Genomic DNA, 144,179 nt, shown 5'->3' with positions numbered 1-144,179 from the left:
CAGCCATAAGCAGCGCCAACCGCACCAACCTGCCATTCGCGCCTTTAATGTGTGGGACACAGCATAGGAGGCACACCAGTGGCGTACAGGGGATATCCACGGCAACTATTTCACACATACTACTCCCTACTGCCCCCCAAAAGTCAGCCACCGGTCGGCAATTCCATGCCAAGTGCATAAAATCCTCATCATCCTGACCACACCTGTCACATCTCGCCGTGTCTCGCAGGCCATATTTATACAGTCGTGCTGGTGTATGATATACATGATGCAAATACTTGAAATGAATGATTCTAAGGTTGCCATTCATACTTAACGACCCAGTCAGCCCACACATGTGCCTCCAATTGTCTTCCGAAATATCAGCGTCCAGACATGCATTCCACTTAGCCCAACTTTTATCGTCACCCACCTCTGATTCGTCTTTAATTAGCGCATACAATTTTGACAATAGGTGTTTGTTATTAGGTACGGTAAGAATCGCCTGCAGCGACTTCAGAACCGGAGGCTCTTCTGGAAAGGTAACGTGATTCTCCCTAGCCACTAAGCATGGGCGGAAAATCCGTTTCGCTCGCGGATTTTGCGGATTTTCGGTAAATTCGCAATCTGCGAGATTCGCGAATCTCCCGCAAAATCCGCAAATCCGCGAGCAGCGGATTTTGCTCGCACTGTTCGCGTGAGTTCGCGGCTTCCCAGTACAACTTCGCGCCCCGCGAATAAGTGCAAAATTGCAGAAATACGATCTTAGCAAAACTGTAACTACTTACCAGGTTCAAAAGTTCAGGCTCATCATTAGTAGCCATTTCCTGTAGTGCTTCCTGAGGGGCCCCTCCAGAGTTCAGTTGCCAGTTGCAACTATTATGTGACCCTGCTCTGAACCTCAGAATAGTTACACATATGCCACAAAGGTCCTGAATTACAGCTAAGGGAGACAAGCAGGAGCCAGGCTGGAAGTTCAAATCCATTAATCAGCCCCTAATTCATTATTGTCAGTTGGGGCAGGGCAGGTGTTGTAACTAATTTTGCAACAATGAAAGCACTTAGCAAGTGCAAAACATCACTAATCAGGAAGCACTAAGGAAGCAGGTGCCAGCTAAAAAAATATTCTGTGACACATTAATCAGCCCCAAATTAATTCAGGTCACTTGAGGCAGGGAAGGTGTGCTTGCGTTGCCACAATAATGTACACTGACTGGACAACCAGAGGGTGCTGTGATGAAACAGAGGGTGGCATGGGTGGGCCAGAGGGTGGCATGAGTAGTCAGAGAGTGGCAGTGGTGACAGAGAGTGGCAGTGATGAAGAAGAGTGTCCCAAACAGGCTGGACACGTAGAAACAACAAGTTTGCGAAACTTGCGACCCGACAGGTAAGTTCGCAATTTGCGAAAGTGTACAAAACCCTCGCGAACTGGCAGAAACCCGCGCAAACACAAAAAAAAATCCGCAAATTCGCGAGAATTCGCGGATTTTGCGGATTGCGAGTTCGCAAATCCGCAAAATTCGCGAACGCGAGATTCGCAAAATTCGCCCATGCTTACTAGCCACACTTCTCAGTCGATGGAAAGCGAAGCGGAACATGAGTGTCTGATTCACTACGTGGCCAAGGTCCCCCTTGATCTAGGAAGGTGCCGCCTGGGTAGACATCTTTAAGGTGAGTGAGTCCCGCCTCTTTAAGCACTCTCATAGATGGGCCCTCGCTGGTAACCGACAATCGCCCGTGCCATTCCAAACGCAGGTCTGGGGCATACAGTGGTAACTTCTGCGCCAACCGCCCTATGCGCAATTGAATTAATCTCCGTTTTAGGGGTGCCTGGCGAACTGTGAGTGACTACGCTGTGCAACTGGACCGGAGCCGCATCACCCTCCTCCCATGTCGCATGTGGCGTAAAAGCATGCGGCCTATACCAGTAGTATAGGTACTGAGCCTGCGCACTCAGATAATATACATAAAAATCCGGGGCCGCAAAACCACCGCCGTCATATCCCCGAGTAAGTGTGGACCACTGAACTCTCGCGCCCTTGCCCCCCAGACCAGTCGGAGCAAATGTCCACGAAGCGTCTTGAAGAAGGACAGATTTAACACTATAGGCACGTTCACAAATAAATACAAAAATCTGGGCAAAACCACCATTTTAATGAGGGCTATGCGATCTGCTAGCGACAGCGGCAGCAACAACCAACTCTCAATCATACTCTCCAGGTTTGCGCAGGCCTTGCCGTAGTTGTCCCGTACAACAACCGTCGGATCGCGGTGAACCCACACACCTAGGTATTTGACAGGATCTTCAGACCACACTAGTGGGTATTCAATATCAGGACAACTGGTCCCCACCGTGAGCGGGATTATGAACGACTTATTCCAATTGATCTGGAGTCCAGAGAGACATCCAAACCTAACCAGCTCTCGTAACAGTTGCATTAGAAAACGAGACGGTTCGCGCACAAACTACACCAACAAAAAAAAAAAAACGCCTAAAGTTGTAGGGTTCCCACAGGTTGGGAATTGTTGCAGTGCAAGAAACTGCCCTTCCACCCACAAGAGACCAAGCTCTGATAAGGCCATTTTATGCAGGGTCATTTGTTCCATTGTGAATGGCAGGAAGGGGCAATTAAAAAGAAGAATCTCTGGGGAGTATACAAAGGGGACTCCCACTTTGCGGCATATGGTGCCCCATACCCAGCTTGAAGCAGCAACTGTGTTCACCTCTCTTTGGGGCCTCGGCAATCCTAGAGTATTGACACCAAGGTTGCCTCTCATCTGTTCCCACTTGAGTATTAAAGGGCAGATTTGCAAGCCAGTTGCAACACTTTTGTGCTGCTGTTGCATCACTTTTGTGGAGGCTGTCGTCTGCTCCTTCTGTCAGAGTACTTACGTGCGGAGGATACACACATATGGATATTGGTCACAGTGTCCACACTAACAGATACCAAGACACAGCCAAAAGTTATATGGACAAACAGTATAACATATGTGATCTGGATAATACATATCTCCCATTGACCACTGTTGTTGGAGAGCTCATTCCTGGGGGAAAAGAGCCTAAAGAATAACATTGACTTTCCAGATATATACGGGAGTCACCCGGAGGAATCGGATCCATGGCAATCATTACAAGTTTCCCCAATCATTCCCAATCTGGACTCCACATGTGTCTATAATAGCACTGTGCACATCATACAAACTTTATTTCGTATGGTGGACACTGCCATGTTGTGGAGTCTGCATTGCACACATTACTATCGTCACCGCCGGTATACACTGCCCCACGGTAATTGTGTGTTGATGAACAGTCATGTACAACACTGATGTGTGAGTAATGGTATAAGTAGAGGAATGGTGCCCTACATCAGGTGACATGTTCCAACGTATATGTAGTAGCGAAGATGCACTTAGAAGATAGTTTTACAATGTGGTTTTCAACACTAACATGGTGGATGTTCGACCTCCAAATGGGACATACATGATCGACGACCACTGGCGAATTCAAACTACATGGTAGGCGGCTTCATCCACAGCGGTCACATCCGTAGGCTGACAGCGGTAATTGTGGCGGTTGCGGTTCAAGAAGTGTGTCTGCCTACAGGGAGAACGCCTATGTGGATGCCTGACCTCACTTCTGAACCGTCAGCTCTCTTACCATCTAGAGTCTAACCACCTGCTGGGAGACTCCTAGACTGGTTTCTGCCCCGGCCAGGGAACAGACACAGCCTTGCTGGCAGTAGTGGAGGAAGCAAGGAGCACTCTAGATACAGGAGGGTCAGTGGCAGTGATCCTCCTGGACTTGAGTGCTGCCTTTGACACCGTGAGTCATCAGGTGCTCCTCCAACGTCTGTCAGAGGTAGGTGTTTTAGGGACGGCCCTGAAATGGTTGGGATCTTTTCTCTCCAACCGTTTCTACCAAGTCTGGGAAGGATCAGAGCAATCTGCCCTATTCCCTCTTCAATGTGGAGTCCCGCAGGGCTCATCGCTGAGCCCTACCTTATTTAATATATATATGACTCCACTTGAAAGAGTGGTCGCCCCTTCAGGGGTGAAGATCATCAGCTACGCTGATGATACTCAGCTGGTGGTGGGCCTCACTCAGTTGGCGGAACAACCTGAGGTGTTACACGACTGCCTTGCCAATGTTTATCGTTGGATGTCTAACTCCGCCCTAAAGCTTAATAGAGGTAAAACCGAGCTGATGCTCCTGGGCAATTCCAGTCCCTCCATTATTGCGAGCTGTTGGCCCCGGTCTCTTGGTGATCCACCATCTCCCAAGAAGGAGATCAAGTCCTTGGGAGTATGGTTGGAGGAAGATCTGTCCTTCAGGACCCACGCCAGGAAAACCGCAGGGGTTTGCTTTGGTCTGCTGAGGTCAGCCCGAAAGGTGTTACCACTGCTTCCTGATCCAGCAAAGAAGCTGTTGATACGTGGCCTAATCCTATCGAGGCTCGACTATGGGAATGCGCTGTTTCTCGGTGCTCCCGAAGCGACCTTTAAAACCCTCCAACAGGTGCAAAACGCAGCGGCCAGAGTCCTTATGGATGTTCCCAGAAGGCAGTCTGCCGCCCCGGCCCTCAAAGTGCTTCACTGGCTCCCCGTGAAGGAGCGGGTGAAATTTAAAGTGCTATGTACGGCCCACAAAATTCTGCATGGCAAAGGTCCCCCGATCCTTGCTAACATGGCCCGTCCTTATAAGCCCCCACGCCTGTTGCGTTCGGACCAAAAACATCTTCTGCAGTCAGCGAGAGTAAGGAGAGCTCGTTCTGGGGGCAGGCGTTTCTCTGTGCAGGTGGCGACTCTTTGGAACTCTTTGCCCCTCAAGATTCGCTCAGAGCCCAAGATCCTACCATTTAGGAAACTTCTTAAGACCTACCTGTTTCCACAGTAGTGATTAGTTGAGTCTCTCCTTCTGGTCTGTTGCGCCGGGATGCCCCCGGGTAAGCTGAGTGCATTACAAATTTCATATAATAATAACTTATGGGACATGCTGATTCGCCAACCGCCGGCTGATTTGAACCATATGGTAGACAAAGTCAACTACAGTGGTCACAGTCATAGGCTAAAGTTGGGAAATGTGGCTGTTGCCATCCAATGGCTGTGGCTGTCTACACAGAAGACCGCCTATGTGGCATACTTATACGTTGCAGTTTGAAAATCAAATCACTTTCCTTCAGACACTGCTGTTTACAACACTTTCTCCTTGTCAGCTTATGTTTAAAACCTCTGGGAGCTGTCATGGCACGCTGTACAGGAAGCAGGGCCCCTTCCTTCATTCCAGAGGAGCTGGAGACCCTGGTGAACCAAGTCCTTCCTTTGTACCGCCAGTTCTATGGCTCACCGGAGGAGCAGTTGTGTAGTGCTAATACAGTATGTACTCTGCAACTTTTAACCTATCCAATCCCATGGGCCACAGTGCGTCTCAGAGTCCCAGACTGATAACAGAGTTTTGTAAGTCAGATAGTGTGGCCCCAACATAGGACAATTATGTAATGTTTCATGTGGCACTGTATTTCGTGGACTTCACATCATCATGGTGATGCATAAACAGTCTTAAACCCTACACCAGTTGTAACCACATATCTTTACATGTATAAACCAATTGTTGCCAATGATAAATTTGCAAATCATTTTATGGTAGATGTGCTAACAAATGTATAGGCCTTACACCCTAACGTGTGCCTGTTTCCTGTGAGTAGCATATGAGGATGATCTGAGATATATGTACAGTATCATAAATGACTCAACACAGACGGCCTCACCAACCTGTTGTTAGGGAGGTACCAGCACCTCACAGACCCTGTCACAGTGCCCTACAACGGTAATGCAATAAATCAGATGGCCACTAGAAGTACTGTTAGGTATGGATAAAGTGGGCATATGATGGTCATGTGGGAAAAGTATGCTCAGCATGCAGAGAGCAAACACTGACAATGATTTGCGCCTTGTATGGTCCATGGCTCAGGCTGTAGCAGAGTTAATTTGCCAAAGGAACTGATGCACAGAGTGCTCTCCCTGTAGATCTACTGATCATCAGATGTGGCTTGAATCAGTGTAACAGGACCATGAGTTGGCCTAAATGCACCTAGTATTTCTACATTTGGGATGGTGCATGATGAGCACCCAGACCCCAGACTACTGTCTATGGACCCATATTGCCACTGTGTGCCATTTCCTTAGGACAGTCCACTACTTCCACATGTCTGTGATTTTACTGTCATATGAGTGATAGTACCATTGTACAGGAATATTACTCATGTGAAACCTGTTCAATGCAGATAGTTGATTACATCTGCAGTGCAGTTCCGAAGTTCATGACCTGCTGTGTTATAATGCACAATCATGCAGTATGCAGAATGGTATATTGATGTTGTCCCATACACACTGCCACATATTGAACAAAGGGTGTCCCGTGTTACAGGGACTTCCCACACAACCACATGGAGATGTAGTATAATGTCCAAATTAGTAAATCACATGTCCATTGATCCTCAGAGTGGGAGTTCTCAGTTACACACATGGCAGCCCTTTGATTGTGACCCCAAACTTTGAATGTAGTCAATGCAATGGTAGCAAGTGATGTCTTGGACAGTTTGAATCAGGTCAATTGTCCAGTTTGTTCAGGTGGCTGTCCAGTGCTGCACTACTACTGTAGCCTTCAGGAGGACACAATGGTGTGCTGTGTTACATGGCAACACCTTTCAGAGCACATGTGGTGTGGGCCAGGGCTATGTGATGTCAATGGTCTGGGGTGGTCAGTATAGGCAAGGTAAGGAAGGAGAATGTTACTAAGAGGACTTTAACAGTGTGCAGTAATGGTTATTCTAGTGATCAGCATGTGCGCTTCAAACATGTAATGTGTAATATGTTGTTAGATGGCTATGCTAGCTGTGTACTACCTCTGTGTCACCCTAGCAAAGAACCTATATCTTGCATGTCCACTCAGTCTCTTTATCTCTTCCATCCATGCAGGTCAACGTCCATCAGAAGGTATCCATGTGGAAAGCAATCGCCGGTAAGATGCAGACCCCGGGGGCTGCTCGTCGGTGCAGGGTTCTCTGCAGAAAAATGTGGGATGACCTGAAATGCTGGACACGTAAGATCTTCGAGGAGCAGTTGGGGCTCTCCTCCCCAGGCAGAAGGCATACAAGCCTGACACTGACACCCCTAATGGCCTGCATACTGGCGGTTGCAAACCCGGACCTTGATGGGCAGCTGAAAGCCCAATAGCAGCAAGGAGGGGGTGAGTATTGCCCTGAGTGAAACATTATGCATGACAAACTATCTTTTGTTACAGGCAGCTATTTCCCCTTCAAGCTTGGGAAGGTGACTAATGTCCCATGCAATGGGAGCATTCTTGCATGGGTAGGTCTGGTGTTAAACATAGTCTATTGTCCATGTGACCAGGAATGAAGCAGGGTACAGTCACATTTGAGTTTTCATAGTTGAACAGCCATATGGCTGGCTAATGTCTCACATAACCTGCATAATCTTTTGATGTCATTTGTGACAGTGGTCCCAAACAGGCCACTTGCCATCCTTGAGTCTGGAGTGATGCTCCCTCACTACTGTGTCTAATGCGAAGGTGGACCACTTACTTTTGGCATGTCATACAATGCATTCTGGATGCAGTCACTGTGCACTACATCCCTTTGGTAAGTGGGGAATGCACAGTTTCATGAGATGGCTATCATCACTGATGCCCTGTTTTGATGCCTACATGCTGGCATGTGTACCTTTAAGTGTTGCACTGTCACATGTACAACTGTTCCATACTTGATCTGAGGTTCTACAAGGTTTTCAATCATAAACCATCATATTTGTATGTGTACATGACAATATAATTCAGTGATGGGTATAAAGAGTATGTGTAGCCACAAACAGCGATGTGTAGACATGGGTGGGTGAGTCACACATATCTAATGACATTGATGGATACTGAACATTTTTTAGAAAAAACAAACATGAACATGTGAATTTACAATATCCCCATTCGTCATCTTCAAACCATTTGTATTCTTATGAATTATCACTGCATGGCAGGCAGTTTGGTTCTTGGTGTATGTCCATGCTCATGATAGTCGCTCATGCTCGGAAACAAAGCTCCTGTATAGGTGGTCATTGTTTGTATGGCGATAAATATTTCATTTTCATATGTTTCAATGTTCATCACTTTAATTTAATCCTGGGTGCAATATCGTCGTTTTGGACGGAAATTCATAGAATGTACATTCTGAGAAAGAACAGTTATAAGAAAGTCCTAGAATCAACATGGGGTTAACAGTATTATTTAAGTAATGGAGGTTACATATAAAGATACGTGATGTTTTTTAGAAAATGGGGGTGTTCGATAGGGACCAGTGTTTTAATTTACGGAACATTTTGATAGTGATGATGGGATTATGTTGTTGCGCATGCAGTGCTTTTGAGAGACAAATAGTGTTTTCTAAGCAAAAGGCATCACGTTTGTTCATTTGAATCAGTAACATAACAACTAAGCTAATGGTTGTGTTTATGGATTTTTTATAGATACCCCTGATGAAGGGAATTTCCCGAAATGCATTGGGTGAATTTTAAATAAAGTCGTGACATGTGGAAACATCTCCTGTTTTGGAATATTTTTTGAATGAGTATGGGAATGAGTAAAATAAACCGATGAGAAGTGGAAAATGATGAAAAGTAATGGAGTTAAAAAGTGGACAAAATTGAAGAGTAACACATCAAATTGATTTATTTGACTCATTTAGCAACGGATATGGCTTTGCTGCTTGTAAGGGATCAGACAAGGTCCCCGTGGGTTCGTTGAATAGTCCACGTGCATTTGGGCGGAGCGCGAAAATAGCATTGCACGCCATTATATGTCTGAAGCAGTCAAGCATGGTAAAGAAGGTGTACCCAGGTGTGCATATCATCACCATTAATGTACATGCTAGGAGTGTCATATGTACCAAGCACCTCATCCCTGCCCCTCTCTCCCATGCTGCACTGAGTGTGGAGGCAACTGACATCCTGAGGCAGATCTCTGTGGGTCAGACTGCAGTGATGAATGCCATTCAGGTGCAAAGCCACCAGCTTACGCAGATGGTGTCATACCTAAAAGGCATTAATCCTGACCTGTCTGGCCTACAGAGATCTTTTCAGGATCTGGCTTCTTCACTCACAGCAGCCTTCCACAAATTCCATTTTTCAAACCCACCTCCTGCCTCTTACTCATCCACAATCCTTATTCCCATACCTGCCCAAAGCACATGCATACATCAGCACACATACACCTCAACATCCTTATGCAGCATACAACAACCGCAAAAGAATAAAAAAGACCACCAGGCACACAACCCCCTCACCACCACATCCAGTGACAAAAATCCAAACGCCACACCCACTGCACAGCATAAATCCACTACATACGCATACAGCCAGACACTACACCACCAATTCACAGACACTATGCACATACAGCCAGACAACACAGCACCAAACACAGCAACTACACAGACACATCAGACATTAGCAAGGGACACAAGCATTCATCAACCAAACACACACAGGGACATTCACAAACAGCACGCACATCCACACCTCAGACCTCACATCCCTCTATCTCCAACACCCAATGCCTCACCTTATTTCCTCTCCAGTCTCCCAAAGAACTCACCATGTTTGCCTTGAACTCTTCCCTGCCACAGCTGCCTCCAAAGCCTAAGATCTTCTTTCCCACCCCTACCTATCCTTCCACTTCCGAGTCCACCCCAAAAACACCTGACCCCCCCACTAAACCCCTCCCTACCACACAAGGTCGTAAGAAGGGACACCCACCCATCCAGAAACTGACCCATCTCCTCCCAAAACCCAAAAGAACTTCTTCCCCACTCCACCGCAGATCTTCTAAGGCCAAATTAAATCTAAAAAGAATCATCTCTCTCTCCCTATACCTGTCACTACACTTCATGCTTACCATATGCCCTGTATGGTCAATCCCAGTCCTCCCAAACCCGACCCCAGGCCTCCCCTAGACCAACCCAACCCTCCCAATCCTCCTGAGCCAAGTCCTTCCAAGGACCAAATCAGCCCTCCTGATCCCAACCCCAGACCACCCAAACAACATCATTGAAGTACCTGGATGACCCTTCCAGGGGAGGTTTCCCTGGCAGTGTTCTGGTTGGCAAGTTAGGTGGTACAGTGTGCTGAGCCACATCCTGTATTTTGGACTGGCCATTGGCCTTTGCTTTTGGATGCAACATTTTACTCTGTAATAAACACATTGCTTTGTTTAGAGACCTTTGTCTGGCCACTGCTTCTGATGCTACTTGTTGTTATAGGCTAATTTTGAATGAGTGTTTACAGATGTGTTTGACTATGATAGCTGATCCATTTGCAGTGGTAAGTATGGTCAGAGCTTGGGACAAGATATGGTGTTACAGAGCACGAAGGTTAATGTACAATGAATGTATATGTGGGATAAATTCCAATTGGGGCTGACATTGCATTGGGTGGGATCTGCTATGGTAAGTATTGCAGTTTCACTTGCCCAATGTCCACGTCTTTTGACTTGCTCTAGTACCTGATATGTAGGGTAGATATGTGTTTAATTTGTGTAAAGTAGGTAGTTGCTTCTCCACACAGGTGGGGTGCTATATTATCATACCTAATTGGTACTTTGGATGCACATGTACCTTTTCTAGTGTGTTCTTTACATATAAATTTAAGAGATGTCTGACAACTGCAGTTGCTGCAGTGATTTTTTAAGGACTTGCTCTTACACATGTGCATGCCACTTTGTGACAACATTGCTTGTCCCTGATTTACCTCATGCTGTGAGTCATGTGCACATGGAGACATTGAAGAAGGTGCAATATGGGCTGTGGCCTTGGCACGTTACCTTCCAGGAGTACACTTGGTTTGGGTGACCCAAATCTGCAGGGAGTCTTTACATTATGGCCATTAAATGTATAAGACCATGGTCTGTGGGAATCCCATTCACCTGACTTTCCTTTTTTCATGTTTCTCATATTTGAAGGCCCATTACAGTGCTTTAGCAGTGGAGCTGTTTTTATTTTCCGGAGACATCCATACTGATGTATGTTCGATGTCACAACAGGACCTAGCTTAGGAACAATGTGAGGGTGTCACAGAAGATGCTAGCTATGTTATTCATGAGGAGGTGCTATTTAGAGAGACTATTTATTCCACACATCATTACACCAGCTTCTGAGATGACGTCACATTTAGAGTTTGTCAGAGTATGCATGTACATTGTACTGGACATAGAGGAAATCATTCAGATGTGATGGGAACATACATTCGGTGATGTTGGGTACAAGAACCCACAAAATATGTTTGGACCAGAATTACAATGCCCTTAGCCTTATCCATGATGTTGTGGCTCCAAAGGGGGTAGGGTTGTGGTGTATGCAGTGTCACAACCCCATGATTGATGTAATGTGTGTGACAAAGTTGATTAGGATTGCTTTAAGTCAGGTGATGTGCTGTGTTTGTAGAATTTTCACCAGGTATGTTTGACCTACCCACACCAACACATACACACGCTTTCTGTCTTCTATATTGAGGTGTATTTTGTGTTTCATTTTGTTTTTCATCTTCTCCATGAGAGGACTTTGAGTAGGATGACTGTACTTGGGTAAGGGCAAGAGGGGGGGGGGGGGGTCTCTCGCAGGGGCTTGGCTGATGTGCACGAGGGAGCGTAAGCTGTACGTCTGTGATTGCTATATTATCCCACACAAATAATATATTCCTACTTCTGTCATTGCACAACATCAAAGTTATCTGATAGAAAGAGGTACATTGCATCTTCAAGAAGCCTGAAGTAATGGATTTCACAAATGGTGAGTTATATTAATTATTTACAGCAACAAATATGACTCGTTAAGTAGTGTGGCTCACTGGTTAGAGGCGGCAGACCCGAGAGCAGAGGACGGCCCGGGACCAGGGTTCGATTCCAGGCGCGGCAGGTTTCTGGACCAGGGTCAGCGGACTCGATAATTCTCTCGCCTCGGTGCCCACTCTGATCAGCGATCACACTCGGCAACTCTGGGCATTAGCTTGCCTCATCTTCACTAACGGCCCCACCAGACCGCCGGGGATGCCTGGTCTCACCCTGGAGATACCCATTAAGGGACCATCTCTCAGGGAAGCCAGGAAGGGTTTTGCAGCGGTCGAAGCGCCTTGGGACCCTACGGGTAAGTAGTGCGCTATATAAATGCCAATACATTACATTACATTTACATTTACATTTACATTTACATACACTTCATTGCATAATATTGTGATTAAGCTTAAGGTCGGACCTGACAACACTGGGAAGGGAGTATTAGGAGTCGCTTCGCAGTTACATCTGCAGCAGTGGAAAGCGGTAATGCTGCAGAGTTGAATTGAATTTGCACACTGATGGTGAGTTCAAATTTTGAGACCCCATGGAACCCGTTATATAAATGATTAATTATAAAGTAATTGTTACTTAATTAACTTACAACCCAATAACCCTACAAACCCAGCACCCTACACCTAAAATATAACTAAATATGTGATCATTACACAATTTATATAATGAATCAGTAATTAAGTATATGATAATAAATTTATAATTAATTGTTAATTAATTATTGCCTAATTACTATCCTAAACGCCTACAAACGTAGCAATCTGCAGATAGAATGTAAGTAAATAAAATCAGTATTACAAAATATACATAATTAATATCATTAACATAGTTACATTTTTTAATTAATTCATTATTACTATTCTATATCACTTAAAATTGCAAACTGTATTTACATTTGTTTTAATAACAATTATACAAAGAATAATAACCCATAAAATGAATATGTAAAGTAAAGCACAGTAAAATAATAAAAAAACTATGGAGGTCATTGGGATGGTGGATGGACTTTTGTCGGTCCACCATACAATCGTATTTAGAAGGCGGCGGTCCCAGAGGGCAAATTAGGATGCAACCTTCACCGTGGAGGTTGATTTGCCCATGTTTTGTATTGCAGCGGGTGCTGTGCTGACACCCCACACATATCCCCGCACTACATGGCAGGCACCCTGGGGTGCCCACCACATGGTGTAGGGATATGTAGGGGGGGCAGGGGTGCCGGCTATGGACTCCCAAATCCGTTTCCACTGAAAGGGATGTGGTAATCCCTACGGCGGTGCCTGACAGACACAGCTGCCATTCTGGGACTACAGGGAGGTCTGGTAGGCAGTCGGATAAAGACTGCCTGTTGGGACCGTGGTGATCAGTGTTTCCGACCGCCACTTGCCCAGAAGCCATTGTAATATGGCAGACGGGGATCTTTGTTATGATGGCCGAGGGTCTGCAACCGACAGCCCTAGGCCATCGTAATAAGGCCCTATATTCTTTACAACTATCTTATTGAATACAATATAAACAACAACAATATTCTTGTTAATAATATCCCTTACCTAAAAAATTGATCTTCTTGATAACGATATTTCTGCATCACAATATTTTAGTTTCACAATATTTTTGTCTCCTGATATTTAAAACTTGATATTTTGTGCAAATACCGAGGGCACTGTGTACAGAGCAGTCAAGTACAGAATTCCGCTCTAGATTAAAATCCCCTCCCCACAGTATTGTGTCAACATCCGAGTGTCGTAAATGGTAAAATTATCTAGGCAAATGTGGGTGGGTCAATATTTGATGCATACATGTTCACCAGGGCCAGGTTTACATTTTCCAGGGAGCCAATTAGGACCACAACCACCCGTCCGTATCTGTGTATTGGCGATGTAGTCAAAAGACGACATGTGGGTGAAGCAGGATCCCAACCCTTCGTGTGTATTAGGTATATGAAGAGAAGAACCTCTGGGAGTCACATTTCTCAGTGAAGTCCTGTATGAGTCTTGGGGGTAGATGTGCTTCCTGTAATAATACAATATCCAAGCAGGACCCCCAGGGCAATTTTACCCATTGTGTGCCATGCACAACATGGTGCATGGTACACAGTGCACCGGGCGTGCGAGTGGTGCTGTCACATTGGTGGCATATGCTTCAGGCTCTATATGAGCCAAAGCATGCCACCGCGGTGGCACTGCTGACACAACACCGCCAGACTGGTGGTGTGATTGTAATGCGGCAACCGGGATGCCACTGGCTTGGTGGCTACCTCCCGACCGCCGAGCTCATAATCGTGCCATAGAAAGGGAATGTTGTAAGGTGCAGTACACCGACACTGGCATACCCAACTGTGAGCCATGCAAATACACAAAGGAAAGCCCATGTTAGCTCTCAGGAAGGGCAAGCTCCAAAGGTTGTCCAAAAAAACTCAACACCAAACTGATTGGGTGGTACACACTTTAGGGCATGGCAGCACCCTTCGACACACAGTTGACTAATTGAGGTTACCAATAGTATGTGTAGTGTTCTAATGGGTCCCATTCAGGACAAATGAGTCCTCCACCTATTAGGGGCATGCAACCAATATTGTGGGAAACCAAATTCACCCCCTCATATGGTGCAAACATTCAACATCCGGGGGTGGAGGGAAGAAAAAAGATCGGCTGTGTATGGATTGGGATTCTGAGCCAGCAGTCAATTTTGGAGAGTTTCAGCTAAGTTTAAGCGTCTTGCAGAATTTGTGTACTCTGCTGTGGAGGTGAAAAAGTGGAAAATAGAATTTGTGAGCCTTTATTGTGGTAATTCTAAACAATGATGTAGCATTGTGATTTTTAATATTAATTTATTGTGGAAATTGTAAATGATGCCGTATTATTTGGTTATTTAGTCGAGTTTTCATAACTTTATATAACATTCTCTGCTGTATCTGTAATTTTCTCTCTACGTGCCTTGGCAGCTTCAGCTGTAATCTACAGTTTTTTTGTGAACTTTGACATCCTGCTGTTTTCAGTAATTTAGGACGTAAGTATCCCACAGATGCTGCAGACAGAAAGATAAGCATCTTTACTACAAGCGCTATTTGCACTTTATTATCCCATCCCTGTTTTCTTTCACAAAATGTCTACAAAACATGCTAATGTTTCAAACTACTGCAGACTTTAAGGCACACTTTTGCCTTGCTTTTAAGCGAGTGTGAATACCTTTAAATTCACTTACACTGTTCAAGCAGCCTAAAGGCAACTTTATTCTTTTTTCTAATAAAAAGCTTATTTAAAGAAAGTGATGTTGATTTTATTTTGGGATGGAACTCTCATTTGTGCATAAATGCAAACACGTAGCTTCAATTTTCCTGCACACTTTTTTGCAGCATGCACATACACTATACTTTCGTAAAAGTATATCTTTCACCTGCACCCAGTATATATAAATGTATATTGAAATGCTTACGTCCATATAGTGGGCCACTTCCCCATAGCTCAAGTCGCACATCATACCTATATTACTGCCATTTACATTTTTTTCTCCCATAAGTATATCACCACCCTCTTTCTTACTCACACACCCTGCAAGTTACACTTTTATTTACAATTAAACATTTAAACAATAGCTCCTGACCTGAGGGACACACTCCCAAACAGGGGGCACGCACCTCATTTCGGTACCAAAAATATTTAATACGTCACCTTTCACTAGAAATCAAATGCAAAGGCTGCTTTGGGCTCACATAAGGGGGCAGCACAACCCACAGACCAGCTTATTTGTGTGTAAAAGGCTGCTTTATTGGAAGCAGGTGCATCTCACAAATAAATCGCTTGCCTGGTCTGATCATATGGCCATTCCCTTGGAGTTCAAATAACATCATACTGCCCCTTTCCCTTCGGATCCTAGGAAATGGGAACTTAGAAGGAATTTGAAGGTGATTAATAACAAAGCACTCTCTCCATTCATGAATAAACTAAGGTCCACCAAAATGCGGGATGCTAATTCTGCTGCTCTTGAATTTTCAAATACCATCTCTGGGGCTTTGAACATCCTGGCCCCCGCTAAGCAGCACTATTCTGCTAGAAAGAGCCCCTCGGCCTCCTGGTTTTCAGATAGTCTTAGGCTGCTGAGGCAGGGATGCCGAAAACAGGAGAGGCTGTGGCGGGCTTGTCTTGATCCAGCGGAGAAGGAACAACACAAACTTCTCCTAAAAGACTACAAGCTAGCTATTATTGAGAAAAAGAGGACCCACTTTGCTAACCTGACTGCTTCCCTTAATTCCCCCAGAGACCTTTTCAAGATTATAGATTCCCTTTCCGCCACTCAGGCAGTCGACCCCGTAGTGGAAACCCAGGAGCTGTGTGATAGAATCTCGACCTTTTTCCATTCTAAAATTGCGGATATCTATGACACCCTTGAATCCCTCAACCTTGAGGTGGGATCCCCTCCCTCCCCTGCCATTCCTTCTGTGGGGTGTCGGGCGGATGGACCCACTCCTAGCCTCCTGAATTCCCCCCTCCTTACTCTGGAACGGATCAATCAGCTTCTCGATAACACTAAATCCGGTTCCCCTTTAGATCCCTGTCCGCTTAGGGTCCTGAAGGCTTGTAGGGAAGTGGTTATTCCTCCCCTTATGGAGGTGATGAATTCTGCAATCACGGAGGGAATCTTCTCTCTCTCATGGAAAATGGCGGTCGTCAAACCCCTTCTGAAGAAGGCCACTTTGGATCCTGGGGTTAATTTTTGGGACGATTTCTCTTCTACCTGCTCCTGCAAAAATACTTGAATCACATCTTAACCGCCACCTCAGCTCTTTGTTGGATGATTCCAACCTCCTAGATGCGTCACAACATGGCTTTAGAAGATCACACAGCACCGAATCTGCCCTCACAGTGGTCATCAACAACATCCGCTCGAAGGTCGACAAGGGCTATACTACCCTCTTGGTCCTGCTTGACCTCACGGCGGCCTTCGATACCCTGTCTCCGTCTATCCTGGTCACTCGTCTTAGGGAGATAGGAGTCGGAAGTCCAGCCTTGAGCCTTTTGGCCTCCTTTCTCAATCAAAGAGAACAAAGGGTGAAGTTGGGCGAGTTTCTTTCTCCACCAAAACCTGTGCAGTATGGGGTCCCCCAGGGCTCTTCAATAAGTCCCACACTCTTTAACATCTATGTGGCCCCACTTGCCAGGGTAGTGAGATCTTTTGGGCTTGAGGTGTTGTCGTATGCCGACGACCCCCAAATTATGGTCTCTCTCACCCAGCCTGTGAAGGACTCTGCCCTGAACTTCAGGAACTGTATGGAGACGGTATCACAATGGATGATCCAGAACTTCCTGAAGGTAAATGGGGAGAAGACGGAGGTCTTGATCTTCGGGGGTAATCAGGACATCTGGTCAAATGACTGGAGGCCAGTTTCCCTCGGGGACTGTCCCCTTCCCTGTCAATTTGCTAGGAATCTAGCGGTTCTGATAGATACCTCACTTTCATTCGACCGTCAGGTCAGCAGGACTGTTTCCACCTGCTGCGGTATCATCAGGATCCTTAGAAAGATCGCTCACTATCTCTACCCCGATGCTCGGAAGCAAGCCACTGTGGCACTTGTCTCCTCAAGACTGGACTACTGCAATGCACTTTATGTGGGTAGTAATAAGAGCCTTATCCATCGCTGGCAGATAGTCCAGAATGCGGCGGCTAAGATGGTCCTCAATTCCCCCAGGTTTTCTTCAGCATCCTTGGCTAGAAGAAACCTGGATTGGCTGCCTATCCAATCTAGGATCTCTTTTAAGCTCATATGTCTTGTGCATGGGGCTCTGTATGGTACTGGCCCAGAGGGTATCAGGTTCCTCCTCCACTCTTACTCCCCCACTAGAGTTCTCCGCTCATCTAATAAAAATCTCCTCCTGATTCCTAGATTTACAAAAGCAACATGGGGAGGTAGAGCCTTCTCTACCTTAGCTCCTAGGCTATGGAACTCGCTTCCCCCTGAACTTTCAGGGCAACCCTCCCTTGTGCTTTTCCATAAAGCTTTAAAGAGTTGTTTTTTTACTGAGGCATACCCGTGATGGTGCACTAGGGGAATTACAGACTGGATGACCTGCTTGGCGCCTTGATGCCCTTGGGCTAAGTTGTGCGGTTTAAGTTTTCTTACATTCATTCATTCTTGGCCTATGCCGTACAAAACTAAACCTCACTAAATAGGTTTTTCCTAACATACCCCCCAACCCCCTCCCCTATACATGGATCCCCATTGTAACCATTATAAACACAAACCTACAATTGCCAACTTACTATCTACCTAACTAAATAATGTCTGGTTCATGCCCCAACAGTAAAACTAGCCCTCCTAAATTCAACATGTACTTAGAAAAACCGCCGCCCCAACTGCCTGACAACACACCAGCACCAGCTCCAGCGACACATCCCCTTACAATAAAACTGTACCCGATGCGCCTGCTCCCAACACAGCCCCTTCTTCATGCCACCACTCGATTCCCTATCATACTGCCAACCTACCAGGAATAAAACAAACCCAAACCTTGGAAGGGGGGAGGGAAAAGAAATCGCCCACAGTAACCAACCACGGCCGGCTGCTGTGTCACTACCACCAAATGGTGGCTAGTGACCTAAAATGGCTGTTTAAAAAACCCCACAGCCCAAAACAAGCCCAAACATAGCCCACCCCAGACCAAAGCTGCACAAAACCGCCCAACCAGCCCAACTGTGGTGCTGGCTGCCCCCGCGGCCCAAAACCCCCCGGGGGTGGCAGGCCTCCCGCTGGTCGGCCGCCCCCCCAAAGCCCTATTGGGCCCACATAAGGGGGGGCAGCACAAACCACAGACCAGCTTGGCACAGGCCAAGGGATTTATTTGTGAGGTGCACCTGCTTCCAATAAAGTGGTAAAAGGCCGCTTTATTGGAAGCAGGTGCACCTCACAAATAAATCCCTTGGAATGTGCCTAAAAAACTAAACCTCACTAAATAGGTTTTTCCTAACATACCCCCAACCCACTACCCTAAACATGGATCCCCTTGTAACCCTTATAAACACAAAGCTACGATTGCCAACTTACTATCTACCTAACTGAATAACGTCTGGTACCTACCCCAACAGTAAAACCAGGTCTCCTAAATTCACCCCGTACTTAGAAAAACCGCCACTCGAAAACCGTCCTAACGGCTTTCGACCTCCCTTTAGGCATCCTGACGATTGGGATATCTTTGCACCCCCAGAACCTTCTCCAATGTATCCTTCAACTGAACAATATAAAGCTCTATCCCATAGCTAGATAGGTGTACTCCATCCTCCCGGAAAAAATAGACTGCCCCGTAGCGCAGCTCTGGATGCTCCATCCTGCCCAGACCTTCCCTATGACAAAAAATCTCATCTCTCTGTTAATTTTTCTGAGCGCCCTATCTATGGCAGCAGGCCTCTCAGCTCCCCTCCAAATCCGCCTGGGTACCAATTTGACCATATTACATGGCAACCGGACCACTGGCGCCATATCTCCAACAGATCCCCTTTAATTTGTTTTACCAGAGCTAAGCCCTTGCACTGGACTAAATCGTTCTCTCCCAGATGGATGAGAACCACATCCAGGCAGACCCCTTGTCGAACAACCTTGCTCAAAGCTGGCAACAGTTCATGCCATCTCATGCCCCCTTTTCCCTGCCACTGACAAACAAACAACCTTGGGTCCAATTTCAGGTTCAATTACTGTAGTTTTTCCCATTCTGCCCACTCGCTTAACAAAGTAGCATCCTATAATGAGGATAGACATGACTGCCGCGTCCGACCCTGCCACTGCACCTGCAAAGACACACATGTAAGCGAGCGGAAACGTGAGGCCCCTTATTTCTCCCGTCCTACCCCCGGAACCTAACGGATGTCCTGTAGCAGTCTGACTTCCAATGCCCAAGCCGCATCAGGTCCTCCCTCCCCCAACCCTGTCATGCTGCCTCTGTAGCCGCCCCGATCCTTAACGAATGCGTCCCAAAAACCTTTGGGTACTCACCCATGACCCGCAGGGCGTGCCGCAGAACCCATAGCAACTGTGCCGCAGTCACCCTCCCACCGGAAAATGACTGAATACCTCCCCTGAAGCTGCCCTCTGTCCGGATGCGCGCCGACTTCCCCACGCTGCCGGGCATACTGCACGTGCCCCACCGGGCCCATCACCACCCATTGCCCCATTCCCATTGGTCGGTCTTAGAGCGTCGTAACAGCACCGCCACCTCCTGATCTCTCAGTTGCGCCTCCCCCAGGTCGCCCTTTGAGCCCCACCAACTCTGAAACCAGAAAAGCTCCAAAGTACATTTAACATAGCCTCCTCCTGGTCATAGCAAACCGTCAGCAACACCCGTATCAAAGCCCCAAGCATTTCCTCTGTAATCGGCCGACGCTTACTCACCGTAGCACCCCTCTCTCGCACCCAGCCTTCCAAGAGCCGGGTACCCAGCTCCCCCACGGACGTCGCGTACCCCCACCACAACTTCCCCGTCAAAGCGACCCCTAACAACTTGCCCGCAATCGTCACTCTCGACAAACCCTTGTCCATCAATCCCAACATAAACTGCACCACCTGCTCACTTCACAGCCAGCGATCACCCTGCCGCACCGCCCCACTGCCCAAGAATTCCTTCCACGCCTGTTCATATGCTTTCCAGGTAGAAACGGTTAATGACGCTCTTACCAGTTGTATGACCCGGTCTCTCCTACCGACCACAGCTCCTCTGGCACTGGCGTCTTGCGCTCGTCTGCCTCCGTGGCTAGCCCATGGAACCTCTGCCACTGTGAACGAGACAAAGCATCCGCAATGTCATCGTCCAACCCATGGCATATGCCATGCTTGAAACAAAATGTCATGCTCCATACATCGCAGCACGAAAACGCTCATCAAGTTGAGTACCTGTGGGTCCCTGGCCGACTGCCTATTGACAACCTGTACGCCCGACATGTTATCCACCTTGAAGATCACCCTTTTGTGTGCCAGCTCTCGTGCCCAGACCGTCACTCTACCACCAGAGGGAAGAGCTCCAAAAAGGCAATACTCCGCTCCCGCCCTGCCAATGCCGGGGCCACTCCTCCGCACACCACCTCCCTTGCCAGTACAGTCCAAAACCACCTACCCCGCCTCATCCGACGAAATGGTAACATCCCACTGTCAGTCCTCCGGCAGTGCCATGCGCACACCATTAAAGCGCTGTAGGAAAATCCGCCACATGCGCAGGTCCTCCCTCGTCCCCGCCGACAGTATCAAGTGATGATGTGGCAACGTCAAACCGGACAATGCCAGACCTAGCCATCTACAGAAAGTGCGGCCCACCCGCACCACGCGACACGCAAAGTTCAAATGCCCCAGCAGCACCTGGACCTCCCGCACCTTCACCTTCTGCCTCCGCACCATATGATCCACCAACTCCAGCATACGCACCTTCTTTTCCCCCGGCACACGTGCTTCCATGGCCACAGAGTCAAGCTCAATTCCCAAAAGTGAGAGCACCGTACTGGGACCGAGCGTCTTCTCCAGCCCCAGGGGAACACCCAGGTAGCCCATGAGTTCCGTAAAACCGTCCAGCTGCTGCTGGCAGTCCACTGAACCAGGCCGTCCCACCAAGAAGAAGTCATCAAGGTAGTGCGCCACCGTGTCCTTACACGTGTGCCAGGAAAAAGCCCACTGCAAGCAGGTACTGAAGCGCTCGAATAACGCGGACGATATCAAACACCCCATCGGCAGTGCCTTGTCCACAAATATGTTCCCGTCAAACTGGATACCCAAGAGGTGGTGATCCTCCAGATGTACCGGAAGCAGTCGGAAAGCCGACTTGATGTTGCACTCTGCCATGAGGGCACCTTCTTCCACTGCCGTCACGATCCGCCGTACCACATCCACGGACGAGTACGACACAGATGACAACTCCGACGAAATGTAGTCGTTCGCTGACGTCCCCCTCCGGCCACGACAGATGTTGAATCAGGCGAAACTGTCCCGGCTCCTTCTTCGGTACCACGCCGATAGGAGAAATAATCAAATCCGGGATCAGCTTCCTCCGGAAATGGGCCTGCCATCCTCCCTTCCCGCACCTCCTTGAACAACTTGTCCTGTACTACCGCTTTATGTGTGTTGACCGATTTCAAGTTCTCCGCCCACCGAGCAATCCTCGGCCCCTCGTAATCCAAACGAAAACCCTCCCAAAACCCCCGCCAGGAGGGTTTCCATCCGATCCTGCCTAACCGGTGTACCAGTCCCCGACCCCCCTCTCTCCCCCATCCCCCAGGCGGCATCCCAGAAATCGCTGACTGCTGTTCCGCACTTCTGCCCCGGACCCCCCAGCATCGCACCACCAGGTGCCGTTTGCCACACTTGGAGCAATCGTGCTGGAAACGACAGTACTGCCTGCCACATGCGCCCTTGTTGTAGTCCCAGCAGGCACCAACATTGGCATTTGTGACACCCTCTTCTTGCCTCACCCCCCCCCCCATGGGTGGGGCAGGCCGGAAAAGGGCGAGGCACGAGCGGTAGACCACTAGCCGTGTAAACCGTCTTACCAAACTTTGCCCCACCCATAGTCTGCTGATACATGTCTGAATCCAGCTCTCCCCACTTCGCATCCGGATCTGCCGCCATGCGTGCCTGGAATTCCTCATCATAATGAGACCAGGTGTAATCCCCATAGGTGACCTGCCCTCCCCGGATCACGTCCATATACTTAAACAGCGCAACCGCCCGCTCCGGGTACTGCTCGTAGTAGACGTTGGCGAAATATTAAAAACCTCGCCGACCAGTTCTCTATGGTCAGAGGAACCTTCAGCCGCTTGGCTAACTCTTGTTCCTCTTAATTCGACCCCTCCTTCACAGTCAGCTCACGGTGGAGGAGTTTCAGAATATCTACGAACTTCCCCTTCCAAATCTTCTCCTTGGTAGCTAAGGACAGGTGCGCCCCTAGTGGTTTTGTGATGCCCATGTAGGGCAATTTGCGCACTGGGAGATCGTGACTCTCCTATCCCCATCGCCTTTTTTTGCCTCCCGGCCGCCTTCGTGTCCGCATCTCCCCCGACGCCTGCCCCGTCCGGCCCCACCCCTGTGTCCTTCACATAGCACCCCTAATTAAGGCGCACCCTTTCCTCCCCATCTTTAGCCTCCGTCCCCACTGACACCGTATGACGGGCCCCATCTACCCCTCCTCTATATCAGTCCCCACTGACACCGCAACAGGCCAGGCACCCCCCGACCCGCTCCCTGCTCCGCCCCATTCCTTACCTGGCGTCAAGGTCCGCGTCAGCACGGGATCCCGCCGCCTAACCAGTTGACCAGTGGGGTCCGTCACTCTCCGCTCCGTGCTTCCGGGTCTGCAAAAGACTAAGCACAACATTACTCCTCGCCCCGCCATCACGACCCGCCCCCCTCTCCTGACCAATTTCCCCTTCCTCTGCGCTTTCATCCTGATAATCCAACAGGGACCTCTCATCCTCCAGATCCCCATCCACTCCCCCTGCCAAATCCTACCATCCACTGCCCTTTGCGGGCTCTATCCTACCGAGACCTGCCTTCTCTCTACAATTACGTAGGAGTTCCCCCAAATCCACACTCTCTCACTCCTTTTGTTACTGCACCTCTCCGGGAACTCTCTCACTGCTGACGGACCTCTGCCCTGTCCCCGGTGGCAGTGTCAACCCTTCAGGGTGGGGCTGGCGGGGACATACCACCCGCTTCCCATAAGCCACCATCAACAGGTCCCTCATGGGCGAGCGACCGCCCGCACCAGGCAGAGCCGGCCCATCCCCTCGGTGGAGTGGAGCCGCATGCTGCTCTCCCGAGCACCTCACCAGCTGTTCCTGTCGGGAAAAAGTAGTGGAGTCCAGCATGCCGGGGTTAAAAAGGTCCCCCCGCAAATACCCCGGGCCGCCCTCCATGCCCCCCCTGCATCCCTCCCGGCCCCTGAGGAATGTCCCCCGCCGCAACGTAGCATCCATCCACAACCCGCGACTCTCACCCACCGCTCCCCAGCCTCGCCCCCAAACCCCAATCGCCCCCTCTTCCTCCTCGCTCCAGACTTCCTTTCCCATCTCCTGATGCGATGACCCCTCCCCCCCACTGTCCGGTGCCCCGCACCTTACTCCCGCCCCTCCCCCGATCTCTCCCCATCCCCCCTCCACTGGCCCCCGCCCACCCCAACCCAACCCATCTCCCCATGCCTGAATCCTGGAGCGTGGACCTGCCCATGTCCGAGCCCCGCCCCACTGCGTCCAACCTCTGTGCCTCCTCCACCAAAACTCCCCCTCCGTACCCCACTCCGTAAACCCGTTCGTCACTCCCACATGGCCGTGGATGCTCAGGCCCCCCCTACCGCCCCCGCACCACATGCTCCGTCAGCACTCACACCCTCCCCGCGATCCCTCGCCCCCCTCCCCCTGGCTCTCCAATTATTCAATGAGTAATGGGGACATCTCCCCTTCGCTCTGCTACCCGCAGGCCTCCTCCCCTTCGGGCCTCCCTTCTTGGGCCTGTACCCGCCCGGTCGAGCCGCGCCCCCCTCGCCGCCCCACGCTGCCACTCACCCCACCATTGCGCTCTTCGCACCTCCTTCCCTTGGGGCCGCACCCGCAAAGTCCAATTGCGGGTGCGTCGCCGAGCCCCGCCTTCCACCCCTCTTGCGAACATCAAGAAATCACCGACAGTAACCACCCACGGCCCACGGCCGGCTGCTGTGTCACTACCACCAAATGGTGACTAGTGACCTAAAATTGCCCAGATCAGTTGACTGGGAGTGAGTGTTTGTATTGTCGACGCTCCGTCCATCATCACCTTTGGATTTTCTTTGTTCGCCCTAAGTTGGCAGGGTATGCTCAGACGTGAGTCCCTTGCTCACTTTGCCACTGGATTCAAGCAAGCCCGGCTGAAGACGGCTGTAATGCCAGAAACCGGTCCTGGGAAGCTTGATTCCAGTCCAGGGAAGACATGGCTTGGCAGTTCGGGCTGGACTGTTCCCATGAGGCACAGGGTCAGACTGATTTGCATATGGCCATGACTGAACTGGGGTGGCAGAGTGAGCTAAAGAACGGTGATGGATATAACCCAGATCAGTTGACTGGGGGTGAGTGTTTGTAATGTCAACGCTCCGTCCATCATCACCTTTGGTTTTTCTTTATTCGCCCTAAGTTGGCAGGGTATGCTCAGACGTGAGTCCCTTGCTCACTTTGCCACTGGATTCAAGCAAGCCCGGCTGAAGATGGCTATAATGCCAGAAACCGGGCCTGGGAAGCTTGATTCTGGTCCATGGAAGACATGGTTTGGCAGTTCGGACTGGACTGTTCCCATGAGGCACAGGGTCAGACTGATTTGCATATGGCCATGTCTGAACTGGGGTGGCGGAGTGAGCTAAAGAAGGGTGATGGATTAAACCCAGATCAGTTGACTGGTGGGTGAGTGTTTGTATTGTCAACGCTCCGTCCATCATCACCTTTGGTTTTTCGTTTAAATAACCCCACAGCCCAAAATAAGGCCAAACATAGCCCACCCCAGCCCAAAGCTGCACAAAACAGCCCAACCAGCCCAACTATGGTGCCGGCTGACCCTCCAGCCCAAAACCCCCCGGGAGTGGCAGGCCTCCCGCTGGTCGCCCCCACCCCACCCCCCCCCCCCAAGCCCTATTCGCCTGCAGCAAGTGCAAACTCTTCAAAAGTATTACTTAAGCACCTTCAAAACAGACCCAATAGACAAAATTGGGCACCGACGTTTCACATTCAGTTTCACACACATACATGCACGCAGCGTTCTCTTTCACACTTGTCTCTTTAAAATGTATCTCTCTTCCCTCCATTATAGCTCCCTCTCCTTCCCTACCCACTCTCTCTCACACATATATGCACAGAGTTGTCTCTTTCTCTATTGTCTTTTTACAATCTATCTCTCTTCTCTCCGTTCTAGCTCCCTCTTCTTCTCTCACTCTCTCTCACACATACATTCACCTGTCTCTTTCCCACTTGCCTCCTTACAATTGACCTCTTTTCTCTCCATTATAACTCCCTCTCCTTCTCTCACTCTCTCTCTCTCATGCATACAGGCAAGCAGCTATCTTTCTCATTTACCTCTTTATAATTTATCTCTCTTCTCTTTGTTTTAGCTTCCCTCCTCTCTCTCTCTCTCTCTCTCTCTCTCTCTCTCTCTCTCTCTCTCTCTCTCTCTCTCTCTCTCTCACTCACACACATACATGCACAACACTCTTTAAAAAACTATAACATCCTCTAGCTTTCTTTCTCTCTCTCACACACACTATTTATATTCTTCTTTCTCAATATCAATAACAGCTACATCAACAAATAACTAACCCTCACATTCTTCCTTTATATCTAAACTAAACAACTAACACAACTGTCTACTCACAAAACACATAATTCTATTACACAAATACAATAAACAACACACAATTAAAAAACTACACGCATAAATACATTACACACCATATACATATACTACACTACAAAATAAAACATATAAATAAACAAAATTATCATTTACAACACAAATAGCTCCAACTCACACAAATGAGAGACCTATTGCATTGTGAATTTACATTTTTAACTATGCATTTCATATTCAGTTCTTAATACTACGGAGTGGAGGTAAGTCTCATTCCCCTCTTAAACTTGTCCTTTGTCAGCCACGTTAGATCAGATCACCTATTGAAGATAAATCTAGTTTTAATGGAGTTGCTACATTTAGGAAATCATCCTTCGACCTGGACCTCCGTTTGGTACTCACTGGCACTTTGTCCACTCATCCACCACATCAGTTAGTTATTTTACCTCGTTGTGCTGCTGTTTTTAAAACTCAGTTGGAATTCCTTCTCTGATTACAAGTGAAGAAATAGATGTTTTACACAATTTGCTTAGTGTGCAAGTCGTTGGCTGGCACTTCACCTCTGTATCTCAGCTCTATGCTGCCTTTCATAAGCAATAATCCTCTCCCCATGTTTCATTGAACCTGAGCAGGCAGGCACCCTTTCGTGATCCTTACACCTATTTGCATGACTCCAGATTTAATAGACCTTGTCCATGACAGTGCAGGGTGAGAGGTGGGCCTATGTGTCTGCAAAGTGTCACACAATAACACCAGGCTAATTGGTATTGCCAATGCTTGTTTTAAGAATCTACCCCATTGGCATATCCAAGACAAGTGCAGAGGCTGGGCTTTCATACCTTGCCTGGCCCTCGTGCATAACAAAATTATGGTTTCACACCCCCTGTAGTTATGCAGTGCCTCTTATGTCCCAGCTGACAGTGGCGGTGCATGCAGATGCAAAACAGAACAATTGATGGATAGAATGCTGATCAATGTAAAACATTCACCCCAGTGTCTATAGATGTCAGAGGGCTCAAACCCACATAAACCTCGGGAGCAGGATTGACAGGTGCCATTGTGTTTGGCTCAGAAAGGAGAAGGGTTCAACGCGTTCGAAAGACCAAGTGGAATCTGAGGGAAAGATGGAATGGAATGATTTTATTTTTATTTATTCTATTTATTCAATGATTTCTATAGCGCAAACAAGACCCAGAGTTTGGGTGTCAGAGCGCTTTATATTTCAACCACTTTCAACATCAGCAGATATCCAATTCTTTCACGTCAAGAACATGTCTACGTATTCCACTTACAATGCCATATGCTCATCCATACACAAAAGAAATAAAATGAAGAATATTAGAAACCATTAGATTACAGTCAAGTATGTCGTGTCTAAATTAAATTTAAAATAAGACAACTCCTGAGGTCTTAGATATCCAAAACTGGCTATAGTATTGCTAGTCTAATCAACTATATCTGTGGATTGATCAAGGTACCTGTCCATGGACAACATCAGTTTTGGTTGACGAAGGGACTAACTGTATCTACCCTAGCTGAGAGTAGCTATTAGAGCTCAATCAATGACCGTAGCTTGATTCTTGAGGTGATCAGTTTCTTTGTTCTGCGACTAGCACGGCAGTTATCCTGCTCACAATAGCTTACTTGAACAGCTGAGTTTAAGGAACTCCGGGTTGACAGCAAATTTCCATAAAGTATTAGTAGTCACGGTTCTTCGTTATGGGAGAAATTGACCAGTCAGAGAGGACTTAGGTGTTGATTACGATGGCGGAAGGACCGCCATCGCCAGCCATGTGGTGGCGGTCCTTCCGTAAGCCGACTGTGAGTTTCCCCTAAAAATTAGGATGGCGGGGGGAATCCCACCGCAACTATGATGGTCGCAAAGACCGTCCACCACAGAATCCTCCGGATTGCCTGGAGGAGCGGTCTTCACCAGAAAAATGGCGGCGGTGCGCCAAAATACAATGAAGTCTGGAGACAGCCTTTTCATTATGGCGGTGGAATCGCCATGGAAAGACTGGCGGGGATTGGGTTTGGGGGGCTGTTGCGGGCTCCCCTTGTGTTGGGGGAGGCCAGGGTGCACTTGGGGGTACCCATGGTACCCCCCTACATTTCACAGCGCTACTTAGCAAGCACCGTGCCTGCCACGTAGTGCTGTGAAATGCACAATATAGCATTTATACATTGTGGCAGGTGCTGCTGTCAGCAGCAACCGCCCCAATGTTAAGATGTGGGATCGGACCGCCGCGGTGGCAGTCGCATCCTGGTCCTGGTGTGCGGGACCGCCGCATGCGTGGCGGCTGGTCCCGGTTTACACCAGGATGACGGACGGACTCAAGTCCGTCCACCATCCTAATGAACCCCTAAGTCTCTTTTTTGAATTGTGGAGCATAGGTGATTCTTCGGATATTTAGTGGGAGCGAATTCCAAATCCTTTGTGCAGCTTCCGTGAATGCTCTATCATAAGATCTTTTCTTACGGAAGAATGCTGGTTTCAGTAAAAAATCATAAGATCCCCTAGAGGATCTACTGCCTCCTAACAGCGTCATTTTATGGGCCAGGTAAAGTGGAGTTTCGTGGTGTATTGCCTTGTGTTTAACACATGCAATTTTTAGCTCTATTCTTGCCTCGTATGGTAGCCAATTGAGCTCTTCCAGATGTGGAGTGATGTGGTCGTATTTTTTTGATCCCGTTATAAGTCTAGTTGTTGCAGTGAGACAAGCTGTTAGGGTTTTTTTTTAGATCTTAGGAAGTCCTAATAGATTTGCACATCCATATTCAATTCTTGATATGACTAGCGCCTGGACTGCCATTTTAAGATCACCGGATCGATGAACAGCTTCAGTTTTCTGAGGCAACTCGGATGAAAACAAGCGTTTTTTGTCATTGTGTTGATGTGGGCTTGAATGTTTAATTCTTTATCCATCCTGATACCAAGGAATTTAGTTGAGTCAACTTTATTCGGGGTACCGTTTAGCGCCGTGATCCTCTTGGTCCATTCTTTAATCTTGGCTGAACTTTTAGGAGGGGAGATCAGAAAGAATTAGTTTTTCTATGACTTGAGCTTAAGATGAGTGTCAGCTAGCCATTCAACGGTTCTCTTAAGTGCTTGGTTCATAGTGATGATCTCATCCGGTGATTATATCTTCATATACAGCTGGGTGTCGTCTGCCTACATGTGAAAGGAAATGTTAGCCTGATGCAATACTTCAGTTAATGGTTCGATGTACAGATTGCATAGTGAAGGGGACAGAGTTGATCCATAGGGAACCCCTATTTGAATCAGAGATGGTGGGGATAGATTGTTGTCCGCCAGGAATATTTGCGATCTTTTCTCTAGGAAGGAATATAACTATTTCAGGATTGTTCCACATAAACCCATCCTATTCTCCAGGCGTTCTAATAATTTGGGGTGGATTACTGTGTCAAATTGTGATGATAGGTCAAGAAGGATCAGGAGACAGGTTCATTGTGGTCCAGAGCCAGCAGAGGGCATCTACTATGTGTAGAAATGCTGTTTCCGTACTGTGATTTGATCTGAACCCTGATTGGCAGTCATTTAGTAGTTTAAATTCATTGATGTGTTGACTTATTTGTGTTTGAACACGTTTTTCTAGTACTTTGGCTAGTAGGGGAATGGTTGTTACTGGGCAAAAGTTGTTTGGGTCTGATGGGTTCTCCGTAGGTTTCTCTAAGAGGGGGATAACCTGGCCGGTTTTTAGACTGTCCGGAAATGATCCTTGGGCAAGCGATTCATTAATTATCTCAGTCCAGTAGGGGATGACCATATGGTTGCAAAAAGGGGAGCATTTTGCAGGCAGAGCGTCATTGTAATGGGTTTTTGGTTTTAGAGATAGTAATATTTTGGTAATTTCATGCTGATTATATTGTTGGAAGGTTGACCAATGAGCATTATTTCTGGGCATTAATTGTGTCGGTAGGGCAGGGTTCCTCACTTGTTTACGCCTTAGGTTTGAGGCTTTTCAGCGTTATTTTTTAGTTCTCTCTCCAATGAGCTGGCTTTATCGGTAAAGAATGTTGAAAAATCTTCACAGTTCAGTTCTGATTTAGATGTTAATAGGGAAGATTTGGCTAATTTGTTAGATTGTTCTTTTAGCAGATCAAAGAGTTTCCTCTGTCTGTTCTTTGCGTTTTCAAGTTAATTTTCAAAAATTCTTGTTTGATTTAAGAACACTTTTATTGTAGGTTTTTCTGGACATTCTTAATTGTTTAAAGTGGGGGAATGAAGGAGTTTGTCTCCATTTTTATTCTGTTATTCTGAGATTACATCTTTCTTCATTAAGTGACCCGTTGAACCATGGGTTTTTATCTATGATCTGTATTCTTTTAAGTTTTATAGGCTATATTGTCAATTTTCCTAGGAAAATATCATTGGAGAGAGGTTCTGAGTCAGCTGTAATAATTTCCATTAGATGGTCAATGGAAGTTAGGTGATAGAATGAGTGTAATTTGTACACTTGGTTGTCTGTGAATGGTACTGTGACCCCGAGGTATTCACATGAGTCGATAGGGCCTGAGAGAACTTTAGAGATGGTGATGTTTGATCTGCGGATACAGGCCACTCCTTCTCCCATTTTGTTTTAGCCTATCTAGTCTTACAATGTTCTAGTTAGGTGGAACCAGAAGGTCTAGGCATGGGGAGGATGATTCAGATAGCCATGTTTCCGTTAGAATAAACATGTCAGTATCTTGGATCATGATTGGGTCGGCAATGTCAGCGGCATGTTTCATTGCTGAGCGGCAGTTGCTAAGTAGGCATGAGGTCTTTTTTGTATGGTTTTCTAGGTCAGAGTTGGAGTCGGGCCCCTCAGAGCTTAGCGTTATTTCTTTCATGTTATTGTAGTATGGTTTTCTGTGATTGGTATGTGTTATTCTGTTTACATTAATTGGGACCAATTGAATCTTCTGATCATTTATCTTATCGGGGAGGTTGGACTTCGTATCGTAAGAAAGTAGTAGGTTTTGGGTTTCCATGTCCGATAGATATCTAAGGAAAATACGTGGACGGTAAATCCTATTAGACAGAGGCAGTGGGGTTGTGTTGAGTTTATTGTGGAGAGTCTGTGCCGATTTTTTACACTGGATAATTTTAGAGGGATAACTTTCTGAGCGAAGTAGAGTATTCTTCATGTTCCTAATAGTGTTTCACATGTCTGTAGCTATTCACTCTGTTTGGGCAAAAAGCATTTCTAATTCCCTTCCTGAGGTGGGTGAGAGTTGATGTATTTGCAACAGGACTGCTGGCACGTGGAGCAGTAAGCTGGATTGTTCATCTTCCGGCTGTTTGTTGATACCTTTAGTTTCTTCAGTAGCTATTTTTTTGATCTGAAGGGCAGGTCCTGTATTAATATTGGTGCGTGATTTATCATCCCAGAGAACTGATTGTTGGGTGCTGTGTCTGAGAGATCAGCGATTTGTAAAGTTGTGAAGTTATTTTCCTCTGATGTGTGCAAACTGGGCGGCTTGTTAGATTTTAATTGGATTGCTTCTATGGAATTATTGATGATTGCTTTGTGTATGTCTTCTCTTGGATTGTTTGCTATAACGTGTGTTTTTGTATTTTGTCTAGTAGTAGAGGATCTAGAGTGTCGACTCTCCTGAACTCTTCTGCTGTCTCTCTTTGCATTTACCCTCAGGAGTATGGATGATGGTGCCTAAGCCGTCAACTTGTTGTTGAGCTGAGATAGGGATGTTATGGACTTGATCTTTTAGCATGGCAAAGTGGTAAACTGTCAGAATATTGAGTAGGAAATGTCGACTTGCACTAATATCGAGATACAGAAATATGGACTGCCAGAATATAGTGGTCAAGAATATCAAGTTTAAGGTAAGAAATATCATTTTCCAAAATATCGAAGTCATTAATATCGTTTGCAAAGATATAGTTGTTAAAAATATTGTTGTTTTACTTGGGGGCCCATTAGGATTATGGGTGGATCAGCGATCCGCCCGTGATCCGACCCCGCCCTACACCCATTTCCCCCACCATATTACTATGGTAGGGGGCAGAGGCGGATGGAAAGACCGTCCGCCGCTTTTCTGCCCGGTCAAAGAGTTTAATATGGTGGCAGTGTCTGTTACACACCGCCAGCCATGTTAACATGGGTACGGAAAGATGCAGGCATGCAGGAATAGACTGCGGGGGCCCGTTGCGGGCCTCCAGGTACTCAAGGGGTGTGGGGGGTGCACCTTGGGGTTACTTATGGTATCCCCCTGCAGTTCCATGCACAACATGGCAGGCACCACCCGGTGCCTGCCATGTTGTGCATGGAAGTGCACAACATGCCTTCCTGGCATTGTGGCGGGTAGTGCTGAGTGCACCGCCCGCCACAATGACTGCAATGCAGGATGCGCCCGCCACTGTGGCTTGCGCATCCTAATTGCCCCCATGGAACCCCTGCCCTTATGGCGGGCGCTCCCATTTACCGATAGGGTGGCAGGCGCACCAAGTCCGCCCACCATCCTAATGACCCCCTTAGTGTTATGTATTTTAGTGTGTATTTTTAATGTATGTGCTCTATTTTGTTGTTCAAATATAGCAATTTTTAAGTATGTATTACATTTTTAGAAGTTGTCAATTTTATTCTAATTACATTTTGCATTTTAGTTCCGTAGCGGGATGTGGCTTTATAGGGGAATAGGGTGGGAAGTAATTTAATTATAATAAATTGAATAATAATTTAATTTTAATTACATGTTGTGTTTAGTTCCGTAGCAGGTTGTGGGTTTATAGGGGAATAGGGTGGGAAGTAATTTAATTATAATAAATTAAATATACATTTTTACTTATTAGTATTTATTTAATTTAGATTTTATAGTGTTAATTATGGCAATTAATGTATCATTAGTAATTATTAATTGACTGTTAATTTGTATTGGTTAATTAGTTGGTAAATATGTTAATTGTGTCTTTGTTTTAGGAGCGGGTTGTGGGTTTATAGGGGAATAGAATGGGAAGTAATTTAAATATAATTACCTTATTCATATTTTTTCATAATCAATATTGATTTTTTAAATATTTCACAGTATTAATTGTGGAACATCATGTATTATTAATTATTTATTAATTTGTTATTAATTATTATTAATTAATTGGTAATCATGTTAATTGTGTCATATTTTAGGAGTGGGTTGTGGGTGATAGGGAAGTAGGGTGGGAAGTAAATTAATTTAAAGAAATGTATTAATATTTTTTATATAATAATAATTAATTATTATTTTATACTGTTAATTGTGTGAATTAATTTATTAATACATATTCATATTTTGATTGTTCATTGTTATTAATTAATTAATTAAATAATTAATTGTAATTACTTTTGTTCATTGTGTGATTTTTTGACAACATTGGTGGTGGCATTTATAGGGGAATATGGTGGGAGGTAATTTATTTTTAATTAATTAATAATTTGTTAGTTGATGCTAATTAATTAATTGAATTTTAATTTAGTCAAATTTGATGTGTGAGTTGCGAGGTTTATATTGTTAAATGGTGGAAAGTAAATATTTTTTAAATGAATTAATGATTTGTTATTAATTGATATTAATTTATTAATATAACATGAATCATGTAAATTGTGTAAATATTTTTTAGGTGTGTGTTTTGGTGTTTATTGGTGTATAAGTTGGAAAGTAGTTTAGTTTAAATTAATTAATCATTACTTGATCATTAATATGTATTTACTTATCACTGTTTTTGTTAATTGTTTAGTTTTTATTTTGTTTGGGTATTTCTGTTCTATAGCTTTAATGTTTTGTTAGTACATTAATGTTTACCTTTTTAAATGTGTTTTTTAATTATTAATATTTGTATAATTGTTAATTAATTGTGTTAATTATGGTGGTACACTTTTTTAAAATGTAGATGTGTGTTGTAAATTGTGTGGTGTTATAGGGTAGGAAACAAAATATTACTTTTATGTAATTTATAATTTATTGGATTAAAATTAATTTGTATTACAAGATATTAATTTGTTATTTTTTAAATTAAAAAAGTAATATTTGCATGTAAATGTAACATTTTTGCTACATTATATTATGTGTATATGTTTTGTAAATTTTGATATTTTTATACATGTTTTGTTTTTGGGATTTTTATTTAATTTTGTATTGTAGTAGATATTTTGTTTGTTTTAAATTAGATTTCTTTCGTGGAAATAGTAATTTTTACCCCTCCGCTCTCATACAATTTCCCTACTGTTGCACTTGCTGGAGTGGGAATAGTAATTTTTACCACTCCGCTATACAAACCTTTTCCTACTGTTGCACTCGCTGGAGAGGGAATAGTAATTTTTATCCCTCCGCTATTCAACACTTTCCCTACTGTTGCATTCGCTGGATTGGGAATAGTAATTTTTACCCCTTCGCTATCCAATACTTTCCGTACTGTTGCACTCTCTGGTGTGGGAATAGTAATTGTTATCTCTCTGCTATCCAACACTTCCCCTACTGTTGCACTTGCTCGAGTGGGAATAGTAATTTTCACCTCTACGCTATCCAACACTTTCTCTACTGTTGCACTCATTGGAGTGGGAATAGTAAATTATTCCCCTCGCTATCCAACACTTTCCCTACTGTTGCAATTATTGGAGTGGGAATAGTAAATTATTCCCCTTCCCTATCCAACACTTTCCGTACTGTTGCACTCGCTGGAGTGGGAATAGTAAATTATTTCCCTCTGCTATTCAACACTTTCCCTACTGTTACACTCATTGGAGTGAGAATAGTATAAATTATTCCCCTCCGCTATCCAACATTTCTCCTTACTGTTGCACTCGCTAGAGTGGGAATAGTAATTTTTCCCCTACGCTGTCCAACACTTTCCCTACTGTTGCACTCAATGTAGTGTAAAATGTACTTTTAAAAAAGAACACATATTTTAATATTTTAATTTATAATTAATGAAAATAATTGTTTATTAATTATTATTAAGTAAATATATATATATATATATATTACTTTTATATATGTATCTTTAATTTATTTTTACATTACATTTATTACTTATAATTGTTAAAATCTACAAATAATTCTAAAAACATTTTTTAAGTTAGATGTATTTTTAATTTATTTTAAAATAATTTTTTTTATACATATTAAAAAAAACGATATTTTGTACCTTGATATTTTTAACAACAGTATTTTTTCCCGATATTTTAGTACTTACCATTATGAAGAAAGGAGTTCGATATTTTTTACATCGATATTCATTTCCCGATATTTTGGTGACACAATATTTTTGTACTCGATATTCTGTCAGTGATCCTGGTAAATTATTCATAAAATAGCTCAAGATCTTTGTTGGCTGCTCGGATGAGTACTGTATTATTTTTGTAGTAGATTATATTTAGTGTGCCTTTAGATTTTTCGAAGGTTTTATAAGCAATTTCGTTCCGTAAGGGATGTTTCTTGATTCTTTAATGTTTAGCAATTTCCACATCGCAGTGCGGCATTTAGCTAGTGATCTAGTGTAGAAAATAAAATCGTTAATAATCACTCCGTTCTTTGACTTGAATGAGGGGTCTGAGATAAATGTTTAAGGGCTTTTCCTAAGCAGGTTGTCTTTAAAGGTTATAGGAATTTTTTAGAGAGACTGGAGTGGAAAAGTATCTCTCGAGCGTATTGCCTGCAGGAATCAGATTTGCTCATTTTATTTTGTAGCTGGGTCATATAACTCCTCTTGAGGAGTTTCCTCCGCTATTTGGTCCGCATTTATGTTTTAATGCAAATGGTACTCGCATATTTACTGCTGAGAGTGCCCTGCAGTGACTGATACTATCCATGCCCCTGAACACACTCTTTACTTTACGTTTTCTCATTGTGGAGGAGTATTATTTCTTTTTTTAAATTATGTCTTGCAATAAATTATACTATCTATGCGCTTGAATACAAGCTTTACCTTAACCAATTATCATGTCCTGCTATTTCTTTTAAATATCCTGTCCTAGTTCTTTGATGTTAGTATTTTTTTGTGTTCCAAGTATTCACTTATTTATTAGATCAAATTTCTCTTTATACTGGTGATGAGTGTCATTCCGTAGTTTTAGTGTGTTTATAAATTGTTGTATTTATTCTGGAAATGCAGGTTGTTGAAATTATTAATTAATTATACAATTATTTATCCTGGGAATGCTGGTAAATCGTAATTATTTAATTAATCATTTATACAATTATTTATTCTGGGTATGCTGGTCTTATCTAACTTATTTAATTAATTATTGTATAATTATTTTAAAACTAAATTGAGGATGTGCCTGAAAGGGAGCTAAAATGCAGAGTTAAATAACCAATTTTTAAAACAGACATTTGAGCGAGGAAAAGATGAGAAACGGTAAGTTTGTTTGAAAAAAGATATTAAACTGTCAATCATGAGTTTGAAATGGTGAAATCAGAATCGTGTCCTCGGCAGCCGAGTCGGAGGACAGCTAATTTGAAACAAACCGTTTTATTCGAAAAGAGACAGTGCAAGCTGTGGAATGTTATTGAACTGCAGACATGGTACACTCGATAAATAGTAACCCAAAGTACAAGAAGCTGAGCTACCATGTAAGAAGATGCTGAATCCAAAATAGACATAGAAGAAAACTCAGGATTCTGTGCTTGCTTGGTAAATGAAGTTGGATGCCAAAGGTGGGGCTGGCAGTCTTTTTGTGGAGTGACTCAATGCTTAGTTTGTAAAACAATAAGTGCCAGGGCTCTGTCAAGAGGCCACAGCACCTTGCACCAAACATTACCCCTGCCAGTGCTGCCAATGACCGTACAAACTCAACTACTAACCATCACACTTCTACAAGGCTGATAAAGCTAAAAGAATGGCTTTGGCGGCAGGTAATAACCATTTTTAATGTTGATTGAATTAATAATTACCTGTTGTGGTCATTTCGGAATTAGCACACAAGCCAAGGGGCCAGATGTATCAAGGCTTTTGCGACTCGCAAATGCCGAAATTCGGGGAATCTCGGCTTTTGCGACTCGCAAACGGCCTTTTTGCATTTTTTCATATGTATGAAAAAAATCGCAATTTAAGGAATCGCAATAATTTGCGATTCCTTATTTTGCCATAGCATTTAAGGAAACGCAAATTTTGCGATTCCTTAAATGATATGTATGAAACATTTTTAAATTGCGAATTTGTGTTAAGAAATCGCAAATTACCACCAACTTGTAGTTGCGGGTAATTTGCGATTTCTTTTAAAAATGCCCTATTTGGCATTTGTGAGGGTGGCATGTGACACACATACATGCCCATAGGGCATGTATGTGTGCCACATGCACACACATGTAGATTTCAGGGGTGCAGCAGGGTGTCTTTGAGACACCCCTGCACCCTTGAAATAATTCTCAAATTGCGATTAGCAAATTACGAATTCGCAATTTGAGAATTATTGCACTATCATTCCTATGGGCCTCCTGGCCCATAGGAATGCATTGGAAATTATTCTTTATTTTCAAATTCGCAAAATGCGAATTCGCAAATAAAGAATAATAAGGAATCGCTAAAAAATTGCGATTTTGTACATACAATCCATTTTGCGAATTCTAAATAGCGATTCGCAAAAAATCGCTATTTAGGATTCGCAAAACGGAATCTTGATACATCTGGCCCCTTGTGACAGACTGTTAGAAGCGCCAGTGTTGTCAATTAAGTGCAGGTGCCGAGCACCAGAGACCACCAGCACAAATTAAGCACTGGAGTGACTAAGCCAAAAGGGGGACTGTAGCAATAAATGAATGCATGATTGAGTAGGAATGTTATCAAGGGCACTGCTACCCACTGTATGTGCAGGTGGTACTGACATACTCACACATACTAGGCGACCACAGAAAAGATTAAACAGGAAATAATGGTTTATAAACATTTTTTAACAGGACATGAAACTACTCTGATTTCGCAGAGCAACTGCCAGATAATGTCCAAGTTTTGCCGACTGGTCAGAAAAGCATTTTCCTGCAGCTCGGGCGCAGGAGGTCTTTGCCACCAGTTGGAGAGGTAGAGATAAGGTGCAAAGACATCTTGTAGGCACATAAATTATCTGGAAAGAGAAAAGAGCACCTTAAATAACAGACAATTCTTCACTGGGAGCTAGTCATGTGTTCGTAAATTAATAGAAATCGGAGCTAATGAATGTTCCTGCTTTCTAAAATGTGTGATTTCCATCTTACTTCTGGGGGTTCCTTTTTTCCATTTGAGGTATTTTCTAATAACTTCTACAGATGTTAGTTGTTTCCATCTTAGTTTAACGCATTCCATAGGGATCTTGCAATCTTTTGGGTCACTCTAGAGAGAGGCTTATCTAAAAAAAAAAACCAGGGCTTTCTACCGATGCCCATTCAAAAGGCTGTGCTATAGGCTAGTTTTATGTGTCATTGCTTAGTATTGATATAGGAGTACTAGGGTTCCTTGTCTTTTCTGTTGGAACCCGTTCTGTCTCCCACAACCACCATCTCCTGCTCCTGAAAACAAGATGGAGGACAACTAGAGCAGCTGAAGCACTCTATGACCTGCAGCTCCTCCCTCCAAAGTGCGCAGAGAAGAAGCTCATGAGAAATTGCCTTCATATGATATGGCTGTCTCTCTTAAAGACTTTGGGGCAGATTTACAAGAAAGTGACGCTTCTGTACAGATGCGTCACTTTCCCTGTACCACCCTAAGAAACCCTTGGGCCACCATGGATGCGCCGTATTTACAATACAAAGCACCATGGGGCAAGGATTGATGGACGCGCCAGAAATTGTGCTGCATCTGTTGGTGCAAAAGTCACGCATTGCTGGAGTCATGTTGCAAGCACGACACAACTGCAGTAATGCATGGGGAGGCATATCCCCATTGTGCTATGTCACTCCTTACGCCTGCTCCAAGTAGGCGTAAGGGTTTGACGCAGTGGCGTCCTAGAAGTGGCCAGTGAAATCTTGTAGATCTCACTGAGCCACTTCTACAAGGCTATTTTTGCGTGGAAACATCCACCCTGCATACATTATACCTGACGCAAGTATGATGTGACGCAGGGCTTTACAATGTGACAAATCTCCTTAGGTGCGTGAACTTGTAAATGGGGTGGATTTTCACGTCGTCGCTGAGTCACAAAAAGTGACGCAACCACAGTGCAAAAATTATGCAATGGGCTTGTAAACCTGCCCCTTAGGGCTTTATTTAGAATTTGGCCATTGGTTAATCTGTCACACACATTAAAGATACCCTATCTATCTCATTGCAAGTGCCATGGCATAAAATGAACTTCTAATGAGGAGAATGAGATATTCAACATGCTTGTGACAGAGTAATCCCTTCCCCTCCCTCCTCCCAAGTTCAAAATCAGGCCAAAGGTTAGGGGAAAACTGCCGCCATCTTTGGAGGGAGGAATTTCCATAGTCTGATGAAAGATTTTCTGAGGTAAACAACATGTTTCAAGATCTATTCTCAAATAAGGAGATGTTCTTTAGTTCAAAGATTACCCATATTGTCACCGACAGGCTCAGTTTATTTGCATATATTTGTAAAGACAGAGAATTAAGTACTCAACACAATATTTAGTGTTCTGCCTTTTTTAATATTTGAATAGGACACTTCCTATTGCAAAAACATCATTCATGCCTTGGAAGTGACTCTGAGGCTTCGCAGACAGAGACAAGCAACAGAATAGATTCAACAGGTTTAATCAATCGCTGGATCCTGTTGGTCTGTGCGCAATCGACCTGGCTGCCATTTTGGCGTCCCCACTGTTATGGCCGGCTAATCTGAGAAGAAAAAACAACACAGCATTTTAATAAAGCAAATTTGTATGCAGTATATTTAATATATCCATATTTTGTTTGCATTAACATTAACCAAATCCTCAAAGAAAAGTAAATGATACGTCACTTTCACTAACTTGAAAAGACATCCAGTGAATGTTGTCAAAGTACATCTCAGAGCCCCTGTGGGCATCGTCAGACCAAGTAACATTCGGGAATGTCTATTATTGGTGGCTGTTAGAGATGCAGGACTAGGAGAAGAGGATATGTTTTTCTCCAGATTGTATACTCCTTTAACACAATCACAGACCATATTTGGTACACCTTTTTTCAAATGGTAAGGTAATTGTTATACTTTCGCTGATTGCTTGATGCTTTCTCTGCTCTTTACCCCTGATTTTGACTAAATCTGATGCATCTGCTTAGAAATATCACAAGTAGGTTGAGGCCAGTGACTCCCACTCATTTAGAATTTGGCCTACTGCCAAGGGAACATCACTTTTTACTACGTTCCTGTGGTGATAGGGGCTTCGCCTTATTTACAAGGCAGCATTATGCCACTTAACGTGGCTTTACGCTGCCTTGAAAATAAGGCCCCCTTTCACGCTATGCTTGGTGTGAAAGTGGTGGACAATGGGTGTTGCTGCGGACGTTCCACCACAACACCCATTGATTCTGGGGCTGCCCCTCTATACAAGGGAGGCATAAATAGGAGGCAGCACCAGAATGAAGACCAGGGAAAACTAGTCCTACCCTGGTGCAATGAGGAAAAATGTTTAATTTCTCTTCGCTGTTTTCATGTGGGCTGTATTGTGAGTTGTTGACATAGAGATAAAGTTAGAAAACTCCCTCAATCTATGGAAGGCCGCAGCCATCTTTGGGAGAAGCCAGGAGAATGAAGCTATGGTTAGGCTGCAGCCATCATTGGGAGGGGCCAGGAGCCAGCCATCTTTGGGAGGGGCCAGGAGCCTGAAGCTATGGGAAGGCTGCATCCATCTTTGGGAGGAGCCAGGAGCCAACTTTGGGAGGAGCCAGGAGCCTGAATGCATGGGAAAGCTGCAGTTATCTTTGGGAGGGGCCGGGAGCCTGAAGCTAATTGAATGCTGCAGTCATCTTTGGGAGGGGCAGGAGCCTGAAGCTATGGGAAGCCCGCAGCCATCTTTTGGAGGGGCCAGGAGCCTTAAGCTATGGGAAGGCTTCAGCCATCTTTGGGAGGAGTCAGGAGTGTGCAAGCTAGTAATGAACACTTATAATACCACCACTGGGTCGGATACTAACCGGAAACATGTAAGGAATAACACTACAATATGTTGTGGTTTAAAACACATTTTTGTGTTTTTTATTATTGGTGTTATTCAACTTCAAGTAATAGTATGGGCATTTGTGAAAAACTGTCAATTTTAAAGCATCCCCAACCAATAATGAGTGTTGGACTTGGCCTTTTTGGCAGGTTCACCCCTGAACTTTTTGCCTTAAACCCTGACATGATGGTAGTGGTTTTAGGCCTCTGGGCACTTTAGCACTGTGGCCCAGTGTAAAGTGCGAGCGCTCTCTGAGTGCGTGTGGTGAGATTGGCCTGCCCTCCCATAGGAATGCATGGGTGATATATGTGTCCATGGTAATTCCTGGTATGAGGGGAGTGCAGGGTCGAGTTTAGTATGTATGAACTCGTGAGGATAAATGCTGCGCAGATTTATGGTGACTGGTGGAGAAATGCCACTTTTAGAAGTTGGCATTTGTGTGTGCTGTGTGCCTGCTTGCCTGATGTGAACTGCATGTCTGGCTTGTGATTGACAGGAGCTGAGAGGTGTGGGTGGCTCCAGGAGACAGGGTGAGTCAGCCCAGTGATGAATAGAGAGATCTACATGTAGATGGGCGGGAGGAGTTGCACCTGGGACCTGAATAGGGCTGTGCCTTCCATCCACAATGCTGGCTCCACCCCCTGTGGTGTGTCTGATCACTGAGCCCCCACCTGACAAAAGGTAGAGGAGCTGAGCAAAACAAAGTGCCCCAAATCCCCTCTAAATCAGTTCTGACTGGTATCCCCAAGCCCTGTGCTGTGACACAATGGGTAATGTTAGTATAAACATAGGGGCTGTGACCCCATGAAAAGGTTGAGTCTTGGTGTGCTGTTCCTGCCAGGCGTGCTGCTGCTGGGGGCCCAGGGGGGCTGCCTTGAGGGCTTGCCTCCCTGGGCCCTGCATTGCTCCTTGATGCCAAAAAGGACCTTTGGGATCCCTTTAGCTGTTCCTGACCTCCAGGACCTTAAAGAGACTTTTTCTGCATTTTTGGCACCCTGGGAGCACTGAGCTCTATTTCTTTTGCTTTCCCCAAAGGAGGAGGGCCTGGGGGCTGCGCAGCGCTGAGCTGCAGCCCTTGGTGAGGGAATCCCCAGCGTAGGGATTCCCCTATTGTGCCTTAGATGCAGTTGCCCATCCCACTTATTCTGGTATTTAATTGGCGGGAGTACACCCCACTTTCTGATCTTAATGGTGGGTGCCCATACCGCATGTTGCCTTGTTCTTTTTATTGTTTGAATAGTGGGTGCCACCCTGCTTCATATTTTAAGTTACAAGGGGGCTGACCCCTCATTGCCCGCTGAGCGAAGAGATCACTGTTGCGGCCCGTGCCGTAAAGGGAAGTCAGATGTGCTGCCTGATTCTGGGCGGGGCCCCACAGGCATCACTTACGCCTTCCCCCAGCCGAGTCTATGGGTAATTCCTGCTCTGCAACAACTTGTTGGGCTTGTGTTTGCTTGTGGTGGGTGCTATTGCCACTACTGGGGTTGGCCTTTCCACCCTGTAATTAATTAACATTTTGCTTGTTGATAAAGCTTGTCACACAGTTTTTCACCATGAATGGTACTGGACTTACTCCAACTCTGAGCTGGAGTAAATTTACTACTGTTTTGGGTCTTTTTTGGCAGTAGTAACTTTAGAAGTTTAGTTAGGGGCTAGCAGGAGGCTTACTCCTTTGGGCATGTGGGTGTGTCCCTCCTTAAACTACTCCTTACTCATCTCCAATCCCCTCCCATTTAGTAGTAGGCATTGCAATTTTCCAGCCACCCCAGGTCTCGCCCACATTTACTACTACGTAGTAGACTTTCATATGTGAGGATCTCCCCTAGAAAAGAAAGAAAGAGGTGCAGGTGGATGCTTCCAACCGTAGGTGTGTGAACTACATTTTGCAACAAGTAAGCATAACTACTGTAGTATGCTACTTTATATGTCACGAAATGCCTGTTTTGTTTGTGACTCACTCTCCTTCACTATGTGTGAAAACTCAGTGCAGGATAGAGTGGTGAGTTATATTTAGATTAGTCTGGTAAGTGAGCTGAAAAGTTTGCATGGTGGTGCGCTACTTACAATAATGTGAAGGTGGTGGATACATTGTAATGAAAGTTATAACTATAAAGTTAGCATTACTAAAGTTTGTGTAGTTTAAGTTTGGATTGTTTAGGGGAAAAAAGTTTTTTTTCATTTAATTTTAATGGTTTAAAGTATTTGTTTAAATAAAAATGAGCTTCAAATTACAGAGTCCAGTGTCAACAGGTGGAGTGTTGTTATGTGGAGTGTCATGCTTTACTGTGGATGAGTGTTTACTGTGGATGAGAGTGCTGTAAAGTCTATTGTCATAGAGTGAAGCATTTTAGAGAGGGATAGAGTTGAGTGGAGTAGAGTGAAGTGGCGTAGTAAAGTGTTGATTAGTGTAGTGGCATGATGCCTCATATAGTGGAGTCAGGTATTACAGAGTGGAGAAGCAACTTGTACAGTGGACCGGCATGTTGTACAGTAGAGTAGGGTGGTGTACACTGTCAGAGTGGAGTAGAGTGTTTTAGAGAGCCATAGGATGAAGTAGAGTGCCATAGAGAGGAGTATCATCATGTAGAGTGTCATAGAATACTGTGGAGGAGAGAGTCTAGAGTGGAGTGCTGTGTCATTGTAGAAAGGAGTGGGGTGGCAGGTTGTAGAGTGTCATTCATTGTAGTACAGTGGGGTAGAGTGGATGGGCATAGAGTGGAGTAGAGTGTCATAGAGGGGCAATGAGTGTAGTACAGTGTTATAGAGGGAAGTTGCATACGGTAGACTGGAGTGTCGGACAGTGGAGTGGGGTAGAGTATAGTACAGTTGCATAGAGTGTGATAAAGTGTAGTAGAGTGGATTATGGTGAAGTGTACACTGGAGTGGGCTAGCATAGAGTGGAGTGAAGTGTCATAGAGTGGATTGGTGTGTCATAGACCATAGTGGTGTGGAGTACAGTAGAATAGAGTGGCTTTGCAAGTAAAGTGTCATAAATTGAAGTACTATGTTTCACATTAGAGTGTAGACAGTAGAGTAGTGTTACATACAATATAGTAATGTTTTAGAGTGGAGTGGTGTACAGTACTGTACAGTGTTGTAGAGTGTGGCAGATTGGGTTGGCTTACAGTGTTATAGAGTACAATGGCATAGAGGGGAATGGTGTAGAGTGGAATACTGTGTCATAGAGTTGAGTGCAGTTAGGTGGTGGACAGTGGCATACAAAGAGTTGCATATAGTGTTGTATAGTGGATTAGAGTATTGTAGCACAGCATAGAGTGGAGTAGTGTGTTCTTCAGAGGCCTACATAATACTTCAGTGTTGTACAGTGGCCTTTAAGGGTTTAGACTGGAGTGAAGTGTCAGAGAGTGGCATACAGTGTTGCAGAGTGGGTGTTGCTTAGAGTACAGTATTGTGTCAAACAGTGGAGCTGTGTTGAGTGGATTGTTGTACAGTAGCACAGAGTTAGGTAAAGTCCTGAAGAGTGAAGTAAAGTTGAGTGGAGTGGCGTAACGTAAAGTAGAATGGAGTGTAGTGGTGTGTTGAAGAGTAGAGCAGCATGGGGTGGAGTGTAGTGGTGTACAAGAGGTAGTAAACTGGCATAAAATAGAGTGGAGTGGAGTGTTATGGAATTGATATGGTTTTTATAGTGGAATACAACGATGTACGGGCATAGAGTGGAGTATAGAGTTAAACAGTGGAGTGTACGGTGTAATAACCGACTTTTTCTGGCCCTTTTTAGAGGGAGAATAATGGAGAATGACTCCAGTCTATCACCTTTATAGTATAGGGATGAGGACTATAAGTAGGACCTATTCATAAGGCACAGTAGTGCATTTTCGTACCCTTTTCCTTAGATCAGGGCTTATGAGCTTAAGCTAGGGAATAGATATATAAGTGCTGGTGATGATCCATCCTTTTGCAGGAGTATTAGCATATTTTCCATGGAGTTATGCGTATTTTGGGCCGTGTAGGCCTTAAACGGGACAGACTCCATCTTGCCTTCTGCACGGTAGCTGGAGAGGCTTTCTAGGTCAAGTGTAATGTTTTAGTTTCAAGGTGTTGTTCGCTTGGAGAGAACCGGTTCAGGCTGGCCCTTATCGAAAGAATGTATTTTTCTCCACTCCGAAGACACAACTCCAGGCTGGCCGGCTGGGAACCTGTCCTTGGTACGGGGAGGTACAAGAATTTGGTGGGCGGCAGGTTACTGGCCGTAACTTTCCATGAAGGGACAGGCTTTGATATTAGCGAAAGTGTTAGGCAATGAGTCAGTTAGTTCGTAGGCGGCAGCTAGCCGTTAGCATCTATGCTATTAATTATTTCCGAGGCGGACAGTCGCCATTTTTGAAGTCCGAGAAATATTCTAAGACCGAGACTCTCTGAGTAAGACTGGAGGAGAAATAGCGCGGAGCGCATAGAGCCAGAGAGAGAGAGAGACGGTAGCTAATAGCGAGTAAGGTTCCAGTGCCTTGGAGGGAAGCAGAGGAGGTTGAGCCTAGCGGTGCAGACGTGTACTTGTGACGGCTGAGGTGTGACCCCGAGACGAGCCAAGACACAGACGAGAAGGGAACCTAGATGACTACCGAGCCCCGACTTCATATTAATCAGGTGACCTCCGCCCTTTCCCATATTGAGCGCTCATCCTAACCCCCTTTGTCTTTTTCTTTGCAGAATATATATATATTGCATAGTATTGTGTTTGTGTTAACTGCTAATAAAATACCCCGAGTTCTTAGTGAACCGACATGTGCCTTGTATTCTTGTTCAATCGAGGTAACCGCACTTTCTAGTCAGGCATTGTTTGCATGAGCGGATGTGATTCCAGATCAGGTAAGGAATGAATGAACAATGAGGGAAGGAGGGTATGTTTGATGTCAAGAGCAGAAGGTACATATATACATATCAATTTGACAAGTCATACTGATTTCGATTATTGTAGTTTTATCCCGAGTAGACAAGTGAGAGATTTCCTTCTTAAGTATTCATAGGAAAGTGATCGTCGTTAGTATACGGCGTTAATGAGAACACTGGGGGGATACAGTGTGGAGGTTCGCCGGATTGTGGACCGTGTGTAAGTGAGAGCACTGGGGGGACACAGTGTGTAGGTTCGCCTGATTGTGGACCGTGTGGAAAATGAGAGCACTGGGGCTGCAGACCCATGTGTGTAGACACGCCAGATTGTGTGTCGAGTGAGCACTGATAGTGATCAGTGTGTAAGGGTACATATTCAGACCTGCCCCAGGGTAGATTAGTCTGGGCCGAAGTGGCCGCGAGACTAGTTGGTATAAATAGGATATTGTAGAAAACCTATGCATGTTTATTGCTATCTTCCCCATCCCCAGGTACGAGATGTACGTACATATATGTCTATACCCATTGTAAATACGTCCTGAGGTGGGAGGTGATTACGTTCCGGCTGGGTTAGAGGGGCCCCTAGGGGCTGATTCCATTTGAGCGGAAAATCCGGTCGTTACATACGGGAATAGGGGGGAATAAAGTCTTGTAGAGTGCCATAAGGTGTAGTAGACTTATACAGAGTGGAGGAGAGTGTCCTCCAGTGGTGAGGAGTAGAGTGGAGTGGCGTATATTATAGTGGCATAGAGTGGAATACCGTACAGTGGAATACTGTACAGTGTATTTCTCAAATAGTGGCTATTATATGGTATAAATAGAATGTGTAAGAGGAAAATATAATATATAGGAACCACTGTGGCAAATAATATAAAAGGAAGGTAATAGCAAATTGTCTCTGTTTTCCATGCAAACTATTTGTATTTACTACTATTATTGAACTAATTTTGTCTTTTCTCTCTCTCATGGTTTCTGCATTAGTTATATGCTTTGGAAGGATGAGAGGGTATGCGGGACTGTAGGGTTGTAATAATATTACTAAATTGAAATGGTAATGATGTTTTTTAGATGATATACAAGCTATTTTCACAAAATATATGAAATATTACATATGTTTTGAATAAAAAATGTATCAAATTTGATATTAATTGTCCCTCTGGTCATTGCACATTGTGCCCTAAGTCTTATTATGATGGATTTTACATCTCATGAATGTAGATTTGCCTAGGTTTTTTGTACATTTGAGTACATTTTCCCTGCCTTAGGAACTATGGGCCATATGTGGGTAACTTTGAAATACCGATTCCTAAATACCGAATTTTACCGATTCGGTATTTAGGAATCGGTATTTCATATGTAGGGAATAATTCGGTAAAAAATACCGAATCGTTAATATTCCTTATTACTGAATCGATAATACCGATTCTGTAATAAGGAATCACCTACCCATTCATTCCTATGGGATTGGAGGCCCATAGGAATGAATGAAAAGAAATTTGGTATTACCGAATCGGTATTACCGATTTGGTAATCATGGGAGGTATTTCAAGGGTGCCAGGGTGTCCAAAGGACACACTCTGGCACAACTGAAATGTGCATGTGTGCACATGTGGCGCACATTCATGCCCTAAGGGCATGGATGTGTGCCACATGGCACACTTCAAAAAGCAAAAAAGTGCTTTTTGAAAGGAAATCGCTATTAACCACCAATTAGGAGTTGGTGGTAAATAGTGTTTCCTTAAGGCTGAGGTGCACTGTTTTAAGTGCTACCTACATTGCATTTAAGGCATCGGTATTACCGATTCCTTAAATGCAAGGCCATAAGGAATCGGTATTAAGGAATCGGTATTTACTGGTTCCTTAATACCGAATCCTCCCTACATTTCAAATGCCTAAATACAGGTCGGTAACGGTGAAATTTAACGAATTTCACCCTTACTGACTGGTATTGGCACACCTACATATGGCCCTCTATCTTTTAGCAGGGAACCCCTTAAATTTGCATTATTAGAGTGGTGTCTCGTACAGTAGAGTGGAATGCTGTGTCGTACAGTGTTAGAGACTTTCGTAGAGTGGAGTAGAGTGTTGTACATTAGAGTGTACAGGCATAAAGTAGAGTGCAAATTTGGTGTAGTGTACAGGGATAGAGTGTAGTAGAGTGGCATAGAGTGTAGTAGAGTGGAGGAGAGTGGGTTTAAATATATAGTGGAGGAGAGTACACTGAAGTGGCTTAGAGTGGAGTAGCATACAATGGAGTGCCATGTAGTGTAATAACAGGAACTGGAGTGTTATAGACAGGGGTGGCATACATTGGACAAGCATAGAGAGGAGTGGCATAGAGTGGAATAGCATACAGTGGAGGCGTGTACAGTGGAGTGTAGTACAGTCAAGTAGCGTAGACTGGAGTGGCGTAGAGGGGAGTATTCTACGGTTGATTGGCGAACATTGCAACACTGTATAGTGTAGAAGCATACAGTGGAGTGGCATACAAGGAAGAGGTGTAGACTTGAGAGGCACATAGTGGAGTGGGGTAGAGTTGAGTACAGTGGTGTGGCATAGAGTGGAATGGCATAGAGTGGAGTGGTGTACATTGGAGTGGCGTAGACTGGAGTGGCATGAAGTGCAGTGGGGTAGAGTGGAATAGCATACAGTGGAGTTGCATAGAGTAGAGTGGTGTTCAATGGACTACCATAGAATGGAGTGGTGTAGAGCAGAGTGGTATACACTGGAGTGGGTGTAGAGTGAAGAAGCGTATAGTGGAGTGGCATACAGTGGAATAGTCTAGAGTGGCATGCAGTGGAGTGGTGTAGAGTGTAATCCTGTGTACAGGAGCAGAGTACAATGCAGTGGCATACAGTGGAGCAGAATAGATGACTGGAGTGGCGTAGAATGGAGTGATGTAGAGTGGAGTAGCACACAGCCTAGTGCCACACAGTGAAATAGTATACAGTGGAGTGTTCTAGATTGGATTGGCATACAATGGAGAAGCATACATTTGAGTGGCGTAAATGGAGTGGTGTAGACTGTAGTAGTGTATAGACAAGAGTGGTACAGTGTAATAGTATTCAGTGGAGTGGCATTCAGTGGAGTGGCATCGAATGAAAATAGTGTAGAATGGAGTGGTTTAAAGTGGAGGACCATAAACTGCAATATCATACAGTGGGTACGTATACACTGTAGTGGCATACAGTAGAATAGCATACTATGAAGTGTTGTACAGTGTAGTGACAAACACTTGAGTGACAGAGTGGAGCAGCGAACAGTGTAGTGGCATACAGTGCAATAGCGTGCAGTGGAGTGTTGTAGAGTGGAGTGACATACAGTGGACAAATGTAGCGTAGAGTGGTGTACCGTGTAATAGTGTATAGTGAAGTAGCATCCAGCGAAGTGGTGTACAATGAAGTGGTGTAGCCTTGAGTTGCATAGAGTGATTGTGTGTACAGTGTAAGAGCTCAGAGTGTAGTGGCATACAGTTAAATAGCATAGAGTGGAGTCTTGTTCAATGGAGAGGCTTAGAGTGGAGTGGTGGTGAGTGGAATAGCGTATAGTGAAGTGCTATATAGTGGAGTGGTGTAGATTGGAGTGATGTACTGGTGTGGCATTCACTGGACTACAGTAGAGTGGAGTGGTGTATAGTGTAGTTTTGTACAGTGGGGTAGTGCACAGAGGTATGTGAAATTTAGCAGCAAGGTAGATTGAGGTGTGGAGAGTAATGCAAAATAGCAAATTATGCTGCCCTGCTTTTCACCAGATTTACCAATCAATGCAGGGCCAGGCATGGTGCCTTGTGTTGCTTTGTATATCTGACTTAAGTATTGTGTTGCCCATGCAACGCGATACGCGACACAAGGGTACCACAATATAATAATACGGATAGGCCTTTGTTATATTTTGGGCCATGGTATACCACAATAACTTAGTGGTATATCGTGGTACATGGCGAGGACAAGCCAGTATATAATTGGGTTTTTAGAAAATGAAAAGGCAGTCATATTTTGTTTACTGCCCTTTGGCTGTGTTCTATATTAGAGCCTGATATAGTAGAATGTTTTATTGTAGTTTCCTACCTATTGCCACTTTATTAAAGTGGCAATAGGTAGAGAAATGTATTTATATATTTTTTAACATCGTTTTCAATAGGTGTATGCAGTACTGCATAGGTACCTAGTAAGTACAATATTTTTTAGGGAATGTTTCATTTTGTAAATCTTTTTTAAGCTGCATGGTATTTGCGCTGCATTTTTTAGGTATTTTCGTGGTACTCCGTACACTTTTGTTTAACAGAATTACATATGTTAAAAATTGTAAATAACTGTACTACACTATATTTCTGAAATATAGTGTAGTACAGTGTTTTACAAATTTTAATACACTTATTTAATTGTTTTAAATGCCATAGTACTTCCAAGAAGAAACATGGTACTCTGAACATATTTAAGAAATATATAAAAACTGTTTATTTAAAAAATCTTCTTCTCTATCTATTACCACCTTACTAAAGAGGCAATAAGTTGGGAAAACATATAAAATCTAATACCTGCCAATAATTGAGGCCCTAAGGCAGAACCCAGGCATGGTGGCCTTAAAATAACATGGCTGCCATAAACTTTTGCATAGGCAGTCATTATCCATTTAGATAATGACTTGCTTTCCATGTACTGCGGTAATTTCATGACGTTTTGCGTAATTCTGCCAAAGTACAGTGGTTGCAGATATCACTAAATTTAAATACCTTATATTTATTTCTTTTAAAGGTTTTATATAGCGCGGACTAGACCCTGGAAGGGTATCAGAGCGCTTTACAGAAGTTACATCACATAGAAAGCTTGATACAGTAGGTACAAAAATGAGAGTAGAAACTAGAAAGAGCATACTTGAGGTCAAACATTAGTAGTGGTTCCGGGGGTACTCAGGAGTGTGTTAGCCATTGGTCTTTAAAATCAGGTATAAGTTCTGTTTGAGAGCAAGTTTAGTGTTGAGGTCAGGTAGGAATTTGTTCATTTAAAGTAGTTTGACTTCATTTTTAGAATTAAACTGTTTTTTATTGGCAGAACACATGATAAGAAAATACAGTGCGTCATTGCCTACAACCCGAAAGTCTAGAACACCACTCGTGTTTATAGGACAGTGCAACGAGGGCACACCATAGTTCGTTTGAAGCGAGTAAGTCTGCATTTAATAAATCAAAACAAGGAAAAAGAAAAAGAACAAACCAGATTTCAAAACATATGAAACCCTGGCCCTCCCTCACCCCCTCCCCTCCTCCCTCTCGGTGAGCCACCGCAGACGCAGGCCTACACATGTGGTCGTATATGAAGGGTGGCAGTCCCCCGGGGAAAAAGCGATTACATTAGGGGACATATACCTTAGCCTCCTTCGTGGCTCTCAGGGATCAGCTTTAGAAAGTGCAGATGGTCAGGGCATGTTAGTTCCCAGATCTCAGAAGATAGGATTGTGATGAAGGGAGCCCAGACCTTAGAGTATTCAGATTTGCCCCTGAGCAAAGCCATGGACAGTCTCTCCATACCCAGGAGGGACCATAATTGGAGCAGCCATTGAGAATGGTCTGGGATCCTCTTGGTCTTCCAGCCCGCTAATATAACCCGGTGCGCAGCATTCAAAGCCAAGGTGATCTGCTTGCCCTTGATTGAACACAAGGGGAAGGTCAAAGCGGTCGGGAATCCTAGGATAGTGTAGGCGGGAAATGTTATGTTATGTTATGTTAATATGGTTTTTTATAGCGCACGGCTACTCCATAGAGTGTCCGGGCGCTTTTATTAATGAACCAGTAACAGAGAAAAACACAACACAGTAAAATAAAACAGACCAGGCAGAAAGAAGAAAGAGCAACCTAAAGGGCGAAAAGCCAAGTTTTAAGGCCCTTCCTGAAGTTCAGCAGATTAGAGGTACTGCATAATGCTAGGGGCAGAGTGTTCCAAAGCTGTGGCGCCAACAGCTTAAAAGAGCGACCTCCAATACGAGCCCTTTTTACTCGTGGGACCACAGCGAGGAACAGAGATTCAGACTTCAGAGATCTGGCCGGATGGTAGAAGGCAAGCCTCTTCTGGAGATATTTGTCTCCCGAGGCGTGAAGAGCCTTATGGGCCAAGATCAAAGCCTTGAAAACTATCCGCTTACGGATAGGCAGCCAATGGAGCGACTGCAAAAGACCAGAAACTCTGGCTCGCCTATACAGACCGAAAATGGCCCTTGCGGTCGAGTTCTGGACCACCTGCAGCCGTTGCAAGAGATATTCCGACAGGCCGAGATATAGGACGTTGGAATAATCCAGTCTTGAGCCTATTAAGGCCTGCACCGTCGTCTTCCTATGTTCCTCTGAAAGCAGAGGAAGGAACTTACGGAGCATCCTGAGGAGGCCAAAACATGTTCCCGTAAGACCAAGGATCTGAGATCTTAACGCCAGACCATTGTCAATCTTGATCCCCAAGTTCTTTGCCAGCTGAGACGAACCCGCTGGAGGGAACATGTTAGCCGGCCACCATTCCTGCCAATCTGGATCGGATGGACAGCCGAAGAAGAGCACCTCAGATTTATCTGAGTTGCACTTGAGGCTGTTAAGCTGGAATCTCGGGATAGTAGTACCAAAGGCCCCGTTGATCTCGTCAAGGATTTTGTCCCAGTATCTTTTATGTTTTGGGCAGTTCCACAACAAGTGAGGGAGAGGTCCCGGACTCCTATAGCCACGCCAACAGGGTCCGTCGTTCTGAGAGCTCCACATAGCTAAGCGAGCCGGGGTGTAGTACCAATAGGATACAATTTTAAATGCGGTCTCTGTGTGACCCATAGAGTGTGCAAAATATGTGATCTATAAAATATGTCCTCCCACTCTTTGTCTGATAGAGTACGACCTATTTCTGCCTCCCACTGCTTCTGTCTCGCAGAACAAACCCCTTTCACTTCTAATGTAAGGAAGGTGTATAACTCGGAGTTGAGCTTACGGTCGTCCTTTATGACTTGATCTTTTAAGGAAGTGCTAGAAGGATTCATTCTGATTTCAGGAGACAGGGCATTCCAGATTCTAGGTGCTAGTCCTGAGAAAGTATGGTTGTATGTTTTCTTTTTCCAAAATTTTTGCAGTTTCAATAGCCAGGTGCTGGTGCTTCTTGACGTTCTGCCACCGCCTGAAGTTCCAGTTTATTGGCTAGATACCTTGGTGTCTTGAAGTGCAAGGCTTTGTGTGTCATACAGGCAATTTATAGCTGTGATCTTGCCTCAAAAGGGAGCCAGTTGAGTGCCTTTAAATAAGGGGAGATGTGGTTGCTCTTTTTGGAGCCGGTGATTAATCTTGCAGCCGTGGGGAGGGAGGCTCTTAGTGGAGCCAGTCTGCATCTCAGCAGACCACTTAAGGTTGTTTTCCAATATTCTAATCTGAGATCACTAGAGTTTGCACTGCTGATTTGAGGTCGTCGACGGGAAGGAAGGGTTTTAGTTTTCTAATAATGTTCATATGAAAGTTTGCTCTCTGGTAGCTATACTGATGTGTTCCTGCATGGTGAGCTTTTTATCAATTGTTATTCCTAGAGATCTTGCGGAGTCCATGATGTGTGGTTGGCAGTTCAAGGCTGATAAGTGTTTCATCCAGTCTTCAATATTGACGTGTCCTTGCGAAGGGGTAATTAGGAGGAATTCAGTTTTGAGCGCATTGAGTTTTACGTGGTTTCTGGTCAGACAGTTGTGGGTTTTTTGCAGAGTTGTGTTGAGTGAACTAATATCATCTGGTGATGATACTTTTAGGTATAGTTGGGTATCATCCGCATATATGTGGTACTGAACATTGAAAAGTTTCAGAATTTTGGTGAAGGGCTCCATGAATAGATTGAAGACAGTAGGTGAGAGTGGGAACCTTGAGGAACTCCTAGGGGGACCGTGGTGGTGGTGGACAGTGATTGGTTGAGTTTGATTCTCTCCTCTCGACTGTCTAAAAAAGAGGCAAACCATTTTAGGACATTCCCAGATAACCCCATTCTGTGAGACTGTCATGTTTTACCGTATTGAAGGCTGAGGATAGGTCTAGGAGGATTAGGAGGCAGGATTTATTTTGGTCTAGTATTCTGAGCGAATCATCAACGATGTGCGTCATGGCTGTTTCTGTGCTATGGTCCTGACGGAAGCCTGATTGGAACTGGTCAATGAGGTGGAATTGAGCTAGGTGGCTGCATAGTTGGGGATGGATGCATTTCTACATTAGTTTTGCTAGGGTAGGAATAGTGGAAATTGGATGGTAGTTATCTGTGATTGTGTGGTCAGCTGTGGGTTTTTTAGAATGTGGGTTACCTGACCTGTTTTTAGGCAGACTTGCAGTAGGGAGGCATTCACTATCTTTGTCGAGAGAAGTTTTGAGCTCCCCGAAGATATTGGCTGGAAGCGGGTTGCAGAGTGATTTGATGGTTTAATTGATGCAAAGATCTTGAGAATGTAATTTTCGTCGAGAGTTTTGAAAGTGTTCCAGGATGCTTTGTTTTTTAGGATAAGTTTGAGTTGGTTAGGGGTTTGTACAGACGAGTGGGGTGTAGGTGGAGGTATTTTTTTAGGTGTCCATTTGCTGTTTGGAGTTTATTTTCTATACTTTTAGATTTTAAAAGGAAGAGGGAGGCAAACGTTGCAGTTTGGTTGAGTTTAGACCTAATGTGGAAGCATTGGGTTGTTGAGCGGATTATTGCTTGATAATTTCAAACAGTTTCCTTGGGTGACTTCTGCCTTGTTTAGCTGAACTTTGAAGAAATGTGCTTTTGATGATCTTATGTGTTTTTTGTAAGTGCTTCTCCGTGATCTCAGTTGCTTAAGGTGCTCTAGCAGTGGTGAGGATCTCCATGCCCATTCAGCTAGTCTCAGGTTGCGTCTTTGGTCATTTAGGCTCCCATTGAACCATGGTTTGGAGTCTTTAGAGAACATTCTTTTTAGCTGAAAGGGCACCAATGCTTCAAGAATGCTAGTCATCAAATTGTTGTAGTGGTTAGTGAGGTCATGGACCTCTTTCAAGTCCACGGGCGGCAATAGTACGTTGTTGCTGAGGCATGTTAGATCATTGAGGTTAATGTCACAGGTGTTCCTTTTCCATTGTTTGGGTTTCTTAAGTTGGGGTTTATGTGTCTTAGTTGGTTCGGTTATAAGGAAGGTGATGTAGTGGTGATCTGTCCAACCAGAGGGGACGATAGATTCAAGTTTGATGAAATGTGGTCTAGCAATGACGAGATCCAGAGTAGCACCCAGGTTGTGCCTCGGGCTGTCACAGATTTGGACCAGGTTGAGGTTAGTAATGCAGGTTTTTAGGCTATTAACTGTGGGGTAATTGTGGTCATTCCAGTGAAAGTTAAAGTCTCAGAGGAAGATGTAGGAGCAGTGTTGTCTAGCATTGGAGGAGATGATTTCCATGATTTGTTAGATGAATGAGTGGTTGTTGCCTGGAGGGTGTTAGCTCAGGTGTACATAGGGGACTGTTGTTGCTCACAATGTTTAAGGATAGGTATTCATAGGTGATGGGGACAATGGTTTGTGACTGGTTTACCTTAAGGTTAATGCGATGTATACAGGCTATGCCACCCCCTGATATTTTTGGTCTGTCTGCTCTTATGATGCCATAGCCGGGAGGGATTAGAATGTCAAGGATAGGTGCAGAGTCTATCTTTAGCTATGTTTCGGTTAGGAGGATTAGGTCAACATCATTCGTAAGAATGAGGTCTGCTATGTTAGCTGCATGTTTAACTTAAATTAAAAAATACTTACCAAACTTATCTGCTGTGCCCAAAAGGATCATCTGTGGACAATAATGTCTAATCTAGCCAAATATTATGTAAATCCGTTAAGCCATTTTTTGCGCTATGTCTAATGCAATAGTCTATGGAAAATGCATTGGTGGAAAAACACGTTTTGAGACCCCCCTTTTATCTTTGCACCCACTTAACGATTCACCACCCAAATGTACATCAGCACAAAATGTAGAAAATGCTATAGGTCTGGCAAGTTTTGTGTCAGTTGTTGAAATGGGTGGAAAGTTATTAGGGAGCAAATATCAGAGGAATCCTAACCATAACTACAGAGTTGCAATCAGATCTAATGTGACTTTTTTCTTTTTATGTATTGTATTTGGTATGTATTTAATAAATGTGCCTTTTAGTTGTTCAAGTCTTACTTCTGAAACTTTACATATGCAGTCTAGTCAATTGTTTGGACTTCCTTGCTACTTTTAGTAGTATTGTGCTACCTGTGAAGCCCAAAGTGATTGAAATTAAATCAGAAAGTGGGGTAACAGGGACTACCCCCTTGGAGGTTTGGGAGCAATCCCAGCGCATACCTTCTGTAGCGTCAATTTCTTGTATGGGGCACTTATAATCTTGGTATAGCGCCATTGACAAGGGCAGAGGGGCCCCCCTATCCATCTTGATAGTGACGTGCAGTTGAATTAGCATTGGGTGTTGCCAGAAGTGCAAGTACTGTGCCTGGGTGCAATATGCATACAGTGGGAAATCAGGAGCTCCCAAACGTCTCTGTGTCATTGGTAGTGTAAGTAATTCCCATGGAATACTGGGTTGCTTATCGGCCCAAACCAGCTCAATCATATTGGACGTGAGACCCCTGAGGAATTTTGCAGTGATGGGTATTGGTATACTTACAAAGAAATATAGTCATTTCTGGAGAATGATTATTTTTATGGCCGCAATTCGGCCTGAAATGGACAATGGCAAGCCCCTCCATCTTTGAATCCTGTCTTCTATCAAAGACATTACCCTCCCGTAATTGGCCGACCAAATCTCTTGCATGTCCCTGCTGACCCATATCCCCAGATAGCGTGTTGGGCCCTCCGCCCAGACTATCAGGAATTCGGATGTGAAGTTGGTGGTAGCATCAGTCAATGGGAGGATTGTAGACTTAGCCCAATTGATGTGGATTCCTGAGATACCTCCATACGTACCAGTTCTCTGATAATAGGTGCGAAGTTGACCGCTGGATCAACAACATGGTAAAGTTAGACTTTAGGTCTAGGTTTTGGCTAAAAGTTTAACCTTGACCAAAAGTCTAACTTTACTACTACTAAAGTTAGATTTCTGGTCTAAGTTTAGCCCAAAAGTCTTTTCCTCGTGTTTTTTCCTATTAAAGACCATTAAAAAAGAACTTCCGTTTATTCCCATGGAAAGCAGGAAAACAGTGATCTCCTCTTTGATCCTGGCTAAATTAGATTACTGTAATGGTCTTTATATAGGCCTATCTGAAAAACTACTCAACAGGTTGCAGATGATCCAAACTGCAGCAGCACGTCTTTTGTTGGGTATCCCATAACATTTCTCAGTCAGAAATTAGCTGTATAAAGTGCACTGGCTCCCAGTTAGGAACCGCATTATCTTCAAAGCCCTGTGCATTACTTACAGAGCACACCATAATACAGACCCCATCTATTTGAGGCGCCTGCTCTACTGGTATGCTCCAAAAAGGCAGCTACTTTCCGAAGGAGCTAAACTGCTAGCCACTCCGAGAGTCTTCAAGGCCAGATGAGGTGGCAGTAGCTTTAGGGCAGCTATCCCCAAACTCTGGAATAAACTCCCTTTTTGCCGTCAGATCCCTTCCAACCTTATTTGCACTTAGAAAGGTCTTGAAAACATGCCTATTTGATAAATAGTCATTTTATCTTCACAGAAACTGACACAGTCCACCGGTCAGTGCCAAGACACCCCCGGGTATTTGTGCACTTAACAAATCTGTTAACATAACATAACAATAATTAGACCAAAAGTCTAACTTAGACCAAAAGTCTAAATTTACTCCTACTAAAGTTAGACTTTTGGTCTAAGTTTGGACCAAAAGTCCAACTTAGACCAAAGGTCTAACTTTAGTAGTAGTAAAGTTAGACTTTAGTTCTAAACTTCTAGACTTTTGATCTAAGTTTACTTTTGTGAATCAGGCCCAAAGAGTCTCGAAAACTGGCCTGCAATGGACACCAGACATTCATTTCTGTATTCCTACTCACAAACCTCCATTATTGGGAGCTCTGAGCTGGATGCAAAACCCCAAAAAATGCCACAATGAGAAGGGAATATTAGGTCAGGGGGTGGCTTGAAGGAGCAGTTGGGTCTCACCCTCTTTGATGCCTGCAAATGGACCTTGTCCAGTAAAACCTGAACCTCAGTCACATCTCCACCTTCTGAATGTGCAGTCGATAACGTGTCAATGCTTTCTGCGTCTGCAAACCATTTCTAAACACCCATGTGACGTGCATAGAACCCCAGGCTACACACTGCAAGTCGCAAAACAGATTTGTGACTTTAGCAGATTGTGGTGCGAATTTTTGGATGCCTGCAAATTTGGCAGCTCAGGCTATGTGATTACAAAAAGCCTCTGCCCTTTTGGGTCTAATCTCTGTATCCCAGCTGTGCTCCACATCTCAGCTATGACCTCAAATCTTCAGCTCTGGATTTATTTGTTATTTTTTTAACTTTTATTTACTTAAATTTTCACAAAAGAGCATAAAGACCAAGTTAGCAGGAAATGAAGACAAAGACTAGAAGTAAGAAAGAAGGAGAGAAAGAAAAATTCAGTTTACTAGGGCGCATATCCCCCTCCTCTGCTACACCGACATGCAATCCCAACAGACAATGACAATTTCAGCCCTTTATTTGAACTAACTCTGGTGGAATGCAATGGGCAAGGGTTGAAGTACAATACATTGCCGACAAATACAGGCCATGATAAAAGCATAGCAATGTGCATACATACGTGTTTTCGCAGGGCGGCATCTTTCGCAGTAGCTGTATCTGCAACAGACGTGGCCTGGCAGCGCAGCACAGTCCTCATCATTATCACATACTATGTACGCTGGATTGTTACAGATACCCATTTCACCGCGATTAGGGGGGCACTTCCCATCCTGCCCTGCAAATGAAGACACACAGTGAGATGAAAGCGTTAGAAAGGCGAGGCATTGGTTATTCGACTGTCACCGTTCAATTGTTGCAAACATTCACATTAAAGAAACCTTGCATAACTGACCTTTCTTTACCAGAACACTGAGGTCTCAATTCATTGGGGGTGTGGTTCTTGTTCTCTCTACACCAGAGGTCTTCAAACTTTTTTTCTCAGAGCAACCCTAAGCAAAACGTTTTTGGGTCCCGCCTATTCTATCCCGCAGGGATAAATAGGCGAGATTATAGTAAGGGAAAAGAAAAGTCTACCTAGCTGCGGATCGTGTACAGTTCATGTGAGCTATGTGTGTGCACATCATCGCCAGCCACATCAAACACCACCATTTGTCTGTGCCTCGGCATCAGACTTCAAATGCTGCTGCTACCCCACCCCCGCATCAGACGTGAAAGGAATGCACTTCCCCACCCCTGCCACAGCAATGGCGAAAGCTTTTTTTTTTCTACATGGCTTTTTACTTATTTCCTGTCTTTCTCTGGCTCACATTTTACTTTCTTCTCTGACTCATGCTTTTTTGGTTAGATCGTGCATTTCTTTCCCTACTCTTTTGTCTGCTAGTGCTTTTTTTCCCCACTCTTGGCAGCTCAAGCTTTTTTCCCCCCACTCTTTCGTCAGCTCGAGTATCCCCTCCCCCACTCTTTTGTCGGCTCGTGCTCCCCCCACTCTTTCTCAGTGCATTTTTTCCCCCACGCCTCACACTGCTGCATGCTGCACACTGCTGCATGGCTCACACTGCTGTACGCTGCACACTGCTGCACGACACACTGCTGCACGCCACACACTGCTGCACGCCACACACTACTGCATGCCTCACACTGCTGCACGCCTCACACTGCTGCACGCTGCACACTGCTGCATTACTCACACTGCTGCATGCTGCACACTGCTGCATGCCTCACACTGCTGCATGCCACACACTGCTGCACGCCTCACACTGCTGCATGGCTCACACTGCTGCACGCCTCACACTGCTGCACGCCTCACACTGCTGCACACCACACACTGCTGCATGCCACACACTGCTGCACGCCACACACTGCTGCACGCCTCACACTGCTGCACGCTTCATACTGCTGCACGTTGCACACTGTAGCATGACACACTGCTGCATGCCACACACTGCTGCATGCCACACACTGCTGCACGTCTCACACTGCCGCACACCGCACACTGCTGCATTACTCACACTGCTGCATGCTGCAAACTGCTGCACAACTCACACTGCTGCACGCCTCACACTGCTGCACGCCTCACACTGCTGCACACCTCACACTGCTGCACACCTCACACTGCTGCGTGCCTCACACTGCCGCATGCCTCACACTGCTGCACGCTGCACACTGCTGCACGACACACTGCTGCACACCACACACTGCTGCACGCCACACACTACTGCACGCCACACACTGCTGCACACCTTACACTGCTGCATGCTGCACACTGCTGCATTACTCACACTGCTGCATTCTGCACACTGCCGCTCGCCTCACAGTGCTGCACGCCTCACACTGCTGCACACTGCTGCATTACTCACACTGCTACATTCTGCACACTGCCGCTCGCCTCACAATGCTGCATGCCTCACCCTGCTGCACACTGCTGCATTACTCACACTGCTGCATGCTGCACACTGCTGCACGCCTCACACTGCTGCACATCTCACACTGCTGCACGCTGCACACTGCTGCATGCCACATACTCCTGCACGCCTCACAATGCTGCACGCCTCACACTGCTGCATGCCACACATTGCTGCATGCTGCACACTGCTGTATGACACACTACTGCACGCCACACACTGCTGCACGCCAAACACTACTCACAATGCTGCACGCCTCACACTGCTGCACGCTGCACACTGCTGCATTGCTCACACTGCTGCATGTCTCATGCTGCTGCACGCCTCACACTGCTGCGCACCTCACACTGCTCTATGCTGCACACTGCTGCACGACACACACTGCTGCACACTGCCCACTGCTGCATGCTGCCCACTGCTGTAGAACACACTACTGCATGCCACACACTGCTGGACGCCACACACTACTGCATGCCACACACTGCTGCACGCCACACACTGTTGCACGCCTCACACTGCTGCACACTGCTGCATTACTTGCACTGCTGCATGCTGCACACTGCCGCATGCGATCACACTGCTGCACGCCTCACACTGCTGCACGTCTCACACAGCTGCATACTCACACTGCTGCACGCATCACACTGCTGCACACCTCACACTGCCGCACGCCTCACACTGTTGCATGCTGCACACTGCTGCACGCCACACACTGCTGCACGCCTCACACTGCTGCATGCCTCACACTGCTGCATGCCTCACACGGCTGCACACCTCACACTGCTGCACACCTCACACCGCTGTATGCTGCACACTACTGCATGACACACACTGCTGCATGCTGCACACTGCCGCACGCCTCACACTGCTGCATGCCACACACTGATGCATGCCTCACACTGCTGCACGCCTCACACTGCTGCACACTGCACACTGTTGCACGCTACATACTGCTGCACACCAAACACTGCTGCAGGCCTCACACTGCTGCACACCTCACACTGCTAAACGCCTCACACTGCTGCACGCCACACACTGCTGCATGCCTCACACTGCTGCTCGCCTCACACAGCGGCACGCCTCACACTGCTGCACGCCAAATGCTGCTGCACACCACACACTGCTGCACGCCACACACTGCTGCATGCCACACACTGCTGCATGCTGCACACTGCTGCATGATGCATACTGCTGCACGACACACTGCTGCATGCCACACATTGCTGCATGCCACACACTACTGCATGCCACACACTGCTGCACGCCTCACATGCTGCATGCTGCACACTGCTGCACTACTCACACTGCTGCATGCTGCATACTGCTGCACGCCTCATACTGCTGCACGTCTCACACTGCTGCACGCCTCACACTGCTGCACACCACACTGCTGCATGCCTCACACTGCTACACGCCTCACACTGCTGCATGCTGCACACTGCTGCATGACACACTGCTGCTGCATGCCACACACTGCAGCACACCACACACTGCTGCATGCCTCACACTGCTGCACGCCTCACTGCTGCATGCTTCACACTGCTGCAAGACACACTGCAGCATGCCACACACTGCTGCACGCCAACCACTACTGCACGGGACACACTGCTGCACGCCTCATACTGCTGCACGCCTCACACTCCTGTACGCCTCACACTGCTGCACGCCTCACACTGCTGCATGCCACACATTGCTGCATGCTGCACACTGCTGTATGACACACTACTGCACGCCACACACTGCTGCACGCCAAACACTACTCACACTGCTGCACGCCTCACACTGCTGCACGCTGCACACTGCTGCATTGCTCCCACTGCTGCATGTCTCACTGCTGCACGCCTCACACTGCTGCACAACTCACACTGCTGTATGCTGCACGACACACACTGCTGCATGCTGCACACTGCTGCACCCCTCACACCGCTGCATGCTGCACACTGCTGCATGCTGCCCACTGCTGTATGACACACTGATGTACGACATACTACTGCACCCCACACACTGCTGCACGCCACACACTACTGCACGCCACACACTGCTGCACGCCACACACTGCTGCACGCCACACACTGTTGCACGCCTCACACTGCTGCACACTGCTGCATTACTTGCACTGTTGCAAGCTGCACACTGCTGCATGCCTCACACTGCTGCACGCCTCACACTGCTGCACGCCTCACACTGCTGCACGTCTCACACTGCTGCATGCCTCACACTGCTGCACGCCTCACACTGCTGCACACCTCACACTGCAGCACACCTCACACTGCTGCATGCTGCACACTGCTGCACGCCACACACTGCCGCACGACTCACACTGCTGCACGCCTCACACTGCTGCATGCCTCACACTGCTGTATGCTGCACACTGCTGCACAACACACACTGCTGCATGCTGCACACTGCTGCACGCCTCACACTGCTGCACACCTCACACTGCTGCACGCCGCACACTGTTGCACGCCGCATACTGCTGCACACCAAACACTGCTGCAGGCCTCACACTGCTGCACGCCTCACACTGCTAAACACCTCACACTGCTGCATGCCACACACTGCTGCATGCCTCACACTGCTGCTCGCCTCACACAGCGGCACACCTCACACTGCTGCACACCAAATGCTGCTGCACACCACAAACTGCTGCACGCCTCACACTGCTACACGCCTCACACTGCTGCACGCCACACACTGCTGCATTCCACACACTGCTGCACGCTGCACACTGCTGCATGATGCATACTGCTGCACAACACACTGCTGCATGCCACACATTGCTGCATGCCACACACTAACGCATGCCACACACTGCTGCACGCTTCACATGCTGCATGCTGCACACTGCTGCATTACTCACACTGCTGCATGCTGCATACTGCTGCAAGCTTCACACTGCTGCACGCCTCACACTGCTGCACACCACACTGCTGCATGCCTCACACTGCTACATGCCTCACACTGATGCATGCTGCACACTGCTGCATGACACACTGCTGCTGCATGCCACACACTGCAGCACACCACACACTGCTGCATGCCTCACACTGCTGCAAGCCTCACTGCTGCATTCTTCACACTGCTGCAAGACACACTGCTGCATGCCACACACTGCTGCACGCCAACCACTACTGCACGGCACACACTGCTGCACGCCTAACACTGCTGCACGCCTCACTGCTGCATGCTTCACACTGCTGCAAGACACACTACTGCATGCCACACACTGCTGCACGCCAACCACTACTGCACGGCACACACTGCTGCACGCCTCACACTGCTGCATGCCTCACACTGCTGCACGCCTCACACTCCTGCACGCCTCACACTGCTGCACGCCACACACTACTGCACACCACACACTGCTGCACGCCTCACACTGCTGTACACCTCACACTACTGCACGCCTCACACTGCTGCACACTGCACACTGCTGCATTACTCACACTGCTGCATGCTGCACACTGCTGCACAACTCACACTGCTGCACGCCTCACACTGCTGCATGCCTCACACTGCTGCACGTCTCACACTGCTGCACGCCTCACACTTCTGCACACCTCACACTGCTGTATGCTGCACACTGCTGCACGACACACACTGCTGCATGCTGCACACTGCTACACCCCTCACACCGCTGCATGCTGCACACTGCTGCATGCTGCCCACTGCTGTACGACACACTACTGCATGCCACACACTGCTGCACGCCAAACACTACTGCACGCCACACACTGCTGCACGCCAGACACTGTTGCATGACTCACACTGCTGCACACTGCTGCATTACTTGCACTGCTGCATGCTGCACACTGCTGCATGCCTCACACTGCTGCACGCCTCACACTGCTGCACGTCTCACACTGCTGCATGCCTCACACTGCTGCACGCCTCACACTGCTGCACACCTCACACTACTGCACACCTCACACAGCTGCATGCTGCACACTGCTGCATGCCACACACTGCTGCACGCCTCACACTGCTGCATGCCTCACACTGCTGCATGCCTCACACTGCTGCACGCCTCACACTGCTGCACACCTCACACTGCTGAATGCTGCAAACTGCTGCATGACACACACTGCTTCATGCTGCACACTGCAGCACGCCTCACACTGCTGCATGCCACACACTGCTAAACGCCTCACACTGCTGCATGCCACACACTGCTAAACGCCTCACACTGCTGCACGGCTCACACTGCTGCACGCTGCACACTGTTGCACGCCGCATACTGCTGCACGCCACACACTGCTACACGCCTCACACTGCTGCACGCCTCACACTGCTGTATGCCTCACACTGCTGCACGCCTCACACTGCTGCATGCCTCACACTGCTGCTCGCCTCACACTGCGGCACGCCTCACACTGCTGCACGCCACACACTGCTGCACACCACACACTGCTACACGCCTCACACTGCTGCACGCCACACACTGCTACATGCCACACACTGCTGCACGCTGCACACTGCTGCATGATGCATACTGCTGCACGACACACTGCTGCACTCCACACATTGCTGCATGCCACACACTACTGCATGCCACACACTGCTGCATGCCTCACATGCTGCATGCTGCACACTGCTGCATTACTCACACTGCTTTATACTGCTGCACGCCTCACACTGCTGCACGACTCACACTGCTGCACGCCTCACACTGCTGCACGCCTCACACTGCTGCACGCCTCACACTGCTGCACACCTCACACTGCTGCATGCTCCACACTGCTACACGCCTCACAATGCTGCATGCTGCACACTGCTGCATGACACACTGCTGCTGCATGCCACACACTGCAGCACACCACACACTGCTGCATGTCTCACACTGCTGCATGCCTCACACTGCTGCACGTCTCACACTGCTGCATGCCTCACACTGCTGCACGCCTCACACTGCTGCATACCTCACACTGCCGCAAGCCTCACAAAGCTGCATGCTGCACACTGCTGCACGCCACACACTACTGCTCGCCTCACACTGCTGCACGCCTCACACTGCTGCATGCCTCACACTGCTGCATGCATCACACTGCTGCACACCTCACACTGCTGAATGCTGCACACTGCTGCACGACACACACTGCTGCATGCTGCACACTGCCGCACGCCTCACACTGCTGCATGCCACACACTGCTGCACGCCTCACACTGCTGCACGGCTCACACTGGTGCATGCTGCACACTGTTGCATGCCGCATACTGCTGCACGCCACACACTGCTGCATGCCTCACACTGCTGCACGCCTCACACTGCTGCACACCACACACTGCTGCATGACTCACACTGCTGCTCGCCTCACACTGCGGCACGCCTCACACTGCTGCACCCCACACACTGCTGCACACCACACACTGCTGCACGCCTCACACTGCTGCACGCCTCACACTGCTGCACGCCACACACTGCTGCATGCCACACACTGCTGCACGCTGCACACAGCTGCATGATGCATACGGCTGCATGACACAATGCTGCACGCCACACATTGCTGCATGCCACACACTACTGCATGCCACACACTGCTGCATGCCTCACATGCTGCATGCTGCACACTGCTGCATTACTCACACTGCTGCATGCTGCATACTGCTGCACGCCTCACACTGCTGCACGACTCACACTGCTGCACGCCTCACACTGCTGCACGCCTCACACTGCTGCACACCTCACACTGCTGCATGCCTCACACTGCTGCACGCCTCACACTGCTGCATGCTGCACACTGCTGCATGACACACTGCTGCTGCATGCCACACACTGCAGCACACCACACACTGCGGCACGCCTCACACTGCTGCACGCCTCACTGCTGCATGCTTCACACTGCTGCAAGACACACTGCTGCATGCCACACACTGCTGCATACCGCACACTACTGCACGTCACACACTGCTGCACGCCTCACACTGCTGCATGCCTCACACTTCTGCACGCCTCACACTGCTGCACACTGCTGCATTACTCACACTGCTGCATGCTGCACACTGCTGCACACCTCACACTGCTGCACGCCTCACACTGCTGCATGCCCCACACTGATGCACACTGCTGCATTACTCACACTGCTGCGCGTCGCACACTGCTGCACGCCACACACTGCTGCATGCCTCACACTGCTGCACGCCACACACTGCTGCACACCTCACACTGCTGAACGCCACAAAACACCACCACATCACTCAGGGACACCACCATATCACTCTAGGACACCACCACATCACTCTAGGACACAACCACATCACTCTAGGACACAACCACATCACTCAGGGACACCACCACATCACTCAAGGACACCACCACATCACTCAGGGACACCACCACATCACTCAGGGGCACCACCACATCACTCAGGGGCACCACCACATCACTTAGGGGCACCATCACATCACTCAGGGACACCACCACATCACTCACAGACACCAACACATCACTCAGGAACACCAACACATCACTCAGGAACACCACCACATCACTCAGGGACACCACAACATCACTCTAATACACCACCACATCACTCTGGGACACCACCACATCACTCTAATACATCACCACATCACTCAGCCCAACCACATCATCACTCAGCACCACAACAGCATCACTCAGCACCACAACAGCACTGTTCTTGCTTGCTACCAACAAGCATTGCCATAGCCAATACAACTCGCATTAGAAAGTGTAAGCTATTGGCTTGCGTTGTGAATAACAATGCTATTAATTTATATATTTTCAAAGCCAACACATATTAAAAACAAATGTCATGTACAATACCAATAGCTCACACTTTCCTAATGCGAGACCTATTGCAGTGCAAATGCTTGTTGAAGTTGGGTCCCCCTTCAAAACTTTGTGGCAAGGACTGCGGGAGGGGCAAGGCTGAGCATAGGCGGCTCTGGCTTAAGAGATCATTTATGGGGGACTTTTTATTTAACTGCACCGGCACTAACAATATGCGCAGCCCTGAGTGCCAGTCTATCTCTTCTGCCGTCTGGAAACATGCCAATTAAACAAGCTATGGTTTCCAAACCATTTTCATTTACAAGTACTTGCTGAGGCATTTGCGACCCCCTGGGAATACAACCACCGCCCCCAGGGGGCACACACAATTTGAAGCCCTCCTTCTAGCCATTTCTTTTATCCTGTCTAAGGTGGGGCTTGTTGCACTCCACTCACTGGGGTCAGATGGGCTGAACACTTTTGCATTCTCCAATGTCACTTTCACAGTCACTCTCATTTCTTCTCTTGCACAATCAATACCCTCTGGTGTCTCACACTGGACTCCATCCCCTGTCTCATATTTACTACTGTCTTTCACATAGCCTTGCCCTCTGCTCTCACACTCTCAGTATACTGTTGTTACTCATAAAGACCCTGTCCTCACCACTCTAAAAGTCTTTGAACTCTTGTCTCTCTTAATGGCTCTTCCTCATATCTGCGTACCCCTCTCTCACAAGGTCTCACAGTTTCAGTTTCCACCTCATACATTCTGTGATCCTTCCTTATTCATACAGTTCCAGCCCTCACTTCTCTCAAAACCTGTTCTTCTTTCTTTCCCAATTTGTGCCCATGCCTCTTTCACATTCTCTGCCTTCTTCTTTCTTTGACTTCACTGCCCTTTATTTGCTCACATAGACTCTGACATCCCATTTCTCACACAGAGACTTGGTATCATCTTTTCTCATAGTATCCCACAGCTTCCCTCTAATATTATCAACCCACTCTTCTCGCACAGACACTGCTCTCTTGCTTCTTGCACGGTTGCTGCATCTCCTCCTTGCACATTCTCTACCCTCACTCCTCTTCTCTATCTCAAACAGTTTTTGCTGTGTCTTTGCTGACATTATTTGCCTTCACCTCTCTTAAAGTCTCTGCACTCTTCTCTCACACAACATCAATCTGTATCTTATGATCAAATTCTTTGCTCTCTCTTCTTGCTCACAGACTCTTCGCTTTCCACTCTCATGCGGTCTCTATGTTCAATTGTATCACAAAGGGCCTGATTTTGAGTTTGGTGGCTTGGTTATTACTCCATCACAAACATTACGGTTATCCATACGCTTATTCACAAGTGCATTATATCCTATGGGGCTTGTGTTCGAAATGGGGGTCTCTAGCTGGCAGAGGTATGCACCTTAACCAAGTAGGCACTCTTCCTTCTAGTTACACTTCTAAAATAACCCCTGCTCACCCTCTTGCTAGCTTGGCATGAGCAGTCAGGCTTATCCCCGAGGCAATGTGTAAAGCATTTGCACATAACACACAGTAATACAGTGAAAACATTACAAAAAGATACCACACCAGTATTAGAAACATAGCCAATATGTATCTGTGTAAAACAAGACCAGAACAATTCAAAAGCAGCAAACAGTTATCAAAATGTGAATAATGCAAAAATAGACTTTAAATACAGATCCTTGATGATGATAGTTCCGTCCGGGGCTATTATGGCATCATGAAAAAACAAATCCAACAGTTCAGGCCGACTGCAAAGTTGAGGCTCAACTACGGTGTCGGGAAGACCCACAAACAGTACCTTGAAAATGTAGTGCATTGGGGCCCTTGCGATGAGCTCGGAAGTGCTGGGGTCAGCTGACATTGGTTCTGAAATTTGGTGGAGAAGTCGTCAGGCCCTTGAAGTCACACGCGTTGCAGATCGAACTCTGTAAGGTTGAAATCAGGAGGGCTTGCGTTGGCGGCGTCGGGGCTATGGTGTGAAGTGGAGCGATGCGGCTTGTGGCGCCCCCAGGTTGCGGTGCAATCAGCTGCTCGGTGATGGTGTCCAGCGGCGTCGGTGAGATCAAGCCAGCAGTGCGAAGCAGGGGATACTCAGTGCGGTGCAGTCAGTAGATCACTTTCACTATGATCCAACCTGAAGCCCTCAACTCTCATTTTTTCTTATCACTGCTTTGTTATTGCGGGCAATGGTCTAGACAGCAGTGTAGATGCATGTAGCCTTATGGTGCTACAAGGGCTACATTTCCACTCCTTAACTCCAACACACTTCTGCCTGCCATCACTTCATCCGAAACCAGCCGATGACCCTCGATGACAGGCCACAGGAATGTTGCTTGCAAATTGACAACCAAGCTGACTGTTGGTCTTCTGAACATAAATTAGCTCCTCTTGGCCTCAAAGTGCTCCTTCATTCTGTTTTCTTTCCAACTTAGCTAAAAGTAAGTGCAACAATGTAGCCATAAATTCTCAGTTGCCTATTTTTGGTGAACAGCCTATGCCAGGGTTCCTTGTGTTAAGGCTCTGGAGGATCATGAGCTAGTGTTAGAAGGCAAATTCCTACCAGATAGCCTTGTGTGCCAATCTAGACTTTGGCCAGAAACATTGTGGACATAATTTTCTGCTGCAGCGTTTGCCAGCCATATGGTGATTAAGCTCACTTGAGTGTTAGCACCAATAAATTTAGCGTACTTAAAGTTCTCTTATTCTCCTTTTTCACACTTTTACATCATTGATGTGTCTTCTATCCCTTTTCCCTCTATCAGAAAATATCATTAGTAGTTATCACCACACCAGTATGTATACCTTAGTAGGTTTTTCAGTAAATATGAATGAGTTCGATGGACCAACCAGTCCCACCTTAGCTGAATTCCACAGGTCCACTGGGCGGTGCTGCAGACAGCTGTTGGCAAGAGGTATTGCTACTGATAGTTAAAACTATGACTTGAGGGTATGTGGGATAACCTAAAGATGGTGCTGGCAGAATATGTCTCTTTAGTCTGCATGCGTTTACAACGTGCGCCATTACACCTCACTTTATACTCCGCAAAATCTTTTACAACGCAGGGCTTTACAATGCATTCCATTACAACGCATTAGCCATTACAACATAATTTTATTTCTAACTTCACTGGGGCCCTGTAATGGGGAATGCGTTGCAATGGTTTGCGGTGTAAAGCCCTGCGTTGTAAAAGTTTTTGCGGAGTAAAAAGTGCGGGGTTATGGACTGCATTGTAACGCAGTCTTTGTAAAGGATGGTTACCGTACTGGCACTTTGTGACGAATGAAAAGCGACTTCAGACCACTGATGTGCCATTCGAGGACCAAGTCCTCAGAGCCTTTCACCACATGTTACTCAAGCACACTCTAAGGAGCTTTAATATGGAGAGATTGCTCACATCAGCAGCAGAATTGGATGTAGCCTTCTAGAGGTAACATCAGCGCTTGCACTGATGTACCCTTGTGTGCAGCATACCACTTTAAAAAACTGTTCTCTTTGCTGAGACTGGAAAGAACTTTCAGGTTTTGTCCACAAAAGGATACCATCCGAGCTAAAAGAAATCAGGTACAGCCAAAATAAGGCAACAACAGTGGTGCTGAGGTATTCTGGAGCTGCCCCTTGAAAAGTAAAGTCTAATATATGTTAAAAGATGGGTCATCTCCGTATCAACAAAACAAGGGGGAGAAAGAGGGAATTGCTTAGGCTCCGTATTCCATATAGAATGTTGTTAAACAGACCATAACAATGTCACTCATAGAGATATAAAAGAAAGTGGAGTTTGGAAATTGACTTGAAACAATGGTCATTCACTATGCACTGATATCAGAATCAGTCCTCAGTAAGCAAGTAGTCAGCATAACTTTTTAAGATCCTGGTAAGCTTACTTTATTGATAAATGCTCACCTGAGTATAAACAATATGTCCCAAAACATGAAGAACAATGTGATGGCAAACATCCCTGAGGGGCTGGTGGCTTACTAGTTGGTGTTAGAGTGAGTGAAAGAATGATGATAAAAGCAAAAGACGTGAAAAGCCCAGTTTTACTCTAGGACCGTCGGTCTTAAGATGCACATACTTATGAACATTCTTTGAATAATCTGAAGGTACAGAGACGTGGAGCTATTTAAACCCCATTGGCCATCGTCGGGATAAGGAAATTGATGCAGGTTTGTTTGCCACCATTCATGAAAAGATCTGAGTTTAAGCTGTAAACAACGAGATCAGCGGAGGAGAGTGGACTGCACTGCACATGAGACTGCAATAGGGAAGTAAGGATTCCATTTATTCATGGTTAATCGCAAAGCCTGTCACAAGTAAACGATCACCAGTCTAAATCACCATGAAAGTATGATTCTTACGACTGTGTTATTTCCCATTAATAAGTTAGAATCCTTAATTAAAGGTAGTTAACATAAGAGCATGCTACAAGACTGAGGGGATATTCTCAAGAACGTGTGATAATCATCGCAAAATTAGCTTAACGCAACTCTTCACATTGCAGTCCATCGTGGGAAAATAAAGCTGTGTTAACGTTGTATTCTTAACACAGTGGATAGTCTCACGATAACGCATCGACCGCGTTAAAATCAACGCGACGCCTAAAAAATGCAAAACATGAACGCAAAAAAAGTGGCAATGTCACAACCCGCGATACAAAAATCAGCGATAACCAGCGACAGGCCTGCAAGTCCCATGCACCATGTGGGAAAATGCACCATAAAAGCAGAGAAAAAAACTGTGAGATGACAATGTACGAGTACAACCTCGGGGAAACCCACTGTGAAACTGCATCTCCCCTTTACATTGCAGAGGGATAATCAACACCTCCTGCAGAGCACACCCTACATCACCTCAGTGATGATGGAGACGACCCCCAGGACAACAACTACGACAAACTCCAACGATTCATGGACAACCTCCGCATCCCACCTCCAGTAGCAGGGCAGTCCAGCATCATCGAGGTGAGCTCACCACCTGCGCAGACCACACAGCAGGAAGCACACAGCACCTCATCTGGTTCCCAGCACCTCATCGAAGAACACATAGCGTTACAGGGCCATGTTTGAGACCGCCAGAAGGAGATGGCTGAACAGGTGCCGTGGGATTCGACCTCATGGCAGCCAAACTAAATGCTGAACATGGGTGTATAATGAATATGGACCCCGTTTGATGTGGCAGGGAGTACTCTCCGAGAATATCGACTAAACTATTACTTATATGAAGAACTTCAAAATAGGAATGGATGCAGTTCTCACCTTCTATTTGGAAAGTTATTGACCTCTGGAATTGGCATTATAGACTGTTGATGCATTCTTTTTGATTTATATGCCCTGAAGAAGGAGATTGTGCCCCATGACGAAACACGTGTTGGCATTGGTTTTTCCATTGGCTACGTTGATGTGAATTTGATGAATATTTACGAAGAATTCTCTGATGTATGACGAGAAAAGATGAAGGAAAATAAAAAAAGGAATTGACTTTTTGGACTATTGAAAGTACTTTTATTTTCTCTAAAGACTTTATGAAGACCTTTTGTGCTCGGGAACTATCTACCCTTTGCTTTCGAATCCTCTGATTCCACAGAAGATTCTCCTTGGGGACGCAGGTTGCCGCTTTCCCCTGTTCCCTCGAGCCATCTCACTATATTAGTTGCAATTGCGCAAACACTACCCAGCCACCCTTTGTTCTGTACTGCCCATAAGGACCACTCACACTCCCTAACGGACACCCACATCATGCCCTCAAACAATCCATGCAAAAACCACAGTTGATGGACAGAATGCAGAACAATGTCATACATTCACCCCAGTACCGAGATCTGGGCCTAAATCCATTGTTTTTTTGCACTCCACACCACCCCAGTTCAGACATGGCCATATGCAAATCAGTCTGACCCTGTGCCTCATGGGAACAGTCCAGCCCGAAATGCCAAGCCATGCCTTCCCTGGACCTGAAACAAGCTTCTGAGGAACGGTTTCTGGCATTACAGCCGTCTTCAGCCTGGCTTGCTTGAATCCAGTGGTGTGGAGAGCATGGGACTCACGTCTGAGCATACCCATACCACTCGGGGTGACAAATGCAAAAACCACAGTTGATGGACAGAATGCAGAGCAATGTCATACATTCACCCATGTGCAGAGATCTGGGCCTAAATCCATCGTTTTTTGGCACTCCACACCACCCCAGCGTTACAGGGCCGTGTGTGAGACCGTCAGAAGGAGATGGCTGAACAGGTGCGGTGGGATTCGACCGCATGGCAGCCAAACTAAATGCTAAACATGGGTGTCTAAGGCCCATCAGGACCACTCACACTCCCTAACGGACAACCACATCATGCCCTCAAACAATTCATGTCTGGCTTCGCTGGAGTCATGACTCGGAAACAACAACCGTCTAGTCAGAGTGGCTACAGACATGTAATTTGTGATTTGGGAAACATAAGGAGGGTTATGGAGAACATGGAGTGGATGCAGGCGCAAAGAATGGCTACCACAGCTGCACAAGAGAAAGCTGTAGATGGGATCTTCCATGCCCTGCAGATCCTCATCATGGGAGTGAGGCCACAAGACATTGCACAGATGAATGCTGCTGCTACTTCTATATCCACATCTCCGGCCCCTGATGTGTCAGTCACACAGTGCTGCAGACCAAACACCACCACTCACTGGTAAGGCACATGAAACGTCAGAGGACGAAGATGAGCATGAACAATCATCTTGCACACAATGTCTGGGCTGTACAGGAGCCTTCCACCTGTGATGTCCAGGCACCTGAAACGTGACTTCAAGACGCCAAATGTGCATTCCACGATGCCGCTGGTGTGTGTGTGGGCCACTTGTACTAACTCTGGGCCGGTGTGTTCCGGGCTTGGAGGGGTGTCATCATTCACGGGCAGAGTGCATATCCTTGATCACCTGTGACGGTGCAGAGAGACATGAGTCAATAGTTGGTTCTGCATGATGTGTTGGCAGGGTCACTGGTTCATAGGTGTGTGATATGTGTGACGTAGTGATTCCTGTTTGACATGTACTGCTTGTAGCAAAGGAGCGACATCAATGTGCATTATGTAGCCTCACTTCTATCCTCCCTCCCCCCGAGCCTTACTACTATTGTGCGCAGCACGGTTTCATCACTTGCACTCCTAGGGCACACCATTTTCATACCTGTGTGCGCATGTCCACAAGCCTGACAACGATACTGTGATGTTGTGCATTGAAGGTGGGCCGCCACGTATGTGTAGGCCTTTGGTAAGTGTAGGGCGGACACAGATGTAGAGTTCATGGCTGTCTGAACTTGCGATGCGGTTGAGGGTAGACCTTTGGCTTATGCTGCAGTAATAGTGACACACACAACAGTTGGCATGTATGATCACGGACCCCGAGCAGGCTTGTGCTGCTTCAATTAACCCTTTGGCCGAGCCCGCACTTAGTGGGCATACTACATTGCAACATTGTCCATTGCGGCACGGGTGGCGCCGACACTACAACAGAGACACATGCATTGGTTACTTCCTTGGCAAGGGCAAAACTCAACCATGCCCAGAGCCCCGGGTTGATGAACCACATCCCTACGCTGGACTTTCGTACGCCAGTCCACTTCGCTTACGCTTACAGGGGGTTACGACACAGCTACATGTCTCAGGACTACCCCACTACCTGAGGTGACATGGTTGCATCCGCTGTACTCAGCACAATGTAATGTGGTAGGGCCCGGGGCCCTCATGCATACATAATGACCACACAAACACACTTAGATAGTTTGGGGGACTGGCTATGGGCAAGTGCGCCCAGCCCCTTTTATTGCCAGGGTCAAATGTCCAGTGATGCCTGTGATGGATGGGTGTGGGGTGAGTGTAAGCCATCACTCAGGGGGTTGTTGGTGATGGAAACAACTACAACAGTGATCAGACAATCAGAAGTTCAAAGTTCAAACAGCAAGGTTCCATGACTTGAGCTGCACAGAGTTAGTGGCCCCGGATGCACTTAGGGACACAAGAGCTGAGTGGATCCTCGTCGATGTCCAAGGAGAATGTCGTGTAGTGTTTCGGGGGACAATGGAAGGTGTTCTTCCAGGGCATGATGCAGAGGGCAGAACCAAGCAGAAACAGGCAATATGGAGTAGATGAATGCTACAGGCTCATTTTTACCACCACGTCAGTATCAGCTACATGATGTTGAAGACAATCCCCAGGCCATAGACTCAGACGCCACCAAAGTTCAACCTGAGAGTGTCCATGAATTTCGGGGCACAGAGTTAGTGGCACCAAAGCTGAAAGGGGATGCAGTCTGCGATGAGGCCTGTAAAATCATATAAACTCTGCCATAAATAAATCAAGACTCAGTTACCAATGTGAGACCTACTTGGCCGCAGTGTAGGCCGGAGGCAGCGTTCAGCAAGGGCCCACTGCCACATGTTGTTGGCTAGCAATGCACAGAGTTGATGGCACTAGAGCAGTTGTTGGTAGTGTTCGATCACCTCCGTAACGATGATCCTTTTTTCTTCCAGACTGAACCGCGTCTTCCTCTTACTCCTCTCCTTGCGTACAATGATATGTACTCTGCCATTGAGAAATTAAGACTCAGTTCCAAATGTGTAACCTACTTGACCGCAGTGTAGGCCAAAGGCAGTAGTCAGCAATGGACCACAGACACGTGCCATTGGAATGCTATACACAGAGTTGGGGGCACCACATTGAGGAAGTACAGTGATATCAAACGTCCCATGAACATATGAACTCGACCATCATGATATCAAGACTCAGTTCCAAATGAGTGACCAACTAGACTGCAGTGTAGGCCTGAGGAAGTGGTGGAGTACGTCAACGAGAAAGGAGTGCCGGGGGCCTGGTCTGAGGAGGCTGCCACAGTCGTAGGCCTCGGGCTTGGAGCTTGCACCGGCACGTGGTGGGCCCTCTTTGACACACGCCTGTGTCAGCAGGTGACCAGTGAGGCCTGGATGCGCAGGGGTGGGCAAGACGGGTCTGGAGACCAGCGGCCTGTGGTGCAGCAGGCGCTCAGGATCGCAGGCACCACCGCTCAAGGTGTCAGCCTTATGGCGGGTGAGAGGTGCTGCCCTGGCAGACACGTTGGCCATTCCAGAAGAGAACCACGCCCACAGCTATGTGCTTTTTATTCACACCCCTACGCTAGCCTGGCGTATGCCGGGCCAGCCCACTCCGCTCACATTTACAAGGGGGGACGTAACAAGCAACATTTCCGCGATCTTCCCCACTGGCTGAGGTAATATGGTTGCTTACACTGTCCACTGCACTCCAAACACCAGCAATATAATCAGAATGTATGATGTTACTATGCCATACATTACCACACAGTCGGGTACAATGCAGACGTTACATCGTCTGCGTTGTTACCACGCATGGCTTTACACCGCAAGACGTTTCTATGACTTGCACTCGATGGCGCGCTGGACTTAGGAATAGTATAAATTACTATTCCTACTCCAGTTAGCGCAGCAGTAGAAAATGTGTTGTGTTTAAAATCCAACACATTCCTTGGTGTTGCTCTCCATCTAGTGCAAGTCGTAGAAACGACTTGCGATGTAATGCCATGCGTGGTAACAACGCAGACAATGTAATATCTGCGTTGTAACCTACCCGTGTGGTATTGACAGCGTTGTAAACACTGTTTCCCGTCTGGCCAGCACATCCACGCCACACTTGGCATTGTGTACATGCTCATTCATGGGTCACTTGTCTCCTTTGCACATGCCTGGTTCCCACCTCTACCCATAATCTGCTATTGTGCGGCTGAAGTGCCATGCCGTTGATGGCTTATGTACATGGCTAACCCAGGTTACCACAGTAAGTTGTGCTGTCGTGTCTGGTAGGGGGGCATGTTGTTTAGCATGTTGTATGTGAATTTGTAACATGTGCATTCCCACAGTTATGAGTTGCATGATTGTGGAGTTGAGGTGTGTAGTCTATTCATTTGGTACTTACCAACAAGCAGTGCATTTCCGTAGGTGCCATCCTGGAAGTGCTGGTTGATGATGGACTATTGGAAGATGTAGGAATCATGCACACTGCCGGGGTAGTTGGCGACGGCATTGGTGAAGAGACCCCGGTGGTCCACCATTGCCTGCACATTGATTGAATGAGTGTGCTTTCTGTTGCGGTAATTGTGTGCAGTGTCAGCAGGGGGCACAAGAAGGACATGTGTGCAGTCAATTGCCCCCAACACGTGCGGATAAGCCAGCTATGGTGTAGAAGCCTTGTTTGGTTGCTAGCTTTTCCTGCGCAGTGTTGGGGAAATGAAGGTGCGGGGATACCAAGCTGATGATGGCATCCAAGACAGTTGTGATGAACTTTGATAGGGCAGGCTGTGAGACTCCTTAGACTCTGGCAGTTGTTGGTTGGAAGGTACCAGAGGCTAATAGATGCCGCACAGCCAGCAGCTTTGTCTGCGGAGGGATGTTGGTTGTCCGCTGTGATAGTACCGTCAGCCTGTGGGCAATGGTGTTCAGGATGCGGAGGATGGTTGTTCTTTTGAGCCTATAGTGGGCAATGACATCCTCTGGTGTTAAGTCTGTGAGGCTGGAGCATTTTCTGAAGGTCCGCTGTCTTTGTCTGTGTTGACTCTGTGGAAGTCCGGGGGAGGGATGCGGGGGTGGGCCTGGGGGTGGGGGCGGTGGGTGTTGTGGCCCTCTTGGGGTTCGGAGCTGCATGATTAGTAGCTCCATGGCATCTGTTGTTCTTCAGGTGTGGCCCTGGGCTGGGCTCCCTTTTATGGTGCAGGTGGTCGTCAAACTTTACACCAGGTAAGAGCAGGTGTTAAATCCCAGCTGCTAACGTGCCGTATCTCATGATTTGTGATCTAATCGCCTATCTGGCTGGTCGTTCAGAATGTTGCGAAGTGGTGTTGTCGCTGCTTTTTGCACTGGAACGCCTACACTGCATATCATTAGCGTTAGTTGCTGGTGTCATCTGTGGCGATGTATTTGCGTCTGATATGGCAGGTAAACTGTTGATATCGGCTGTTAGCATCAGCTTGTGAATAGCGTGATACATTTATCACCATTTTGGCTGCGATAAAGTGCCTCTAACTCGGTGATGAGTCCTTGAGAATATGCCCCTGAGTTTCGGATTGTAAGATTGTGTTTTGTCTTCTTTCTTTTCACCACTTGAACCCCAACCACTGCACTACCTACACCTCACTGTTTTTTGTGCTGCTTAGAAGTTCCGGTTCTGTTCTGTTCTGTTTCATTAAGAATGTATAAGCTGGATTGTAAAATTCTAGCACCAGGTAGTTTCAAGGCACATTAGCCATGCCGAGAAGTTGTGATACTCTCCGATTAAAGATGTAGCATCCAGTTTCAAAAGTATCAGTACATTCAATTGGTAATATCCCACAAAATGTGTAGCAAGCCTCCTAAGGTGTGCTGAAACTCAACCTTGGCATATGGAATTTCTTCTTGGACAGGTTTTCATGAACATCTATGTTGTCATGCGCAGAAGGGGCTCAAGGATGGGGCTTACCCAATGCTTAATTTGTGCTGGTGCTTGCAGGTGTAAGGGGCTGAAAGCTTTCTTAAGGAACCAGGACTTATTTTTTATTGTCAGTCTTTTGACATTGAACAAGAGAGAAAAGGCAGCAAATGGGGTAAAAAAGAGGTAGATGAAAAATCAATGACAAAGGTAGAAAGAAGGGATGAAAAATATCCTGCAAGAGTGAGGCAAGCGGCCAGGGAGAGTGTGTTGGTGGGTGAAAAAAGCATGTAGTAACATCAAGACTAAAAATCTTGGTACTCAGTAACCCTATATTTAGCAGCAACCTGCAGCAACTGAGAAACATTTGGGCCCAGCATTTATTCTTTTACAAATTAAGCACTGGGTTTCTCTCTCCAGCATGAATACATAGACAATTATCAACAAGCTGCCGCTGATCCTTTATGCAAATGTCTTTGCTTTAAAGTGGGAAAAGAGTAGAATTGTGGTGCAGTTTGTCCCTGATTGTGTTATTCACTGGTTAGATGGAGTTGATCTTTGATTTTGCCCTCTTTAGTTCAATAGTTTGTTTAATGCTTATTTTTACTCCTTTGCTCTATCAGGGACCACATCATGTGACTCATAGTACATTCCTGTATACCGTCAGGTTATTGCCAGGTGACATAGGTATTTAAGTATTTGGACATGACGTTTCAGCCCTGTAGATGTTTGTCACTGGACATTCTTCAGGTCCTGGCTGACATTAGTTCCGATCTGGAGCATGTGGAGGGGGGAACTAGGAAAGGGGTGCTAGGAAGGTTTAAAGAGGATAAGTAGTTTCTTAAGAGCAGGATTGTTTACTTGTTGACAGAACAGGGCCTCCATTGTCTCCATTGAATACAAGTCAACACTTGAAGAGAATTCCTCTTGAACAAAAGGCAGAATGATTAAGCAATGATGAGTGTAAACAGGATTATTTTATTCTACACCTTAATCCATTAACAATTGATATTTGTACTACTTAATTGGACATTGTATTTTATAAACACTGAATGGTGATTGAGAAATCAGCTAGGCAGAGATATAATGGGCCTGAATATTGCCCAGGGTGCAACTGTAACTTCGGCTTTATGGTACAAAACATATATTTCTATTTGGTACACCTGAACAAAATACAAGAATGAATTTTGAAATTATATCCTGGATATGAACATTTATGTTTGCTGCTGCAAATAACATTCAGTTCACCAAAAAGAAATTGCAAAGTCCCAGAATTCTTATGCGACATGAGATATAATTTCTTCGAATCCTCTGGTGACGTCACATCAGTGGTATCCTGTGTAGATAGCCTAAAGCGGCAAATAACATTCAGTTCACCAAAAAGAAATTGCAAAGTCCCAGTATTTTAATGCGACATGAGATCTGATGTCCTCAAATCCTTTGGTGACATCAGATCAGTGGTATCCTGTGTAGATAGCCTAAAGCCTTATTATTTTTGGGATGCTGAGACCTTTTTATATTTTGGTCTTTGAGTCACCTAAGATGATATCAAGAGGCTACTCCTTATTTCTCAACCTCCTAAAAACAGTACAAATCAGTTCACTTGTTTCTTGGTGGAACTTGACACAACCAGCACATGATGTCAATATGTTTACCATGTCACTCTATCAGAGTCCAGAGCTTCTTTACTGACAACAGCCATTCACCCAATATTGTGGGTCTTAAGTGAAATCTTCAGCAATTGGTAGGGGTACGGAGGAGAAACCTAACTCTATAGTGTCTCAAGCCCAGTCATTTAATCATTGGCTTATCACTTAGGGCATGATTATGAGTTTGGCGGTATGGGAGAGGGGTGGCACGCCGCTGTCCCGCCCCCGCTTCCAAACTCCACCGCCGACCGCCTTCTGGATTACAAGTTGTAATCCGGGCAGGTGGCCCTGCAGCAGCTGGCCAATGGTGTTTCCTTTCTAAGACTCATAGGAGAGCTTTAGAAAGGCAGCAAATTGTGACCGCCACAGCGTATTCCAGCACATGAACTGTAAAGTCTTTGCTGTGCAAGGACTGGGGGTGCAGAAAGACAGGAGGGCACACCGTGTGCCCGATGCATGCATCCATGTGCACTGGGACACCAGGTGGACCTATAGGGCCCTTAGTTTCCTCACCACCCCCCTTTTCACTGCGGGCTCACCATCACGAAAAGGAGGGCAGCGAAGAAACTCATAATATACTTTGTGGTGCAGCAGCTGCACCACCAGCATATTGTGTCCTCAGACTGCTGCAAAACTGCCAGGGATCGCGGATCCTTGGTGGTAGCAGCAGTCCTATGGTAGTCCGACTGCCAAAGTCAGAATACAGAGGTCGGACAGCCTGTGCCGCAGTTGCCACACCACCCCGCTGGGTTTGGTGGTCCATCGGACTGCCAAACTCAAAAGCAGGCACTTAGGCTTAAGTTGTCTGCATATATGTATAATCGTACTATGTGTGCCTATATATTGTGCACATTTTTGCATGAACCCTACAAACGTCAAACCGTTTATTATACAGGTTTTGAATAGTTACTGGTATAATAAGTAAAAAATGACAACCCTCATTGAAGCCTGATGCAGTAAATAAATAAAACTGCCTGGTTGAGTGGGGATGTGAGTGAGCATGAATGAGGGATGGTGTGAGTGTTATGCTTGTGAGTCTGCCACTGAGCCTAGCATGCAGGAGGTAATTCCTGACACCCATGGCAGAATGTCATTTCAGAGGAAAACGTTTTCACAAGGGGCATTTGTGGTAAAATGGTCCCTAGATGGAATTATTGACATATCGGACACCGTTGCAAAATGCGGGCACCGCCATAGTAGATGTAATTCTTAGCATAAGGGGAACTCATGACAAAATGCTACTACTGGCATACTGGGCATCATTCTTGGCTTAAGAGATACACATGGCAAAATGTTGGCACATTGGAGATAATTCTTTGCATAAAGGGCGTCCATGGTAAATGCTGGTGCCAGTATACAGGACCTAACGGACACTTACGGCAAAATGCTGGTGGTTGTTGGTTGGAAGTAACTCTTGGCATGCTGTGTACACATGGCAAAATGCTGGTGGTCTCTTATGGTACATAAATCTTGCCTTAAAAGGCACCCATGGCAAAATGCCGGCATTGTCACACAATGGGCAATTCTTGCCATAGGACACACTTCTGGCAAAATGAGGCACTAATACTGGAGGTAAATCTTTGCATTAGAGAAGACAACTATGAAGCATGGGGGGCAAGTATCCATGACGCAAAGCTGAACTTGACAACCTGGAAGTCATTGTTAGCATATGGCCCACATATGGCATACGTATGTAATGCAATCCATGCCAGAATTCTCAAGAAACCAATCAATTTATCAATCAGGATTTGTAGAGCATGGCTGCATCACCCATGAGGGTCTTGAGATGTTGGCCCTGGTATATCATATGACGTTTTCGGCTTATGGGTATCAACTGGATGGGGGGGGGGTCATCCATGTCAAAATTCTCGCTCTGGCACAACAGAAGTATAGATATACAGGGGGCACCCAATGCACATTTGAGAAATGCTGGTTCTTTCTCATACAAAGTTGACAGCTCTGACGTGAAGTGCTTATTGCTCATACTCTGACAGTGAAAGCGCATCGTTCCCCCTAATAAGTGTTGGTACTGCTGAATTTAAAGTGCAGAGGAATGCTGATAAGTAATCTTATCTCTGAACCAAGGTATTGCAGCTTTGTTGAGTAATGTTATAAGTGTCTCTCTAAAAGTGTGCTAGCCCTTTGAGAGGAGCAGTCAGCTTCCTGCACTTTCTGCCAGTCAGTGCTTAATTTGTAAAAGAATGAGTGTCAAAACTATGCTATTAAATGGCTGTGCACCGAACAGGAAGCCAGTGTAGTCTTGAATCCACAACATGCCTCTTTAATCCACTACCAGACACTCCTTGTCCCCTTATTTGACTGTTTCAGGTTCCTGCTTTCTCCCTTTGTGACAAGTTTTCCGTCTTTCTCGTCCTCCTCCTTTCCCCTTCGTGTGTTTTCCCGTCTATTGCTCTCTATAAATGTCTGATGAGGAAAAATAAGAGCTGGTCCCCCACAATGAGTGTCAGTGGACCCCACCAGCAACCCCTTGATCAAATTAAGCACTGCTGGCAGAATGCAATATACCTACTCAGGGGGGTAATAGGCCAATCAGACTCTTGTGATTCTTAAATCTTTTGCCCTCTCTGCTGAGACTACTCTCTATCTCTAAGAAATCACCCTCTCAGAAAGAGATGAACAAAACCTGACCCATAAAACATCCTCCTGCTCATTGCACCAAAGCCTTCATTGTACAAAAAACAACAAAAAAACGTTTTTATTGCTTTTGCCAATGCTTGTTAAGGAATGGCCCTGCCTATTCCAAGTATTTAATCCACATATTGATTTCAAACCATGGTGGTGATTTTTTTCTTCAATAACAGAGGTTAACCACTGGAAAAAGAGTGAGCAGTGAGATAAATTGTGAGCACTGTGTATAGCTCACAATGACTGGCCATCAGCCGAGTCCTCAGCTCCCTTGGGTGACATAAAGGGATATTTTACACACTCAGGAAGGTGTTTGGAGAGGGGAAGTCCAGCTCGGACAGAAAGCGCTAGGCTTGTGTACGTAAAGGGCGGCACTTGTGGAAAAAAGACCACCCGAGCCTCAGGGCCCGAATTGCTAAAGCGTTTTGATAAATACGAAAAGAGATTATTACTCACGTAGCGGTTTTGCAGGACGTCGGGTGCGTTTATGATCATGATCGTGGCCGTGGGTTGGGTTTTCCTCCGAGTTACCGCACAGCGATAGGATGAGCAACGCTCCCATCAGGATCACGAGGCTCCACTCTCTCTTCATGGTGGCGCTGGGATCTGTTTGAGTGCAACCCTCGCCGAGTCTGCTTTTTATTGTCTCGCCAGGGGAGGGCTGGATGGTTACTGGGTAAGGACGGTCACCACGTGGCTTCACTTCTTCCCCTGGATGTTTCGTAACCCATCTGCCTCCAGTGAAACTGCCACCGCCAGCAGCGGTTTCATTTGGACGTGCATCACAAAAGAGCTTGTTCAATGGCTCATAGTGAAATGTAATCCTGGCCGTTGTTCCTTTTGCCAGATGTGCCTCATGATGTAGGAAAGCGGCCAAGGTGTGGAAGAGTAGAACTGTCTTTTGTTTGTCGCGTTGCATGCTGATTGGATAAAAAAGTAGGTGTTGGTCCTCGGCCAGGTCAGCTTCTTGAGGTGGAGGGCATGTCGGTGCTAGGTCGACGGAAGGTGGGTTGATGGGCTAAAGGCTTCCTAGGTGTTGGTTTTGGTTTTCCTGAGCTCTTGGTGGTTGTTGAAGTCCATGCCTCTGTGGCCAAGAGCTGCTCAAAATGGGGGCCCCATTTCGGTCCTGCTCACTCAGCCTGAATGCTCAGCTTGCATCATGAACAGCAGTTACATGGGGCCCGATTACGACTTTTGGCGGAACAATGGCGCAGCGGGTTTCGCTGCGTCTTCCCCACTCAGTCGAAGGTCCCTGCTGCCCACCTTCCAGAATACGACTTTTCAGTGCTCTGGTGGGCGGGTGGCGTGGCGGTCCGAGATGGTGCCTCTTTCAAAGGCGGTGGTGGCACCGAAATTGGACCGCACTACAAGGTTCCTGCACTGCATGGACTTCAAAGGCGGGGGAGGGGGGGGCTTGGGGGGGGCTGGGGCTGGGGCTGGGGGGGGGGGGGCACATGTTATGCCCCTCTGTGTGCATCCATCCACATGTGGTTGTGAAAACCTTCATGTAAACCCTGAGGGAGAGGAAACTCGTAACATGCTTGGTGGGACCGCGGTGGTCCCGCCAAGCATATTGGTGCCTCTGACCGCCAGTAGTCCCAGGGCGGTCAGACCACCTACTGATGGGGCAGTCGAGACGCAGGTGCGGCGGTGGCTGGATCCACCACCACTGTGCCACCACGAGTCTGGAGGTCCTCGGACCACCAGACTGCTAATGGGGCCCTAAGTGTACTAAGACCCTGGTTATGAGTGCCCTGAAGCGCTTGGAAGAAATTGTCTCACCTAAAAAAAACACAATACCATCGGCATTGGTCTTTGCTGGCCTTGATCATTAGAGTCTATTATAAATTTCATTCCTCAAAAATGGGGAATAACGTGAACTATGCTCCTTTCCGCACCAAAATCTGCATGTCTACATATTCACCAGGCAATTTCTCTAGGTAAACATAGGCAGGTTTGACCTGGTAAGAACCTTGGGAATATTTTACAAGTGATCGCAGTCGTAATTATCACACCTTGTAATTAACAGCAGCAGTACACTTCACACAATGTGCTAATCACAGAGGTACGTGCAGGGATTTGAATTATCATTCCATTTGTGATGACGGCTTTAAGGTTCTCTAAGATATGAGGAACAATTTGAGTGATGAAGGTACATCAAAATGTGTGTACAGGGGAGTAGCCAGAAAATTAAAATACCCCCCACTTTGACTCAAACCTCTGAGCGATTTGAAGCAAGTGAGCCCAGCAGCCCTTTCTAGAATCGTTTTCATTGCACTTAAATCCACTCATCTATCCATTCACCCTCCTACCTTTCCATCCATCAATCATCTTTTTTATTTTTCTATCCTTTCAATATTCTAACCATTCATTGAGATTCTACCTATCCATCAGTTCTCACATTATTCCATCCTTTCAGCTATCCGTGTTTCCGCCCGTCTGTTCATCCATCCATTCATCCAATGACCATTTTCTTCACACATAGATCTGTTCATACTTTTAGTCTTCTAAACACTAATCCTTTCACTCGCCTGTCAATCCTTCCATCTGTCTTTCCATCTCCATCAATTCTTTATCCCATCCTTACTTTCACCAATTGAACCTTTCACCCTTCCGTCTATCAATCCTTTCAGCCTTTGCATTCATCCTTTCTTTTTTCTTTTCACCCACCCTTCTTTCAACTTCGCCTTTCACCTTTCCATTCCTTCTTTCCATATTGACTTCCTTCCACTTTTCCTTACTTTCATACTTTCCTTCTTCAACTCTTTCCCCTATCTCTTGTCTACCACAATATTTTCTGTCATTCTTACCTGCCTTTCTCCCAGTTTTCTGCTCCCTCTTTATGTTTGTCCTCGTTTGCATAATTTCTTTCTATTTCTACTTTAATTAACTTCGCTTACATTCCAGCACTTGACCCAGACCTCTCAGCCCATTCGAATAGATCGATTTCCCCTGCAGCCATGCAGACTGAAGAAACAAATGCATAATTGAACACCTTTTAATGAGTCCTTTTGTGGTTACCCCCACTCAAGCTGCTAAAGGGAGGGGCCACGACACCACTGTGTGCGTACATTTAAAATAAGTCGTAGTAGTTTTTGCTGTTTGGTCATTCCTAACAAGGGTGGTGTATGAAAATGAAACGAAAAGTGAACAGATGAAACGTTGAAACCTGGCTTCGAGAACATTCACGGGGTCAGTCTTCTTAATTCATCTCACGTTCGTGTGTGTGGTGAAGTGGCGCCTGCCAGCAACGGGCCTTCTGCAGGGTTCTCTGTGACACCTGCCGGACACCGGTTTGAATCCCAGTCTGGGTTTCTTAACCTTTCAACCTTCTGGAGTTGATAAAATGGCTGTCATTGAGCCAACCAATAGGAGCACTTAGGGGCAGATTTATGTTAACTGGCGCATCCCCAGGGATGCGCCAGTTAACATGCGCCACAGTGCGCCACAGCTCCGCCAGCCATGGTGCGCCGCATTTATAATGCGGCGCACCATGGTGCAAAAACGGCACAGATACGTGACGCATCTGTGCCGGAAATGTGGCGCATTGCTGGAGTTGCGTCGCAAGCGCGACGCAGCTCCAGCAAGGCTCGGGGTGCCCCCATGACTAACATGCTGCGTCAAGACCTACGCCTGCTTCAAGCAGGCGCAGGCTTTTGAGGCAGCATTGGCTTAAAAGTGACTGAGCGAAATCTCATAGATTTCACTCAGCCACTTTTGCGAGGCGCACCTGCCCCGGAACGCCCACCCTGCGCCGGAACGCCCACAAGCGGCGCAGGGCTTTACAACGTGACGCATCTGCCTAGATGCGTCACGTTGTAAATCGTTCGTAGGGATGCGCCACGTTTACGCCGCCTTGCGGGACGCAACAGTGGCGTAAACGTGGCGCAAGGGCCTCATAAATCTGCCCCATTCTGTTTACACCGTCGCAAACGGGTCAACATTCTTTTGCACGGACAGCATAAAACACACGGGGCCTTATTTATGAAGGCCTTGCGCCACCAGTGCGTCACTTTTAAAATGGGAAAAAGTGACGCACCAGTGGCGCAAGGCCTTCATAAATGAGGCCCACGGTGTATATGTTGTTAATGAAATGAGTGAATTAGAATGGGCGTAGACTATGCCACATTTAAAAAAGTGTTAAAAAACTGCAAGCACATGAGTTGACGTGTTAAAAAATCATACTGTAGGTCTTATAAACGAGGTTATTTGTGTTTGTTTATTTGGCACACACAAACAAATAGATTTTTTAATAAATGGAGAATCAGTTTTCCAATCCAGAAAACTTGGTTTTGTGCTGGTGAAGTGTACACTCACACAGACATATCTATGTATGTAAATCTTATCCATTATGGGAGGGGCCGCGGGAGAGAGCAAGTATGCCCTGAGATTTGCACACATGAAAATAATGGATGGACAATTAGACCTGAACACACCCAAGCGTAAATGTTTGCACCTATTGAAAAATCATGTTATGACCCAACTCCACCTCGGAACTGGTCAGTTTTATTTTTGGTAAAGACCTGGGGGCATTTTATCAAGGAATAGCGTTAAAATTATCGCTGCTTTAGCGGCAGGAAACTGCCGCAAAAACGGCGATAATGGGCTTGATAATATGCCGTAGAGAATTCCAATAGAAGCCCATGTTAACACCAGAACATGGGCTTCTATTGGAATATTCAAGGGCATATTATCAAGCCCATTATCTCCGCTTTGGCGGCAGTTTCCTGCTGCTAAAGCAGCGATAATTTTAACGCCGTTCCTTGATAAGTTGCCCCCTGGAGTTCATTCTTTTCCAAGGTAGGCAGGAAAAGGCATTATGGGAGGGCAAGGAAACAGAACAACTCCCAAAAATCACTGCGGTGTAAGAGAATAGGGGGTATATTCACAAGTACGTGTGATAACTACTGCAAGAGTAGCATAACGCAACTTTCAACATCGCAGTCCATCGCGGTAAAATAATCCTGTTACAACGTGAAATTCACAACACGTCGGTAGCATCCGATAGTTTGCCGAAACTGCGGACAATGTCCGCGATACAACCACCGCGATGGAGACAATAACACAAACCACAACACCAAAAAACCTGCAATGGGCCCAAGCGCGATGAGGAAACCAGCAATAAGCAGCACCAGGCCTGCAACACACACCTGGCAGGTGGGAAAAATCACCATAAAAGTAGAAAAAACACCCAAGCACAAACTGACCAACACCCTAGCACCATGGAGGCTGCCGGGGCAGGCACCGCGGATGAACGCATCCCCCAAGCACCCCAGGTGACCAGCCCAGGACCACGGGGACAGGGAACGGTAAGGACAAGAAGAAGAGGAAGACGAAGTTCAGTCTGCAGGCGAACAGGATCATAGTCACGGAGGTGATGCAATACAATAAACAACTGTTCGTCACCTCCAACGTGTCATCGGGCACCAAAAATAGAATATGGCGGGACATAGTAGACAAGGTGAATGCCGTCGGGGAGCACAAGAGGACAATGGACGAGGTCAAGAGGCGAAGGAATGACTTCAAGCGGCGAACCCAGGAGAAACTCTCCGCCAACCGGAAGGCAGCAACGCAGACTGGAGGTGGGGGCCCAGCGCCACAGCTGGAGCTGGATGACATGGAGGAGCTGGTGTTGACAGTCATCAGTTTGGAGGGGCCGGAGTCGGGGGATCGGACACTGCTCGACAGGAAACAACACAACCGCAAAAGGGTGAGTAACCACCAGGTACTGGGGGATGGGAGGAAATGGGCCCAATGACACACATGCACAATGAAGCACAGCACGCACCCACAATGATTCTGGGTCCTCGCCCAGATCTACAGACTGTCACAATGTACAATGCCATGCTGTTTGAATGTCAACATGTACCATGCGACTACATACATGTGGACACTTTGTAATACACCATCTACCCTTCGCATCGCAGGGGCACTGTCACACCTCCTGCAGAGCAGTCTTAGCCACTTTTCACTGATGACGAGGAGGACAACACCATCATCGACACCCAAGCCATCCAAGACATCATGGACCTCATCGGCAATTCACCTCCAGGATCAGGGCAGGCCAGCTGCATGGAGGAGACCCCACCCACTACCCAAACCACCCAGCAGGAGGCACCCACAGCCTGGCACTCTCCCAAGACCCCAGGAAAACACATGGCCTTCCAACGCCATGTGCTGGAGTGCCAGAGGGACACCACAGAGCAGGTGCGGTTGGGCTTTGGCAACATGGCAACCAAACTTGAAGATATCCTTGGGTGTGTAGCCCCCCTCCAGGGTCTCCAACGAGCCCTGAATGACATCGCTGGAGTCATGACACGGAGAGAAGAACACCTGTCCGCTCAGAGTGGCTCCAGCGATACCAGCCGTGAGCTGGCACACATGCGGAGGCTAATGGAGGACAGGGTGCGGATGGATGTGGAAAGGATAGCAGCCATCACTGTACATCAGCGGAATATAGCAGGGATCTACCATGCCCTGCAGGTCCTCATCATGGCATTGCTGCCATAAGGCATGGCGATTTTGAATGCTGCTGCCCCCACACCATCCACATCTCCATCCCCTGGTGTGGCTATGCCTCCCTGTGCAGCAGGCCTAACCACTCGGGCACCTGAGATGTCTGTGCCACACAGTGTGGAAGACAAACCACCTCTGGCACCTGAGGTGTCTGTGCCACACAGTGTGGCAGAAAGACCACCTCCGGCACCTGAGGTGTCTGTGCCACACAGTGTGGCAGAAAGACCACCTCCAGCACCTGAGGTGTCAGTGCCACACAGTGCTGAAGCCGGTACAGCAACCCCCCCTAGGTGGGGCAGGGCACATATCCGGGGATGAGGACGTGGAGGGGCTTGTGATCAGAAGGGCTCAGTAGCATATATTTCTGCCACCTGGCCTGTTCCTGGTTGGTCCTGCACGTGGCCTCATGACCTTCCACTAACCCCAGATTCACTCAGATGCACTCACCTTGGACAGCGATATGGACCGCCACATCCTGTTTGATGACCAATGACACAGCGACCAAACTGCAGACTGCACCCCTCCTCTTCCGCAGTACTTGTCTTCCATGAATGTACTCTGGCTGGCCCTCCATGGTGTGGTGTATTCGGCATTGCTCTGTACCACTCCTGCTGCGGAGAAGCACTGGATGTGCAATAAACATCCAGTGACGCACTGCTGTGTCTTGTTTTTCCTTAATCATGTATGTATGTGTGGATGAATGTAGGGACAATGATTTCCCTTGCGTCAATGATGCACATCCAGTGTGATGGCAGTCAGAGGGGGTCACATGGCAATTTGTGTCAGGGGTCCTGTGGACACCAAAACAGGGACACATGCAGCAGCCACTTTCTAGTTCGGACATGGACTGAACCACGTCCAGTGCCCATGAGTCATTTTCTCGAGCCCTGCCTGGTACAGCAAGCCAGACCACTCCGCTCATGCTCCGGGGGGAAGGGAGAGGGGGTGCTCGTTGCTACCCGTCGCAGGTGTACTCACTGGTGTTGTGCAGGTCACTGATCTAGTTGTCAGCATGGAACAAGCCACTCCTTGAGGGCAGGTTTGCACACACACCACATCCACCCAGCCCAGGCGTCACAGGCCATGTGACCCAGCAAATATAAGGGGCCAACGGCATAACATATCCCTCTGCCGTTGGTGACTGGATGGCGGACCGAGGCCTTGCGGCTGGCAGGTGCCTACCACCACATGGCGCTGACTAGGTTTGCACAGGGTTTGTGGCAGACGCTGCATTGTGGCCTGCACAGGCACCCTGCCATGGGACGCTGACTGGGGTTGGACATGATTTGTGGCAGATGCTGCATTGTGGCCTGCACAGGCATCCCACAACGGGATGCTAACTGGGGCTGGACAGGGTTTGTGGCAGATGCTGCATTGCGGCCTGCACAGGCACACCGCCACGGGACGCTGACTGGGGTTGGACAGGGTTTGTGGCAGATGCTGCATTGCGGCCGCCACAGGCACCCCACCACAGGATGATGACTTAGGGTGCACTGAGTTTTGGCACCTTGAGCTGCTGAGTGGGTGTGCAGCCTGCGATGATGGCCCGTCCTGGTGGTACGGACTGCCCAGGATTTGTGTGCCTTGCTGGACCGCAGTGTAGGCCCCGCCTGCGTCCTGCGCTGGCCTACTGCAACGTGGCCCTCTTCCGGGGTCACAGAGTAAGTGGCACCCATTGGGCTGAGCGGCTGTGCAGGCTGCGATGTTGCCGGGTGCCCTGGTTCAGACCATGCCATGGTGTAATATGGTCCCAGCACCTGACGTGGATGCATGGTGCGGAGGGTGCCATGTCTGCGGGCCCCGGCCCGGCCCGTCCCACGTGTTGGGACCTGCAGTCTACACGCCAGTGGCAGAAGGTGATCAGTGAGGAGTGAGGCCCGTGTGTGCATGGGCGGGTATGCTCTGATGGGCGGTGGGAGGGGCCGGGATGCCTCTGGCCGGGTGTGCATGGGGGGCAGGTGATGTTTAAGTATGGGCGCAAAATCCGCTCCGCTCGCGAAATTTGCGAATTTTCGGCAATTTCGCGATCCGTGAATCTCGCGAAATTGCCGAAAAATCCGCGAATTCGCGAGCGGGCACATCTTTGAAGCTAACTTTGTAACAATTTTAGAATGGCGCCGGCAAGCTGCCAGAGTGCTTGCTGGAGCCATTCTAGAATGGTTACAAAGTTAGCTTAAACTCAGGCACCTGCCTTAACTCTGTAAGTGCTTCCTGTGGGCCAACAATTAAACCTCAACAGGAAGCACTTACAGATATAAATAAAGCAGGTGCCCGAGTTGAAGCTTAAATTCAGTGACTTCTTAATCAGCCCCAAAAAAATTGTGCGCTTTGTCAAGGCTGGGCAGGTGTGCTTTCTCCCCATATCTACCGTCGAAAATTAGCTGTGCTGCTTGATGGAGGCCTTTGCATTCTTGACTTTCACAAGCGCAATTCCCGTGCAGTTCCTGTGACCAGGAGCTTCTTTCTCCTCATCTCCAAATCGTGCTTTGTCGAGGCTGGGCAGGTGTGCTTTCTCCCCATATCTACAGTCGAAAATTAGCTGTGATGCTTGATGGAGGCCTTTTCATTCTTGACTTTCACAAGCGCAATCCCCGTGCAGTTCCTGTGACCAGGAGCTTCTTCCTCCTCATCTCTAAATCGTGCTTTGTCAAAGCTGGGCAGGTGTTCTTTCTCCCCATATCTACCGTCGAAAAGTAGCTGTGCTGTTTTATGGAGGCCTTTCAATCATCCTTGACTTTTACGAGCGCCATCCCCGTGCAGTTCCTGTGACCAGGAGCTTCTCTCTCCTCATATGCTGCACTGATCGGTCACTGACCTTTTATACACACAAGAGGCATGTGAGCTCGCATAGAAGCCCCCCCGTTACCCCCCCACACACTAGCAGTGTGCACCGTCTGCCCGCCCTTAACCCACTATGATGGAGACAGCTCCCTCGAGTGACCCCGGTGCCCTTCGGCGCGATGACAAAGTTACACACACCAGGTTGCTGGAAATATGCAGGGCAGGAGATTAATTCTGGCATGACGCCCCTGTCACAAAAATTAAACCACAACAGGAAGCACTACGGATATGAAATAAAGCAGGTGCCCGAGTTGAAGCTCAAATTCAGTAACTGCCTAATCAGCCCCAAAAAATCGTGCACTTTGTCAAGGCTGGGCAGGTGGTCTTTCTCCCCATATATACCGTCGACAATTAGCTGTGCTGCTTGATGGGGGCCTTTGCATTCTTGACTTTCACGAGCACAATCCACGTGCAGTTCCTGTGACCAGGAGCTTCTTTCTCCTAATCTCCAAATCGTGCTTTGTCGAGGCTGGGCAGGTGTGCTTTCTCCCCTTATCTACAGTCGAAAATTAGCTGTGCTGCTTGATGGAGGCCTTTGCATTTTTGACTTTCACAAGCGCAATCCCCGTGCAGTTCCTGTGACCAGGAGCTTCTTCCTCCTCATCTCTAAATCGTGCTTTGTCGAGGCTGGGCAGGTGTGCTTTCTTCCCATATCTACCGTCGAAAATTAGCTGTGCTGCTTGATGGAGGCCCTTGCATTCTTGACTTTCACGACCGCAATCCGTGTGCAGTTCCTGTCACCAGGAGTTTCTTTCTCCTCATCTCCAAATCGTTCTTTGTCGAACTGGGCAGGTGTGCTTTCTCCCCATATCTACAGTCGAAAATTAGCTGTGCTGCTTGATGGAGGCCTTTGCATTCTTGACTTTCACAAGCACAATCCCCGTGCAGTTCCTGTGACCAGGAGCTTCTTCCGCCTCATCTCCAAATCGTGCTTTGTCTAGGCTGGGCAGGTGTGCTTTCTCCCCATATCTACCGTCGAAAATTAGCTGTGCTGATTAATGTAGGCCTTTGCAATCATCCTTGACTTTTTTTACGAGCGCAATCCCATGCAGTTCCTGTGACCAGGAGCTACTCTCTCCTCATATGCTGCTCTGATCGTCACTGACCTTTTATAAACACAAGAGGCATGTGAGCTCGCATAGAAGCCCCCCGTATGCCCCCCCACACACTAGCAGTGTGCATTGTCTTCCCACCCTTAACCCACTATGATGGACAGCTCCCTCGAGTGACCCCGGCGCCCTTCGGCGCAATGGCAAAGTTACACGCACATGGTCGCTGGAAATATGCAGGGCAGGATTTATTCTGGCATGATGCCCCTGTCACAAAAATTAAACCTCAACAGGAGGCACTACAGATATGAAATAAAGCAGGTGCCCGAGTTGAAGCTCAAATTCAGTAACTGCTTAATCAGCCCAAAAAAATCATGCGCTTTGTCGAGGCTGGGCAGGTGGTCTTTCTCCCCATATCTACCGTCGAAAATTAGCTGTGCTGCTTGATGGGGGCCTTTGCATTCTTGACTTTCACGAGCACAATCCCCGTGCAGTTCCTGTGACCAGGAGTTTCTTTCTCCTAATCTCCAAATCGTGCTTTGTCGAGGCTGGGCAGGTGTGCTTTCTCCCCATATCTACAGTCGAAAATTAGCTGTGCTGCTTGATGGAGGCCTTTGCGTTCTTGACTTTCACAAGCGCAATCCCCGTGCAGTTCCTGTGACCAGGAGCTTCTTCCTCCTCATCTCTAAATCGTGCTTTGTCGAGGATGGGCAGCTGTGCTTTCTTCCCATATCTACCGTCGAAAATTAGCTGTGCTGTTTGATGGAGGCCTTTGCATTCTTGACTTTCACGACCGCAATCCCCGTGCAGTTCCTGTGACCAGGAGCTTCTTTCTCCTCATCTGCTGCTCTGATTGGTAAAATCCGCGAGTTCGCGGATTAATCCGCAAACTCGCGTATTTTTTTGACGATTTGCATAATCAGTAATTCCATGGCATCCTTTGTTCTTCTGGTGAGCCTCTGGGCTGGGCTCCCTATTTTGGTGCAGGCTGCTGTCCGACTTTACACCAGGCAGAGCAGGTGTAAAATTCCTGCTGCTAACGGGCCTTATCGCCTGTTTTGTGTTCTTATTGCCGATCTGTCTGGTCGTTGTGAATGTTGAGGTGTGGTGTTGTTGTGGCTTTTGTCACGGGAACGCCTACTCTGCATCTCATTGGCGTTAGTTGCGGGGGTCCTCTGTGGCAATGTTTTTTGTGGTTGCTATCGCGGGAAAAGTGGTGCTGTGGGCTGTTAGCACCGGCTTGTGAATGGTGGGGTACATTTATCACGACTTTGGCTGCAATAAAGTGCTGTTAATTCGGTGAAAGCTTCTTGTGAATATACCCCTGGGTTTCTTCAAGGGTAAATTAGCTTTCACTGTGGAAAAAAACAATAAAAAGGAGACCTGGGTGGAACTTGTGACGCTTTATTCTGTAGAATACCATGGGTTTACCAAGAAACTGTGAGATTCCTCAGCATTCTGGGAACTGGTGGAATAGGTTGCTCGTGCTGTGAATTAATACTGGTAGCTTGTTCCATGCTGAAAAGTCAGCAAGAACAGTACCACGGGGTGTGCCAGAGAGTGTGGCTTCTCAAGTTGATTTTGCTGCCACTCGGGTAGATTTTCTAGTCGAGTGGCAACTTTCTCACCTTAAACGTTTGCGTCTGCCTGCGACTGCCCATGTTGGAAAAATCTCACCGGATGCCCTCCTAGTGATCAAAAATCATACTGGGACACGCCAAATCTTGCTCGTGCTCGCCAACTTACTGTTTGTGAGCCGTGCATGCGAACAAGTGCCATCACAAGGTGGTTGGTGGAATTTGGACGGAACTAACGCAGAGTGGCCAAAATTCTGCCAATTTCACCAGCGCAGAAGAATATGTCACCCACCTCTAATAAAAAGTGGAAAGTGCATTTGTTCTTGCTAAGATTTGTTCTCTAGAGAGAATTGGCTTTTGTATACTTTCACGTGTGAAAGTAGAAGTCACAAAATATTCTAGGATTACACTGAGAAACTGTGGCCATAAAAGAAACCTTATTAATTCAGGACAATAATAGTGCATGTGTGTGCATGTGTGTACAAAGCAAGCATGGAAGGAATACATTTTCAGATTGGACAGGCCTTCCAAATAAGACATTGAAGAGATTTGTTGATCCCTGAAGTACATCTACAACCATAAGAGTTTGTGAATCAGGTGCAGAATGCCTCATTTTATAAAGAGTAAAGTTGTGTTAAGAGAATGAACGTAACCAAATAAAGCTACCTTGTGTACAGAGTTGAGTTGTGTATTCGGAATAGGTATCCTTTTTGTTCGTTTCGTAACAGGCACATACATGCAATGTTGTTTTTATCCAAGGGGGGCAGGATGGAGTCGAGCTCAGGGCACACACAATAACAAGGCTTCTTCGATAGTGTATTCATGTTGCACACTTAAAGTTGAGCCTTGTAAATGTAGTCTGTAGATACCGAATGCATGTGCATTTGTTTTTCTGCATGTATGCTCAGTGATGCAAATTCCTTGTTGCAGTTGTACATTTATAAATAATGAAAAGTACTTTGTTGGTTAACAAATACCTTTCTTAGAGAGAATATATATAAATTGCGTTTAAATCTGCATTCTTCATATGGGATACATGAGTTAGCTCACCAAACTAAGGGGCATATTATCAAGAACATGCGATAAAATTATCGCCGCTTTATCGGCAGGAAACTGCCGCTAAAGCGGCGATAATGGGCTTCATAATATGTCCCTGTGAATTCTCATAGCAGCCCAGGTTAACACCAGAACCTGGGCTGCTATGGGAATTCACAAGGGCCTATTATCAAGCTGATGCTCTTGTGTTTTACCACAAGAGCAACCAAAGGTTATTAGACATTTGGTGAAATTTTGTCAAAGATGTCAAAAGTTTAAGCTCAAGGAAGGTTTAACTTAACCTTATCTATGAAGGTACTGGATTATAGAGCCACTTTTGCATCTATATGTCTGCCTCTATATAAGGGATAAATACTCTGAAACTGTGCATTTTGGTTCTTTTCAGCAGGTGGTGACATTGTATGCTTGTATCTTTGCAGTCTCCCCAGATTTGCAAGAGTGGGAAGCTGGCAAATTGTTTATGTTTTAAAACAAGCAGCAAAAAGGGATCCTGTGTTGATGGAATTATTCTAGTGCAAGGATACCAGACCAAGAGGCCATCTTTAATATTGTGATGAGTTGCAAGCCTCCCCTTCCCTGCTGCTAAAAAGTCCACCCCTGCTGTAGCCAATGGGGACAATACAGCCTGTCGAACAAAGCGTATTCAATATTTCATCCATCTGGGATCATCAGGTCCTGACAGGATCAGAAAGTGAGTTAAACCCTCATATCTGCAGTCATACTTCTGGGCTCTGTGTGGCGAGTCTCCCTTGGTTGGGTCATTGAGAACCAAGATCAAAAGACTGAGGGGCATATTATCAAGGACCGGTGTAAAAAATTATCGCTGCTTTATCGGCAGGAAACTGCCGATAAAACGGCGATAATGGGCTTGATAATACGCCCTTGTTAATTCCCATAGAAGCCCGTGTTCTGATGTTAACATGGGCTTCTATGGGAATTAACAAGGGCGTATTATCAATCCCATTATCGCTGTTTTATCGGCAGTTTCCTGCCGATAAAACGGCGATAATTATAACACCGGTCCTTGATAATATGCCCCTGAATCACCTGATGTTCGTATGTTTTATCAGAACCTGTAAGGGGCATATTATCAAGCACAGCGTTGAAATTATCTCCACTTTAGCGGCAGAAAACTGCCGCTAAAGCAGCGATAATGGGTTTGATAATATGCCCTTGAGAATTCCAACAGAAGCCCATGTTGACACCAGCACATGGGCTTCTATTGGAACTCTCAAGGGCTTATTATCAAGCCCATTATCGCTGCTTTAGCAGCAGATTTCTGCCACTAAAGCGGTGATAATTTTAACGCTGTGTCTTGATAATATGCCCCTAAATGTCTTGCAACTACACTGGCAGCATACAGAGATGGCAAAACTGCTATTTTGAATCCTGTAGGGCCATCTCTACATTTCATGCTTCCGATGTCGTTAAGCAGAGTAATAGGATATGGGATAGAATGCACTGAAGACAATATTTACACTGTTTTGTATGATGTAATACTATGCAACATATGGTGCTTAAAAAAAGCAAAACTATAATGAAAAGTGTACGTTTTGTATAGAATACATCTATGTAGAGAGGGAAAGGAGCTTTGAACAAGGATCTGAGCCCAGTGTTATTGTTAGAACTGGGGGTCTCTAATTGGCAGAGGTAAGTACCTTTGACCAAGTAGGGACCCTTACTTCTAGTCAGGGTGAAGGAATACACACGTCCAATCAGTAATGACGTTCATTCAAGATTGGATGAACTGCAGCCACCTCAAACTTAACCAGGACAAGACCGAGCTGGTGCTGACCGGAGGTGGTTGCAGTCCATGGTCCCCTTCCTTCTGGCCCCCTTCCCTTGGTGTCCCTCCACTTCCTGTGTCCAAAGTAAAAACCCTGGGAATCCTTCTTAATCCCCAGCTCACTGTCCACTCACAAGTCAGTTCCGTGGTTTCTTCCTGTTTCTTTTCCCTTAGAGTAATTAGGAAAGTTTCCCGTTTCTTTTCCCCCTCAGCTTTAAAAATTATCATGTTGGCCATGGTACTGTCCCGTATAGAATATGGCAACATAGTCTATAATGGGGCCCCTGCATACATGATCCATCGATTACAACTGGTGCAGAACCAGGCGGCCCGCCTGATCCATCGCCTACCTAAATATCATCGGGTCACTCCACTACTCAAAACACTGCACTGGCTCCCTGTGAGAGAGCGTGCCCTGTTTAAACTCGGCTGCCTCACGTATCAGGCTAGATCGGGCACTGCCCCCGACTTCATCTGCTCTCTCATTAAGCCATGCTGTCCAGGCAGAGAACTTCGCTCGGCTCATTTGGCCCTCCTTACCATCCCTCGCTTTAAAAAGCAGAAGGCGGGCGGAGCGAGATTCGCTGTCCTGGCTCCAACCTTTTGGAATTCCCTTCCGGTTACCCTACGCACCTCACCTTCTTACCTTCTGTTTCGGAAGAATCTTAAAACCTTCCTTTTTACGCAAGCCTACCTGACCTAATCTTTTTAGCTGCTGCCGCCCACTGTCCACCACTAGCGCCATGAAACCGCTGGGTATACGAGCGCTGTACAAATGCTTTTAAATTCAAAATTCAATTCAGATAACCCCTGCTCACCCCCTAGGTAGCTTGGCACGACAGACAGGCTTATCCCCAAGGCAATGTGTACAATATTTGCACTTAACACATACAAGGACCCCCAAATCCACCACAAACTGAGACCACACAGGTAAGTATATAAAAATATCTCTTTATCTAGTTTTACGCAGATTAACCACTGGCAATATAGGTACAACTCAATTAACTCTTCTTGAAGCTTTGTATTGGGATAGGAAGCTATACGTGCTAGCGCAGTTCAATCTCAGTCTCTTAAAACAGTGGGAAGGGAAGTTAGCAGTAGAAGTTCTGAGTACTTTAAAAAAATAGCTGTTCGCCGTATCTCTAGTGCTGTTCTGAGGGGCCGGTACCGTGTTCACAAAGAGAAAGTCTCCCCACCTCGGTAAAGCCTTCCCGCGGCCTTGTGAGGTCCCGTCGGCTCTCCGCCCACTCTGATAATTCTACGAGCGGCGGGGAGCCAGGATGCGACTTATGGGCTGGGACGTCTGCTCTGGGACGAGGCACACACCCACGGATCCCTCGGCGAGGTCGGGTCTACTCACGGACTCGACGCGGCTCCTTCACACTGCCCAATCAGTGCGCGGCCCTTCAGGCGAGCCCCTCGTGACGTGGAGACTCCTCACGATGATGGCCACTCGCAGCGCGGCTCCTCAGACGAGCCCCTTGTGATGACACGGCTCCTTCCTCTTGCCAGCCAATACCGGTGCGAGCCTGACGATGATGCTGCGGCTTGGGAACCAATCCCAGCGCGGCGTTTGGTGAGGAGGCTCGTGGCTCTGAGCCAATCAGGGCTCTGCTCCTTCGGTTTCTCCCTCGACGGCCCCGGCCAGGCACGGCGAGATTTTCGGGATGTTTCTGGCCTCGGGCAGCGGCGATGAACTGGCGGCAAGTGATTTTCACGTGGCCAGAGGCGGGCAGAGTGCTCGTGAAGCCACCAACTCTTTCTGGGGGATAAATCACGGAGGGAGGCACAACAAACCTCCGATCCTCTGCAGCAATGTGCCGATGAGCACACCGATCTTCCTCTACGGCCAGAAGTTGCAAATCACGCTCCGAGCAGCAATTAAAGTACGATCTTCCCAGCGTAGTTCAGTTACTTTGGAACCTTTTGACCCTGGGTTCCAGGACAGGAGGCCAGCTCTTCTCAGGCCCTTGGAGATTCAGTTAGAAGACACAGCACACAGCAAAGTCTTGGTAGGTCAAGCAGGCAGGGTCACAACACACAGCAAAGTCCCTCTTCTCCTTAGCTTCAGATGAACAGCAGAACAGGTCAGCCCTTAGAGCACACAGCAAGGCAATCTTCCTTCAGTTCCTTCAGCGGTCCTTCTTCTGGCAGAGGTTCCTCTTGATTGTAGAATCTGCTTTTCTGTTGTCAGGGGTCCTTCTCTTATGCCCCTTAAAGTCTTTGAAGTCTTTGTGCAAGTGGGCCCTGAGCCCGGTCTAAACCAGTTCTGGGTGTTGCTGGAGCACTTGGGCTTCCTGGCTTCTTCCTTCCTTTCAGTGTGAGGGGCAGAGGTGACAGCCGCCCAGCAGGAGGTGGAGCCAGCATTGTGGCAGGCAGGCACAGCCCTATTCACTCCCAGGTGCTATCTCCTCCCACCACTCTAGTTGCAGATGCAGTCATTCAACCACGGGCTGACTCAGACAACCTCCTTGGGGCACCCCAGCCCCTGTCACCCTCAAACCAGACAGTCAATCCACAAGCAGGCCCAGGCACACAGAAAGGTTAGACAAGAGAACAGCCATTTTCTAAAAGTACTGTTCTCAAACACAGGATTTAAAAACAACCTTACCTAAAAGATGTGTTATTAAATTCTGAGTTCAGGGATATCAATCACTTGTGTCCCATCTTGTTCCTATGGGAAGATAGGCTGGTATCCATTGGGACCAGCCTCCCCCATGTTAGTCTATGGAGCAAGATAACCTTGCAGCAGTGAGCACACAAAATGGCTGCTGCTCACTACCAGAGCATGGTACCTGCACTAGTACATTCTCTACCTTTCCTATACACTGCACCCTGCCGAGGGGGGTACCTTGAGCCTTCCATAGGGGTGACTGATGTGCACAGAAAGGGAAGGGTTAGGCCCAGCCAGTGGGGACACTGGCCAGGAGGACATGGCAGTTCACTGACTGCACACAGGCACTGCGGTGGCAGGCCTGAGACACCATTTTAGGGCTACTCATGTGGGTGGCACAATCAGTGCTGCAGGCCCACTAGTAGCATCTGTCATCACCAGCCCTGGTACATCTAGTACACTTTACTAGGGACTTTGTGGTGATACAAATATGCCAATAAGGTACATCCAATCAATAAGACAAGTTTCATAGGGAGCACTTACACTCTGGCACTGATCAGCAGTGGCAGAGTGTCCAAAGCACCTAAACCAGCAAAACCGAAATCCAGCACAGCATCAAAAATACAGGAGGCAGAGGCAAAGAGATAGGGGAAAACCACGCCAAGGGTGTCAGGTCTAACAGTTATGATTCAGGATTAGTTACAAGAGGCAGATTCTTTTTGGTGGGTTACGCCTGTAGTTTAGAGATATTGGGCTCATATTCAGTTTGCAATCGCAAACCATGAATGTGCAATTTGAAGAGCGTCTGGTTTACAATTGGAAACTCAATTTGTATTGATAACTATGAGGCATATTTATGCGAATGATGGCATAGGGCAGTCCAACAGTTTACCTTCTTCCCTGCGCATAAGGAAAAGGCGGGAATGCACTGTATTTATCTGATATGGTCTGTTTCTGTCCTTTCCACTTGTGCTGGAGACATTTCGGCTGTCTACCACCAACTCAGGCACAATTGCACCATAGTGAAAGGGTGCCTGTGTTGTAGGCAGGATTGTTTTTGTGCAGGAAGGTGCCCCTTCTTGCACAAAACAATCCAAAGAGGTGTTTTCCTCCTTCTATGTGTGCTGCATACAAAGAAACAGGAAAAACCGAGGCAAAATAAACATATTTCTCCTCGTTCACCTCCCCTTGGGTGGCGTAAGATTTTGAAGCATTCTCAGGTTTACAAGTCCTTATAACTCTGGGAATGCATCAAAAACCATGGGAGTTGCAAGGGAACACTCACCACAACGCCAACGGAACTCTTCCCTTGCACAGAGTAAGGCAACACAGTGATTTGAGCTGTGTTGCATTACTCCCTATTTGTGAAGCCACGCAAAGCCGCTTTGCGTGGCTTTATAACCCCTTGAGTGCTTACGTCGGGCAATGGCCGACGCAAGCACTACCTCCCTGGTGCGGCTCACGTCTGTTGGAATTTGAAGTCCCACCCGCTCATCAATTTTCCCACACGGCAGGAGAATTTGTGCTGTGGTTAAGGGGTTAAATGTGACTTGGCGCTTTGCATCATGCATGTACCACGTTGCATGGTGCATGCATGACACAAGGCCCTTATAAATATGCCCTTATGTACTGATAGGTCACATTGCAAATTGTTTATTCACAAGGGGTTCCAAAATGCCCGCTTCATGAATATTAGCCTTCTCACAATTTGCGAAAATGGATGCAGAGAAAGAGTGAGTGCAAGGGGCAGCAGACCTCCGTCCTTGCATAGGCATTCCCAAGCGGACAATATTTTTTTTAAGCAGACTGTGCGCAGTTGCCTCATTAAACATGTTTCCAGTTTGGAAAAGCATACATTGGTAATGGACAACTGATCTTTTATCATGTGATGGACTGATAATATGCATTTTTTTCATATCCAATAAGTTGTCTTAATCACTTTGTTTTTTCATCTAATCAATTTATCTATAAAACATGACACTTCTATATTGCACAGTCTTTGCTTAGGTATGAACTATTCTAACTTACCTGATTGACACCTGCTACTTATAACTCTTCAATGTAATCCCTGTATGATGCGTGCTCCGTCATTATCCAGGGAGCTGAAATAACAGTATGAGTAAATAATATCAGATCAGATCAGTATACATATAAATGACTAGCAGCCCATCCCGACCTTGTCCGGGAGCAACAGGCTTCCCCGACCCCCGCCTGCCCCGACATTGTCCAGCAGCCCGGGCCCCCGCCTGCCCCGACCCCCGCCTGCCCCGACATGGGTCTCCTTACCTCAGCCGCCGCCCCTCCCGCCTGTCCGCTGCTCGCACCGCCGCTGGCCTGTCCGCTACTCCTCACGTCACCGCTCCTCCCCCGCGCCATGTCCGTTGCTCCCTTACCTCAGCCGCCGCTCCTCCAGCCTGTCCGCTGCTCGCACTGCCGTTGACCTGTCCGCTGCTCCTCAAGTCACCGCTCCTCCCCTGCGCCATGTCCGCCGCTCCTCGTGGCGCTCCTGGACGCCGCTCCTCCCCGCGCTCCTGACGTGAGCACGCACGTCGCGGCCGGCGCTACTTCGGAGGGACCACTTTTTTTTTACTGTCAATTTTTTAAATAACGTTTAAATTTTTTTTTTATATAGACTATAACCATCTACACACCCTGGCGATTCCAACGGTGTATCGGGTGTGTGGATTGGTGCTGTGGTTCCCGAGTTTACCCGCCTCAAAGGCTGAAAGTTCTTCCTTTATTATAGTAGTATAGATAGATTCCTAGGATTGTTTGTGAGCATGGGTAAGTGTGTTTGTATTTTCCACAGACCAAAGTACCATCAAGTAGGGTAAAGTGCCGTCAATTAGTATACATCATGGCTCTTTTTTCAATTTAAATGAGGCTTATTGTATTACTCCTCTTTTTGTTTTCCTGTCCGGCCCCTGTGGTAACGTGTAATGTAGTGTGTGTGTTTTTGTAAGTATAAGGAGTGTTATTCAAAAGTGCATATTTTCCTTTGAGTGCCAGGCCCCAAGCATGAATATGCTGAATTTTGCGTCACATAGTATACAGCATGCCTCTTTTGTCAATGTAAATGAGGCTTATTGAATTCCTTCTGCTTTTGTTGTCCTGTGTGGCCCCAGTGCTCACGTGTAATGTAGTGCGTCCTTGTTTTCCTGTCCGCCCCCTGTGTTAATGAGTAATGTAGTGCGTCTCTTTTTTGAAGTATAAGGAGTGTTATTCAAATGTGCATGTTTTCCTTTGAGTGTCAGCCCCCAAGCATGAAGTTGCGTAATTTTTGCATCAATTAGTATACAGCATGCCTCTTTTGTCAATGTAAATGAGACTTAAATGAATTCCTTCTGTTTTAGTTGTCCTGTATCGCCCCTGTGCTAACGTGTAATGTGGTGTGTCTCTTTCTTCAAGTGTAAGGAGTGTTATTTAAATGTGATTGTTTTCCTTTGAGTGCCAGCCCCCCTGTTCAACCTGTGATGTTGCGGAGATATTTGTAATCTGTCTGTTGTTGTTTGTTTAGCAATTAAAGCGAGGGTTCTGAGAACGGCTTTTTCCTGACCCCTGCAACAATGTTATACATGTGGAAAGTGCCATAAATTAGCGTACTTTATGCCGCGTTGTGCAATGTAAGTGAGCCTTGTGGAATTGGCCCCTGCAATGTAAATGAGGCTTGTTGATTTGTCCTTGTATTTTTTCCCCTGCCCGGCCCCTGTGCAGGCCCCTGCATCAACGTTAGACGTGTGTTTAATTTTTGGGAAAGTGGGCTCGAGGCTTATTTAAATCGCCCTATTTTTTTTTCCCTGCCGCGAGGACTGAAAGCAGCCTCGAGGCTTCTTGAATTGGCCTTGTTCTTCTTTCCGTGCCCTCTGACAATGTCTTTTTCAAAGTGTGGTTATTGTAGCGCATTAAATGTAGTTCTCTGTTTGTTCACCGCGTTAGAGCCTCTGACAGCAATAATGGTCCGAGACCGAGTGCGTGAATCATTCCTTTTTAGGTCGAGGTAATATCCGGTTTGCCAAAGGCAAACCGGAAGTCCGAGAATTCATGTTTCTTAGTAGGACTATTAGTCCCGCCTCAGTTTTTGGCTCTCTCCCATTGGCTGGCTTCCTAAACAGAGGCCAGCCATTTAAGGAGAGAGCCGTCACTCCGATTTAGCCCCGTCTTTCTCGGATTTGGGGGCGTAATTTTTGCTGTTCTTTAGACAGTGACGTCATCCGTCACTCAGAACAGCAAAACCACGCCCCCAAATCCGAAAAAATATCCAAAGCTTGAGTCCGCCATTTTTCCCCAACCCGTCCCCTGTGAGGTCGCCTCTTCAGTCACCTTGCAGCCTCCCTCTCAGCCCCTGCAGACTCCCACCTCCCTACTCCCTTTCGCTCTCACCCGTCCTCCCAGTCCGTAGCTCCCTGCTCCAGCAGGCTCCCTCTCGGCGCTTCTCGTCCTGCGCGCTCCTCTGCCCTGTAACCTCCCACCTCCCTGCACTCTCACTCCCAGCTCGCCTCCATCCAGTCTCCCTCCTCCCGCTACCCTCCCGTCCCCAGCAGTCTCTCTCAGATCTACCCATTGCTGTCCAACCAGCAGCTCTCCACTCGCTCCCAGCTCTCCGCCCTCTCTCTCTCTGCCTTCCGTCTCCCCTCCCGTCCCCTGCAGTCTCCGTCGCCGGCCTCCAGTCCCCTCCTCCCCGCAGCGCCCCCCGTCAGCCGGATGATTGTCTCCGGTGCCGGAGGAGGCGGCCCGGCATGTTCCAGGGATGATGCTAGGCTCCGGGCAGGCTCCGGACAGCAGCAGGTTCCCGCTGCAGCACCTGGTCTGGAGTGACTGAACCTTCTGTTAGCTATGAAATGCAGTTGTCTCACATTTGGCAGACCATTTGAAGTGAGTGAGGGATGGGTGGAGGAGACCTGGGGAATGGGATTTGTTTAAGATATTTGAATGTCCAGTCGCGTCTCGAGACAGCGCCTAGGAGTCAAGCCTCTGTGCGTGACACGCAGATAAAACTGATACACTGCGCTCCCAGAGCGTCCACCTTTTCGCGAGATGAGCGCACTCCTCTTATGTCTCCCCCCGATACAATAAGTCAAGCCCGTGCCACTGCTGGGGAAGCATCGGCACTGCCTGCTTGCCTTCGGGGGGTAGGGAGGCGCATAATCTAGCGCGTGTACGGGGGTGGGGGTTTGAGAGCGATGGCATGCCCTAGCATCAGAACATGGGCCTTTACTCGTGTCACCCGGAGGGAACTCGGGAGGAATTCTTCCTGCAGTACTTTCCTTCTGCACAGATTGGCAGCTGCTGGAAGCCTCTTTTGCCCTCTTTGTAGACAGATGTTTCTCTCGTTTTTGATCTGTTCACTGTTTGTTCTGTGGGGTGTATGTTCTGAGTGTCACCTCAACGGTGATTGGGGCATGTTACTCCAGCACTGGTTCCTATCCGTGTACCTGAGCTCTTCGAACTTCTCGCATGGGACCCCCAGCACTCTATAAAGCACGCGTCTCGAGACAGCGCCTAGGAGTCAAGCCTCTGTGCGTGACACGCAGATAAAACAGATACACTGCGCTCCCAGAGCATAGGGATGAAAGATGGTATCAATTTGCCTACTCCAAGAGGAATAAAGCTCGCTCTGTGGGGCACAAAGCAGCAGTGCAGGCGCCTTCTTCTGGAGCAGAGTGAAACCTGGTGCAGCACTAGGAAAGGGGCTGAAAGTAGCATATTTGGGAATTCACAGGTGTAGCTCACAAACCCGGTTTCATTTTTATAATTTCAGCACAGTTTTGTGTAATGGGACTTGTTTAAGGAGAGGCTGAGGCTTAAGCAACCTTGCTTCTTCCAGCATGGGTGGTGGGCTTGGCAGGCCCATGGCGGGGGGGGGGGCTTGAATCCTACTGTAACGCCAGAACCGAGGTTAAGTAGTGTTCAGTGCATAGTAGTAGGCAGTGAGCGAGCGACCTAGAAGCACTTAGTGGGCCTCTGTTGCCCTCGATTATACAGACCACCCGCCCTAGACACTGCCCTTGCGCGGAGAGCACACTACTAACGCCACTGCTCTCCGGTATTCTGACCAGCACCTTGGTGACGGGTTGCGCTAGTCGTCAAATTGATGCTGTACCTACTCCAGCAGCCAGTTGGCATATAACACATCTCGGGATGCTTATCCTTTATTTGTGTGGGTGTTTGTATCGCACAGCATGCTAGGGTGCTGCCAAAATCCTTTGCAGGAAGAGACCAGACATAACATGTAAGACATAGTAACATTCCTAGCCCATACGTGTTGTAAATGTACAATATGTGCGTGGCAGAGAATAAGTACATCTTATCAAAAGGTTCTTGAATCGTGTGTTCACGAGGTAGTGGGTTTGCTTCGCCTAGTCCTTTTAACACTTAGCTTTACCTGAATACCACGAGCGCTTGCTGTGCTCCAATCAAGTAATATGGAAATATTCTACTTTATAGTATGAGAAAGGGAGTCCGAGTACGATTTTTGACGCTTTTTATTGTGGTGAGGCGGAGTTCTGAGCTTGAGGTTATTCCATCTTTGTTGAGGAGAGCCGTTGCCATCACATTGTATGGAGGGGTAATAACACTGCTGTACTTCCCCCTCCTACAGCAGTACAACCAGTACCTAATTGTCTCTCAGTCTATTTCCTCTGTGCGGTGCAGAGTACTTTAAAGTGCCCAAGATGGGGTTATTTTCCATCGGGATCCTAAACTAGCACTCACAGTCTGCACTTGCCCCATTTTTCCTTTCAGCAGGTTCTAACTGGAGCAGAAACTTGATCCGGGCACCAAAAAAGTGTCTCCATTTGTCAATTTAATATCTAAAAAACAAAAGTGGCCCATGTTTTTCAAATTGAGGCAGTTCCGTGTAAAGACACACTGTATATATGTTTTGCAAGGTATGGAAGATTGCATGGATTTGAGCTTGCTGCAGGCTATGTTTGTATGAATACCAAAATACATGTAAAAACCGGCCTAGAAGATCATGAAACATGCCCACACACAGCCAAAAATCCCAGCCAGCACACTGACCGGTTAGACCTGTCAGCCCATCGAGCACTGCATGGTTGCCCTACAGCCCGGTCTATAGGTTTGTGATAACGGGTCGATGCTGGGGAAATGAGACCAGCTCCGTGCTGCCACATTCTGACCAATGTACAAATGAGCATTCTTTCCAGAAGATGCCAGTCAGCGGCCGGCAATGAGCAGCTGCGTCTCCCCAATTAGAAGAGGTAATGGAGCAGTTTATGGGCAGCTAGGCTGTGCCATTTAATTGACAGACCATGTCACTCTGCCAACCGCTCAGCAGCAAACTCCTGTCTGCGCTCCAAGGTAGCAGTGCAGAAATGGTAATATACTGGGAGTCATCAAAAGCCTGCATGCCCATGCAGCTTCTGGTTTCATAGATGAATCCCCCGCCATTGCACAAGGAGTTTGTCGTTTGAACCACAGCTGCCACAAAGCACCATCTTCTCTTGCTTGCTTCACGCAGCTTCTCATTAGTTGCAGATTTTGTTCCCTGCCTATATTTAATAAATTGGAATTGATCATACCTTTTACCGGATCTTTAGACCTGTCTATAGATAACAACTTGGTTGCTGTTAACTGTTCACTTTTTGTAACCCATGACATTTTTTCTCATCCTGAGTAGTCTAATAATATATTTATACAGCTGTATATTGGGATCCTGCTTTTTCTCGTGTGCCCAGAGATTGCTGGGACCAAAGGCCAATAACAAAGGTGAGTTTGCATTTGCGTCCAAATAAACTGTCTGATGGCCATGTAAGCTGTGCTGCATGCTCTGACCTCTAAAACCCTCTTAAGTCACCAGGTAACTTGATGGAGTAGGTGGTCTGAAGGTATTGAGTAAAGCAAGATTAAAACACACGCCAATAGGGTTTTTTTTGGGCATTGCTTCGAAAAAGGAAATCTATTTTAAAAAGCACGGTAGAACAAAAGAACAGTTAAAATGATGAAAGCTATAGTTAAGGCTTCTGGTTTTACCCATTTAAGAGAGCCAACCAAACCCTTTAAGATTATAGTTTAAGATCAATAATTGGCCATAGCCCAATCGTTCTTGCACAGTTTTTCAGTTACCTCTGGATTGAACACCCTGTTCCTTCAGCAGGACTCTGCTCTCCTTGGGCCAAATCGAGCAATGCTAACCTAAGACTGACATTTGCTGAGACTAGGATATCCATCTTGGCTCTTCGATGCAATGACTGATGTTATCCAATGGAATTTCAGCAACATTGTCAATCCTTGTGCTGTCCCTTGTACAGCAGATCTTTGATTATCAAAAAGGAGAACAGCGTGGTCTAAGATCAGGTGTGCTTCCTGTTCAAAACTGTTACTAGTAGTACAGTCCTAAGCAGTTCTTCACTGTCCTGTTGAGATTTTGTGATCCATGTCATTGTTATTTAAAAAACAAGCTAAAGTACCTAAGTCATATTAAATCGATGTTTCATATCTTAAGGTGAACTGAACACAGGTTAGATGTTTTCAGTACCTCCATTTAACCTAGCATGCATTTAGTCTATTTACCTAACAAAGTAACACACTTCTAAAAATCCAAAATACTACAAAATGCTTTATCTGAGGTCAGGGCAACATCCACAACCTGGGACATCCAGTATCACAGGATGGCCCACTGGCTGGCAGTAGAGCTCAGGGTCACCTTCAAAATACACTGCTTGATGAACCAGCAACTAAAGACCCAAATCAAGAAATACACTCCACTCTAGCCACCTTAGCATTCTCATCGTCCCTAAATGAATTGCAAGTCCCAAAGAGACCGGTGCTTCTCGGTGGCTGGACCTAATCTTTGGAAAAACTTGGCCCAACAGTTGCAAACCCCAACAATTTCTGGCATTCAGAAGACAACCAAAAAATTTTCAATTCTATTTTCTGATCTGTGGTCTGATTCACCCCTCTCTAGTACTTAAAGGAATGCGTTGTACAGGATGCGCTATACAAAATATATAAAGTCTGAGATTACTGTGGACTAAAGCAGAATGGGTTCATGGTACCAGCTGAACATGCTCAATTCTAATAAAGGGGGTCTCTGATGAAACAGAAAGCACACAGCCTTTTCTCCTTGGATTGTGGAGGTGTTCCTTTCTATTATGGTATATCCACTTGCATCCCTTATATGACCGTTACACATTATTGTAGTTATACAGGTGATAGTGGGGAAATGAGCAGCAAGGAAGTGATGGGAGGAAATGCTGGCACTAAATGTCTTGGAATTTCGCTGGGTGTTATTCCAGTCAATTTTTTTGACTCTTTGTACCATCGCATGCGCCATACGGGGATCACCGACCTACAAATCAGCCTTGACTTAAACATTGGAAAGGACTGTCCAGCTCAATCTGCGGGGCCATGTCCATTCTGAATGGAAACACTGACAACCCTATGATGCTCTGGGCCTGTCAGTTGGCCTAGAGCTTCATCAGCGAGGTGCAGCTTATGACCTCATGTCATGGCCGTGTTGTTTTACTTTGCAGCTTTGTCATGAATGATCACCCTTATGTGTCATGCAATATTTACCAAGGCGCATTATTCTGCCCCTTGCTGCTCTCTGCGCCCACAGGTCTATTGCGTCCCTGGTTACTCACCTGGTTGTCCTCGCATGTGTGAACATGTCCTGGTCTCTGTCCAGAGTTTGTAGCTGCATGCTAATGCACAGTGCTCGCTTATTTTGGGCATAGCAGTTGTTTCCGTGCCGCTGGTGCGTCCTAGGGTGGAATGAGGTCAGCTGCCTCTTGAGGGAGTCACATCCTCCTCTACGCCGGCTTGCCTACCGTCTGCCAGTCGATGAATAAGCCCATTTCCTCCCCATTGACTGCGGCGCAGCGCCTTTGATTGGCTGCTGCGCTGGGAAGGTAGAGCAGGTCCTGATGAGATGCTCAGCAACCTTCAGGTTTTCCTACATCCTTGGCTTGGGCCGTTTGTTTCTTGATTTTTTTATTAGTTTCAGATGATATTGCAGATAGTTACTTACGGTTTATCTGAAACTAATTTTTCTGGTGTATGTAGTCCCATTGAAGGAGAAGGATTTGAGCGCATTTGGGAATCCACTGGGCACAGAGGGAGAGAGCACAACATTAAATAGTAAAGGAGCGCAAACCCACAGGACATAAGGAGAGCAGAACCACAGAGCACAGAGAGGGAGCGCAAACCCAGGAACCATTAATGGAGTGCAGCACAGGAAAAAGCAAAGGACCACAAACCCACAGGACATAGAGAAGGAGCCACAGGGCACAGACTCGGAGAGCTAACACAGGTAACCGACAGGAAACTTGGCACCAACAGGGATTGCAAACCAAAGAGGCATGAACTGGAACAGCAAACTCCTGGAACATAGACTGCAACCACACTCACTGTGCATCCCTACTATCTCAAATCCACTAGCATCAACGTACGAGTTCCCCTACTATGGAACCTGCTACTTCAAATGCGTTAAAGGGTTAGGGTGAGATATTATTTTAAAGCTCTGGGTGTGTGTGGCTCTGTGTGTGTGTGGGGGGCTCTGTGTGTGTGTGGGGCTCTGTGTGGGGCTCTGTGTGTGGGGGGGGCTCTGTGTGTGTGTGTGTGTGGGGCTCTGTGTGTGTGTGTGGCTCTGTGTGCGTGGGGCTCTGTGTGTATGTGTGTGGCTCTGTGTGTGTGTGGCTCTGTGTGTGTGGGGCTCTGTGTGTGTGTGGGGGGCTGTGTGTGTGTGTGTGGGGCTCTGTGTGTGTGTGTGGGGCTCTGTGTGTGTGTGTGTGGGGCTCTGTGTGTGTGTGTGTGGGGCTCTGTGTGTGTGTGTGGGGCTCTGTGTGTGTGTGTGGGGCTCTGTGTGTGTGTGTGGGGCTCTGTGTGTGTGGGGCTCTGTGTGTGTGGGGCTCTCTGTGTGTGGGGGGCTGTGTGTGGGGGGCTCTGTGTATGTGTGGGTGTGGGGCTCTGTGTATGTGTGTGTGTGTGGGGGGTCTGTGTGTGTGGGGCTCTGTGTGTGTGGGGGGGGGCTCTGTGTGTGTGTGTTTGTGTGTGTGTGTGTGGGGCTCTGTGTGGGTGTAAATGCAATAGGTCATGCATTTGTGAGCGATTAACCTATTGGCATTGTAAATGACAATGCAATTTATTTAAGATTAAAAAAAAAAGTCATGAGCAATGCCAATAGCTCTACCTTTAATAATGCCGAGACCATTGCATTGTAAATGCTTGTTTTGTTTTTGTATTAATCACGTGCGTGTTGGAGCAATGGTTGAAGGTTTAGCATATTTCTCATTTCAATTGCTGTGGTATTTTAATGTTAAGTCGCGTGATTGGTTGTTTGGGTGGAAGGCGCGGCCAACAGTGTTTGCGTTCGTTCATGTTGCGCCATTGGATGCTTGTGCAAGGCTTGCCCAACAGTGACCGCCTTGTGAAGTGGGCTGTGACTTGTGTTCCCCGGTCTGTTGTCCTCCCGAAGCCGCGCCCCTTTGTTTATGCTCCGAACCCTGATGAATGTATGGCGTAGTCAGTGAGTACTGAGCCCATTGCACAGACATGTTTAGTTCCACACATGTCAAAAACGCTGTTTATGTCACCACTGTAATGCTACAGAAGTCGATGTTTTCAAAAGGTGTTTATGTGTCCACTTATACCTTTCTTGCTGAAGTCGCTGTGTTTTGTGTGTGCTTGTGTGTGCTTGCTGAAGCTGTGTTTTGTGTGGGTTTGAGTGCTTGAATGGGCTATGTTTTGTGTGTGCTAGAAGGGGCTGTGTTTCCTGTAACCGAGTGAAGTGTGATGCATTTTGGGACATGCCCCTCTGGCAATGTTACCGCCCACTGAACAACTCCCACAAGGAACTACTTTATCCAGAATGTTGTTTGCCCTACATAATGTATATGTTTTAGAAATGTATAGCCTATGTCCATCTCCTGGACCTCCCCTTTCCAACGCTGTATTGGGTGTTGTGATTGATGGTGTACTTCTGGAGTTTACCCGCCTCAAAGGTTCCCAGTTCTCGCTTTATAATAGTAGTATAGATTAAATTGTTTGCTCCTATTGCATTATTCCCACAAATCAGCCCTATATCAAATGGAACACGCCACCATGAATATCTCAAAGGAATCCAATAGAACACATATGCCTCTGGCCGATTATATTCATTTTTAACAATAGCCTCCAACGCAAGGTTGTGCCACAATAACCGCCAAAAGAGTAGTTTGATGGTCAGCTTGAAGCAGCCTCCCCAGGCACACCCAGGTACAGTCAGACTTTACCCTACATCAACACACCAAATTAGAAGCAACATTAACATCTATCATGAACATACCAGGGCCCCAAGCTACATATTGCTACACCACAGGTTCAAGTTTCACTCATACAAAAAAGTGAAATTCAGCAGTTATAGAGTTAACTATAACTCGTGGCCCTACAATGCATCTCTTATGACCTCATATATTACATCAATCATGACATGGTCAGTGACATCACTGATGGCATCTTAAATGACATCACTGATGAAATTATCCATTGAGTATATGTGTTTTTAATAAGTTTATGAGTGTTAAGTTTATATACCAAGGTGTATTGATGAATCAGTGGGTGTATGAGTGCCTGTATGATTGATTCAGTGGGTGCACAGCTGATTGTATACATGAGTGATTAGGTGTCTCAGTGAATGTATGGTAGAGTGACTAGGTTGTCTGAATTTCTGTATAAGTCTGACAGTTGGTGTCTAAATTGCTGTGTGGGCTGGTAAGTGGGTATGTGAATGGCTGTATGGGTTATTCGTTGGTTTTCTGAGTACCTGTATGGGTATATGAATGTCTGTGTGGGTGGATGAGGGTGTGTGTGACTGCCTGAAGGGATGAGTGAGTGGGTGAGTCAGTGGCTGTTCGGGTCAGTGAGTGTGTCTTTGAGGAGCTGTATGGGTGACTGTGTCTGTGTATGGTTGAGTTGGTGAGTGCATGGATGTGTCAGAGGCATATGCATGAGTAACTGCATATGTGAAAGGTGGTATAGGTGAGTGGTGGAGTATATGAATGACTATGTGTGAGTGAGTGATTGTGAGAATGGCTGTAGGTGTGAGTGTGTGCTTGTGTCACTGACAGTATGGGTGTGTGAGTATGTATTAGTATCTGTATGAATAAGTGAGTGGGTGTGTGTATAATTGTACAGGTGAGTAAGTGGCTGTGTGATTGACTGTATGGGTGAGTGAGTAGGTGTGTGAGTAGCTCTATGGGTGACTGACAATATGTGAGGGGCTGTATGGGTCTATGAGTGGATGTATCAGTGGCTGTAATAGTGAGTGAGTTGGTGTATGAGCAGCTGTATGCATGTATGAGTAGATGTGTGTGTAGATCTATGAATCAATGAGTGGTTGTGTAAGTACTGGTATTGGTGTGTCAAGGGTTTTGAGTGGAAGTTGGACTGGATGTATGAAAGGTTATATTGGTGTGTGTGTGGGTGCCTCAGAGATTCTGTGGATGATGTAATTTGTGATGCCATTCGTGATGTCACTAACCATGTCATGAGTGATGTAGCATGTGAGGTCGTAAGCAGTGCATTTTGGGGGCGCAAATTATAGGTAGTTCAGCTAACTATAACTGCTGAATTTCATTGGTTTTGTACAAGTGAAACTTGAGCCTAACTATAACGTCCCTGTAACCTTTGGTTTTTCTGTGAATTTCTAAGATTTTTTAAATGCAAAATCCTAACTATAACGTCCCTGTAACCTTTGGGTTTTTCAGTGAATTTCTAATATATTTTTACATTTATCTCCTAACTGTAACCTGTAAACTTTGAGAGTGGGTGTGTGCGTGAGTATACAGGCTGGTGACTGGTTGTGTGAGTGGCTGTATGGGTCTGTGAGTGAGTGTGTAATGTCTGGGTAATTACGTAAGTGCATGAGTAGTACCTGTGTGAATGTATGATTGCATGGCTAGTGCCTGTGTGATTCTATGTGTGCAATTGCCAAGGACAAACTGAGAATACTGGGTGTTTCTGACGTAAATAATTAATTTACTCTCTTAATTTCTATGCAGGTAAGTACTTAATCAATAATAACTCAATCGGAATGAAAGAAAACAGAGTCCGTGGTGTTAGAGTTTCTAAGGGTTTTATTCCTCATAAAGGAATCAGGATATCATGTTCTGACCACCACAGGGGTGTCAGAAGGGATAGAGCGCTGAACTTTATTGATAATACATAGCTTATATACTTGATTTACACCATAGGAATCAATGTAAGAGGCGTAACAGCTGAGAGAAGACAAGATAACAGTATACACGTGGTACTAGTACATCATCAAGAGGCGTAAACTAGGCGTGAACCAGAGGTGTGTGCTAGAAACGTCACTGATAGGTGACGCAAGTGGGTGGCACCAAGGGGTGGTGCTAACAGAATGTTGCAATGTCAGCAGAAATCGGAAGCTTGGATGCGCGCGCAGCTGCATGACGTGTGATTGACGGGGTGCAGGGGACTTGACATTTACACTGACGGAAAGAGACAGAAGTCTGGCATGTCAGATCAACTTGTACTTCTATCATATCTGATATCTGATGTTTAGGAACTAGACTATCTGGACGGAAAGGTCTCTAGGGCAGAAGCTATTCTATGCTAACTGTGGATGCGTGTATAAGCGCCTGAGTGTCTACATGTGAAGCGTGGGGCACGGGGCCTTCCATGGAAGCATGGCAACAGAGGCTGTGATTTACTTGTATTAAGACAGGTCGGCCCTTTGGCTCTGCAGCTGGAGAGGATGTTTACAGGATCTAGTAGGCAGGAAGGCATTCTCGAGGAGCGGAACAGATAACTCGAAGGTTATAGTCAGTCTTGGCAGAAAGCAGGCTGAGCTGAGCGCGAGGGGCCGCGCTGAAAATAGGACAGAGTTCACGAGTACAGAGGTAGCCTGGGCAGAGTCAGGAGCCACAAAAGAGGTTCAGATGGCAGGAATTCAGGGCCTACTCTTGCTAGAGCAGGAAAAATACGAAAAGGGCACTACAAAAGACGGTGGCATAGCATACTTAGGAACGGACTATATAATCCATTCATGGTGGATCTGAAAGAGGACATGTTAACGTTGGACGCAAATGTATTTGCGTCTTCATAGCTGGCACAGGAGGGAAGTTACATGCACTTGAAGCTGGTACATGGAGTCGGTGGGGTACGCGCTAGGGAACACAACATGGCCAAAATTTAATTTTCCTCATTCCCTCCTTGTTCCCTACGGACCCTTCATGAAATATCGATCCTCATGAATCGATCAGTCTGTTCTTGTAACATCATTTGTTCTTCTTTCTTTCGGTTACGTTTTGAGTGAAAACTGGAATGTTCAATACAAGAGGTGGCACACAGTCCACAAATCGCCGGCCCGCACTGCAGGCACAGGCAGCAACTGAATACTAGGACTAGGCCAATGCCTAGGAAGGATAGGATCTTCCATCCCCAAGCTGTTAACGTTGTCCAGAACCAACCGGACCAAGTCCAGGTGCCTGGATTCTGATGTATCTGATTTGCAATTTTATGAAGACGGGTGATAGCTTGATATACAGATGGTGCATTTTGTGGAATGAAAACACAGCAGCTTGACCCGATGACCTTACAGGCTCCACCTCTATCTGCCAAGATGACGTCAATTACAAGACGATTCTGAAGGACAACAACCCGCATAGCGGACTGCTCTTCTGTTAAGTTACCTAAGGCGGAGGTAGTTTCATTTACTACGGCTTCAAGTGTTCTAGTTAATCTGCGTATTAATTTACTATTCTGAACAGGGCCTAAAAAGAAAAAGAATCCTTTATTAAAATCGGTGTACTGTTCCCATGCCGTTTCTGTGTAATCGACAAGTGGGACATCTCTTCTGGGTCTATTCTTTACTAGATTGCTATTTCTGTGGTAATCAGGAGGAGCTAGAAAAACAGGTGGCAGAAGGAATGCAATGTAGCAGGTACCATCCCAATCTGGAGGTAGACGAATGTATGCGGTATGACCACAAACAAAGTAGGAATGACTGATAGCTTTGAAAGATGATTTTCCATGATCACTGAATTCGACCACAGTAGTGCATTTACTATGACCTAAGTGTACTGAACCTTTCTTCTTGATACATAATTCACCAGTGACTGGTAGTACTGACATAATAGGTAGAACTGGTGTGGCTTCGGATTCGACAGTAAGAATCATAAGGCTAATTGTATAATTACCTAATCCATACACTTCATTTTCTAGATCAGTTCCTATTCTAGTGGGGAGTCCCTCCTTATCCGGGTAACAGATGTCTAGTAGGACCAAGTTCAGGTTTCCCCAAACCCAACCCCCATCGAAAACAGCAATGTCGGGATCTAAAGAATTAAATATTTTGAACCATGCTCCGCAGGAGCCATTGTGAGAGAACGGGTACGGAAAGAGAGGCAGAGCTCCCTTGTAATTCTGGTAGGGAGGGAGTCGGCCACATATCCAGCAATTTGTAGCATTGTTAGTTTGATGAGAATGATGTAACATACTAATGAATGTATTGTTGCGCAGCGCGAGTCTGTAGGAAAGCTCATGAGGAGGTAACTCACTAAAAGTGTGTTCAGCAGAGACATTGTAAGCAGATTGTTCACGCTTGAAAATAGGATAGTAGATAGGTAATAAGATGCTAGCAATAATAATTAAAACACTGAGAATAAACATTATTATTAGTGTCACTATGCAGTGACTACGGAGTGATTTGCAATATGTACGTTTCTTTGCTTCTCTCTCTCTATCTCGATCTAGGGGATACATGTCAGAAACTATTTAACCGATTCACCTAGGGGAGGACTTAAACAATTAAACTGTCTGACTTGCTAGATCGTAATTTCATGCGGTATTGTTCTTGAGGAGTCTTTTCTCGTTTGGATTCGGTAAAGTCTTTGGTAACACAGTCTTTGGTGGGGGTGGGTGTGTCTTGTTCCGGTTTCAGTCCTGGGAATGTTTTGATATGGCTTAGGTGGACCCACCCCTTTCTGCCTTCCAATTTGACTGCGGTCCTTGTAGTAAGAAGAACGGTCTTCGGAGACTTCCAGCGGGGCTCCAACGGACTTTTTCTGTCGAAGTTGCGGACGAGGACAGTATCCCCGGGGCGGACGTCATGCGGCTTCACATCAGTGTTGTCAGGGAAGGCTGCGGCAACCTGTGAACGACATGATTGGAGTGCAGACATCAAGGAGGCAAGGTAATCTGTCAACATATTAGAATCAACATCAGTAATCTTTTTAGGAATGGGCGTCCCCCACATATTCGGTGGTCTGCCAAAGACCACCTCGTACGGGGATAGCCCTGATCTCGAATGGGCGACCATTCTCATATAGAATAGTGCCACTGGCAGGGCGACTATCCAGTCGACCCCTTTTTCCTGACATATTTTGGCAAGGCGGATCTTTAATGTCTGATTATGCCTTTCTACAAGGCCTGCTGCTTCTGGATGTCGGACACAATGGAACTTCCACTGGTATCCCAGTAACAAGGAAACTTGTTTCATTAATTCGGATGAGAATGGCTGACCGTTATCTGAGTACACGACACGAGGCATGCCGTATCGTGGGAAAAATTCACGAACCAACTGTTTGGCAGTGGTCGGAGCAGTGTAATCTGGGACTGGGTATGCTTCGGTCCAGCGGGACAGAGCACAGACAACTACGAGAACATATTTAAATCCTCTACAACGGTCCATCTGGATATAATCCATCTGGAGGACTTCAAAAGGGTGATCGGGAGGATGAAATCCACCTTGCTCTACAGGGACGCTTTTACCTGGATTGAACTGACAACAGATCATGCAAGTACGCACTTTCTGTTTTGCTGCTGCTCGTAAGTGTTTATTGTTCCAGAGATTTTGCAAACTGTCTAGCATTGCTTTCTCTCCTAGATGTGCAGGACTATGTGCTGTATTTATCATGACTTGAACCATAGAGTCAGGGAGAAACCATGTAGATTTTCCCTTCGTCATCCAACCTTGATCTGTCTGGATCCCTCCTAGTTCGATCCATTTCTTTATTTCTTCTGGAGTGGCATGTGTCTGAATGTCAATAACATCTAGTGTGGGATCTCTGACTGTCATACAGTTTGTCGGATCTGTTGTCTTTGTTGTGTCAGTTGTCTGAGTGTGAGTCAGTGCTGTATGTTTTGCTGTCTGATCTGCCAGGTCGTTACCCTGGGAAACAGAATCTGTGGCTTTAGTGTGTGCTTTACACTTCATGACTGATATGGCTGAAGGCAGATGTATTGCTTCTAACAGTGCTTGAATGAGAGGACCATGCTGTATCTTTGTACCATGAGAGGTCAGAAAACCTCTTTCTTGCCAGAGCATGCCGAAGTCGTGTACGACTCCGAACGCATAACGGGAATCTGTGTATATGTTGACATTTCTGTTCTTGGCTAGAATACAGGCTCGGGTCAGAGCGATGAGCTCTGCCGCTTGAGCAGACAGTGTATCAATACGGTGTGTTTCTTTAACTTCAGTTTCAGTGGTCACGGCATACGCGGCCACTAACTCTCCTGTACTTGTTCTCATGCATGAACCATCCACATAAAGTGTCAGGTCTGGATTTGTCAATGGAACATCTGTTAAATCTCGTCTGGGCTTTGTTACTGCATTAATGATCTCTATGCAATCATGTGGAGCTGGATCTATCATAACTGTAGGTAACAATGTTGCTGGGTTCAAGATACTGCAGCGCCTGATTTCTATGTGTGGCTGGAATAATGTCAATTCGTAACCTGTCAGTCGTGCTATAGTCAAGTGTTGAGTCTGGGTTCTGTTTAACAGAACCTCTACAGAATGTGGAACTTGTACTGTTAACTGATGACCTAAAACAATTGAGTCGCTTTGTCTGATTGCTAACGCTGTTGCTGCTACTGACTTTAAACATGCAGGGAGTGCCTGTGCTACTGAATCCAATGTACTTGAAAAATAAGCGCAAGGCTTATGTGAACCTGCTTGATCTTGAGTGAGGACAGACAACGCTGTACCGTCACGTTCTGTAACAAAAAGTGTAAACGGTTTGCTGTAACATGGTGTTGCTAAAACTGGCGCTTGGCATAAAGCTTTCTTTAATTCCTCAAAGGCTTGTGTATGTTCCTGAGTCCAAGGGAGGACAGTCGAAGTCGCTGCCTCCTGTGTCGTTAACTGGATGAGTGGTTTAGCTAGAAATGCATATTGAGGAATCCATTGTCTGCAGTACGAGGTGAGAGATGTATGAAAGGTTATATTGGTGTGTGTGTGGGTGCCTCAGAGATTCTGTGGATGATGTAATTTGTGATGCCATTCGTGATGTCACTAACCATGTCATGAGTGATGTAGCATGTGAGGTCGTAAGCAGTGCATTTTGGGGGCGCAAATTATAGGTAGTTCAGCTAACTATAACTGCTGAATTTCATTGGTTTTGTACAAGTGAAACTTGAGCCTAACTATAACGTCCCTGTAACCTTTGGTTTTTCTGTGAATTTCTAAGATTTTTTAAATGCAAAATCCTAACTATAACGTCCCTGTAACCTTTGGGTTTTTCAGTGAATTTCTAATATATTTTTACATTTATCTCCTAACTGTAACCTGTAAACTTTGAGAGTGGGTGTGTGCGTGAGTATACAGGCTGGTGACTGGTTGTGTGAGTGGCTGTATGGGTCTGTGAGTGAGTGTGTAATGTCTGGGTAATTACGTAAGTGCATGAGTAGTACCTGTGTGAATGTATGATTGCATGGCTAGTGCCTGTGTGATTCTATGTGTGCAATTGCCAAGGACAAACTGAGAATACTGGGTGTTTCTGACGTAAATAATTAATTTACTCTCTTAATTTCTATGCAGGTAAGTACTTAATCAATAATAACTCAATCGGAATGAAAGAAAACAGAGTCCGTGGTGTTAGAGTTTCTAAGGGTTTTATTCCTCATAAAGGAATCAGGATATCATGTTCTGACCACCACAGGGGTGTCAGAAGGGATAGAGCGCTGAACTTTATTGATAATACATAGCTTATATACTTGATTTACACCATAGGAATCAATGTAAGAGGCGTAACAGCTGAGAGAAGACAAGATAACAGTATACACGTGGTACTAGTACATCATCAAGAGGCGTAAACTAGGCGTGAACCAGAGGTGTGTGCTAGAAACGTCACTGATAGGTGACGCAAGTGGGTGGCACCAAGGGGTGGTGCTAACAGAATGTTGCAATGTCAGCAGAAATCGGAAGCTTGGATGCGCGCGCAGCTGCATGACGTGTGATTGACGGGGTGCAGGGGACTTGACATTTACACTGACGGAAAGAGACAGAAGTCTGGCATGTCAGATCAACTTGTACTTCTATCATATCTGATATCTGATGTTTAGGAACTAGACTATCTGGACGGAAAGGTCTCTAGGGCAGAAGCTATTCTATGCTAACTGTGGATGCGTGTATAAGCGCCTGAGTGTCTACATGTGAAGCGTGGGGCACGGGGCCTTCCATGGAAGCATGGCAACAGAGGCTGTGATTTACTTGTATTAAGACAGGTCGGCCCTTTGGCTCTGCAGCTGGAGAGGATGTTTACAGGATCTAGTAGGCAGGAAGGCATTCTCGAGGAGCGGAACAGATAACTCGAAGGTTATAGTCAGTCTTGGCAGAAAGCAGGCTGAGCTGAGCGCGAGGGGCCGCGCTGAAAATAGGACAGAGTTCACGAGTACAGAGGTAGCCTGGGCAGAGTCAGGAGCCACAAAAGAGGTTCAGATGGCAGGAATTCAGGGCCTACTCTTGCTAGAGCAGGAAAAATACGAAAAGGGCACTACAAAAGACGGTGGCATAGCATACTTAGGAACGGACTATATAATCCATTCATGGTGGATCTGAAAGAGGACATGTTAACGTTGGACGCAAATGTATTTGCGTCTTCATAGCTGGCACAGGAGGGAAGTTACATGCACTTGAAGCTGGTACATGGAGTCGGTGGGGTACGCGCTAGGGAACACAACATGGCCAAAATTTAATTTTCCTCATTTCTGACAAAGTGTAAAACACATATAGAGACATATTTTACATAAAGTTTCACTGTAGCTATTTAGTAAGATACTAATTTAACTTTCCCCTTTGTATTCATTTGTCAAAATAACGACATAAAAAATGTATTTTCCTTCTTCACAGCAACACCGGATGTCGCAATGTCGTCAGTAGTCACGAATCCAAATAACAACGTTTAAAACAGATATATAGACATATTATACAGAAAATTTGAGTCTAGCAACATAATGGTTTAACTTTATTTTAACAACACATTTGTAAAAAAAATTTTAACATCGGAACTAATGAATAGAACATAACTACTAAATAAAGAATGTTCATATGTTTACACAGTTTTACAGCTAAATTGGTGAAGTGTAGCTTATGTGACAAGACATTATCTTGGGGTACAGCAAAAAAATATTCATTCGGTCCAACAGGTATGTTTTAGTTGAAGCGTATAACCCATATTTATACATATTACATTTTATGATCCACATTTGAGGTTTAGTTTCAGTCATTTAAAGCTTATCTTTGAATACCTATTTTCAAATAAAATATCATTCTGTTCAATTTCCGGTCTTCGCGAAGCTGGCAATCATTGCGAAGATCATGGGACTGGGAAATAAAGCATTATGATTGGATGGTACATTTTTCAACTGTATGAATAGGAAGAACATGCCTATTTATCTATCTTGAACATTCTTTGAGAGCAGTTTATTGTGAGCAGCTCACTAGCATTTGCTGGAGTGTTTTCTTGCATATTTTGGCAACTCAACCAGAAGAGAGAGAGCAGGTAGAGCAGCAGGCGGACCAGGAAGTCCAAGAGGTGGATTCTGATTACTCTGGAGATGAGGGGCCGCCCCAAAAGAATCCAGCATTGTCCTGGATTTCTTCATGATTCCATGGGAATAATCACAAACAGTCGCCAAATTTGCACAATGCACAATATATGACAATGCATTGTCAATGGAGACAAATCATAAATATTCTTGCAGGACTATGTCCATGCTTTACCATCTAAAAACATACCATGGCAATCGTCTAAAAGCAACAAGAAGTCAACGCCTGGCTGAAGGACCCTGAACTTTAACAGCAGATGCAACAACACCAGGACAAAGAGTCTTATCAGAGGTCCAATCTTAACTTCAAGATTTGGCTCCAGAGTTTTTCCGGATGGCATCATACTGCATGGATTGTGGATTTGTAGTGAGTGCCGGAGAGCAGTCCATAGCAGCCCTTCGCAATGCTGCTAAGAATCACAAAGGTTGATGTTTCTTTTTTATTATTAGCCCTTCATAGTTTTTCTACATTAGCAGGTATTTTATTATCTTCTAATTCCTTGAAACAGTACTTACATATAACTTGGAAGTCAAAGCGTTCCTCTATAAATAAATACATAGCTAACTTTTGCCAATTATCGATATTTTCTTTTTCACTTTTTAAATACAAATCAACAGTCCATGTTTGAATCATGAAGTGAGTGCTTTGACAACATATACAAACATACTCTGGTTTTTCAGACCACACTGTGTTACATTTTCGTAATCTCTTCTTCAAAACTATCAACTGTAATATCTGGGGCCTGTTCTGCAACTTCTCCTCTTAACAACTCTTCATTTTCCCTAGAATCCTGCTCAGGACCAAAGAAACGAAACTGCACATCATCACAAACCTTATCTACGTCTGCCACAGTACCATGCAGTAGTGCTCTCTTCATTTCTCCTAAACATAAAACAGGAGTTTTCACATAGTACATACTCGTAACAGAAGTTCACATTGTTGAGTGATGCACAGCTAACATCCTGAAATGATGAAAGGTGCTTTGGCACACTTTCTTTGATTGACAAGCTAGTGAGTGTCCCTGCAAATGTGTATGCTTTCTAATCTTGCAAAGAACCAATACTTGTAAAGTACTTATTTTGTGTTTTAAACTTTGCCTTGGAAAGATACGTAGGCATTTCCTTAATATATGAATGGATTGCTGTTGAATACCACAAACACCACTCCAATTCCATTTGTATACCTTCCTTGTACCTCTTCTCCAATAGCCTGTTCTACATTTCTAGGTACCATCACCACTTTCCCTATAGGAGTGCCATTATTCATTTCATAACATTGTCCTCTGTAATGAATAGCAAGAACTAATCTATTATGCTAGCGATAACTTACTTCATTAAAGCAAGGCTCTGTACTAGAAGTATGTGCCCATTCTCCACTAAAAACTGTATGAAAGTTGCTTTTACTCACTAATCTTTTTTTCTGATTTTGTCTCCTCACGCACAACAGCATTTTTTCTAGAGTCTTCATTCTATTCATAATCAAAATGAAAAGCTTCCTCTTCAAAGCAAAGGTCTTATCAACTACTCTCTCAACTAGTTCTTTCTGTTTCAGTGCCTCTCTCCTTTTTCTCTCCTTTTTCATAGTTCTCAGTAAATTTATAACTACTCTACTATGAAACATCCTGGCTCTGATTTCCTTAACCTGCTGCTGTCTCCTGGAAAAGGTGTGTCCATCTTTGTTACATTCTTTCCTGCTCTTGTAATGTCGATTTTGTCAGCTGTTATTCTTTCTCATAGTTTGAAATTTATTTTAATTATTCTGTAATCTTTGGAAATGTCCACATATATTTTTAAGAAATTACTTTGTCCTCTTACCAGTAGCTCTTTTTTCTTTTACCACTTCCTCTTCATTTTGCCCCTTTTGTATCTCAGTTTTGCATAGGTACTGTGGTTGTTTATATTACTTTTTCCTTCCAAGCTTTTGTAGGCATTCTGTCTGTAGTTATGGTCATACTGTTCTGTAAAGAAAAGTATATTTGAATGTTTATACTAGCCAATGTACCAACTATCTTACTACAGGCTTACACATAATACAACAACAGTGTTTATGTTATGTTGCCGTTTTAAATCTACAGATGAATCTAGCTACATAACTATAAGCACTTACTTCAATGTACCAAACCCACACGAAACACAAATGTAATTTCTTATTTACCTAATAATATTTTAGCATCCTCTCCCACAAGACAGCAGCACCATATCTCAGTTCTCACTTATACACGCTAAAAGGCCACTTTATCCCTTTTGTAGTACATTTTAAAATAAACATCAGGCAAAGTGTAAAAGTACGTACAGTGTCTCAATATTGTAAATCTGAAACACAACATAAGAACTATTTCTGTGCCTCTCTACCAGTGTGGTAGATTTAGTTTTTCAGTATTTTTCTACATAGATGTGTCAGATTTAAATTGTGAGAAACACATATAAAAATCTGCACTTTAATCTGCACCATAGCATGTAGCTCACAAATTCGTTCGAGTACATGCAGTGTGTGACACGTTACATATATAATTCACTAGATGATTCTAAAAGAGTACATATTCCTCACTAAAATTTGTAAATACATGTGTTTGTGGTTGAGTGCAATACTACTCCCCAGATGAGTGGATGAGTGCATAGATAGTGCCTAAGTAATTCCCTCAGAATATAGGTAGTGCATAGATGAATCCCTGAATATGTAGGAACTACATCAATGGTTCATATATCTGCACAGTTAGTGCCTGTGTATTTGGCTGACTACATTGCTACTATCTGGGTGTTTGAATGAGTGCATGAGTATTGCCTAGATGATTAGATGAGTTCATAACTAATGTCTCAATGATTCAATACATGCATACTCTAGTCCCTGGGTGATAACAAAACTACATGCGTAGTATACACATGATTTATTCAGTGCATCTATAGTGCTACATCATTGTTTAAGTGCATACATAGCACCGGGCGGATTGCATGAGTGCATGAGTAGTGTTTTAGTGAGTACATGACTGAAGCTCATGTGTTTTGGGTTAATTGAACAGGTAATACCTGGGTGATTACAAAACTACATGCGTATTGCCTGAATAATTGAATAACTGCATCAGTAGTGCCTGGCTGATTACATGAGCGCATGACTAATGTCTGAGTAATTGTATAAGTCCATTGTTAAAGCTTGAGTGATTGGATACAAGCAAGTGTGATGCTGTGGTGATTATATTAGTGCAAGAGTATTGCCTCGGTAATTGGATGAGAGCATAGATGCTGGATGGTTGATAGGTACAATGCAATGTTACTTTCTGCGTAATTGAATGAATGCATGACTAGTACCTGAGTGTTTGGATGAGTGCATGGGTTGTGTTTCATTATTTTGATGAGTGCATGGGTTATAAGTGAGTGTTTGGATGAGTGCATGGGTTGTGCATGGGTGTTTGAATAACTGCACTGGTACAGCTTTAATGACTGTATATGCGAATGGTTAGTGCCTGGGTGACTGGATGAAAGCATGGGTGTTGCTTGTATAGTTCAATTAGTACACAATTAGTGCCTCCGTGATTGGATGAGTGCATGTGTAGCGCCTGAGTGTTAGAATAAGTGCGTACATAGTGCGTGAGTGATTCGATAACTGCCTGAGTAGTGCGTGAGTGATTGGATGAGTGCCTGAGTAATGCTTGGGTGACTGTAAAGTATCTCCATTACTGTTAAATACTGTTAAATACATAACATACAGATATATCTGTAACTCATTGTTTCACTCCTGTCAGTTTCAAACTATCTGTTTTAGTGGATCTATCCTTTTCTAATGACCTTTGGGACAGAAAAGTCTAGATATAACACTTCAAATAGAATTGAATATATGTCTCTTTACAAGCATACATTGCTCTGTTACTCAGCATGCACATGCATCAATAAGTTTCTAAAACTGAAAACAACAAATCTCACTTTTTCAAAGCACAAAACCTTTTCTTAATGCCATACCTACATCATTTCTCAAACATTTCTTGTGTGTTTAAAACATATATTCTGCATTTCTCAAAGAAAGGTTACACACCAAATAAAGGTAGCACAATAACTCTCAACATACATTCTGCACTATAAACTCTCCTCAATTTTAAACAGAGCAAATACACCACCCTCACCACATATATGAAACTTTCATTAGCCTTAAAGAACATAGAACACCATATAAACATATATATGATTCCATAATAGATATACACCTTCAAGCCATCTTTCCAAAACTATATAGTTCTCTACATCTTTAAATAAACTCACTGTACATATAACTATTTGCAACCACAAAACAAAACAAATCACACATATTCAAACCACTCATATAAGTAAAAAAACATATTGAAAAACACATCCTAATGCATATCATAAAAATATTACTACTTTTTAATGCATATACAGGGGCAGAATATTTTCTTATGTTTTACTTGTGACTACACCACTCCTGTTTAATAATGTGACCAAAAGTACTACAACTTCCAGGATGCAAATAAGATAGATGTATCTATTCAGCACATGATGCTTAGACATTTAAAACATTCTTATTTTTAAATACATCCCTCATTACAACTTTGAACAATACTATACTGTTATTTTCCTATAAACTACGCAATGGAATAAAGGGGCACTAATTCCTCTTTCTCTTACTTCCCAAAACATTTCGTACTAACATCTTAAACATATACCCTCTGATAGATACAGTTCACCTCATATATTTGTTTCATATCACTGTGATACTCTTTTTTTTTATCAAACTCCCCTATACATCTTCATTTTTAATGTCATTAAAAAAAATAACTAAACAGATATGTACATACCAATACATTTATTTCATAGATTATATTGTTGTTTTTGCTCCATTTTAAATAGTTTTGACACAGTTAGGATTTGTAAAAACTAAGCACAAGAATGGTACACCACTCTCATACAAAGCAACCATAAACTGGCAACCTCTTCAACTTTCCACTCTATGACTATGAGAAAGGCAGCAAATGAAATCATGTCTTTCATTTTAAACTATTCTATCTCCACTTGTGTATGGTTAGCATCTGTTAACCCTTTTCCTCTGTTTCAAAATGAGGTTCCTGCTCCGTGTGTTCGCGAATTGTTTGCGATTGCCACGGAGTAATTGCAAAAAAAAAACGGTAATCCAAACCTATATTTAGCTTCAGTTCTTTTTCATTTAGATACTGCACAACAGTTTATTACATAGTCCTCCTCAACTGGAAATTAAAGTTTATCATTACTTAAATTATGTCATAATTCCTCAACATTTAAATAAATGTTCTGTCTCTTTAACACCCTTCCCCCAATACACTCTTAGCTCAGTGTACCTAGCAACCCAATGGAACCAGTAGGTCACAAATTCACAGCACATTTTAGAAGGAATATGCTACTTCCAAATGAGATACAGCAGGTGTGGTTTACTGCACATTCAGAAGCATATCCATGTCTCTATTACATTCCTTTTTTTAAATAGCAGCCAATAATAGGACTTCTTACTAGTGCATCCAACGTATTACTTAACTTTATTTCCTTACTTATTGACAGCAGCCAATGACATATATCTTTAAAACAAAAACCACCTCAGGGCTTATTTATGAGCCCTTGCATCACTTTTGAGCCGCTGGTGCATCACGTTTTGTGACGCACCAGCAGCGTAAAAAATGTGCCATGTTGCGTCATATTTACAAAGCAACGCATCTAGGTAGATACATCATTTTGTAAAACCCTGCGCCACATTATACCTGGGTCAGGTATAATGTGTGCAGGCTGGGCGTTCTGATGCAAGTAAGCATTGTATTAATGACGCAGTGAAATCTATGAGATTTCACTGCGTCACTTCTAGGATGCATATGCATCAATATTGTACGCCTGCTTCATAGCAGGTGTAAAACTGATGCAGGCACATTTGAAATGGGACGTGCCCATGTGAACCGACCCCTTGATGGAGTTGCGTCACTTTTGTGACACACTTTAGAAATGCATCATTTTTGCGCCTACAGATACGTCAGAAATACTGACTAGTATCTGTAACTCCTTGCGACATGATGCGTCATACTGTAAATATGACGCATCCAGCATGTAGCAAGGAGGGCGCAATGAAAAGTGATGCATGGCTGTTTTCAGGCAGCGATGCGTCACTTTTCATAAATGAGGCCCCACCATTTTAACTTTTTTTCATTTGCGAAACTACTTAATTCTGCTCAAGCCTTCTCCTGACTGCTATTGCTCCTTCACTTCAAAATGCTTAGCGCCTGGATGTTGGCCCCAGCTATGTTTATTGGGGTAAAGAGGCTGCAAAAAGACAATTATTGACAGGGACTAGAACAATCATCTCCAAAACCTATTTTCCATTTTCACGGTGAGGACGGAGTATGCAATGACGTCGGTAATCGCGACCCCTGTGGATACAGCGCAAAAGCGGAAAGCAAAAGCAGGAATTCAATAACCAACCTCACATTCAAAAATTATAACTAGATAATTAATTCTAACCATCACATTAGATAAATCACTATCTAAATAACTCTATTAAACATTTATCAGAATCTCAATATAACACAAAGGGGGATATTCACAAGAAGGTGTGATAACTACCGCAAGTGTACAGTAATACAACTTTCAACATCTCAGCCCATCGCAGGAAAATAACCCAGTGGCAACGTGGAATTCGCAACACGGCGGTAGCATGCAATAGACTAAGCATGGGCAAATTTTGCGAATCTCGCGTTCGCGAATTTTGCGGATTTGCGAACTCGCAATTCGCAAAATCCGCGAATTCTCGCGAATAATTTTTTTGTGTTCGCGCGGGTTTCTGCCAGTTCGCGAGGGTTTTGTACAATTTCGCAAACGCGAACTTACCTGTTGGGTCGCAAGTTTTGCGAACTTGTTGTTTCTACGTGTCCAGCCTGTTTGGTTCACTCTTCTTCATCACTGCCACTCTCTGTCACCACTGCCACTCTCTGACTACTCATGCCACCCTCTGGCCCACCCATGCCACCCTCTGTTTCATCACAGCACCCTCTGGTTGTCCAGTCAGTGTACATTATTGTGGCAAAGCAAAGCACACCTTCCCTGCCTCAAGTGACCTGAATTAATTTGGTTTACAAAAGGGGGGTGGTGATGAACAGAGTGTCTGAATTGAGCAGACCACTCTTACCCAGTCCAAAGATCAGGGCTTGATCCATCACCATTATTTATCTCACTGCCCCATCCCAGCTCAGAACCTGGCTATATGCAAATCAGTCTGTCCCTGGCCCAGTGCATCATGGGAACAGGGCAGACTAAACTACCAAGCCAATTCTTTACCAGAAAGGAGACAAGCTACCGGGGACCGGTTTCTGGCATTTCAGCCTCTTCGGCCCGGCTTGCTTGAATCCTGATGGAGCAGTGAGAAAGGGACTCATGTCTGAGTATACCCTGCCACACCTATAGTGGCCAAAATCGATTTACAAAAGGGGGTGGTGATGAACAGAGTGTCTGAATTGAGCAGACCACTCTTACCCAGTCCAAAGATCAGGGCTTGATCCATCACCGTTATTTATCTCACTGCCCCATCCCAGCTCAGAACCTGGCTATATGCAAATCAGTCTGTCCCTGGCCCAGTGCATCATGGGAACAGGGCAGACTAAACTACCAAGCCAATTCTTTACCAGAAAGGAGACAAGCTACCGGGGACCGGTTTCTGGCATTTCAGCCTCTTCGGCCCGGCTTGCTTGAATCCTGATGGAGCAGTGAGAAAGGGACTCATGTCTGAGTATACCCTGCCACACCTATAGTGGCCAAAATCGATTTACAAAAGGGGGTGGTGATGAACAGAGTGTCTGAATTGAGCAGACCACTCTTACCCAGTCCAAAGATCAGGGCTTGATCCATCACCGTTATTTATCTCACTGCCCCATCCCAGCTCAGAACCTGGCTATATGCAAATCAGTCTGTCCCTGGCCCAGTGCATCATGGGAACAGGGCAGACTAAACTACCAAGCCAATTCTTTACCAGAAAGGAGACAAGCTACCGGGGACCGGTTTCTGGCATTTCAGCCTCTTCGGCCCGGCTTGCTTGAATCCTGATGGAGCAGTGAGAAAGGGACTCATGTCTGAGTATACCCTGCCACACCTATAGTGGCCAAAATCGATTTACAAAAGGGGGTGGTGATGAACAGAGTGTCTGAATTGAGCAGACCACTCTTACCCAGTCCAAAGATCAGGGCTTGATCCATCACCGTTATTTATCTCACTGCCCCATCCCAGCTCAGAACCTGGCTATATGCAAATCAGTCTGTCCCTGGCCCAGTGCATCATGGGAACAGGGCAGACTAAACTACCAAGCCAATTCTTTACCAGAAAGGAGACAAGCTACCGGGGACCGGTTTCTGGCATTTCAGCCTCTTCGGCCCGGCTTGCTTGAATCCTGATGGAGCAGTGAGAAAGGGACTCATGTCTGAGTATACCCTGCCACACCTATAGTGGCCAAAATCGATTTACAAAAGGGGGTGGTGATGAACAGAGTGTCTGAATTGAGCAGACCACTCTTACCCAGTCCAAAGATCAGGGCTTGATCCATCACCGTTATTTATCTCACTGCCCCATCCCAGCTCAGAACCTGGCTATATGCAAATCAGTCTGTCCCTGGCCCAGTGCATCATGGGAACAGGGCAGACTAAACTACCAAGCCAATTCTTTACCAGAAAGGAGACAAGCTACCGGGGACCGGTTTCTGGCATTTCAGCCTCTTCGGCCCGGCTTGCTTGAATCCTGATGGAGCAGTGAGAAAGGGACTCATGTCTGAGTATACCCTGCCACACCTATAGTGGCCAAAATCGATTTACAAAAGGGGGTGGTGATGAACAGAGTGTCTGAATTGAGCAGACCACTCTTACCCAGTCCAAAGATCAGGGCTTGATCCATCACCGTTATTTATCTCACTGCCCCATCCCAGCTCAGAAACTGGCTATATGCAAATCAGTCTGTCCCTGGCCCAGTGCATCATGGGAACAGGGCAGACTAAACTACCAAGCCAATTCTTTACCAGAAAGGAGACAAGCTACCGGGGACCGGTTTCTGGCATTTCAGCCTCTTCGGCCCGGCTTGCTTGAATCCTGATGGAGCAGTGAGAAAGGGACTCATGTCTGAGTATACCCTGCCACACCTATAGTGGCCAAAATCGATTTACAAAAGGGGGTGGTGATGAACAGAGTGTCTGAATTGAGCAGACCACTCTTACCCAGTCCAAAGATCAGGGCTTGATCCATCACCGTTATTTATCTCACTGCCCCATCCCAGCTCAGAACCTGGCTATATGCAAATCAGTCTGTCCCTGGCCCAGTGCATCATGGGAACAGGGCAGACTAAACTACCAAGCCAATTCTTTACCAGAAAGGAGACAAGCTACCGGGGACCGGTTTCTGGCATTTCAGCCTCTTCGGCCCGGCTTGCTTGAATCCTGATGGAGCAGTGAGAAAGGGACTCATGTCTGAGTATACCCTGCCACACCTATAGTGGCCAAAATCGATTTACAAAAGGGGGTGGTGATGAACAGAGTGTCTGAATTGAGCAGACCACTCTTACCCAGTCCAAAGATCAGGGCTTGATCCATCACCGTTATTTATCTCACTGCCCCATCCCAGCTCAGAACCTGGCTATATGCAAATCAGTCTGTCCCTGGCCCAGTGCATCATGGGAACAGGGCAGACTAAACTACCAAGCCAATTCTTTACCAGAAAGGAGACAAGCTACCGGGGACCGGTTTCTGGCATTTCAGCCTCTTCGGCCCGGCTTGCTTGAATCCTGATGGAGCAGTGAGAAAGGGACTCATGTCTGAGTATACCCTGCCACACCTATAGTGGCCAAAATCGATTTACAAAAGGGGGTGGTGATGAACAGAGTGTCTGAATTGAGCAGACCACTCTTACCCAGTCCAAAGATCAGGGCTTGATCCATCACCGTTATTTATCTCACTGCCCCATCCCAGCTCAGAACCTGGCTATATGCAAATCAGTCTGTCCCTGGCCCAGTGCATCATGGGAACAGGGCAGACTAAACTACCAAGCCAATTCTTTACCAGAAAGGAGACAAGCTACCGGGGACCGGTTTCTGGCATTTCAGCCTCTTCGGCCCGGCTTGCTTGAATCCTGATGGAGCAGTGAGAAAGGGACTCATGTCTGAGTATACCCTGCCACACCTATAGTGGCCAAAATCGATTTACAAAAGGGGGTGGTGATGAACAGAGTGTCTGAATTGAGCAGACCACTCTTACCCAGTCCAAAGATCAGGGCTTGATCCATCACCGTTATTTATCTCACTGCCCCATCCCAGCTCAGAACCTGGCTATATGCAAATCAGTCTGTCCCTGGCCCAGTGCATCATGGGAACAGGGCAGACTAAACTACCAAGCCAATTCTTTACCAGAAAGGAGACAAGCTACCGGGGACCGGTTTCTGGCATTTCAGCCTCTTCGGCCCGGCTTGCTTGAATCCTGATGGAGCAGTGAGAAAGGGACTCATGTCTGAGTATACCCTGCCACACCTATAGTGGCCAAAATCGATTTACAAAAGGGGGTGGTGATGAACAGAGTGTCTGAATTGAGCAGACCACTCTTACCCAGTCCAAAGATCAGGGCTTGATCCATCACCGTTATTTATCTCACTGCCCCATCCCAGCTCAGAACCTGGCTATATGCAAATCAGTCTGTCCCTGGCCCAGTGCATCATGGGAACAGGGCAGACTAAACTACCAAGCCAATTCTTTACCAGAAAGGAGACAAGCTACCGGGGACCGGTTTCTGGCATTTCAGCCTCTTCGGCCCGGCTTGCTTGAATCCTGATGGAGCAGTGAGAAAGGGACTCATGTCTGAGTATACCCTGCCACACCTATAGTGGCCAAAATCGATTTACAAAAGGGGGTGGTGATGAACAGAGTGTCTGAATTGAGCAGACCACTCTTACCCAGTCTGAATTAATTTGGGGCTGATTAATGTGTCACAGAATATTTTTTTAGCTGGCACCTGCTTCCTTAGTGCTTCCTGATTAGTGATCTTTTGCACTTGCTAAGTGCTTTCATTGTTGCAAAATTAGTTACAACACTGTTATGGCTGTCTTTTTGCTAGCTCTTTGGAGAAGGAGAATGATGGAGAGTGACTCCAGCCTATCACCCCCATAGCATAGGGATTAGGCCGATAGACAGGGACCCTGTCTTACATATGTAAGGGCATTTTCGTACTATTTTCCTTAGAGTAAGGCTTATGAATTTAAGTTAGGGGATAGATATATAAATATTAGTCATGATTCGCTCATTTGCTAACATGCTGAGCTGTTTTTCATGGAGCTATGCACATGATGGGCTCCGTAGGCCTTAAACGAGACAGACTCCATTTTGCTTTCTGCCCGGTAGCTCGAGAAGGCCTTCTAGGTCAAGTGTAATGTTTTAGTTTCAAGCTGTTGTTCGCTTGGAGAGAACCGGTTCAGGCTGACCCTTATCGAAGGAATGTATTTTTCTCCACTCCGAAGACACAACTTCAGGCCGGCCGGCTGGGAAAGTGTCCTTGGTACGGGGAGGTACAAGAATTTGGTGGGCGGCAGGTTACTGGCCGTGAATTTCCATGACGGAACGGGCTTTGATATTAGCGAAGGTGTTAGTCAGTTTGTCAGTTAGTCCGTAGGCGGCATCTAGCCGTTAGCATCTCTGCCATTATTCATCTCATGGTGGACAAGTCGCCATCTTTGAAGTCGGAGAAAGATTTAAGACCGAAACTCTCTGAGAAAGACTGAACGAGAAGTAGCGCGGAGCGCACTGATACAGAGAGAGAGAGAGAGACGGTAGCTAATAATCAGCAAGGTTCCGAGGTCCTGAGGGGAAGCAGACGAGGTTGAGCCTAGCGGTGCAGACGTGTACTTGTGACGGCTGAGGGTGACTGCAAGGCGAGCCAGGACACAGAGACGAGAAGGGAACCTAGATGACTGCCGAGTCCAGACTTCATATTAACCAGGTGATGTCCGTCCATTGCTCATAGATTGTGCACTCTAATCTTTATCTTTTTCTTGCAAATGTTATGCTGCATAGTAATGTGATTTATGTCTATTGTTAATAAATACCCTAATTCATATAGAATTATCGTGTACCTGGTGCTTATGTTCAATCTCGGTAAACTGCATTCCTAGTCGAACGCTGTTTAGGTGAACGGATGAGAAATCCCGATCAGGTAAATGGTGATTGAATAAAGAGGGAGTGAGTGGACCTTCGATGCCAAGAGCAGGGAGTACACCATATAATCTGAAACCATATTCAAAGTTATTATTTTAGTTTTGTCCTGAGTAGATGGCTGAGATATCATCCCAATAATGGTTCATAGGAATGTGGTCGTCGTTGATATGCGGTGTTAATGAGAACACTGGGTGGGAGACCAGTGCCGATACCCACTGGATTGTGGCTTGAATAAGTGAGAACGCCAGGGAGGATACTGGCGCTTAGTTTCGCAGGATTGCGAACAGTTTGGAAAAGGGAGCATTGGGTTCTGCAGGCCCATGTGTAGACACACCGGATTGTGTGTCAGATCTGCCCTAGGGTAGAACGGTCTGGGTCGGGGTGACCGCGAGACCAACTGATGTGAATAAGATATTGTAGAAAATCCGTATATGTATATTGTCATTCCCCATCCTTAGGTGCGACCTGTATATTTATCTGTATATCTACTCATTGTGAATACGATCTAAGGAGGGAAGGTGAGTACGTTTTGGCTGGGTCACAGGGGCCCCTGGGGGCTGATCCCATCTAAACAGAAAATCCGGCCATTACATCTGGCGTCACGAACTGTTTACGAAGCCTGTGTGCATTGTATTGTTTTAATCTTGTTGGTTTGCGCTCGGCTTGTACGTATAAAATTTGTTTATAATTGTGTATATAATTTTTTTTTGTGTGTCATTATGTTTGCGAAAAAATCATCGTCGGTTTTCAAATTACCGATCCAGATTCCCGGCTGGGAGTCTACGCCTTACGAGGCTTTGGCCCGTGAGTGGGCTGATTCTACTGGTTTAAGTGAAAATTGGTCTTCATGCTTGGAGCAGGCGGAGCCTGCTGATGTGGTTTCGTGCCTACAGAAAGCGCCAGTAGTGAAGGGTGATGAGCTTCCTATTTTAGGACGCAGAGGGTGGATTGTTCTTAATGCATACAGAATATTGCATGAGAGGTTTGTTCAACTACAGAAACAATTTAAAGATTCGGAAGGACAGTGTGTTGAGTTGCAAAATGCGCACACTTTGTTGCATTGTCAAAATAAATTGCTTGCCGATAAACTTGAAACATATCAGACCATTGCCGAAAGAGCTGCGGTCCGTATTGCACGATACAAATATAAACATCGTCGTGGACGTGTGTCTTCCCGCAAAGTGCGTATGGTTGTAGCAAAAGCTGGAATGGATTGGAACCCCGATGAGTGGGACGGTAATATCTGGGACTCTCATACTTCTGACTCCTCGGCAGAGGAGGGTGACAAGCGCGAGTCTTCTCGCTCCGGACGTGATTATAAATCTGCTTCATGTATTGATTCGACTCCCGATTGTGACCGTGCTCGTTCTTCCCGTGCGGATGACGTAGCTTGCCCTGATTGTGCTGTTAAATCTAAGATGCGGGCTTCCTCGGAAGCTCTTCCCGCAGTTTCCGCTCACCCGATTTTTCGACGAAAATTACAACAGGCCCCTGGTAATCCGGGTGGTATAGCTCTTGATTGTATTGAAGATTTTACTCAGCAGGAGGTCAGTGACATTCTGCAACGATTTAGACAACGGCCTGGTGAGGCCTTGCTTACCTGGATGGTGCGTCTTTATGAGCTTGGCGCTGCCGGTATTATGCTCGATGCTGTTGATTGCTTACGATTTTGCTCTTTGAGTTCTGATTCTACGATTCAGGATCATTTTCGGAATTACGCTGGTGCTGGTCAAATTTCTTTGCTCCAGCTTGCGTCTGACGGCTGTAATCATAAATATCCAACTGAATCTGATTGGCCTACTGATGAAAAACCTTGGTACACTCTGCGCGATGCGTCGCAACGTTTGAAAGAGGAAGTCATGAAAACGTGTATCTTCCTTAGTACTGCTGACAAGTTATTGGATGGTCTTTTAACATCTTCTGTGCGTAATCGCATAATCCGTGCTTCTCCTGTTGCTTACAAGCAGGTCATGATGACATTATTAATTAACCAAACTGGCAACCGTTTGTCTGTTGTGCTTGAGTCTGTTCGTCAGCTGGGTGAGCTGGGTGAATGGTTTAAACCTGAAAGACAATCTCGACCTGAGGGTCGTACTGGTGGGGACTATAAGTTCTCTAGACGTGACATGTTTCTTGCTCTCATTGCTGATGGTGTCAAAAGGGAAGACATTGATGGCGAGCCTAATAATCGCTTATGGGACATGTTTCGTAAGCGTGGTTTGGATCGAAAGGAGGGTGCCCGTCGTGTGCGAAAGAATGAGTATGATCGTGGTTCGGATGACAGTGGTGATGAGAGACGACGTGTGAATTCTGATCGCCGTGATGATCGGCGCTATGAACGTGATGGATCCCCTCGTCGTAATGATGGGAGGGGGAGAGAGGATGATCGCGAGAGGGGTAGAGATGATCGTGTTTCTAGCAGACGACGAGATGCAAGGAGTTATTCCCCTGACGTAAGAAAGAGGGAGGATCGTAACAGACTCCCTGAACGCAACTCACAACTTTTTGAACCTGACACTAATCCGTTTCGTACTGGAGACGGATATGAACAAGACATTCTAATACCAAAGAAAACTGAGAACATTTACCCTGATTTGTCTTGGTTGACAGAACGCAGGAAAAATGACTAGGAAATAGGTCAAGCTCCGGTACGCAAGTGGGCCCACAGAGATTACAGACCCTATGTAGATATTGAGATTTTTTGGAAACATCGTAATATCCAAAGGGCCCGAGCGTTGGTTGATACTGGGGCGGAGGCCACTTTAATTCATGGTAAGTCGAGAAAATTTAATGGACAGTCTTTTACAATTACCGGTCTGGGTGGTAAAGAGACACCCGCAGTTCAAACTGCACTCGAAATTAAAATTGGTAGAATTCCTCGTAGAGAATACTCTGTGTTGGTTGTGCCACTTTTGGAATACATTATTGGAATTGACATTTTGAAAGGCATGACTTTGCATTTGGATGATGGGTACTATCAATTTGGTACACGACAGTACATTTCGACCAGACCCGTACGGGTTGGCCGTTTACGCATGCCACCTATTAAAATACCTTTAGCAACGAAAGTGATTTCTCAGAAGCAATATCGCATCCCAGGTGGTCATGAAGAAATTACCGCTACGATTCAGGATTTGGTTGACGCAGGAGTCATTACTCCGGTCACATCTGCTTGGAATAATCCTGTTTGGCCCGTGCGCAAAAGTGACAACTCTTGGCGCATGACTGTTGATTATCGAGAATTGAATAAACATACACCTAAATTGACTGTTGCAGTGCCTGACATTGTCACACTGATTCAGAGAATTCAAAAGCATCCAGGTACATGGTATGCTTCTATTGATATTGCTAATGCGTTCTTTTCAATACCAATTGCCCCCGAATGTCAGGAACAGTTCAGTTTTACATGGAATGGACGTCAAATGACGTTCCGGAGTCTTCCTCAAGGCTATGTACATAGTCCTACAATCTGTCACCGGCTGGTGGCGGAGCATTTGTCTGAAGTACCCACGAATCCACAAGTTCAGATTTGTCATTATATTGACGACATTTTGATTCAAGGTGAAACGCAAGACCAGGTACAGTCCCATTTAGATCAAATTATTGACTGTTTGCGAGCGAAAGGCTGGGAAATTAATCCTGACAAATTACAAACTCCATCCCAAGCTGTAAAATTTTTAGGAATTAATTGGCATGAGGGTCACAGAGAAGTGATTCCACAGGTTAAACGAAAAATTCTTGATTTTGCTGTTCCCAGAAACAGGAAAGAAGCTCAATGCTTTATTGGATTATTTGGATTTTGGCGTCAGCATATTCCCCATTTGAGTCAAATCTTGGCTCCACTGTATCGAGTCACTCGTAAAAAGAATGCGTTTGAATGGGGTGAACCTCAACAGACTGCTTTTAATTTGGCTAAAGAAGCTATCCAGTATGCTTTGGATCTGTGGCCTGTGAGTGATGGTGATGTGGATTTGAATGTGTCCGTGGAAGGCCTGTATGCCAATTGGAGTTTGTGGCAAAAGCAGGGCAGACAAAAAGTGCCATTAGGTTTTTGGACCAAAAAGTTACCAGAGGCTGGTGAACGTTACTCACTTTTTGAAAAACAGTTGCTTGCTTGTTATTGGGCTCTGGTGGATACCGAGCAATTGACCCTAGGCCATGCTGTGATTTTGAGGCCTGAAATTCCCATTATGCAGTGGGTTTTGAGCTCACCTAAGTCCCATCGAATTGGACATGCTCAGGAGGCTAGTGTGATTAAATGGAAATGGTACATTCAGGACAGGGCACGTGTGGGTCCGAAAGGTGTGGCGGTTTTACATGAGCGAGTGGCGCAGGCGCCCTCCAATGAGACTGAAAGTGAGTGTTCGGTTCCCGTAGTGCAGGAGTCTCCCGTGAAGTGGGGTAAATCATTTGATGATCTGTCCGCGGAGGATAGAAAACATGTGTGGTTTACGGATGGTTCTGCGAAGTTCATTGGTGACAAAAGACATTGGAAAGCTGTCTCTTATAACCCGATTACAAAGAAATTGTTAAGCACAACTGGAGACGGTAAGAGTAGTCAATATGCTGAACTCTATGCGGTTTACCAAGTTTTGAAACAGGAGTTACCAGGTACATGTCATATTTTCACTGATTCCTGGTCCACTGCAAATGGACTAGCGGTGTGGCTGCCGATATGGCATTCTCATAATTGGGAATTGCACTCCAAGGAGTTATGGGGTAAAGAACTATGGCAAGAAATTTGGGAATTGCTCCCGCAGAGTACTGTAACAATCTTTCACGTGGATGCTCATACCCCAATTGACTCCCTTGACAAATTTTTTCATAATATTGCAGATGAACAGTCTAAAATTTCTGAGGCAGTGGTTGACATGCAAGATTCTGATTTGGCGGGATTGGCGAAGTGGGCCCATCAGAAAGCAGGACATTTTGGAGAGAAAGCCACTAGCAGGTGGGCTGCCGATAGAGGAATTCATATTCCCTTTTCTTTAATTAAAGATGTCATTCTACATTGTCCCATTTGCCAACATTCTAGGAAGAAAGAGGTGCCTCAGATTGTTCGAGGCCACTTACATCGAGGTAAATTGCCCGCCCAAATTTGGCAGATTGATTATATTGGTCCGCTCCCTATGAGCAGGAATTGTCAATATATTTGCACAGTGGTTGATACTTATAGTGGCCTTTTGGTCGCTTTCCCTTGCAAGAACGCTACCCAAGTGAACACAATTAAAACCCTGGAGCTCATTATTCTGTATTATGGTGTCCCATTCCAGATTCAATCAGACAATGCATCCCACTTTCGTGGAAGATTGGTGCAGGAATTCTGTACGGAAAACAATATTGACTGGGTGTTTCATATTCCATATTATCCACAAGCTTCAGGATTGATTGAGAGAATGAATGGCTTGTTGAAAGAACAGTTGCGCAAGTTGACTGATGATCGTTACAGCCAGTGGAGAGATGTCCTATTTCAAGCTTTGTTAATTTTAAATAATCGTCCTTTGTTACATGCTGAATCTCCTTTGATGCGTTTGTTTCCTCCACATGTTGATGCAAAACCAAATTCTGTTTCGAACACTGTCACGTATTGGGAAATTACCCCCGGTGCTTTGGCTCCATGTAGAGCGACCCCAGGTTCTGCAGGCCTCGACCTGCATGCATTAAATGATGCACAATTTCCAGGAAAGGATCGAATCATTGTTGAAACTGGCATTGGTGTTTCTATACCTGCCGGTAGTTTTGGATTAATTGCCCCTAGATCTGGCCTGGCCCTGAAAGGTGTACAAGTACTCGGAGGAGTGATTGACAGTGATTATCAGGGAGAGATTAAGGTTCTCCTGCTTAATAGCAGCGAGACGGATTTGTTCATTAAAAAGTCTGACCGTGTTGCTCAGTTACTGATTATGCCTGTCTTCAGTGGTGAGATCAAAAAAGGCTCTGCCCCAACGTTGCTAACTGTGCGAGGACAAAAAGGCTTCGGATCGTCTGATCTTCCTGGAGCTAAAATATGGGTGCAATCGCCTAAAAATCCTCCTGAACAGGCTGATATTATTGCGACCGGTCATGACAACACCGTTTTGGTGATGAAGCCAGGGAAAGATGGCTGGGAAGCTGTCCCAGCTGACAAATGTTACTTACGAGAATGATTAAGGCCTGTGTTTGTATTCTTCCAGATCATTCTTTGGATTGCTGCTGCAGGATGTGTCGGCGCTGGACTCCTTTTGGCCTGCTACGCCGGGAGAGGAGAGGATCTACCGACGCCGGTTGATGGGATAATACGTGCCCCGCGGTCTGCGTGGGCTGCTTCAACGAATTTTTGGATCACACTCGCGAAGCGGGTGACGAACTCTCCGCATTTCTGCCTTACTCCAATGAAGAGCGTTACTGACATTTTAGCGACCTGTCTGGTAGCTGTCCCTGCATCCACTGAGACACTCCACCATATTTTTAATTTTTCTAATGCCCGACCTAATGTTATTCTGGGGGACTTTGCAGCACATGAATTTTGTCCCTCATGTACTCTTATTCCAGACCTTGATGTTTCTGTTAATTCCAGAATTACTACTTTTAATATTACCCCTGGAGATCTTTGTTTCATAATGACCTGCAACCCTAAAGCTATTACCGAGTGTCTGCGGCTGAAGCTCCAAGCCGCTACTACCTTTTCATTTCATCAACGTTTGTTATGTTTAAAGAGACTTCCGGATTCATGTCTTTCAGTTAAGAATAATATGACTTGTAAACGTTTAGTAGTAGCCACCAGTCACTATCGTCCAATGTTATTGCCAGCTGGATGGCTCTTTTCCTGTGGGAATTCATCTTGGTCCTATATTCCAGCGAATATTTCTGGTGGTCCATGTGCCATCACTAGATTAAGTTTGCTAATGTTTTCCTCACATCCTACTCCACATTCCCGTATTGTACGTGATTCAATGTCATTACATGAAGATTGTGACTCCTCTGTTCATCTCTATTCTAGATCAGAGTACCTTGGTTTAGCTTTTTCTATTATTGGAGTGCCTGCATTGGCCGTTTATAATGCCAAAACAATCGGCAAAATGGCCTGCTGGATGGTAAAGTCAATTAACCAAACGTCTACTGTTTTATCAGACTTATTATTAGATTCCCAAGGTGAACGTAGAGCTATTTTGCAAAACCGTGCAGCTATCGATTACTTATTGTTGAAACATGGGCATGAGTGCTCCGATTTTGAAGGTCTATGCTGTTTTAATTTGTCTGACCATTCTAAAGCTATCCAATCCCATATTAACAAACTCCACGACTTGACTGCAGAAATTAGAGAACATATAGATCAGGGTTTCTTTGACTGGCTTTTTAACTGGCTCCCTGACATGCATTTCATACGACAAATTTTAGGGGGGGTTATTCTTACTATTTGTGTCCTGATAGCTATTTGCTGCTTTATTCAGTGTATCCCTTCCCTGCTACAATTTTTTAGACTTAGTAAGGGTCGTAGATCAGTTAATTTTGTTTCATATTATTCGTCTACTGACGTTAGCTCCATTTAGTTTGTGGTTAATAGACTGGAGTCAAGGGGTGTAATGTTATGGCTGTCTTTTTGCTAGCTCTTTGGAGAAGGAGAATGATGGAGAGTGACTCCAGCCTATCACCCCCATAGCATAGGGATTAGGCCGATAGACAGGGACCCTGTCTTACATATGTAAGGGCATTTTCGTACTATTTTCCTTAGAGTAAGGCTTATGAATTTAAGTTAGGGGATAGATATATAAATATTAGTCATGATTCGCTCATTTGCTAACATGCTGAGCTGTTTTTCATGGAGCTATGCACATGATGGGCTCCGTAGGCCTTAAACGAGACAGACTCCATTTTGCTTTCTGCCCGGTAGCTCGGGAAGGCCTTCTAGGTCAAGTGTAATGTTTTAGTTTCAAGCTGTTGTTCGCTTGGAGAGAACCGGTTCAGGCTGACCCTTATCGAAGGAATGTATTTTTCTCCACTCCGAAGACACAACTTCAGGCCGGCCGGCTGGGAAAGTGTCCTTGGTACGGGGAGGTACAAGAATTTGGTGGGCGGCAGGTTACTGGCCGTGAATTTCCATGACGGAACGGGCTTTGATATTAGCGAAGGTGTTAGTCAGTTTGTCAGTTAGTCCGTAGGCGGCATCTAGCCGTTAGCATCTCTGCCATTATTCATCTCATGGTGGACAAGTCGCCATCTTTGAAGTCGGAGAAAGATTTAAGACCGAAACTCTCTGAGAAAGACCGAACGAGAAGTAGCGCGGAGCACACTGATACAGAGAGAGAGAGAGAGACGGTAGCTAATAATCAGCAAGGTTCCGAGGTCCTGAGGGGAAGCAGACGAGGTTGAGCCTAGCGGTGCAGACGTGTACTTGTGACGGCTGAGGGTGACTGCAAGGCGAGCCAGGACACAGAGACGAGAAGGGAACCTAGATGACTGCCGAGTCCAGACTTCATATTAACCAGGTGATGTCCGTCCATTGCTCATAGATTGTGCACTCTAATCTTTATCTTTTTCTTGCAAATGTTATGCTGCATAGTAATGTGATTTATGTCTATTGTTAATAAATACCCTAATTCATATAGAATTATCGTGTACCTGGTGCTTATGTTCAATCTCGGTAAACTGCATTCCTAGTCGAACGCTGTTTAGGTGAACGGATGAGAAATCCCGATCAGGTAAATGGTGATTGAATAAAGAGGGAGGGAGTGGACCTTCGATGCCAAGAGCAGGGAGTACACCATATAATCTGAAACCATATTCAAAGTTATTATTTTAGTTTTGTCCCGAGTAGATGGCTGAGATATCATCCCAATAATGGTTCATAGGAATGTGGTCGTCGTTGATATGCGGCGTTAATGAGAACACTGGGTGGGAGACCAGTGCCGATACCCACTGGATTGTGGCTTGAATAAGTGAGAACGCCAGGGAGGATACTGGCGCTTAGTTTCGCAGGATTGCGAACAGTTTGGAAAAGGGAGCATTGGGTTCTGCAGGCCCATGTGTAGACACACCGGATTGTGTGTCAGATCTGCCCTAGGGTAGAACGGTCTGGGTCGGGGTGACCGCGAGACCAACTGATGTGAATAAGATATTGTAGAAAATCCGTATATGTATATTGTCATTCCCCATCCTTAGGTGCGACCTGTATATTTATCTGTATATCTACTCATTGTGAATACGATCTAAGGAGGGAAGGTGAGTACGTTTTGGCTGGGTCACAGGGGCCCCTGGGGGCTGATCCCATCTAAACAGAAAATCCGGCCATTACAAACACCTGCCCTGCCCCAACTGACAATAATGAATTAGGGGCTGATTAATGGATTTGAACTTCTAGCCTGGCTCCTGCTTGTCTCCCTTAGCTGTAATTCAGGACCTTTGTGGCATATGTGTAACTATTGTGAGGTTCAGAGCAGGGTCACATAATAGTTGCAAGTAGGCAACTGAACTCTGGAGGGGCCCCTCAGGAAGCACTACAGGAAATGGCTACTAATGATGAGCCTGAACTTTTGAACCTAGTAAGTAGTTTCAGTTTTGCTAAGATCGTATTTCTGCAATTTAGCGCTTATTCGCGGGGCGCGAAGTTGTACTGGGAAGCCGCGAACTCACGCGAACAGTGCGAGCAAGCCATAAAATCCGCTGCTCGCGGATTTGCGGATTTTGCGGG

General features: G+C 46.0%; 1 long non-coding RNA gene across 1 annotated transcript; it reads right to left on the bottom strand.

Moving 5' to 3' along the window:
* Positions 1-39,751: 39,751 nt before the first annotated feature.
* Positions 39,752-83,729, bottom strand: LOC147706156 (uncharacterized). The gene is made up of 3 exons (XR_015297619.1): positions 83,555-83,729; positions 58,832-58,987; positions 39,752-39,959 (listed from the first exon to the last, which is right to left on the bottom strand). It is a non-coding gene; the product is annotated as an uncharacterized LOC147706156 (long non-coding RNA).
* Positions 83,730-144,179: the final 60,450 nt, after the last annotated feature.

The sequence above is a fragment of the Lissotriton vulgaris genome, chromosome 7 (genome assembly GCF_964263255.1).
Source record: "Lissotriton vulgaris chromosome 7, aLisVul1.2, whole genome shotgun sequence".
In the NCBI taxonomy this organism is placed as follows: Eukaryota; Metazoa; Chordata; class Amphibia; order Caudata; family Salamandridae; genus Lissotriton; species Lissotriton vulgaris.
The sequence above is the reverse complement of the archived record's forward strand: the minus strand, read 5'-3'. Positions and strand labels throughout refer to the sequence as shown.